This window comes from Talpa europaea, assembly GCF_964194135.1.
Source record: "Talpa europaea genome assembly, chromosome: 11".
Lineage (NCBI taxonomy): Eukaryota > Metazoa > Chordata > Mammalia > Eulipotyphla > Talpidae > Talpa > Talpa europaea.
The window spans coordinates 7,140,922-7,283,496 of NC_140078.1; the positions used below are offsets into that span (position 1 = coordinate 7,140,922).

The 142,575-nt window shown below is 48.9% G+C and overlaps 5 protein-coding genes across 5 annotated transcripts; 1 reads left to right on the forward strand and 4 right to left on the reverse strand.

Moving 5' to 3' along the window:
- Nucleotides 1-4,128: 4,128 nt before the first annotated feature.
- Nucleotides 4,129-9,096, reverse strand: SNAI1 (snail family transcriptional repressor 1; the record flags this gene model as incomplete). The annotated part of the gene is made up of 3 exons (XM_084247310.1): nt 4,129-4,313; nt 7,846-8,373; nt 9,015-9,096. The coding sequence occupies 3 exons, from the start codon at nt 9,094-9,096 to the stop codon at nt 4,129-4,131; spliced, it is 795 nt and encodes a 264-aa protein (XP_084103436.1).
- A 15,549-nt stretch (nt 9,097-24,645) lies between these two features.
- Nucleotides 24,646-37,181, reverse strand: RNF114 (ring finger protein 114; the record flags this gene model as incomplete). Its single annotated transcript, XM_084247133.1, has 6 exons — nt 24,646-24,711; nt 25,260-25,367; nt 30,714-30,828; nt 31,087-31,193; nt 33,051-33,201; nt 37,042-37,181. 6 exons carry the CDS (start codon nt 37,179-37,181, stop codon nt 24,646-24,648), a joined length of 687 nt encoding a protein of 228 aa, XP_084103259.1.
- Nucleotides 37,182-53,482: 16,301 nt separating this feature from the next.
- SPATA2 (spermatogenesis associated 2) lies at nt 53,483-56,342 on the forward strand (the record flags this gene model as incomplete). The annotated part of the gene is made up of 2 exons (XM_084248036.1): nt 53,483-53,920; nt 55,113-56,342. The coding sequence occupies exons 1-2, from the start codon at nt 53,585-53,587 to the stop codon at nt 56,340-56,342; spliced, it is 1,566 nt and encodes a 521-aa protein (XP_084104162.1). The 5' UTR covers nt 53,483-53,584.
- Nucleotides 56,343-61,637: 5,295 nt separating this feature from the next.
- On the reverse strand, nt 61,638-62,213 carry LOC311179397 (interferon lambda-1-like; the record flags this gene model as incomplete). The annotated part of the gene is made up of 1 exon (XM_084246609.1): nt 61,638-62,213. The coding sequence occupies one exon, from the start codon at nt 62,211-62,213 to the stop codon at nt 61,638-61,640; it is 576 nt and encodes a 191-aa protein (XP_084102735.1).
- An 8,526-nt stretch (nt 62,214-70,739) lies between these two features.
- On the reverse strand, nt 70,740-105,640 carry SLC9A8 (solute carrier family 9 member A8). Its single transcript, XM_084246797.1, has 13 exons — nt 105,582-105,640; nt 100,315-100,398; nt 97,532-97,633; nt 96,377-96,411; nt 94,956-95,099; nt 89,905-90,043; nt 88,437-88,542; nt 82,293-82,409; nt 80,106-80,188; nt 77,540-77,651; nt 74,631-74,851; nt 71,828-71,974; nt 70,740-70,929 (listed from the first exon to the last, which is right to left on the reverse strand). The coding sequence occupies exons 1-13, from the start codon at nt 105,630-105,632 to the stop codon at nt 70,822-70,824; spliced, it is 1,449 nt and encodes a 482-aa protein (XP_084102923.1). The 5' UTR covers nt 105,633-105,640; the 3' UTR covers nt 70,740-70,821.
- Nucleotides 105,641-142,575: the final 36,935 nt, after the last annotated feature.

Here is a 142,575-nt window from a genome sequence, read left to right on the forward strand (position 1 = left end):
GCTCTTCCCTACAGGGGAAAGCCAACCAGTAAATGTGGGAGGGCAGCAGGAGCTCAAAAATTGCCATTTGGCGGCCACCATCATAATCATTCATTTGGGCCAAAGTCACCAGTGAAGGCTGGAACTCGTGGGTGGAAGTTTGAGGATTAACGGGATATTCACACGGTCTGGGAATGTCTCCCCACAAGATACGGATTAAGCACAAAGGGGGAAAAGGGGATCTGCATCCAGGAGAGACCAGGCAGCTCCTGCCTGACCAATTGGCCAAGATCACAGTGGTGGGAACAGACCATCTCGTGTACCCCAGGCCCCGCAGCCCCACTTCCGTGGTCCTGCCAAAAGCGCACGGTCCCAGTTTAATCAGGAAGAAACATCAGGAAAGTCCTAAATGGGGGACATGCTACAAAATAGCTGGATGTTCTTTTCAAAAATATCTAGTTACCAAGATTTTAAAAAAAGAGCTGTCCCCCAATACGACACGATTACTTGTGTGGGACAAGTTGGTGCCGTGGTGGTCCTGGCGGTCCTGGCGCTGGGCCCACCCCCAGGAGGACTCTGGGACTGCTGGAGGAACTTGAGCAGGACTGCATTCCACACACATTGCACCGAGGCTAACTTGCCTGATTCTGATGTCAGCCCTTGATTTTAAGTTCTCGTCCTTAAGAAACACATGCTTAACTATTGAGCAGTAAAGGGACATCAAGTTTGCAACCTGTTCTCAAATGACTGGAAAAAAAATACTATGTGGGGGGGGTCTAATGGTGGCGCAAGGGGTTAAGTCTTAGCACGACGAAGCTATCACCTGCCACTGCAGCACAAGTTCGACCCCCGGCCTGGAAGCTACTACCCACATGGCACAGCAGACCTCTCCTGTCTCACCCACTGCTCCCCTCAGCAGTGGATTTCAGTACATCTGCCTGTTCTGCTCCCCTCTCTGTCTCTGGTGAGTCCTCTCATGCCCCCTTCCCGCCCCCACACCTCTGGCCTACACCCCAGTTCTTGTATGCATAAATAAATAAATCTTTAAAAAATACTCTGTGGGTCTGTGGATGTGTGGACGCAGAGCAGGAGAAGACGCAATCAGGATAAGATGCTAACATTTGGAAGAATCTGGAAGGATTCCAGTTTACTGTACTTTCCTGTCAGGTTGATGTTATTTCAAAATTAAAAACAATTTTTTTTAAAGCTAAAAAACTGCCTGCTCCTCCCCACCTGTCTCCATCATCCTGTTCCTCCCCCTCCAACCCAGAAGAGCTTTTGTTTACTGTGAGTCCTCCCAGAGTTCTGCACGCAAACACAAACAAGCACGAATGATGTGCTCATCCCCACCTCTCTTCTCCCCACAAAAGGCAGCGAGTTCTGCGTGTTATTTTTTCTCTTAGCAACGCGACTGAGTGGGGCTGTTCCACAACAGGCATCCTATCCGAGGGGAGGAAGGTTCTAGTTCTTTTTCCAGCAGCATGGCCTCCCATCCCCCACCAGGCCCACCATCCCCTTTTAATGACCCCAAATTACTCTCACCTGCACTGGGGTGTGCCTGGCTCCTCAATCCTTTGCTAATCTCCATTCCCAAGGTCACCGCCACCTCTGGACTGGACTCAAATCCCCACTCCTCACTCTCCACCTCACCACCAGCTCTGCAGGGTCTGGGCCTGCCAGCTCATCCCACCCTGCCCACCCTCAGCCCCTCAGCCCTCTGGGCTTTCTCAGTTCCGGACAAGCTCATTTTGGCCTCAAAGCTTTTGTGTGCTTGCTGCTCCCTCCAAGACTAGATCCTTCTTCTCCATGTTTCAGCTGGGAGGTCCAGTCTCCCCAGGCCCTTCCGCTCTATCTGGGCCTTATGCAGGGATCCCCACCCCGTGACTCGCTAGCACTGGTGTTCTTTAGTTGCATCACCGCAGGAAAGTGGTTTGCTTATTTAATCACTTGTTTTCCCTCTCTCCCCCCACCAGAACTGAAGTTCTCAAAGAGCCCAAACTGTATCCCACAGCTCGCAGCTGTCACCCCAGGTCCTAGATATGGATTCTGCACACAAGGTGCTCGCCAAACTGACGGCATGAGCACCCCCTTTCAGGCACTAGTCATCCCACTTTGTAGAGACAGCAAATGGGGGATAAAGGGGGGATTCTTGCTCCTGTTACCGTGAGAGACACCTGACTCCAGGCTGATGGGAGCAGAAGGCCCATGGCCTATGGCCAAGATCCTTTCCCACCAGGAATGTGTGAAGTCACTGTCACTTATTCGTTTGCAGTCAGTGCCAGCACCTACCGTGGGGTGGATGTAAATGACAGCCCAGGGACTTGATCCACAGTAGGACTTCAGCAAGTTGGTGCCCAACCCCCACCCCCACAACTCCCTAACTTCCCTTCAGGGAGGCCAGCTACAATTTGGCGATTGTTAGAGAACTTTTTTTTTTCTTTGGGAGGAAAGCTGCAAGTCATTAAGGGCTGCTCCCGGCCTGCGGGTCACCATTTCCTGTTTAGAAGAAAGAATCATCTCTCCTTTGGAACATGAGGCTCCCCCACCCCCGGCCTGACTCCGGGGCTCTGAGCTCTGGAGCCTGTGCCTGCTCAGCTCAGCAGGAAACTGGCACCTCAGCACCTTTTGTGCTCAAAAAAGGCCACTCATTTTCTCGCAGCCCCAGGAGGGCCCCCGAGGTGAGGTCACCGGGACGGGCGGCCAGTGGAGTGGATTATCCCAGCCCAGGACGCAAGCTGACCGTCTTCCCGTCCTGTCCTGGAGCAGGAAGCTGAATGACCCCTACCCTTTGGCCTGGCTTCTCACCCTCCTGGCTCCAGCCAGTCAATTTCCTTGCATCAAAGGCCATTTGGTACCCAGCAGCCAGACAGAGGTGTGGGTCCGACAGGGAGGCTGGAGCGGGGCCCAGAGCCTTGGAAACAGGAAGGACATCCTCTGTCCTTCTTGCTCGCTGCATTCCACCGCCTCATGGGGAGAAGCAGCCAGTCCCCTCCCGGAAAGACCTGCAGAGCTGGGGCACAGGCATGCAGCCTGTCTAGATAAGACCCAGGAAGCCAGCTCTGTACCCCCTGGGCCCGGTCAGCTTCAACACGCAGCATGAGAATGAAAGAGCCGCCACGCAGAGGGCTCCAGGGGCTCCACGGGCCTGCCCCCCACCCTCGGCCAGCCCCGCCCACCTCCCAGTCAGAAACCCCATCTGCAAAGCAAGGTCCCTCCAGCGACCACGTGGTGTTTAAGAGGACAAGGTTTAAAGCAGGTCAGGAATCCCTGCCTCTCCTCCCTTCCTGAAGGCGCTTCCAAACTCCTCTCTAGAGCCAAACGAAGGTTTTTATATATAAATTAACCACTTTATTGAATATCAATAAACTGTACAATATAACTATACAAAAGGTTTCCGTAGTACAAAATGATGCTTGCAATATAAATACCAGTGTACCTTTAAAAATGTAAACATCTTCCCAGGCCCACCTGTCGGGGCCCCAAAAATAGTTCTGGGCGACACATCGGTCTGGCCAAAGCGCCCCACTCGGGCCCCTGACAAGTGACAGCAATTACTCACAGTCCCCTCTGAGAGGCTGTTAAATTGCCCGTGAAACAGGTGCCACCAAGACAAACAGGAGGCTGAAATAGCCGGGCCAGGGCATCCTGGGGTCTAGACAGGTCCTGTGTCAGCGCCCGCCCCCGCTGGCACCTGGGGGTGGATTATTGCATAGTTAGTCACACCTCCTGGCGGGGTGGCCTGAGGGTTCCTGGGTTGGGGGGAGTGGGGTCCCCTGAGTGGGGTGGGAGCCCCCTAGTCTGTCAGCTTTTGTCCTGTAGCCGAAAGCAGCTATATCCAAACAGCTCTGGATACACAAACCCCAACTCAAGAATGTTCCGGAGCAGTGGGTGCCAGGAGGGGTCTCTGCAGCAAGGCACCCTGCCATCAGCCGTCCACTGAAAGGCCTCCTTTCTCAGCCCTCTGAGGCACCCCGAGCAGAGAGAAGGACCTGGAAAATGGTCCTCAGAGTCCTGTGGGGGTCAACACAGCCAGAAGCAGGAGCTCAGAAGGGAATTCTATGGCCATGAGAAGGATGCGGGGTCCTTCCTTCTGGAGAGGGGGGAGACCGCTGGTGAGGGTTCTGTCGAGGCGGAAGGAGCCTCAAGGGGTCAGCGGGGCCCCCCAGAGCAGCCTGACTCCTGGTGTTTGTGGAGCAGGGACATGCGGGAGAAGGTCCGGGAGCACGTCTGGCACTGGTACTTCTTGACGTCCGAGTGGGTCTGCAGGTGCGCCCGCAGGTTGGAGCGGTCGGCGAAGGCGCGGCTGCAGTGGGAGCAGGAGAAGGGCTTCTCACCTGCGGGGAGGCAAGAGGAGTGAGGCTGCACCAGCTGTCCGGGGAACGGGTTGAAATCCAGCCTCCCCTCCTCCGTCAGAGCCCAGCCCCCCCCCCCAGCCCTGAGCGAGAGCCCCGGCCAGTCTAAACACACGGATCCAACACAACACACAGACCCGGTGTGGAGGCCTGGACCTGACCGGGAGTTCTGCTGCCCTTCACCCTGCGACCTTGGGCGAGCCTGCCTTGCTCTGAGCCTCCATCCGCTCTCTGTGAAATGGGGCCGCTCTCCGCCCGCTCACAGGGGCTGGCAGTGGAGAGCAGGGAGAAGGAAGGAGTCGCCCGCTCCAGGGCAGCCCAGGGTTCAACGACCAGCATCGACGACCACGGCAGAGACGCAGACGCTGGACTGTGCCAGGGACACAGCAGCTCTCCCTTATCCCCCCTCCGCCCTGCGTCCTCAGCTTGAGAGGACGAAGCCGAGGCCCAGAGAAGCTAAGCAGCGCATGCAGCGTCACCCAGCAGGAACCAGAGTCCTTGACTTTAACGGCTACCACGACTGGCCCTCTGGTGGGGGGAAGGAGCGATCTGGTGGGTGTTCCTCATTCCCACTCCTGGATTTACTTGGTCTGGGGCCAAAGCTTAAGTAAGAGTCCGCCTTGCAAGCTCCCCGCCCCTCCCCCCGCAGCCAGGCCCATCTCCGGGCAGCCTCCCATCACACACTGCTGCTCATACCCAGGGGAACTCCAAGTCTTGTCTATCCCTCAACTGCCTGAGTCCCACGAGAGGGGGTCTCCAGGGTCCATTCCAAGCCTCCGGGCCAGGGCCCCCAAGAAGATACAGAAACCTGTTATCTTGTGGCATGTTTCACCCCCCCACCCCCGCCCCTCCTGCCAGGCACCAGCTGTGCTGCACATCAGGCTGGGGACACAAGTGCTCAATAAGTGTTTGCAGAATGAATAAGTCTGCTGCTTTTGTTAAAGGCCTCAAGTGCCTGACCCCTTAATCACCACAGACAACCCTGTTCATTTTTCCTAATTCCTGCCCCAACTAAGAGGATGTAGTTCATCTCCCAAAAGCATTGACAAGGTTGTTTTGTTTCCCCCACACCCCAGGTGGGCAGAGGAGGCAGCACTTCCTAAATAAAGTCAAATATTGACTCACCAAAATACTTCTTAAGCTCGTGCTACATGCCAGGCACTGTTCTATAACATCCTGTGCCCCCAAATACAATTCTAACCACCCACTCCCAGCCTGACCTGCCCCGAAGCCAGAGCCCACGCGTAAAGCCCAGTGCTGGCACTCAAGCAGCCGGGGAAGGAGTGAATTCCATTGGTCCTCCGGGTGTCCAGGGACCATCTCTCCATGGCCTCAGTCTTCTAGGGCAGAGACAGAGGAAACAGGCCAGACCTCTGAGGGGGACAGAGCCAGAAGCCTGGGGGAGGATGCCTGAGCAATGTGCTCCTTGGTCATTAGGAGCGCCCTCTGCCTACAGTCCCGAGGGTTTGATGATTGCATTCTACAAGGTCCAAGTGAAGTTCTACTCCCTGGTGAACTAAAGGCTTCCAGTCCAGGGACCGAAAAGGGGAGGAAGCCCCGGATTCTCCCGGGCCCTGAACGCCACCACCTTCTCCCTCCTGGGCCTAGGTGATAGGCCTGGGGCAGGCCTTAGGCGCTGTGACTTGGGAAAAGAACGTTCTTTTCCAAGCCTTGGTTTCCTCATCTGTGAGATGGGGGTTGTGAGGCACCTCCCTCCTAGGCTGCTGGTGGATTTGCCGGTTATCACAGGTGAGGGCAGCTCTGCGGGCCCTACATCCCACACGTAGAGGTTACTTTTATGTTACGTGTGATTTTATGTACACCAGAACAAAGGGGTACTAGGGCTGAGGTGTGACAGGGTGCAGGTCTGTGCACACAACCCAGGGACAGACCTCTATCCCTCACAGATCTCCTGCCCAGACGTCTTCATGGTGCTCCTGGCGAGTGTGAAATCGGCACCAGGCCGGCGGGGACAAAGGCCGCCAAGGGGGGCACTGTACATGCGATATCCCCCGGATTAAAGGGGCCTGACACGAAGCGGGCCAGCAGCTGCGGCCTGGAACAGGTGCTGGGCACCACTGCCCCATGCACCTGCTCCACCCCCCGCCCCCAGGGCCCACCATTAAGGCACACAATGGGAGTCGAGGAGGTCAGGTCGGCAATGGTGCATTTCAACAGGCTTTTTGTGTCTGAGCCGTGCCTTTACATTTATGCCTTTACATTAAAATGTCCCGATTGGAGGGGAGAAGCTGGGGGGGAAGCCCAGGGGTGGGGGTACCCAGGGCTTCGACTCCCCACAAATAGGGCCCTCATCAGCTGGGCAGGCACCCAGGACAGAGGCCGGGCAGTTGGGTCTTTTCCTTTAAAACCAGGGCTATTTGTGCACAGAGTGAAAGAAGCAGGCACGGGTCCCCAAGTTTGGGAGGACTTCATAGGAATAACAGTGACACCAAGAACATCGGCAAAATGTCGGGCCCCACCAGGCCCAGGAAGTGCCAGAACTGAGACGCCAACTGCCAGCCTGACCCCTAAGCCGACTGTCATGACCTTTGAACCTCCTCCCTCAACAGTCAGTGGCTCTCCAAAGAGCAGGCCACCAAGATCCAGTTCTAAAAAGGTGAGCGGCTACCTTTCCCCCCCTTCCAGAAAGCTGAAGGATGGGAGAGGCTCCGTCTCACAGCTTTCTACAAGTCCAGGGTTGCTGAAACACCAAGGGAAGACGGTTTTCTGCCAGCACCTGCGCAATAGGATTGAGTTGTCTACTCCCCAGTGGGGGCGGGGAGCGCAGACCCGAAAGCCGTCAGGAGAATAGATTATGACAAAGCAGATTAAAGAACCACTAATCTTGATGACCACCTTATATAATGCTATCACAACCCACCCTAAATAATTATGCTAGCATGCTTCTGAGGCCCAGAGAGGTTGAGTCAGTTGTCTCAAGTCCCACAGCATTGGAAGCAGAACACGGGTGCTCTCTGTATGTACCTTAACTTGCCCGGAAACCCCACAAAGTGTTCTTATGATCCTTTTACAGAAGAGGAAACTGAGGCTCAGAGAGGTGAAACAGGGGCCTTAGGTTAGAGGGAGAGACCTTCAAGCCGGATTCAGAGCCAGGTGGGGGGTCTGACAACATCCTGTCTGGCTGGGGTTGGGGGTGGGGATAGGTGGGTTGAGGGAGGCCCCAAGAGCAGGGCGGGCCCTTTCACACCTGGCCCCAACAGCAAGGTGTTAGCTGCACCTTTCCCATACCCAACTCCCATCCATTTGGCTGAGAAACCAAAACTGCAAAGGAACTTGTAAGGTTACCGACTTCGCCCATCTGCTTAGCCACGAATGAACGAATGTTCCTACCAAACATTTCCGAGAGCAAGGCCCCTGAACTCTCCAGCTGGAAGGCAGGAGACTCGGGGCCTCAGTTTCCACAGGCTGAAAACAACTGCAAGTGCAGTCTGTCCAAAAAATAGCCGGCAGAGAAGGCGGTGGGCCCGAAGAGCAGAGGCCGCGGGGCACTCACCTGTGTGGGTCCGGACGTGGCCCTGCAGCAGCCAGGGCCTGGAGAAGGCCTTCCCGCAGGTATCGCAGACACAGGGCAGCGTGTGGCTGCGGATGTGCATCTTCAGGGCGCCCAGGCTGATATATTCCTTGTTGCAGTATTTGCAATTGAAGGCCTTTCGAGACTGGGGGTCCTTGACCACAGACAGCCCGGCCAGCTGCTTGGGCAACTGGCCCAAGCCGGGGAAGGCAGGAAAACCCTCCGCCTCCAGGGAGGAGGCTGAGGTGGAAGAGAAGGACGAAGGAGTTGGTGAGGGCGGGCTGGGGGGCTGCGAGCCTTTCCCGCTGTCTTCATCTGACAGGGAGGTCAGCTCCACAGCTTTGGGGATCTCCTGGGGCAGAAGGGAGGCCCAGCCAATGGGCTGGGCTTGGGGTGCCAGGAGAGAGTCCCAGATGAGCGTGGGCAGTGAGGCGGTGGGGTTGAGGACCTCAGGAGGAGGGATGGCTGCCAGCAGGTGGGCCTGGTCATAGGGCTGCTGGAAGGTAAACTCTGGGGGGAGACAGAAAAGGGTTAGGGAGGGTCAGACATTAGATTGTTGAGTCAGTCAACAAACTTAGGAAAACCCACTAGATGAGCACAAGACCCGTGATGGGCCTTTGACAGGATCCCGCCCTGGCAGCGCCTCATCCTCACCTGGATCACCTGGCTCGCCCACCCAACACGTCCAGACTTTACGGGGATCCCCCACTCCCCAGTCCCAGCCCAATAAAGCCATGCCCAGGCCTCCCTCCTCCTGAGTCCCCGCCCCGGCCCAGCCAGAGGCCAGGCCCCCAGCCCCTAATCCCCCCAGCTCACCCGGCACCACCCCTGCCAATCCCCCTCCTCACACACCTCTGCTCCCAGCCCCTCCCCCAAACCCTCTGGACTCCGGACTCTCCCGGCCTCCGCGGCGTCTGGGGCACAAGCCTCCCAGCGCCTCCACACTCGGGGTCCCTGCCTCTGGGGGCCCGGAGGTCCGCCCAGCCCCAGCCCCCGCCCTCGGGGGCCCCTCCTCGGCGCCCTGATGCACCTGCCCCCGGGCGCGTCCCCTCAGCGCCCCCCCCCCCCGCCGAGCCCTTCACCCCGACTTTGTCCCCGAGCCCCCCGCTCCCGGGAGCCCCTCGCGCAGCCCCGGCCCGCCCGGCCCGCACCTGGCGAGGCGTCGTGCAGCTCGCTGTAGTTGGGCCGCCGGCGGGAGCAGGCGGGCTTCCTGACGAGGAAGGAGCGCGGCATGGTGCCGGGGCAGCGGGCCGGGCGCGGGGCAGCGGGGCCGCGCGCGAGGCGTCCAGGTCGGCTCTGAGGGGAGCGGCGCCGCCGGCTCCTTAAGTACGCCGGCCACGGGAAAGGGCGGGGCCTGGCCGGCCACGCCCCTTTCCGGCCCCGGGCCAATCGGAGCGCGCCCCCGCGGGCGGCCACGCCCCAAGCAGGTGCGCAGGGGGCCGGCCCGGCTCTGCCGCGTGGCGCCGCGGCCGGGCGTGGGCTGCTCCGAGGCCGCCGCGCCGACCGCCGGGGGCGCGCTGCGGGGGGCGGGGCGCCCGGGGCTGCGAGGCGGGGCCCCCCTGGCGACCCCAAGCACCCCTCTGCGCCGCGCGGCGCGGCGGCCGCCTCTGGCGCCCCCTGGCGCTGAGCCCGCCGGGCCGGGCACCTGACGCGCGAAACCGCCTCCGCCCGGGGCGCGGCCCCCGCCCCCCGGGCCCGCGACGGGGCGGACGGGGGACCCGATGCGTGTCGGGGGCGCGCGGGGAAACGCACAGCCCCGTGGGGCTGCTGCGGCGTGGGGCGCCGCCGCCCCTCTGCGCACGTGCCGCCCCGTCGGGCGAGGCGCGCGAGTCCCCGCTGGCTGCCAAGTGTGCCCCGAGCGCCCGCGCGCGCAGCCCCCGGCCCCGGCCCCGAGACGCGCCCCGGGCTAAGCTCGAGGGGTCCCGGCCCAAGGGGGACGCTCCCGCGGGGGAGCCGGACGGTCGCCACGCAAAGGGAAGTGCGCTTCTCTGGGGAAAGACCCCTGGGCGCGGTGCCAGGAAGAAGTGGGTCACCTGACAGGGGGTCAGGGGCGACTTCCCGGAGGAAGTGAAGAAACACCGAAGGGAAAGCCCGAGGTAAGAATCGGTGACTAGTTCAGAGCCCGAGAGGCACCTCCGGGCGTGGGGGCGGGGTGGGCAGGCCGGGAGGGGTCAGGTCGCTGGGCCTCCCGGGCCTGGAAGAGTTTGGACTTTGCCCCAAGGACACTGGGGAGCCTAAGAAGGATTTTCAGCCGAGGAGGGGCCTGTTTAGACTTTGGCGAGAAAGAGCACTCTGGGCAGGTGAAGAGGCAGGACAGCGCGGGGCTCCCTGGGGTACCCTCACCTGCCTGTGGGCTCTCAATACTGTTCTAAGGGGCTGAACTCGGGGCTCCACAGAGGCCACTGATTCATTGTGGGGTGAGCCCAGGGGAAGGACAGCTTCCTCATCCCGGACTCACCTGGGCAACTAGGGCTGGAGTGGGGGTAGAGGCACAGAAATAAATGCACAGGTCCCACCCAACTTGGTAACCATCAGAGAATCAAGGACTATGAAAACCTGTAAATCCCTCCGTTCACCACCTAGAATGAGCAGGGACAAGTGTCTGTTTGGATCCCAAGATATTGGGGATAACAGCTGTGAACAAAACCATCCACCTTAGTCTCTTTTGGTTGGTGAGTAGAAGGTAAAGGGGGGGGGGGTAGAGAGAATACACAGTCATTATGAAGAATACACCCCTCTCCTAAGTCTTTATTTCTAATCATGATTGTCCACAGGGCAGCCGGAGGGAGGGTTGTCCCTTTGCTCCCATTTTTCTGGGAATCAAAGCCCAAGTCCTCCCCACAGTGCTCAGCCCTGCGGATCTGACCCCTGCCACCTTGCACTGAGCTATTCTTGCCCCTCCTGCTCCTTTCTGTCCCTCTGTTGTAGAGCAACCTCAGGACATCACTTCCCCCTAACACCTCCAACATCCCAGCCCTTTCCTACCACATGACCTTCGCACCTGCTGTTCATCTGCTCCCACCCCCATCCCTCTCCCCCAGATCTTCACCTGGCTGGCTCCTTTGTTTCAGCTTTAACCTCACCAACTGCTCAGTCTCATTAGTAATGATAGAAATGCAAATTAAAACCACAGTGAGATACTACTTCACACCCATCAGAGGGACAGAAAGTAGAAATTTGGTCAATATCGAGTGCTGATGAGGATGTGAGGCTAGCAGGACTTCTGTCCCACGATGGCAGGAGTGTCAACAGACACAGCCCTGTTGGAAAAGTTAGGCATCAGCGAGTGGCAGGTGACTCTCCCCACTCCCAGCAATTCTGCTCTCAAACCAGCTGCAACCTGGGGGTTCTCAGAGGTGGCAGCAGATTAGATTCCCTAGGGAACACCCAAGTCCGGCCCCGGCCCCACCCCTACAGACGTCCTGATTGAATTAGTCTGGGTGGGGAGTCGGGTATTAGCATTTTAAAGATTTCCCCAGGGGGTGATTCTAACCAGCAGCAAAAGTTGGGAACTGTAGCCTAGCCCTAAACCTAGGGAGAAACAAGAGAATATTCTTTTGCACCCTTGTTCCTAACAACAAAACAGAACCAAGCAGAACAAAGACTAAAAAAATTGGAAGCAACCCAGATGTTTAGTAACAATAGAATGGATTAATACACGGTGGCATAATCCCATAATGGAAAACACTACAGCTATAAAAATGAATCCAGCCCCACGCAGAAACAGGGATGAAACTCAAAAACATAATGTTGAACAAAAGCCTCAAGCTCACAGACAATGCGTGGAAGGTTCAAAAGCAGACAAATAAAATCCTGTGTTGCTTAGGGTTGTGTTTGGAAGTGGTAAACTATAAAGAAAAACAAGAAATTGTTTAATACGAATTTCTGGAGAGTGGTTGCTGAGGCGCGAGGGGCTTGTAGAATTCTTGGGAACCTGTTTCCTAAGGGCGGAGAGAGCTTTTTATTAGTCTGCAGAGTGTATGGAGAGAAGTCAGACTTGGCATGAAGGATCTATTTAACACAAAACAGTTGGAGTCACCTCAAGGGCGCCTTCCCTGATCACGCCAGCTACACTCTAATCCCATTACTCTCCTTGGGTTCAAAGCACTTAGGTGTGAGTCAGTCAAGAACCTGGTGACTGATTCTCAGGTCACCCTGTGTGATTTCCGGGCCCTCTGAGCCTCAGTTTCCCCCGCTGTAAACGGGGAGGGCCTGGGTCCTATCTCGTGGAGATGCAGGGATGGGTCAGAAGCTCAGAGGCTGCTAATGCCTGAAGCAGCACTCCAGGAGCCTGGCTGGCACCTGCTCCCTGGAGGAAGAGAGTCCACCGCAGGGGAGGGCACCCAGACCTGGGCTGTCCCATTCTTATTGCCCCCGCGGTCTCCTCTCCATCCCGGAGGTGCAGCTTCCGGTCACCCCGCACGCTTTTGATGCCGCGGTGTCCTGTCTTCTCGGAAACAGGCGTTTCTGCACGACCGCAGCGGGCAGGGCCGGACCCACCCGGCCTCCCCGCCCAGCGCCTCAGGGCGCAGTCGTCTGGCGCCCTCTGCTGGCCGAGGCGCTCCCTGCGCCTCCTTGAGTGGAGGTGGGAGCTGCTGCCACCGCCTTGGAAAGCAGGTGGGGGTTACCCGTGGGGCCCGGAAAGGGCTCTGGGAGGAAGCCTGCACTTCCCACAGATGCCCATCCCCTACTAAAAGTAAAAGTAAAACCAATAGGGCCTCCCTGGTGGCGCAAGGGTTAAGACACAACCTACGAAGCTATCCACAGCCACTGCAGCAATAGTTCGATCCCCGGCCAGGGAGCTACCCACATGGCGCAGCAGACCTCTCCTGTCTCCCCGCTGCTCCCCTCAGCAGTGTATTTCAGTCAGTCTGCCTGTTCTGTTCCCCACTCTGTCTCTAGTGAACCCTCTAACCTCCCACACACCTCTGGCCTGTTCCCCAGTTCTTGTATGTGTGGAACCAAGCATAAGTATTCTTAGCCATTGCTTTGTGTAACTGCCATTTTGCTGGGAGAAGACTGCATTCCAGAGACAGTTTGGACCCTCACTCCACCCTTACTCTCCGGTCACCAATGAGGGCAAACTTGCTGTCATTGGAGCTGCAGGTTGGAGCTGCATCTTGGCCTGGCCAGTCAGCTTAGAATGATAGCCGGGCCAAGTTGGAGAAGGCATCCTTGTAGCCAATGAATAACTGCCAGCACAATTTAACCTCATTAAAAGACCCCTGCTTCCTTTGTTCGGGGTTCTCGGGATCTGCCACTGCGTTGGTAGGTGCCGTGAACCCGGACTCGAGTCTGAAATAAACTCCCTTTTGTGTTTGCATCAGCTGTCTTTGGGTTCTTGGAGGCTATGCTCGCCGAGTCTGCTGACCTTGGGCACAACAGTATGCACAAATAAATCTTAAAAAAATAAATAAAAGTAAAACCAATAAACAAAAAGTGTGATCTGCAACCAACCAACTCATAAAGAGAATCTCCCTCCACCCCAAATTCCCATTGCTCTCTTCAAAGACACTTGAACCGCACTTGAACCGACAGCTGTCGTGTGTGAGCGTCCAGATGCTCTTCTAGACAAGGAGATATGTGTCCGCTTATATTAATATGCGGGCCCTTCTTTATGGAGCACAAATGGGCGCCTACACACTACCTTCACCTTGCTTTTCTCCCCAACAACATTCTTTGTCCTGACAATTGTTGCCTATCTCTGCACGCACCTCCCTTTAGTCTTTTGTGAGGCTGCAGCCTTTTTCATTGCATGAATTGTGCCAGCATCACTATTCTAACGAGGGACTTAAAAAAGGAGATTTATTTTTATTTTTTATGCGTACAAGAACTGGGGTGTAGGCCAGAAGTGTGGGGGAGAGGATCCACCAGAGAGTGTGGGGGGGCAGTACAGGCGGATTTACTGAAATACACTGCTGAGGGGAGCAGTGGGCAAGTGGGGAGAGGTCTGCTGCACCATGTGGGTCAGCTCCCTGGCTGGGGATGGAACTCAGGCCACAGTGGGTGGTGCTAGCTTGTTAGCGTTGAGACTTTAACCCCTGTACCACCAGGGAGGCCCACAGGGGGACTTTTGATGGACATTCAGGTTAGATTACAACCTTTTGCTGCCACAATAAGGGGGCCGTTTCAATGAATGTCTTGTACACACATCTTTGCCCAAATGTCCTCCAAAAAGGTTAAACGAAAGGTACTTCCACCAGCAGGGAGCCCAGGGTCCCCTGTCCTCCGCAGGGTTATTGTCTAACTTTTTTATCTTTGCCCATCTGATAAGTTACAATTTGTACTTTGCATGAGGGGTGGAGAGTTTTCCCATTCCCCAAAGCCATTTCTGTTTCTTTGTGTTCTGAACCATTCCTTCAGGTCCTGCGGTCACCCAGTGCATGAACTTCTTAATTGCTAAGGGCTTTTTGTATATTAGGCTAACTGGCCCCAGGTGATTAGATCATTTATCAGTCAGTGAATCTCAGAGAGTTAATCTTGACCCCAAAAAGACATTGTCTATGGCACATTCAGCACCTGAGTCAAGGCTCTATCAACCTTCACCCTTCTCCTTGATTTAAAAAACGTAACTGGGGCCTCCCCGGTGGTGCAGCGGTTGAGCGCTGGGTTGTGAAGCTGCCCGCGGCCTCTGCGGCGCCGGTTCGATCCCCGGCTGCTCCCCGGCCACCGGAGGAGGGTCCCACATGGCGCGCAGACCTCTCCTGCCGCCCGCTGCTCCCCTCAGCAGTGTACTTCGGTCCTTCTGCCTGCTCTGCTCCCCGCTCTGGCTCTGGTGAATTCTCTCACCCTCCCGCGCTTCTGACTGTACCCAGTGCTTGTATAAACAAAACAAACAAACCAGCAAACAAATAAATAAAGCATGCCTCTATAAAAAAAAATAAATTAAAAAAAAATAAAATAAAAAACATAACTGAGGGCCTCCCCGGTGGCGCAGCGGTTGAGCGCTGGTTTGTGAAGCTGCCCACAGCCTCTGCAGCGCCGGTTCGATCCCCAGCTGCTCCCCGGCCACCGGAGGAGGGTCCCACATGGCCGCAGACCTCTCCTGCGCCCGCTGCTCCCCTCAGCAGTGTACTTTGTCAGTCTGCCTGCTCTGCTCCCCGCTCTGGCTCTGGTGAATACTCTCACCCTCCCGTGCTTCTGACTGTACCCAGTGCATGTATAAATAAATAAATAAATAAAAATAAATAAATAAATAATAAAAAAAAACCCTAATGGCCACCAGGTCCTGTGGGACCCAGGTCCACGTGGGCCCTTGCAGTGCACCCCACTTAGGAGGGGCAGCCCCCACTGGCCACACCAGGCGAGTCCCAGCCTCGGGGAATCCAAGTCTTCAGGGCGGCTCTTCCAGAGATGGCACAGGGCAACCCCCACTCCACCCTTCCCCACCTTGATTTTCTCCTCCATTCTCACCATGATCAGATCTAGTGATGCTTTACTGAATTTGCTTATTTTTTTAACTTATTATTTATTTTATATATTACTTACTTTGCCCGTTAGACCAGAGGTTGGCAAACAATAGCCTGAAAGCTCGAACTGACCAAGGGTTTGTTTGGGATGGCCCTTGAACTAAGAATGGCTTTTACAAACAGACACTTGCAATCAGTTGGAGGATAGGGAACCCTAACTTGGAAAACCAATTAAACAGAAATGTTGGGCCTCCCCTGGTGGCACAGTGGTTGAGCGCTGGGCTGCGAAGCTGCCCACAGCTTCTGCAGCGCTGGTTCAATCCCCGGCCACCGGAGGAGGGTCCCACATGGCGCGCAGACCCCTCCTGCCGCCCGCTGCTCCCCTCAGCAGTGTCCTTCGGTCCTTCTGCCTGCTCTGCTCCCCGCTCTGGCTCTGGTGAATTCTCTCACCCTCCCGCGCTTCTGACTGTATCCACTGCTTGTATGAATAAATAAATAAATCTTAAAAAAAAAAAACAAATGTTAAATTGCAAAAGAGAATTCCATTCTTCTCATCCGTAGACCTGAATGACAAAAAAAAAAGTATTTAAATATTATATTATTATGAGTCTCATCCAAAACTTGTGGAAATTTACTTTCTCTTGTTAATGCGTATCCACATAATATCCCAGATATTGAATATAGGCTCGCAAAACAGAAAATATGAGCTGCCTGCTGTGGACACCTCCCTGGAGCAGAACCCTGTTCACAGCCGTGACCTAAGCACCCAGAGCAGGTCTGGTATCCAGCTGGTGCTCAATAAATGCTGACTGAATGAATGGGCGAGCTGGTACCTTTTCAAGTGAAAAAGCTGAAGTGAACAGCATTATCAATAGGCTGCCTTCTGTACAGAAGTAAACAAACGAGGTAACATCCCCAGGACAGGCCCAGACTGTCTCCACTCTGTGGACAGAAACCCAAGCTTCTGGAGGGGTGTAGGGAAAAGGGCTGTCACTCCCCGAGAGGAGCACAGCTGCATGCCTGCGCTCTCACCTTGCAGTTGGGGCTCTTTCCTGGTTTCAAGGACTAGATAAAACCTGGTGGTCCTGAGATCTGGGAAGAGTCTTAACTAGTTTACACACACACACTCACTCACTCACACACTTGCAGAGATCTAGCCTTGGAAGCCTCGCCCCATGGGATTGGACTGATAGAGCCTGTTATCTCCTCCTTCCTAGCAGAAGGCAGAACCTTCTCCTGGAAAAGCCCCAGGGGTCTCCTCGCCCCTTTGACAAGGAGGGGAAGTGAGGGAGAGAACTGTTTGCTTAGGTCAAATTTGCCCTTCCTTTTGGATTCAAGATGCTATGCAGGGGCCCTCCCCGGGTGCTGTCAAGCTATGGGCAGCCACTGCAGCAGGTGTTCCATCCCCAGCCAGGGAGCTACCCAGGGGCGCAGCAGACCTCTCCTGACTCGCCCCCTGCTCCCCTCAGCAGTGTATTTCAGTGGATCCACCTGTTCTGTTCCCCACTCTGTCTCTGGGGAATCCTCTCACCCCCGCACCTCTGGCCTGTACCCCAGTTCTTGTATGCACAAATAAATAAATCTTTAAAAAAAGTTTAAATAAGCTTCAAAAATTGTGGTTTCTTAATACTTTTATTTAATACATGGATGCTTCTAAGACATATACACAAAGACTGCAGAGCACAAAGCTTGGGGTGAGCCCAACCCCACCACTGGTGAGGGGTTGGGGGGAGCCTGGCTAAGTCCCTTCCCCTTAACTACAAACACCACCTAGGCCAGGAGCTAGAATCTCCCCACCGGCTCAGAATCCCTCCTTACACATGTGTGTGCACACACACACACAACCATCCTGACTTCCCCTTGCTGTCCTCACTGGTCCTGGCGTTAGCATTGCCAGATAAAACGCAGATCTCCCAGCTCAAACTGAATTTCAGATAAACAACAAACAAACTTCGAGTTTAAGTCTGCAAGGGACAGACTAATTCTCCCCCTAAAATTGGAATTTAGCAGGCCTCCTTCGTGTTTATGGCTCCCTCTGACCGTCCTGCCTGGAGACTGGCTCCTGTCTGCTCGTGCAGCACCATCTAGAACCAGTCCCCAGCCGATGGGCAATCCAGTTGCTTCTCATCTTTCGCTTTCCAGGAACAATAGTCGCACAAAATCCTCGCACAAAGGGCTCTGATCTCATCGCTATTGTGTCTGGAGGGTGTGATCCTCACAGGCACTTAGTCACTTCTCTGTCTGGATTCCTGAGGCCAGGCTGCTGGGAACTGTCTGGAACAGGCCTGCAGTCTCCCCGCAGCCACCCCTTCCTTCTCCAGTCCCTCCATCTTGCTCTCGTCCTGCTTGGGTGGGACTCTTGGTCTCCCCAGACTCTGCCTGGCTCTCTCCCTATTTTTGCCTCTCTCTACCTCCCCGCCTTTGACTACGGAGCTCTGCACGGAAAATACTCAGACTAGTGGGCAAAGGGGGATTTGTAAGGTGCTCGCTCCAGCTCGGTCCCTAACCGAGCAAACAGCGTTAACATCCATTGACAAGACGGGGCATCCTCAGGCGAAGCATTACACAGCCATTAAAAAAGCACCACATGGGCCTCTGTAAGGGCAGGATGACGCAGGGCAGGTTTTCTATGATCCGAGCAGACAGGGTAAGGAGAACAGAGTCCTGGAGCCCTCGGTGGCTTTTGCAGGCTTTTATTGGGATTTACCAGGTACACGGCAGGCAGGGGTGTGGGGGGGTGGGCGGGAGGCTGGCAGACCTCCCAGCCTCCAGCAAGTCTTCACTCTATCTGGGCTCTCCAGCATTCTCTGGGGGTCTCTGCTCTCTGCTCTACTGGTGTACCCCTGACGCCGCCCTTATAAAAAAAAAAAACAGTCTCTCAGCACAGGTGTATCCACTTCCGCATGCCCACACCCCACTCCAGGGGCCGCCATCAGGCATGCATTCAGGACCACAGGGTTCCATCATCAATCCTAATGGCATGAGGGAGGAGGGGGGGCGGGGGTCGGAAGGCAGAAAAGCCTGATACTTTTTCACTTACTCTGCAGCCTCTCTGGTGGCCTAGAGGTTGAGTCTCAGTGCTATCACCCCTGCAGCCTGAGTTCGATCCCCAGCCAGGGAGCTGACCCACATGGCGCAGCAGACCTCTCCTGTCTCGCCTCAGAAGTGTGTTTCAGTGGATCTGCCTGATCCGCTCCCTACTCTGAATCTGGTGAATCCTCTCTCCGCCCCTTCCTCCCCACACCTCTGGCCTACACCCCAGTTCTTCTACACAAAATTAAAATAAATACCATGCTGCCGTGGAAAGGAGCCCCATATATCACGGAGTGAAAAGTGCAGGTATGGACAGGGTGAAGCATCTGCCTATTTGAATTTTCAACAAATCTTGGTGGCCCAAGGACATGGCAGGAATGATGGAGGGGTGCAATGAGGAGAGCCTTCCGCTTCCTTCTTCATATTTTTCTTTTTTTTTTTTTTATAGAGGCATGTTTTATTTATTTATTTGTTTGTTTGTTTGTTTTGTTTATACATGCACTGGGTACAGTCAGAAGCGCGGGAGGGTGAGGAGAATTCACCAGAGCCAGAGCGGGGAGCAGAGCAGGCAGAAGGACCCAAGTACACTGCTGAGGGGAGCAGCGGGCGGCAGGAGAGGTCTGCGCGCCATGTGGGACCCTCCTCTGGTGGCCGGGGAGCAGCCGGGGATCGAACCGGCGCCGCAGAGGCCACAGGCAGATTTGCAACCCAGCACTCAACTGCTGCGCCACCAGGGAGGCCCTTCTTCATATTTTTCTGCCCTACCTGTCTTCTGTTTTTAAAAGTAAGTGTCAGGGCCTCCCCGGTCGCGCAGTGGTTGAGCACTGGGTTGCGAGGATGCCCGCAGCCTCTGCAGTGCCCGTTCGATCCCCAGCCGCCGGGCGAGGGTCCCACATGGCGCGCAGACCTCTCCTGCCGCCCGCTGCTCCCCTCAGCAGTGTACTTCGCTCCTTCTGCCTGCTCTGCTCCCCGCTCTGGCTCTGGTGAATCCTCTCACCCTCCCGTGCTTCCGACTGTACCCAGTGCTTGTATAAATAAATAAATCTTTTAAAATAAATAAATAAAAGTTATAATTTGTAAGATTGTACATATTTGCTTTCTCATCTCCTAGCCATATTTATATATTTATACACCAGCATATACTGTTTTTTCCTGAACCACTGGATGGTAAATTGAAGACCCCAAGACTTGGAATCTTCAATTTTGGTAGCCAGCAGCGGCAGGAAACGGCCTCGTGGCCTCAGCTTTTGTTGTTGCTGCTGTTTTAAAGCCCAAAGTAAAGGGGTCCATGTGGAACCCAGGCCTAGATCTAGGGTGCCTCAGTGAGCTCAGGAAGCAGAGTCCTAAGCCCCTTCCTCCCAAGTCTCTTAAGTGAGAGCCCTTTAACATACAGAGTAGGGCACCCACTTCTCCTTACTTGGGGATCTAAACAGGGCACTGGGGGAAGGGCAGGGCAGGGAGAAGACAGCCTTCAGCTCAGCTCTCCCCCTCTCCCCCTCCTGCTCCCACGTGAAGATGAAGCCTCAGACCAGACACTTGTCCGGCAGCGAGGGCTTGCTCTGGGGGCAGCCTTCTTCAGCTGTCTGGTGGCACCTTGGAAACTGTTTATTCACCAGACACCCTGGACTCCAGAAGGCATCACTTTGGTCACCTAGAACATAGAACAGTCCCTGCGGAGGGGATATAGGCTGCCTAGATGATTTTATCATCAGAATAGGTGTCACTGCTTTAAAGTCTTGCAACCTGCAAGGACTGAGCTTCTCCAACTGATCCAACTAACCATCAATCTAGCTGCCCCACCCCCAGCTACAGTAAATTGGTCCACCTCTCCCTTATAAAGGGTTTCCTAAACTAGTTAAAGATGCACTTTATCTGAGGCTCTTTCTAAAATCCCCAAGCCCACCCATATCTACCAGTCTGAATCTCCAAGGCAGGGGCCCGAAGCTATTTTGTTGGGAAACCCATCACTTAATAACACAGTGTTTAGTCTTCAAACATGGACAGCTAGCCTGCTTGGGCGAGGCAGGGCGCCGGAGGTCTCAGGAGTGGATGAGAAAAGAGTAGTGCCAGTGGCCGCTCACACTGACTAAGCACCTACTTTGTGCCACATCCTGATGCTTTAAGCGGATTGTTTCACTAGGTCCCAGAAATTCTACAAGGACATTTACTAAGCCCAGTTTACAGATGAGGACACCAAGGCACAAAGATGTAAGAGTAACTCAAAGGAGGCGGCAGCCAGGGGAGGACACTAGGTGCGGTGAAGGGTAGATTCGGACTTTGAGCCGTGACCTTAATGCCCTCTCTACACAAGCCGGGTTTCCACGACGGACGCATGCAACATGTATTACAGTGCAACGTGACTTCAAAAAGCAAAAAAATAACTTGTCCTGGACCCCTAAGTTGATGGTGTCCAGCTTGGGCAAATCCCACCCTCTCCTCCACTCTCATCTGAGTGCTGGGGCTGCCACCAGCGCCTTCTGCAGGGCTGGTTGAGAGAACTCACGAGAATGACTTTCCCAGAGGAACCCGTCAGAAACCATGATAGAAACTGTCGCTGTGGTTATTCCAGCACTCATAGCCCAGGCGAGCCCCAGAGGGACTTTCGGTGCCAGTGGGGAGGCCCTCAGGGGTAGGCAGTGCAGGGGCAGAACCCCCAGGCCTGGAGGGCCATGGTGAGGTGCTGGGACTTTTCTGAGTCACTGGAGCTGAAGGGTTTGAAAGGATCCTTCTGGCTGCTTGGTGGAGGATGGATTCGAAATGGCTAGAGAGCACCAGGGAGAGGCCAGATGGAAAGTTCTAACAGTTCAGGTGAGATCATGGTGGTTTTGAGATGCGGGTGGCAGTGGGATGGCGAGAAAGCACAAATGTGTCTGAGGGTGCTAAATCCACGATTTGGTAATAGCGGGTAAGGCGTTAAAGGTGATGCTGAGATGAACTCCTGAGCAACTGGAAGGACAGTGGTACCACCCATGGGGAAAGAACCTTGTACCAGGTGTGGGTGGCAGGAGCCAGGATGAACTTCGGGTGCCTGTAAGTCACGTGGGCGTGCCGGTCTTTCAGGAAGCAGGTTCCATGGCCTGGAGCTCCGGAGAGCCCTGTGCTCGGGAACCGTGGGCCTTGACCCACAGCACATGGCTAGTAATGAAAGCCAAGGACGGTGGTGAGTGACGAGACTAGGCCAGAGCCTGAGGAACTGCCACAGCTTAAGGGAAGGGGACCAGGAGAGGAGGCTGCAGCCAAGGAAGCAGAGGGGGAATGTGGTGACCAAGTAGGAAGACACCAGGACGGCGTGGCTGGACAAGCCAGCAGCAGCAGCTGTTTCAGGGCAGGAGCAAGGGCGCGGAATGGGCTGACGATGGAGCTCCACCCTGGGGGCTCTGAGCTGGGTCCCCTGTGGGAAACGCTCCTCCGCACACGGTCAATGGGTTTGTCCCAGTTTCAGGGCTCAGCTCAAACGTCATTCTCACAACCCGTTTGGGTTGACGAGATTTCAAAACAGCCCTGTGTGTGGAAGGAAACAGGCACGAATTGTGTCTTCCTGCCAAGTAACTGGAGTCCAGGACTTAACTGCCGTGAGCAGAGGTGGCCTGTATGGATGTGGGTGTGAGAGGTCCTGGGCCTCTGGCTGGGGTAGTTACTGGCACAGCCAGGTGAGAGGGAATGAAACATCAGGGAGATGACGGGCTCTGCTGGGGCCTTATCAAACTTAGGGTTCCTGTGGGATTGGGGTGGAGTTCCTATGAGGAGCCGGGGAGACCAGCTGGGTAGCTGAAGGCAGTACCCACAAGGCAGCAGGCACTGTGCCAGGGCTTTGTGTAGTTGTTCCTTGAATCCCAGCATCCTTAAGATGGGGCTGCTCCTTGAGATGCAGGAGAGGAGAGCAACTGTTATTACATTTGTTTCAAATTATATGTAATTAAACAGAAGTAGATATTTGAGTATTTCATCTGCAAAGGTAAAAGCTCACCATCTATTTGGCAAAAAAAAAAAAAAAACTTAAAATTTCCTTATTGGAAAACAATTTATTATATTCCAGCAAGTACAGCATCGACTAAGCACCTACTGTGTGTCAGCACAGTGCCAGGCACTGGGCATTCACACATTACTTGGATATAATTACAAACTGATAAAGGATTAAGAAAGAATAAATACCTCCTGCTTCATAAACTAGAAGCCAGAAAATTACTCTTGCGTTATTGTACAGAATCAGGTTCAGAAAGGGAAAATACTTGCCAGACATCTCATGGCGGTGGCAGAGGGCAGAACTTAGCCAAGCTCGTGACCTTAGATCTCAATGTCTGGGGGCTGCCCACAGCCGTCTGGACAGAGCCGAAGCAGTCTGTGGAGGACGGTCCCTTCTCACCCAAGCTCCCAACGGTGAGAAGCGGGGGTGCTGTTCATTTTCCAAGAGGGCAGGCCCAGCGAGGCCCAGCCGGGGAAATGCCAGAGCTGAGATCAGAGACAGATGGGGCTCACACATGACAGATGAGAACTTCCCCTTGGAAAGACCCTTCTGGAGGTGCCGGGGTCCATACCACGGCCAATGGTGAGTAATGAAAACAAGCACTGCAGCTTACCGGTTGGATAAATTATGAAATTTATTTATATTTCACCTTTAAAAGCCAGAACATAACAAATTTCACTTTCTGGAAAGTCATCTTATTAGAAATACATGAAGTGCACTTAATACAAGGAAATCAGTTCTTGGTACCACCCATGAGCCTGGCATGTTCTCATCAGTTCCCTCCAATGCAGGTTTTGTCAAATTTCCCTCTCAACTTGGACTGAGATGAGGGAGGTCTGAGTGAACTTTTTCTAGAAGTTACAGTGAAGAAGCTGACCTTAACCTTTTGGGCCCTCCCAAGCAAAAGCACATTAGAAAAAATTACATTGCCCCCGAAGGGCCTCAACTTTGCTGGTCACCAGGCCTCTGCAGCTCTCACTGGCAGGTGTGAAGAGGCCCCAGCAGCAGCGCACAGGCCCAAAATCCTCTGTCACTTCCAACATCAGTCACTGACCAGCTGCTCAATTTCCATATTCAGACTAGATACCTGACACGAACAAACCGAAACCCAGATGCCTTCCAGCTGCTCAGATGTTCTGCTTCCACAGATAGTCTGGTAGCGCCCAGCAATGCATTCATTAATATTTGTGAAGAAACAGTGAACATCAAGCTTTTTGAGCTGATACCAAAATAAGTTTCTAAGAGACAGTTTCCATTAACAACGGCCACCAGGGCCACGCTGGGCCTTTTGAACAGCGTGTCCTGTCAGAGAAAGCAGGCTGCGGCGCCGGGCTTCCCACAGCCTCTCGGCTTTGGAAGGCTGGTTCTCACATACCTATTCTGCAGAAGCCAGTTTCATAAGGAAACCATTTGTGATAGAAAAGCAATGCTCAGTTTAAGCTAAGTCACCAAGTAAAAGACAAAAGAACTAGTATCCACTGGAGCCCCAGGTCTCCCTTCTCACTCCTCTGAGGGCTCCTTTCCGTGCTTCAAGGGCAAGAACGTAAGCAGGCTCTCACACAGAGAAGGAAACGTGACTTTATGAATTTGAGAGCCAAAACCAAAAGGCTATGCCCCCCCATCCCCTTAGCTGACTCTCCTCCCCACTGACGGATAAATGGAATTTCACTTTCCTAACCTAGAAAACATTATTTTTTACTAAAAATATATGGTTACACCTTATCCTAAAAAGGCACCATGCAGGCATTAAGACTGAACCAGTTAACTCTAAGGGTGAGCAGGAGTAGTAGCAAAATACCAACTAAAACTTTCAGCCTTCGACCTTGTTAAACCCAGGACACTCACCCACGAGGACTTGAAATGTGTCAGGATGGCAACTCCAGCTTCTGGCAGCTGCTGTCAGGGCTCCCTAACAGGAACTTTCACTTAATCACTGAGCAGATGCGCTATCACTGGATCTCTACAACTCAGGGACAGAAGAGACGCTTGTCTCATTTGTGCTATTCATGACCCAGAAAAGGTCCTGGCTGGCTCAGAGGACCTGAGAGATGAACACTGGATGGGAGGAACAAGTCTGAAACAAGGACAAGTGGGGAAGCTGGCATCTCTTCCAGAAGAGGTGGCAGAAGCTTCTGGAAGTAGCTGAGGAGCAATGATAAGACTAGACCAGGAGGCAGACAAGATTAACGGTAGGGGAAAGAGCCCAAAGGAAGGGAGGGCTCTGACCTAGAATCTGTTTCCCTGTGGGAAGTGGCCTTGTCCCAATAACCACGGCTCACTTCCAGGTCTGGTGTACATTGAAGGTGTGGGAGTCACAGGTTTCACGCTTAACAAGTAATGGAAGCTCTGGAGCACGGGACGGACAGCAGACTCTGCTCACTGGTCGATGATGGAGCGCTGCAATACCTGGTTCATCATGTCCTCCTCATCGACGTCGTAATCCTAACAGCAAAACACAGACACTCAGCCCCAGCAGTGGTGCAGCTGCAAAGCCTCACTTACAGAGGGCAAACAGGGTAGTTGGGCTCTGGGGGGCTGCTGAGGAGCAGTCCAGCGCCCTGGTTTGCGATGCTAGTCACGTAACTTTGGGTGTATTGCTCAATCTTTCCATGTGTCTGCTGACACGTCCTTGCGATAAAAATAACAATGGCTCTTAGTCAGGGACTGTGAGGACCAGGCAACACACAAATGGAGCTTGACACAAACTCAGAGTGACCACAGTGGAACAAGTGAGGCAGTGACTGACAGGAACCACATTCATCTTTATGGCCTAACTATAACGTGTGAGAAACAAGCCTAGAAGGCTGGCCGGTTCTGTAGTCCCCCACAAAGAAGGCTCTGGCGCTCACCTGGCACACATACACAGGCCCCAGAGAGCCTATCGCAGCAGTAACAGGGCTCAGCAACAGGGCCCACCGCTCTCCAGTGAGACGGGAAGGAGCTGTGCTGTCCTCCCAGGGGAGCAATGAGACCCCGGGTCCCAAACTCACCACAAAAGTGTCGTAAGAAAACTGGTGCCGGCGCTGGATGTGCTCTAGGAAGTTGGCGCTGCGGTAGTTGGGGTCTCCCCAGGGCATTGAGGCACAGATCGGACAAACCTTTAAACACAGAAGCAAGGTCTTAGGTACCAGAAGTCTGAGCTGATTGGGCCTCTGGCCTACATCTCACCTGGTCATTCCACGCTGGGAAGAGAAACACTGACCACCTTCCCCATGAGTCAGAGGAGACGTGGGGGTGGGGAAAGGCTCAAGTCACCATACTAACTTTTTCTATCCTTCCCTGTCGTCAAAACAGTGTCAGTCCAGTGGGGCCTACACCATAATTCTGACCCACCACATAAGATGATCAAGTCAACAACAGCCAGATAAGCAACGTCCCAAGGAAGTAAAACACGGGCTTATGTGCTATGTTTACAGAGTAAATGCTTCGAGGAGAACGTCTGGGTTGAAAAGGCCTCCTGCGAGAAGTTGGTTTGGGCTTTGAAGACTGAGAGGTATACAAAACATGAAGGGTGCCCCAGAACTAAGGCAGCTGTCCAGAGACAAGGCCAGGAGGCAGTGCTCCAGGAAGGCAGTTGGTCTGGCTAGTATGGAAAAGTCAGGAGGAGCAGAGAGGAGCTGAGGAAATGGGAGGAAGGGGCACAAATGGTCCAGCTTGGGAATGGGACTAAGGAGAAGACATGGTGATAGATAAAGGGGGTTGCAAGAGACGAATCTGAGGCAATGGAGGATTCCCTGAGCGGAAAACTAGGCAGGCAGCTGGAGCTGCGGGGTTCGTGTGGGAAGTGGAGTTCGGGTCAGGACTAGAGACTGAGAAGGAGGCAACTTCCAAAAGGGCGGGCTAGAATATTCAGAATTCAGGACTTCTGAGAAGAAGAGGAGTGAGAATAGAGGGTCAGGGGCCGAAAAGAAAAGGCTTTGCTGCAGAACAAATAATCAGAAGGATTTCAGGAAGCTGAAGGGGATGGGGAGCAGTGGGAGAGGAAATTAGGTCATAGAACCAGAAGCCACAGGTGCTTTCGTGGGCTCTAGCACCACGATGAGTGCACCTGACATTTCCTCCAATCAATTCACCTCTAAGGCTTTATTTGATAGACATACACAAAGATGTTAACATGTACGGCAGTCTTTTAAAGTTTATTATGAGAAACTTCAAAACTACAGAAAAGCAGGTAAACCATCCCTTATCCCCAAAACCTAGACTTAGGATCAACATATTTATTTTACCAAAAATAAAGCACTTTAAAATAAGACACAACTTACTGTTATAATCCTAAAAACGGATTATTTCTCATTACAAATGCAGTCTCATTATCAATCAACAATGATTTTTTAAAAGCATGGAACATCCAGTCCTTAAATTTCTTGACACTGGCTGGGACTAGCCTTGATGTCTACCATTAAGGAACCAGTTAAATCATGGTCCAGACAGGTAATGGTAAACTGGCGTCTTTCATTTAGAAACAGTAGCAGATCAACACATACTGATATGGAATGTGCCCAAAACACTGATTACAGTGCACAGAATATGGTGTCATTGCGTAAAAAAGGGGACATACAGGAACCTCAGAAGGACAATTCGACCACACGATTTTGTGTCTCTCCGCACATGCAGCCCAGATGCCAACGAGCATGAACCAAGGCATGGCTGGTGTTGTGGAGAGACAGTTGGCTCAGGAGGCAGGACACCCACATTCCAGTCCTGGTGCTGCCACTAAGCGAAGGTTCACTTAAATTGACGGCGCTCTGGCCTCTTACCTTATTTACTTCTAAAAACAAGTGCAGAGGAGATGGTGGTAGGAAATGAACTACAGTAGCTATCATTTTACTGACTACCCAACTACAATTTTCCTAAGTGCCGAAAGAGTGCTTATTCGGCTAACTTTAAAATGGAACAGTGGGGAGTGGGGGCTGGCGGGTGGTGTCTGTGTCTACTTCTTTTTCATTTACACGAAAGAGTAAGTTACTAAGAGCCATAAAACATCTTGGAGGATCTGAAAACTTGGCTTTGGGTCTTTTTCATAGGACACCTCTCTTATCTTGCATAAATGCGTACTGTGCAGCTATTTTGGAATCACAGAAAAAGCAAAATGCAATCCCTGTTCCAGATTGCATCTGCAATGGAAATTTCAACAGTCACCAAGGTGACAGACACAGGGTCTGGGTCAGGCGTGCAATGGATAATCATCGTGCATATGACTATGGATCAGGAGACAGAGCTAATAGAAAGATAAAGCCAATTTTTGAGTGAAAATAATCAGTTATTTGTGAATGTTCAAAAAAGGCTTGGAGGCCGCCATAGTGTAGTGTTTTGTTTTGTTTCAGCAAAAGAAAAAAAAATTACTCTAACCAACAGGGTAGAGGCGAAGGTCCAGTTACCAAATGATGGTGCGAAATGGAGTTGCAGCTCTAGGGGCCCCCTGCCCTGTGTGTGTGGGGGGCAGGGAGGTGAGGAGGGAGGGCTCCAAGGCCAGCCTGCCACATGGCTGTGGGGCAGCTGCATGACAGAGCAGTTCTGACAGGAAAGAGTGTAGTGTGTTATTTTATATTGGGGTTATTTCTATTATACTAAAGTAGCAAGTGGTAACTGCATTTATCATATTTGAACACAGTATCATTGCAAGAATTATCACAAAATACTGGGAACAGGTGGTATAGAAGGGAACCAGGGGATGGGGCAGAAGAGACACTTTTTACCATCCACTTTTTACACAACTGTTTCATGCCACATACAAAGAAATAAATTTTAAAAATTGAAGATGAAAGAAAACAAGAATCCCAAGAAGACCCGTCAGGAAGCAGAGGGACTGTGATGTCAGAGGAGTGCAAAACCAGACTCTGGATGGGAACAAGGAGAAGGTAGAGAAAAGACAGCAGAGCTGAACAAGCACAAGCTTGAGGGAAAAGAGCAGCTGAATGCTATCTACAAAAAGTAATGGATCAAATATTCCTCCCAATTAAGACAGGGAAGACCTGGGCAAGCCTGAGGAAAACGAAGGTAAGGAGCAGAGAAAGAAAATTTGAAGGAAGAGAAGACACACAATGGGCAAAGTCTCAGGAGCAGGGAGGTGGTCTGAGTGTCAGCCGAGCTGTGGTCTTGGACCTCTGCCTAGATCTGAGAACGTAGGTAATTAAAGCGTTAGCCTGGGAATGGAGATCCGGGGAGAGTCTACCTCAGCACAAGGGGGGAAAAGGAAAAAGGGCTGCACATTCAAGTGTTCACGGCAACCAGGCTGGCAAAGCAAACAAGTGAAGCAGGATGGGTGTAAGCTCACCCCATCGAGAAAGGACAGTGACTCCGCAAAGCCAGCAGACTTGCCAAAAATTCCAATTTCTCAAATGTAGGTTATAGATTGAGAAATCTGACTTTTAAAGGGTAGGAAATGAACACGTGGGGGTCAGACCATATCCCATAGGTTGCGAGTCTGTGATCTCAGAGGTAGATCAGAGAACTCCTCACACAGATAGGAGAGAGAAGAAAGGACACATACCTGACACTTTGAACTTAGCTTTTAAGGCAAAGGTTCAGTATTATCTGTGTTCAGTATTACCTACGTTCTCAGATTTAGGCAGAGGTTCAAGACCATAGCCTGGCTGACACTCAAACCAGGAGTTTAGTAGAGAGCCCAGAACAGCACTAGAGGGGCTTACTGAGTATCAAGAGGGTCTGGCTGAAAATGAGGTACACAATGAACCACCTCAGTTCCCTAGTTTGGAGAGTTGAGAAAAGCAACCAGAGAGGGAATCCATCGGTGGAATATGTCACAGCACAACATTCAGAGCCCAGGGAGTCCAGTGTAAAAATTGGCTGTCCTAACCAGAACTTGTACTTGGCAAATCAAGAGAAGACACGGTAGGTATTCTTGAATTGATCAGCTGTATCTTAAAATTTGGGGCAGAGAGAGAAAGAATGCCACTAGGCCCCATAATACCATTAGCAATGACACTGGTGTTACACTTCTGAAAACCTGTGCAAATCCTAAAGCCTGTTCACCTTTTAAAGCAATGAAGCTGAAGACCACCCATAAAACCAGGCACAGAGTTCAAGAGAAGTTGTCGGAGACAAATGGGAAGACAGAAACAATGCTACAGAGAAAGTTGTATTAAGCCCTAGTCTGTTGGGCCTCCCTGGTGGCGCAGGCGGTTGAACACCGCACTGTGAAGCTTCCGCAGCCTCTGCAGCGCGGGCTCGATTTGGCGAGAATCCCACATGGTGCAGCGGACCTCTCCTGTCTCGCCCTCTGCTCCCCTCAGAGGTGTGTTTCGTCAGTCTGCCTGTTCTGTTCCCTGCTCTGTCTCTGGTGAGTCCTCTTACCCTCCCATGCATCTGTACCCCAGTTCTTGTATAAAATAATCTTTTTTTTAAAGATTTATTTATTTATTTATTTATACAAGCACTGGGTACAGTCAGAAGCGCGGGAGGGTGAGAGAATTCGCCAGAGCGGGGAACAGAATAGGCAGAAGAACCTAAGTACACTGCTGAGGGGAGCAGCGGGCGGCAGGAGAGGTCTGCGCGCCATGCGGGAACCTCCTCCAATGGCTGGGGAGCAGCCGGAGATTGAACAGGTGCTGCAGAGGCTGTGGGCAGCTTCGCAACCCAGCGCTCAACCGCTGCACCACCGGGAAGGCCCAAAATAAATAAATCTTAAAAAAAAAAAAGACCTAGTTTGTCAATAACCGAAAAGGGTAGCACTGCTGAGACAGACCAAATCCACACTTAAAAGTTTGTAGGTGAATGATACTTAAATATTAAAGGACTGACAGCACTTCCTAAAAATTTCATCTAAACTCTCTTTCCCCACAGGTATCAAGCAGCCACTCCCAAAAAGAAAACAGCAGGTTGATGGAGAACAAACCTGGTGGGCACCCAGGGACCCCAGTCAATGTTACCAACAATAGGGACCACAGACATCAAACAACGCCTCCTATGGCAGAGAGAGGACATGTATGTGGCTTAGAGTATCTGGGATCTAGTCATGTGTAACAGACAAATGCAACTGAGGACAATCTACGAAACTGGCCTGTCCGCTTTAAAAACGTCAAAGTCATGAAAGACAAAGAAAGGCTAAGAGCAAAAGAGACATGACAACTAAACGTGACACACAGATGCAGGATGGGGCTCTGGGGGAAGAGAGCCAGGAAGGACATCACAACTGTTAAAATTTAAACTTGGATTTCACATTAGATATTAGGTTGTATCCATGTTACATTTCCCCAGTGTGATAAGTGCTGAAGTATTTAGGGACAGTGGGCCATGGTATCTGTAACTTATTTTCAAATAGCTCAGCAAAAAATACGTATCATAGAGTAGGGTAAAGTATTGTAAAATGTTAATTTGTCAATCCGGGTAAAAGGTACACAGGAATTCACTGTACTAATGATGTAATTTTTCTGTATGTTTGACTCTTTCCCATAATGAAAAGTAAAAAAAAAAGGCATCCTTACCACAGACTTGGTATCTGCACTGTGAGACAACTTGCAGTGCTCCACAAGTCCTTCTTGATCAAAGTTCTTCTCAGGACAGTATGGACAAGGAAAGGTGTAACGGTTTGGGACATTTCTGGAAGATGAAAGGTAGGCGGAAAACCTGTGACTGGGGTTCTGATATCTTCAGAACCAGGTCATGCATTTTGAAAACAACAACACAATTAATATCTGAAGCAAACATCAGAAAATTGTTCTCCATATACCTCACCCCAGGCCTGCCCCAAGCAAAAACAATCAGCTTCAGCCAACATTTTACACCTTCACTTTCCAAAATCATGCAACTAAGACCCTGTAAGCAACAGCTGACCCCCCACCTAAGGGAGTCATTTACCTTGGCTGAAGGGATGCATCTTTGGTGGTGGCCTTCACACCCTCCATGATGTAATTCTGATATTTGGAACAGGCAGCCACATGGGCCCGAATCTTGGAGAGGAAGAACTTGGAGAAGAAGAATCAGAGCCCACAAGTTAGTAAGGATCTTGGGCCAGATCCAACCTAGTCCAAAGCCAGGGCTAGGTGAACACTGCACCCGCACGGCCCTAGCAACCAATCGCACCAGAGTCCTGGCTGTGCCGATGGGGTTCAAACCCTGACTACTTATTGCAGGGTTTCTGTTAATAACCAACACTGATGTTGTTTAGTCAGGACATCTGCTTCTACTCCTTAGTAATTCCCCTAGAAGTTTGCTTTATTCATGATATGCTCTCTGCTCATGGACACTCCAAATCCAAGGAAGCTTAAAAGTTTCCCACACTAGCATTTAAACTAATTTCTTTACTGCCAGTCAGCTCATTCTGTGCAGCAAAGGGCTCACTCACATAAAATGGGTAAAGACTAGTAACCCTAGTTAAATAGTAACCCCCAGGTTATGATAAATGATCTTTTGAAAAAACCCAAAACCTGAATTCTATTTCACTTATAGGATCTAGTCTTTGCAAGATGTAAAGAAACAAGAGAACCCAGAGGAGAGTGCTTCACCGCGGGTATTCTAAAAAGAAAGTATAAAGAATGAAGAAGGCAAGTACGGGGAAGAAACACATATCTGGAGGTATAATACACCTGGAAGTATAACACAAAAATCATTACTCTTAAAAATGGAGAAAATCAAAAGAATACAGGGAAAAAAAAAAGACCACATTGCGCATGCTTGAAGAAAGATGTAAGAGGAAATTTTACTTCAATATCACCAGTTTCTAAGTCAAAGGAAACTGCAAGGAAAAAAAAAAAATCCCGTATTTGAGCTCCAGCTTACCATGGTGCTTCTGTCTGTCTTACTTCCAGTTAAAGAACATGTTGACTTTCAGCTGCCAACTGAAGTGCTCCCATTGAAAAGGAAGGGAAATTAGGACTTGGCGCCACAGCGTGCCCTGGTGCTAACTAATCCTGAAGGAGATGTCAGAGGACGTGTCCTCCTCCGGCTACCCCAACCACCATGTTCAAACCCTAGCGTTGACATGCAAGGCTGTCCAGAGCCATTAAGGGAAAAAAAGGTGTAGAAACAATATCATGTTATAATCTTAGATCTTACTGTGTAGAAGTCCTACATCTAGTTTGTCAAAGGGTGCAAAATATCTTGCAGCCTTCTAAATTAAGCCAATCTCTGAAGTGAGGGTTAGGGAAGAAGCCTGGAATTAACAAAACATGAGTTTAAAACCAGTAAGGCTGGATATATGTCTTAGAAAATACAACAACAGCACTTCTCTTTTGCAGCAGCAATTATAAGAGATGTTAAATATACCTTACGCTGATAGGATTATATGAAAAAAAAATAAGGATGCACTTCAAATATTAGCTCTTACTCTTGAAATCAAAAGATTTCACACTGACCTTTATATATCTCTCATGAATCCTCTTGTCAAACACTAAAATGTAGATAAATTTTATATCTGTAATGATATACACTATAAAATTTCCCTTCAAGCTCACTGGAGCAGGTAACTGAGTCACTGACTTCATTTTATGTTTAAAAAAATTAGGAAATACCATTTTGTCATTATGTTCTAATTAAAATTGTGCATGATGTTTTGGAAAAATGGGTCTTTTATAGGAAAAAAACTGGGATAACCGATCTCTATGGCTTTCAAAGCTAAAATGCATAATCTCTTAAAAAAAAAAAAAAAAAAGCCACAGCAGTGAGATCACCAGGATGAAACAGCCCGGCCACACCATAGATGTGCATGCACGCGTGCCGCCAGCCACCAGTCATGCTCTAGTTTCAGAAACATGGCAGCATCTCTAGGTCCAGCCCCACCGTATCACAGAAAGACATGGACTCTTCCATTTTACTTCACATACATTTTTACGGCAGCCATGGCAAGAAGTCTCTGTGCTCTCAATCTGCCGCTCGAGCTCCACAGCTCGGACGCCAGGTGCCAGAGCGCTGCGACACACCCCACAGACAGGCTTCTTCGGCTTCAGACATTCCTGCAGGCATGCAGAGCAAAAGCTAGAACAAGACATACAGAGAACCTGCGTCATGCATTGTGGAGACAAGACAACAAAAATGAGTAAACTTTAAAAGGATATCAATGTATAATGAATTAAAAATAACTTATTCTCTACTTCAAATGCTGGGTCCTCCTAAGCCAGAGAAATGGGATCAGGCAGGGAGGCGGCTGCAGAGAACACACAGGCAACAGAAACAAAGGCAAACCACCACGATATACGGTGAACAGCGTTAGAATGCACTAAGGGGTCTTGGTGGGGTTTCCTGAATCTCAGTTTCTCCTCCTGAAGTGGAGAGAGCAGCACCTACATCTCCAGAATTGACGGCAGGATGGCATGTCTAACCTTAGTACAGTGTCTAGAAGGCATGAAATGCACCACAAATGGGAGCTGCGATCATGTGAGATGTATGCAAAGTACTATGGGAAGGCAAAACAGCAACAATTGACCGTGCCTGGGAAGGACAGGGTGGTAACACTTCAGAGGCAGCGCCTTAAAAAGAGTTTAGTTGGCAGAGGGAAGAAAGAATATTCCAGGCCTTTAGACTTAAAAATTCATGCTGCATCTGAGGAAATAAAAGTCTAAGACTTATCCTTATAAGCAGCAGGGAGCCAGATCGAAGTCCAAGTTTTAGAAAAACAACTCTGGGACTGTCATGGACAACAGGGTTATTGGCTTAAAAAATTTTTTTTAGGGGAGGAAAGAGGAGAAGAGACTGAAGTAGAAACAAAACAGATGAATAAAGGCAAGGAACCGTGAGGGCCTAAGGCTACAGAGAATTAATTCAGGAAATGATTCAGAGGCAGATCAACAGGACTTAGTAACTCACTGAAATAGAAAAGAAGCAAAGTCAAAGACCCAAGTTTCTACCTTGAAGCCTAGGCAGGCTGCCGTGCTGAGATAAGGCACACTGGAAAAAATGGATAGATAATAAGGCAAGAAAATACCCAATCTGACAGACTGAAGACAGGATAACACCTACCAGGAAGAGCTCAGGATGTATAATCAAAGATAATCTGTGCACTTGAGAATTTTTTACTGTCTCTAAGAATTTTCTTCCTCTTTGTCATTAAGCTAGATGTTAATGCTGCTACGTAATTCTAGACCAGGCTGGGAGAAGATAAGGGGGCCTACTGATTCACCACTGAGGGCACAGTGGTGAGCTACACAAAGTCCTTGTCCTCATGATGCTTATATTTCACATGGAGAACAACACAGATGTTAATTTCAGATCGTGATTAAATGAAGAAATAAATGATCTCAGGCAGAGACCAGCTGGGGTGAATTACAGAAAACTTCTTTAAGGAGATAACATTTGAGTTAAGACCTAAAATTACGAAGACAGTTCCACACAGAGACAATACCAAATACAAGGGGTGTCAGAGAGGCAGAAAGGAAGGACTCTGGGCTATGATGTATTAGACCTCAGAAGGGTAAGTGATAAGGTCGGAGAGGCTTGTGGCCATCACTCCTGGTACCTCCTCTCAAAGACAGACTGCAAGAGTAACTGGAGAGCAAAATGAAACCGAAACCAGCCGGCAGATAAAGCAGCTCAACACCTGCCTTCTAGCACACACAGAGAGTTTACAGCTCACATTCAAAAGTTCACCAGTCACCTCATGCCAGTGTCACACCCAATGAAAGTCATTTCTAAACTGTCCCTACATCTTGGGCTGATTTTCAGATTCGATTTCCTACTTAACAGATTTTTTCCGAGTTCTGCCTTTCAGAGCTCCACCCTTTCTGTCAGAGCACTGTGAGGAAAGTCCCTCCTTGAGCACCCCACCATCTGCTTTTCTCTGGCTATATTTCACTGGACTAGGGAAGGATGTAGTCATTCAGGGTTTGAAATAAAATCTTATAAAAATCCAATGCCCCAGCCAGAAAGCAGTGATGCTCAAGTGTCCAAGCACACAAGTTTGCAAATTTCAACTGGCCAGAGTGAAAAAGCATTTGGCTGGAGCAATGGGAGATTTGTTTGCAGCCCTCAGAGAAGGGCATCCACCTGTCTTCTCTCAGTGTTGAACTGATGAACATGAAGAACGGATGTGGTAAGTATAGAAAAGAGACAACATTTGAATCCCAGTAATGCCCCTTGACCTCTGACCTAAGAAAGGTTCCTACGGCTCAAGGAAACCTCAAAACTGTGCTGGGTGAAGTCACTTTATAAATGTTAACTGTAAGTAAAATCCACTGACTTAATCCAAAATTAGGTTAACGAAATGAGGCTGATCCAAGAAGAGGACTGAGAGAGCTACCCAGACTTCAACTCTCACAGTCTGCTTGCACCACTAATTTCTTAGTTCATTCATCCATTACCTGATCACTTCCCCACTAACACACACCAGGTTTGATACTTGTAATACACTCCCACTACACAATGAATTTCTGTGGTCACTGGAACATTTGTTAGTACTTATTCATCATCAATTTACTGGACTGTGAACTCCAAAGGCAGAATCCTCTTATTTCCTTCCATGCCACATGAGTATGGCATAGTGGACATACTAATACTTTAGTCAGTTAACTGTAAGACTGGAAATTAGATGCTCACACTGAGCTGGCCACTGCGGATACAGAGAGCAGCAAAACAGATAAGGTCACTGCCCTTAATGCCCCTAAATTTGCTCTGAGCAAGAAAGGAAAGGGAAGCCCCAGGAGAGAAGTGGAGGTGTGATGGGAATGGTGACCAGAAAGGTAAATCAAACTGGGAGTTCAAGGATGAAAAGGATTTGGGATAGTGGGTGAAGGGCAGGAAGAGCTCCAGGCTAACTGAACTTGCCAGCAGGAAGAGCCAGAAGCTAGGAAGATCTCAGAACTCAAGGTAAAAAGCAGTCCCTGCCGCTGGGGAGCCCTGGCCAGGTGCCAACTGTTCCTTGGGCTGGCAAATGGACACCTGAAGTTCATCTGGGAAGAGGTGGCCCACGGTGAGCCTTCCCTAACTAAGCTCAGTCCTCATCACCTGTCCCTCCCCAGGTCTGTCAACCCTCTGGCCCTGCAGAAAAAAGAATGCCTGGGCGGCCCAGCAAGTGCCTAGGGTGCCTACGGATCAGTACAGAGGTCCTAAGACTAATGCCAAGGTGGTGCCTACATTAAGCACTGAGGAAGAAGGCCATGGAAGAAATACCAGCTCCCGGGGCAAGAAGCAGGTGACCACCTTTTCTACAATTCCTCGACTTAGGGGGTGCGGGTCTCCTGGCACAAAGCTTAGGTTCAAGTCCAGCCAACCTCAAGGCACCTACCACAGCCCAGAACCTGTCCGGGGGCACATATTTCCTTGGGTCGTCACAGCCAGTCTATTAGCAACAGGGGGGCTTATTTTTAAAGAGAATGAGACAAACTGCGCGTACAAGCGGGGATGCTAACAATCTCTGCCTTTCCTGCCCCCTTTCACCGCGAAGGGCCGACTGGCCAGATCTCTATCTCGACATGGACTTCCCTTTTGTTCTGTCAGCCTAGCTCAGCTTCCTCCAACTTTAGTGCATATCAGAATGTTGGGAGCGGGGCCGGGCACACGACGCCCCAATTCGACATACTCGGGAGATGAAGCCCAGCCCACTCAGGGAAACCGCGGCTCTTCAAGGGCGGACTTCGGAGCCTACCTGGCTGCCAGCGGGATGCGACACCACCACCGCGACTGAGGAGCCTACGAACCGCCGGATACAGTCGGCGCTCCAGAGAAGAGCGTCCGGGCAGCCTCCACGGGCCTCCCGGGGTCCCCAAGGGCCTCACGGAGAGGCCCTCGGCCCCCCCGCGAAACCCCCCTCAGCCGGGCCTCGCTCCCGGGCTTCCCCGCCCGCCCAGTCAGGCGCCCCCGGCCAGGCCCCGGCGCGTCGCTTACACGTGTCCGCAGGGCACCTGCACCGGCTTCTCATACACCTCTAAGCACACGGGGCAAGTGAAGCGGCCCAGCGGGTCGGCCTCCGCCGCGGGCCCCGCCGGCTGCACAGCGCTCTCGCGGTCCTGCTGTTGCGCCGCCATCTTGCTGCCGCGGACGCAGCGCAACGGCGGCCGAGAAGGAGGAGCCCTTGGGGGCGGGGCCGAGGAGGCGAACGACGCGCGCGAGGGGCGGGGCTTACTCCAGGCGCCCCGGGGAGGGGCGGGGCTTGCTTCGGGAGCCCCCTGGGAGGGGCGGGGCTAGCGAGCGGGCCACGCCCCCTTGCCTTTCCAACGGGAGGGAGAGAGGAAGAGGCCGAGGAAATCTGGAAAATGCGGAAACCAGATTCAGGGACTGACAGAATGGAGCCGGGCTTTGTGCTTAGGCCTCTGTTTCCTAACCTAAAACCGTTTATTACTTAATATTTGTTTATGCATTATTGGTTACTATTTCTCTTCAAATCGAGTTGCCTTTTCTTTAAACTTAAGCAAACAAATTTTATTATATTTTTTAAAGATTTATTTTATTTATTTATGCATACAAGAACTGGGGTGTAGGCCAGAGGTGCGGAGGGTGAGAGGATTCAGCAGAGACAGAGTGGGGAGCAGAACAGGCAGAGCTACCAAAATCCACTGCTGTGGGGGGCAGCGGGCGAGACAGGAGAGGTCTGCTGTGCCTTGTGGGTCAGCTCCTGGCTGGGGATGGAACTCATGCCTCAGTGGCTGGAGATAGCTTCATAGTGCTGGGACTTTAACCCCTGAGTCACCAGGAAAGCCCAGCAAACAAATTTTGAAGAGAATCTGAGCTGTAAATAAAGATCCCGTCATTTCTACCAGGGCACTGTAAAACATGTGGAGAGAAAATAATATTATTCATTCATTCTGGCTAATGTCTATGCTGGAAAGGAAGATTCACTGTTACTAGAGATGTCAGAGGCGGGCTATCTGCCCACGGAGACTGTCCAGGGAAAGCAGAAGTAGGGTGACACTGTCTCCCTCAGTGAGTCAACATTCTTTAAATTGTGTCCACATGACTTTGGGCGGTGGGCTCCAGCCTTGGCTTGGTAGAGAGAGACTCAATGCAAGGCAGGGACTAGATGTTCAGAACCCCAATTTTCTTCCTTTCTACTGCACCAACTGGGCTCTTGCATACAGCTCACTTAACAAAGGATACTCTTTGTAAAAGATATATTCTACTGGGCCTCCCGGGTGGCGCAGCGGTTGAGCCCTGGGTTGCGAAGCTGCCTGCAGCCTCTGCAGTGCCGGTTCGATCCCCGGCTGCTCCCCGGCCACTGGAGGAGGGTCCCACATGGCGCGCAGACCTCTCCTTCTGCCCGCTGCTCCCCTCAGCAGTGTACTTCGGTCCTTCTGCCTGTTCTGCTCCCCGCTCTGGCTCTGGTGAATTCTCTCACCCTCCCATGCTTCTGACTGTACCCAGTGCTTGTATAAATAAATAAAAAATATTTTAAAAAAAAGATATATTCTACTGAAGTTCTTGGGTTTTTTTTTAACGAGGAAAGTCAATGATTAATTAAACCTCACCCTTTATGAGGTCATAAAGGCCCCAGAGTAAGGAGTCTAGGGGAGATAAAGTGTGTTTGTTAAGTCGGGTTAATTGATGCAAATTTACTCCTCCCTGGTGCCATTTCCCAGGCTAGGTTGATTTTGCTGGTGGCAGAAGGATTATTGTTAGCCATTGATGTGGGCATCTTTCTGCCAACAAGTGACTGGGCTTGTGAGTAGCAGCCCAAGAGGGCAGATGCTTACACTTCATGGTTACTTTTCCCTGTTCCTACCCAGGCACCTGTGCCTTCCTTTGGGGATCTGGAAATTAACTTTCCACAAAGTTAATATGCTTAGTCACAGAAAGCAGAAGAGAGGGTTGAAATCATATTAATAGTGAGCTTGTTGTCCTTCTTAGTCTAAGCACTTTACATGAATAAATCCTCACCGGAACATGTGACTTAGGTTCTATTATTATTCCCACATGACAGCTCTGTAAATTGAAGCACAGAGGGATTAAATTCCCTTTAAACAAAGACGGAAAATGAGAGTCAGGATTCGAACACATGGAGTGAGGCTTTGGCCCCTGTGCACTTTAAGAGCTTCAGTCATTTGTAAAGTCTACCATGTATTAGCTTCACCTGGCGGCAGTGGGACTTACAGGCTTGTGATTGCTGCCCTACCTCCATTTCTGATTTAGGAGGTCAGTAGTAGGTATGGGGTGTGGTTGGAGAGTTTACACTTGGACTAGTTTTCCAGGTGATGTTGATACTGCTGGATGGGGACCTTACTTGGAGAACCACCAGTCTTTACTCTGCCCCTCTTTCCTCTTCCCATTCAATGCTGAGACTAGATTGAGTGTGTTCCATCATTTTCTCTAGGCATTCTCAATGAAAATGCCCCCTTCTCAGTTTGCAAATATATTACTAGCTCTCCCATACTCATACTTTTGTTTTTCAACAACAGTCAACCTAATACAGTGTGTCAGATTGTGAAACTTTTCCTTCCCATTTCCCCTTAATGTCCTTGAGGAAACTATTTCCCACATAGTCGCTTCCTTTCCTTTAGATGGCCTACATCATCCAAAATGTTCTTGTAGTGGGCAGGGGAGGATTCTGATGTGACCCTGGAGTGGGGACTGTCCTGTGCAAAGCCTTCGATAACTTGATTTTTACTAACAAGTGAGACTCCCCATTCAGGTAACAGAGTCCCTGTGGGATCACTGTGTGCCAAGCAGGGGGCCAGGGATACCCTTTGAGGAAGAGAGACTAGTTCCCAGCCAAGGAAATCACTGCCATGATTACGCTACATAACACAAGCTCCCCTCTTGCTCGTCACTCTCTGGATTTTCTCTTCCTCCATGGCATCGAAGAAGTTAGCCACATTGGAGGCTCATGCAGTAAAGAGCTGAGGGTGACCAACAGCCAGCAAGAAGCCAGGGTCCTCAGTTCTACAACTATAAGGAAACAAATTCTGCCATTGACTTCAGTGAGCTTGGAAGTAGGTTCTTCCCCAGTTGAGCCTCCTGATGAGGCTGTAGCCCAGCATGTAGTCAGCATGTTTACTGCAACCTGGTAAGAACCTGAGAAAAGGAGCCAGACATGCCATGACCTCTCTCCCCAGCCACAGACATCCTGAGATAACCAATCTGTGTTAATTTGTTACACAGCCACAGACACTAATACAGCCTTGTTAGTGAGCAATTTATCAAAGTTGTAAGCGCATATACCCTTTGATTTACCTTGTCTACTTATAAATCTTTTTCTTATAGACCTGTGCCATTCAGTACTGTGGCTATTTAAACTTTAAAGAATTAAGAAACAAAATTAAAAATTCAATTTCTCAGTCTCACCAGCCATATTTCTAGTCTTAATAGCTACATGTAATTGGAGTTTATGTATTAGACACAGCAGATAATGAACATTTCCATCAATGTGAAAAGTTCTATGGGCAGTGCTGCTATAGACCTACTCATACATGTGGGAAATGTGGAACATATACTTCATATACTTACAATTATAACAAATTAATTCAATAAATATAATTACAGGCAGGTGAACTCAATGAGGACAGGAATTTTTATCCATTTTATTTATTTCTGTATCTTTAGTTTCTAACTGCACCTAGTGCTTGGTAGAGAACTTCACAAATATTTGTTAAATGAATATACAGTCGTTAGAGAATGATCTTCAAGATATATTTTTAATTAAAATAACACCAATAGAGCCCCCCTGGTGGTGCAAGTAGTTAAATCTCAGCGCTATCAAGCTATCAGCAACCACTGCAATGCAAGTTCGATCCCCAGCCAGGGAACTGACCCACATGGTGCAGCAGACCTCTCCTGTCTTGCCTGCTGCTCCCCTCAGCAGTGTATTTCAGTAGATCTGCCTGTTCTGCTCCCCACTCTGTCTCTGGTGAATCTTCATACAGACACACACACACACACACACACACTCACACACACCCTGCACCTCTGGCTTACCCCCCCCCCCGCAGCTCTTGTATGCATAAATAAATGAAATAAATCTTAAAAAAAAAAACCACCAACATGCTGAGTAGTACAACTAATGTGAGTGCTTGTGTGTGATGAATAGATGTTTCTGGAAGGTAGAGTGATGAGCCATCCTGCCTTGTCTGGGGCTGAGGGTTTCCCAGGATGTTAGTGTGAAAGCTGGGGAAGTCCTGGGAAAACCAGGATGAGTTAATCTTTACCTTACCAGTAGGAGTCTGAAGAATCCAGTAATAGTGGCTTTTTTTTTTTTTTTTTTTTTTTAACATTTTATTTTTTTATTTTTATAGAGGCATGCTTTATTTATTTGTTTGCTGGTTTGTTTGTTTGTTTTGTTTATACATGCACTGGGTACAGTCAGAAGCGCGGGAGGGTGAGAGAATTCACCAGAGCCAGAGCGGGGAGCAGAGCAGCCAGAAGGACCGAAGCACACTGCTGAGGGGAGCAGAGGGCGGCAGGAGAGGCCTGCGCGCCATGTGGGACCCTCCTCCGGTGGCCGGGGAGCAGCCGGGGATCGAACCGGCGCCGCAGAGGCCGCGGGCAGCTTCGCAAACCAGCGCTCAACCGCTGTGCCACCGGGGAGGCCCCAGTAATAGTGGCTTTTATCAGGAAGGGAAACTGGGACCCATGATGGGGGGGGGGAGCCTCATTTTGGCACCATTTTACATCCTGACCAGTAATAAACAAGGTTTCCAATTCACCAGATCTTATTTTCCTATACTTGTTTTCCTTTTTAAGAACACATTTAAGTATGAAGTTGCACCTCACTGCACTTTTGATTCACATCTCTTTAATGGCTAATGATGCTATGTTGTGTGGTCATTGGTATATCTTTTTTTTTAAAAAAGATTTATTAATTTATTTATATAAGCACTGGGTACAGTCAGAAGCGCGGGAGGGTGAGAAAAATTCACCAGAGCCAGAGCGGAGAACAGAACAGGCAGACTGACGAAATTCACTGCTGAGGGGAGAAGCAGGTGTGGCAAGAAAGGTCTGCGTGCCTTGTGGGACCCTCGTGGCGGTCGGGGATCAAACCGCTGCTGCAGAGGCTGCGGGCAGCCTCGCAGCTCAGTGCTCAACCGCTGCACCACCACGGGAGGACCTCATTGGTATATCTTTTTTGGAGCAATTTCTGCTTAAATCCTGTGCCCATTTTACATTGGGTTTGTCTTTTTGTTGTTGAGTTGTTGTAGGAGCTCTAGAAAATTCTTTATTTTGAGCAGCATAAATGCAAGGTGCCCACAATGACTACAATGACATCGAGTAATCATGTCCCCATTTATCTGAGGCTGAAGGTACACCCCAGCCCTGGCAAGCGGTGTGACTCTGAGTCAAGTGTCAGCACGACGAGCTTGATTGAGTGCTTTCTCTGTACTGGCGGCGCCATGCAGTAGCTCATTTAGTCTTTCATTCATCCTATTAATTCTATTTGACTGGTAAGGAAACCCAGGCCAGAGAGGTTAGAAACCTTGTCCAAAATCACACAGCTGGAAAGTGGCAGAGTTGAGATCTGAATTCAGTCTTTTTGGCTCCAGAGTCTATTTTGCTTTCCTGCCTTGGGATGAACATTGCTATGTAACAACCTGTTTGTGCTTTCAGTAAACAGTCCTTAGAAACCTAATACTTTAAGAGACCAGTCCTGGACCTGGAACTGGTAAACTCTGGGTTACTCTTTTCAGGAGCAATTTAGAATCATGTGCATGTGGTGCTGAATCAGACATATCCAACCCCATGAACTGTTGTCTTCTGAAGCTGGGTGGGGCTGGGTGGATCCTGTTATAAACAGCCCCCAGCTAGTTGGGTTACAGTTGGACTTATGGTGGCTCCCACTGCAGACATGAGGACATTGCAGTCTTTGGCATTTGAGTTTATATTTAGGGAACGAGGAGGAAGAAAGTCTTTTTTCCTGATTGTGAAGAAGGCAGGTTTTGGTTTAAGATGTTCCTTCTTCGGGCTTACAAACCTTCCCCTGCCCTGCCTCCACCCGTGGGAGTTCAGAATGAATTCTGAGCTTTGAGAACCAGAGAGATTCCTCAGCCCTCAACAAATCTAAGTTGCACAACAAAACTTTTAATCATGGGTAACACTTACTGTGGGTGCTTTATTCCACTTATGGAGAAAACATTGACACTAGCTAATGCTCCATGGGTGCTTATGCCAGGTACTCACATGGATTATCTCATTTCACCTCTATGGAAGTAGGTAGTATTATCTTTTCTGTCTCACAGATGAAGAAACGGAGGTACTCAGAGTTTAGATCATTTTGCCCAAGGTCTTATGTAATAAGCATCCAAGTGGAATGTAGGCATGCCGGTGCCAGAGCGTAACAAAGGTTGGGGCTACCCTGGGGGCTACGAGGGATCTGTAAGTAAGACCCTGCAGGTCTGTTCCACTGTACCACATATTCCCTAGGGACTTTTTTTTTTAAGATTTATTTTATTTATTTATGTATACAAGGGCTGGGGTATAGGCCAGAGGTGCAGAGAGGAGGAGGTAAGAGGATTCACCCGAGACAGAGTAGGGGGCAGAACAGGCGGATCCACTGAAATACACTGCTGAGGGGAGCAGCAGGGGAGACAGGAGAGGTCTGCTGTGCCCTGGGATTGTACTTGTGCTGCAGTGGCTGCCGATAGCTTGATAGTGCTGAGACTTAACTCCTTGCACCATCTGGGAGGCCTCATCCCATGACTTTAATGATGATTTCTTGTCCATCACCCTCTCTGTTGAGTCCACACCCCAACAGATGGTCTGGAGACCAATGGATGGTCTATCTTTCCTGTTTACAGACCTTCGGTGGCTCCCACATGCCCACAGGGTCAAATCCGGACTCTAGGTCTAAAATTCGAGGTACTCAGAGGCTGGTTGATCTCCCATCACCCCAATACCCAGCTCCCCGTGTGCACTCAGCCCCTAGTTCCTCATTCATCATTAGTGCAGGAGGCATCATTAGTACAGTGGCCCTAGCACCAGGGCCATACACGGCCCTAGATGTGTTCTTCTGGCCACATGAGGTTATTTTACGTCTTCATGTTTAGTATCAATATTGGATCATAGATTCTCCACCGCCTCCATTAAACTAGTACTAGAACTTGGTACTATCGTTATTTATTTATTTTGATGCTTAAATAGTCCCAATTAGGAACTCCTCTCAGCTGGCTTTTGGGTCCTTTTGACTGGTCCCATTATTCTTCGCCACTTCCTTACTTAATAAGATATTTAGGCTCACGTTGCAATTTCCCTTCCCCAGCCCGGAGAAGCAGTCCTTTCTCTAAGAAGCTTTGGTTTCTTTTAGTGAAGAATGGTATTTATAAAGCAAGATCTGGCTGCTAGGTGCTTGTTGCTACAGGGATGTCATTACTTGCAGGCTCTCATACCAGCTAGGAGGAAGTACAGTTATTATAATTGAGAAATGTCATGCAAAAATCTCAATTTCCAGCTTTGAACTACAGACACCTGAAGATCTGGTCACCATCAGCTGGGAACTTGACAATCAGTTGGAGCAAGGTGTGTTCAACAATATGTGTTTTCTCACTAAAATATTTCAGTGCTTACTATGAATTAGTTATTGAGCGCTCACTATGAGCCAGGTACTATGTTAGCTACATTACTACTGATGCCAGTACAATCTAGAAGGTGGAGAAGGTGGCTATGGAAATGAAGTACCTGCTCAGCCCCCTTCTATTCATGTAGGCAGTCGAGTTTCAATTTCTAGTTCTTGCTTTTGATTGCTTTCTTTCCTCCAGCTGGAAGGAAAGCTGGGCATCTCATATGTTTAACTCACAGCCCAGATCAAATGCTACTTCCTCCCTGAGGTCATCATAAGTTTGCCCTGTCAAAAGTCACTTCTTCATTCTCTGAGCTCTAAATCCCTCTCACAACATTTACCATGTTCTATCCTGAATTATATATTTTTAAAAGATTTATTTATTTATGCATACAAGAACTGGGTTATAGGCCAGAGACGCGGGTGGTGAGAGGATTCACCAGAGACAGAGTGGGGAACAGAACAGGCAGACTGATTGAAATCCACTGCTGAGGGGAGCAGCGGGCGAGACAGGCGAGATCTGCTGTGCCACATGGGTTTCTCCCTGGCAGGCCTGGGATGGAACTCATGCTTCAGAGGCTTTGGATAGCTTCAGAGTGCTGTGTTTAACCCCTTGTGCCACCAGAGAGGCCCTTACAGTCTTTTAGTACAGCCTACTCCTATTTTATTAATATTCTCTTTCTGTTAAAGAAACCATACCTTCCTTGATGGCAGGGACTGTGTCTGTCTTGCTCACAGTCATGCCCCTTAAATCTAAAATCAAGCCTGCCACATTGCATGCATTCAATGAAAATTCCCATCAGAAATACTGTTGAACCCCCTATTGTATATTGGGTAGTATGTATATGTGGCAGGTGGTAGTGATGTAATTGTGTGCAGATATAGCCCTGCCGTCATGGAGTGTACTGACTTGTGGGGGAGAAAGATATTAATAAATATCACATAACATGCATTTGTAAACTGTTATGTAGATCTATATTATTGTTCCCAGTGACATGTGTGTGCATGTTATACATTTTGTTTTTCATTTCAAGGTATGTCTTTCTTTTTTTACTCTGTAGTTATGTCTTGCAGAGTTGCATAGGTTTATATCATCCTTTTAAAGTGATACACGGTAGCTATTGTTGTGGAGATACCATTTCCCTGTTGATGGACAGTTAGAATGTTGCTGGGTTTTCTTTTTCAGTACCATGATGCTCTCATGTGTTCAACTCACAGCCCACTCATGGTTTTTTCCCTTGTAGATTCCAATACATCAAATTGCTAGGTCACAGTGTAGTTTTGTTCTATATACCTCCATATGTACCTTTGGAATTCATGTGTTACTTTATGATTAAAAAAAAACCTAAAAAATAGAAAGAAGTGGGTAGGTTGTTCACATTGTTGGTTCTGAGGAAGTAGAGGTGCTTGATCATTGTCACATGAGCATTCATTATATAATCTGGGAATCATTATGTAATAAAATTTGAAAGGGCTGCTCCACGGCTCTCTTGGGAGACTTTGGGTCTTTTTTGACATGAGATGTCACCAAGTGTCAGTGATCAGGGTTTCCTACTGGTAAAGTTCTTTTTTTTTTTTTTAATTTTTTTTCTATTTATTTATTTATTTATTTATGCATACAAGAGCTGGGGTACAGGCCAGAGATGCAGGGGGTAGGGGGTGTGAGAGGATTCACCAGAGACAGAGTGGGGAACAGAACAGGCAGATTGACCTGCTGAGGGGAGCAGCGGGTGAGACAGAAGAGGTCTGCTGCTCCATGTGGGTTTCTCCCTGGCCAGCCAGGGATAGGAGATCGAACTTGTGCTCCAGAGGCTGCGGATTGCTTCATAGTGTGGTGCTTAACCCTTTGTGTAACCAGGGAGGCCTGGTAAAGTTCTTTTTAAAGGTCTGTTTCCTGTTTGATTGTCAAAGACTACAGAGCTGGAAGGGACTTATTAGCAGCTTCATGTGAAAATGTAGTCTTGTAACAGTTTCCAAAGGAGAATTTAGAGTTGTTGCAAAAGCAGATGGGCAGCCCACCCCCCTTACCCTCCCTGGATTTCCTGTATACCTCATTACCTTGCAAATGATTAAGAGAGGAGCTTAAAGATGAGCTTATAAAGGTTGAAGTACACAAAGACCTTGAGAGGTGCCCAGACAGTACAGATTATACATAGTAATTGCTGCTATTCAAATAGCAGGTTGCTGCTTCTCCATATATTATGTCATTGACTCCGGAGACAAGATCCACCAGCTTTAGGGGATGCCAAGGTTGAGAGAGAGAATCCAGCAATCAAGGAACATGTGTTGGACACCTCTTGGCCAGACATGTGCAGAACTCAGGGACAAATAAGAGAGCGTGGGGGTGTCAGGCTTAAAATATATCTATAATTCACCGTTATAAGAGTGCTGATACGATTATGAAAGACAGCACTGTGGGGACCCAGAGGAAGGAAGGCCTGTGCCTGGAGAAATCAGAGGAAGTTTCAGAAAGGCTGTAAGGACCAAGCTGGAGCTGGAAGCCAAGAAAGCAAGGAAGGAAAGATGACATGTGAAGAACATTTACTCTGAGGGAACAGCCTTACAGAGGCATGGAATACAGATTGGTAGAAGAGTGTGGTAAGTGGTAGGAAGAGAACTTGGCATGGAGTGGGCTTTGAGTCTTCTGTAAATGTCTGGGCTGAGTTATAGAGATAGAATGAAAGGTTTGAGTGCAAATATGTTTAACAGTCTTGTGCTATGTGCTAGGCACTTTGCCAGCACCAGGGCTTCAGTGAGTGGTGAACCACAAGAGTCTAGTCCTCAGGGAACTCATGTTGAATGTGGTGGGTGGGAGTACAGACAAATCCACCAACTGATATGCTAAGCCACCAAGGCTGATGCCAGGTAAACTATGCAGGTATTGTAGTTGCCTGGTGAAAAGCTGCAGAGCAAGGAAGCAAGATTTTGGCTTAGTTTCCCCCAACTCTGGCTTCCGCTTAGGGAAGTTGAGGGCCAAGAGAGGTCATTTCCTTTGACTTAACCAGATTTTAAAAAGAAGATGCATTTAGACTTTTATTACATGCCAACTAGTGTCATAAGCGGTCTCCACAGATTGACTCAATTTCCACATGAATCCCAGGAAGTGGAACTATGATTATTCCATTTTCAGGCGGGAAAGGTGAGGCTCAGAGAGTTAGTTGGCTCGTCCCAGGTCACACAGCTACGAAGCAGCAAGTGCAACGCTGGGAAAGCCCCGCTCTGAAGCTCAGCCTCAGCATCCACCAGACTCTCAAGGCTTCTTTCGGCGTCGCGTGACCCCGAGCATCTCATTTGCTGTCTCGAAGCCTCGATATTTCCGTCTGTAAAATGGGGGTGAGCGGCCCAACTGTCGTCTCCCGCTCGGGCGGTCGCGAGCGCAGCCCAACATTCGTCTCCGCGAGGGGCTGGCCGGGCAGCGGCGTCTGGGGTCGCAGGGTCGGAAGGCGCCGCGCCCCGCCTCCACCGGTTGCCATGACAACCCAGCCAGCTGCCAGCGCGGGGCCGACGGCGTGCGTCACTTCCGTGCCCTTTATTTCCGGGTCCCGGTGTCGGCCGCTGTGCCGGTCCTCCGGGCCCAGGGAGGGATGTCCGGGGCAGTCGGCTCGCCTTTCTGCCTCCGGTTTCTTGCCCCGTCGCCCGCAGGCCTCGGCCCCTCTCCGGCCCAGCACGCAGCCGCGGCCCGACCTCCCCGTGGACCCGCCCCCGAGCGACGTCACTTCCTAGCCGAGTGTTTCCGGGTCGCCACTGGCCCCCGGTACTGGTCTCGGTCCCCTGCAGCCGGCCGGAGCGAGGAGAGCCGGGCCGGGCTCCGGCGGCGGCCGCGGCGCCTCCCTGCCTGCCTCGGCCGGGGCGTGGGCGGCGGTGCCGGGGTGAGTGCGGGCGGCCGGGGCGGAAACGGCCCGCGGGACTTCCCCGCGCGGAGGGGGCGCCCGCCTCGGCTGGGCTCGGCGGGACCGGGAGCGGCCGGCGGGCGGACCCGCCTTTTCGGCGTCGGGGGCCCGGGTTGTCCCCAGGACCCCGACTTCTCCGGGACCCCCGGAGCCGGCCCCGGGGACCGGCCCGCGCTGGCCCGGGGCGGCTCGGCTCTCGCGGCCGGCGGGCGGGGGGCTCCCGCGGCTCGGCCGAGAGGCGGTGGCCGCGCGGACCCCGCAGCCCGGACGCCGCGGCGGCCCCGGCTCTGGTCTCGCCGCGTGACCTTGGCCGAGTCCCCGTCGCCGGAGCCGCCGCTGCTGCTTCGCTGACCGGGAGCGAGCCCGCCTCCGAGGCCCGCGGCGGGCACGGCGTGAGAGGGTGTGTGCGGGGCCCCGGCGGGCGGCGGCTGCCGCTGGCTCACTCGCAGCCCGGGGAGCGCCCGCGCCCCGGCGGGGGTGTCCTCACAGGCGGTGTGGCCCTCGCGGCGGCAGGAATTACGAAACTGGGAGGTGCAGCCTCCAGCCTCTGTCCTCGCAGGGAGGGGAAACCGCTTCCTTCAGAGCCCCCCCAGACAGACGGCTGCTCCGGGGGAGACGGGCTTTCGGCGCCGCCGAGGGGGTTTTCAGAGGTTTGGATCGGACTTTCTGAATTTCTCTGGAGTCTGGTTGGGGTGCAGGGATTCTCTGGTCTTTCACGGCCCTTGGAAGGTGCCTGGGATGTGTCTCAGGAGCCTCCAACTTGGACGGAGTGCGAAGGAACGGGGCGCGGAGGTGGAGGGGGTTGACATGCGCTCCTCTTACTGTTTTTGGAGGCTCAGGCGACGCTGAGAGGCTGAAGGTAGAGCCGAGAGCTTTAAACCTACGGACGAGGGCCCGGCGCGGACCAAAATAGCATTTGCCTGTGCACAGTGGGAGCGCCTTCAAATGCTGCTTGGGGAGCATTTCTGCTTGAATGGGCCAGCTGAGGGAAAGCCAGGTGAATGCTTTACTGCCCGGACTCATTTCGATTTTAAACAGATGCAGCTTTCCTTTGAGATGTTTAAGAAATTGTAGTTAAAGTCACTGCCTCCTTGACTGCCATGTGTTAGGCTCTTCATTGATTGTGGGCAGAGGAGGAGCTGACCAGGACTGTTGGCTCTGGGCACTCGCCTGGCTCTGTGAGGGATGTTCACTGTGCCTTTTTTTTTTTTTTTTTTTCCTGCCAGACTGGCACATCTTGGCGTTCCAGTCCTTGGGTTGCTTGGAGAAATTAATGGCTTCTGTCACTGTGCTGTCTTGATCTCCTGTAACCACGCTGTTTTTGCAGAGAGTGTGTTTTTTTGTTGTTCTTGCAGAGTGCTGGGAATAAATTGCTGGCTCTGTGCTCAGCAGAAACACCGGCTCTGACCAGCCACAATGCAGCCTGTATTCTCAGAAAATGTATTCAGCAGGGATGATGTCAGCTGCTTCCCCACTGGCCACTGTCAGGCCAGCCTCTTCCCTTGGCCCTTGAGTTTACATCATAAAGAGATTTGTGGTTCTTCCAGCCTCATTCTGTGCGGGAAGATGGGACTTTCGCTCCGACAGGAATTTTTGGAACTCAACGCTGCCTTCCTTGCCACAGGGCCTTCTTAGTTGAGTGCTTTCAAGTAGAGCTGTCCAGATGCGGCCGGACAGCTTTGCTTCGGAGTGGTGTGGCTCAGAGCTGGAGTCAGGGTTTGGCATTAGGCCTGAGTTCTGATATCGGGTCCACGTTCTCCTAGCCTTGTGATGCAGTGCAAGCTCCTGCGCCTTTCTGAGCCTCAGTTTTCCTTCTTTAACCTTGGGGCTGTTGTGTGCATTTCGCTGATTTTCATCCAGCACTTAGCAGAGGGTCCTCAGGGACTACTCCCTTGGTGAACGGCACCCATTGGAACAGTAAGTGGGTGAGCTGAGTGGCAAGAAGCACAGGTCTCAGGGTCTGTCAACCTGGGTTCAAATTCCAGCTCTGCCCCCTTCAGTTCTGTCGGCAGGCTGTGACTGAACCGTGGTTTCCTCGCAGTGGTGTTGTGAAGATGAAACAGGATGATGCAGTTCAGGTGGAAAGTCCAGGGCTTTGCACACGGCAGAACCTCAGTGTTTGTTTCCTTCTCACTTACGTTCCTTAATTATCTTTTAGCATTCATTTCTTTCACCCGCCTAGGTTAGCTCAAGATTCTTCTCAGATGGGTTTCCCACCTTGACTTCAGGATTTTGAACACCCGCTGGCTGCTTAGATCCCTTTTCCTTGTTTGTGTTTGCCAGCAACAATCAAGGGTGCGGACTGTGGCGTGATTACAGAGCAGCAGATGCTGAGCTTGAGGGTGGCTGTCTTTGGGGGGGAAAAATCAGCCCCTATGGCTCTCGGATAACTTCTTTGGAGAAAAATCGCAGCAGTTTAGAAGGCTTGATATTCCTCTGTTTAAATGGGTCTCAGATGTGCCAAAAAACATTCCCTGGGGCCAGCGGCAGGATGGAAGCTTCTCTTTGATTAATAAAACAGTAAATGCATGTGGGCTTTTATTAGTAAGGACAGCAAGGCGTGTCTTCCAGGTTGCAACACTTTTTTATATTTAAAGGGAACACATGTGGGTACTTTGATGCTAAACAGTAAGCACGTCCCACTAGAATTGAGGGCCGGACGGGCCGTGTCTCCGCTACTGCTGCCCCCTGCTCATCCCACATCCCCCTGCTGTACCCAGTCAGGCCTGCGCAGGTCAGTGCTGCAGAAGTGTGTGTTGAACAGAGGAGACACGGGGTGGTGGGAGGAACACAGGGTCAAGTCAGAGGCCACCTTCCACTGACCCTGAGCTGCTCACAGCACGATGTGTCCTGGCGCCGGCGCCTCCTCTCCACCTGATCCCCCAGTGTTCTTGGGATTGCTGAGAAGCTAGCGGCTGGCAGCGTGAGTGCTTGCGTCCTTTGCACCCTTCGTCTCGTGTGTTTTTATCAAACGCCTGTGTTAAGCATCCTGGTGAACAAAACAGAACAAAAAAGTGCTTTTGTGGCGCTTGGGGTAATGGGGAAGACAGGAAGCAAGTAAATAAGTGAAGCTGATAATTTCAGATGTGATTATAGGATATGCCTTAGTGAGGGATGGGAAGATGAGAGTCACTGCGGGGGACTGTGGGAGGCCCTCTGGGGATGACTTTGGCCCTGAGGCTCAACAATAAGATGAGTCAGCTGTGGGAAGAGTTGGAGGAAGAACAAGGAGCAGCTTAGTGCAAAGGTCCTGAGATCGATGTGAGCGTGATGTGTTGGAGGAATCGAAAGACATGCCCGTGTGCATGGAAGCGAGAGGGAACGGGGTGAGCAGGGATCTGACCACGGCAAGCCTTTGACCTTGGTCACATGTTGTCTTTTATCCTCAATGGATCTGGCCTTGTGGGCGCCTCAGACTATTTGTTCCGAGGCATTCGGCTTTCTGGGCAGGGCAGTGGGAGAAGGTGGCTTTGCTCTGTCCCTAGTTCTCTGGCACATCTTACCCCACAGTGAAGATCCCCAGCATCTCCTGTGAGACCAGACAATAACTTGTTGGGGTGCCGATGACTTTGACTCATGCCAAACTGGCAGGCCCTTAGGACGAACTCCGTGCTTCTGGGGCCAGGAAAGGCAGCCGGGCGAGGGCGAGAGCGCATGTCCACCACCCACCCGGAGTGGTTGGCTCCCCTCTCACCGTACCTTCTTGCGAATGCTTGGCATCTTGGGGGGTGCCAGACACTCGGAATAGCTTCGGTGTATTGAGGTTTGGCTTTGGGCCAGCACTCTGCCAAGAACTTTAGCTACAGTTTGCATAAAATCCACCATCTCTACTCTGGCCTCCAGGTACTGCTAATATTCCCCCAGCCGCCTTTTTCAGAAGCAAAAACTGAGGCTTGGAGAAGTGGAAAAGTTTGCCTGGCGGCTTGACTTTGGAGTCTGCCATTGCAGCCCTGGTGCTGTTTTGCCTCCCCTAGGCCTGGCAGCCTCCTGCAATGAGTCCAGATTGGTTCCCGCATTGTGGCTCCAAGAACACTGCTGGAGCTGTGCGTGCTCCACTACACGTGGCCAAGCAGACAGCATGAGTGGATAAGTCCTGTGTGTCCCTGCCAGTATGGGGCTATGAAGTGTGTGTAAGGACGGGGTTGCAGGCCACCAGAGGTGGATTAAAGCCCTCTGTTGGGGTTCAGCAGCCAACTTTAAAATTGCAGATACGATCATGTCACTCTCCTCCTTGTTTTCTGCTCTCAGTAGCTTCTCATGGCTCTTTGAATAAAATGCAAAATCCTTGGGAATTGGGGTCCTGCTTTTGTCTGCAGATTGGTCTCCTGCTCTGCTCTCTTCTCACCACTTCAGCCCTATCAGCTTTCTTTCTGTTCACATGCCAACCTCCTTCTTGCCCCAGGAAAGCAGGGTGTGGTGGTTAGGGGCATGGACTTTGGAGCCAAACTCCCTGGGCTCTGATCTCAGCCCTGCCTCTTAATAGTTCAGTAACTTTGGGCAAGTTTCTTAAAGCCTCCATGCCTCAGTTTTTATATCTGGAGGATGGGCATGCCAGTACAGAGATGCAGTAGCCTGTAGAAAGTGCTGATATTATTAGCGCAGGGCCTTCCTCCTGCTACATCTTGCCATCTCTGCCTGTGTCTTTGTCTGGCAAACTCCTCATTCTCTAACCTTCCCTGCCCATGGGGGGCTTTTATAAAACTGTCATCCCACAGGAGATTAGCTGCCCCTAATCATATTTTTCATCAGTGAGCTCAACAAAGTCAAGGATCTCCTCTGTCTTGTCCACCGCAACCTTGCACGTAGTACGTGCTCAGTAACTATTGAACAAAGAGTAGAAAGGGACCCGGTGTGCCCAGTGTGGCTCAGACAAGTGGTGGTTTTTGTGTTGCCTCAGCAGCCCGGCTGGTGTGTGGAGCGGTTTGAGGAATGACGTCCTTGTTCTTCTCCTTCCAGAGCACTCCGCTGGTCCAGGAGGGCCACAGGTCAGGGCTTGCAGCCATGTCCCTGCCTCTGACCCAGAAGCTATGGAGGAGATAAGGTAGCCCCCTTCCTGGCTCGGATGGGGAAGCCCAGTTCAATGGATACAAAATACAAGGATGACTTATTTCGGAAGTACGTGCAGTTTCATGAGGGCAAAGTGGACGCCACCCCCAGCACGCAGCGCCCTGGCAGTGATGAGCACCTGCGGGCAGCCGCCTCGACCCTGCTCAGCCTGCACAATGTGGATCCCTTTTATCGATTCCGGCTGATCCAGTTCTACGAAGTGGTGGAGAGCTCCCTGCGCTCGCTGCGCTCCTCCAGCCTGCAAGCTCTGCACGGCGCCTTCAGCGTGCTGGAAACAGTGGGCATCAATCTCTTCCTCTACCCGTGGAAGAAGGAATTCAGAAGCATCAAGGTAAGGCGTAGGGAAGGGCCCTCCGCACTGACCTCCCTTCTCCCGTCCTACCCCTCCGGTCCGTTCTGAGATTGTACCAGTTTGCCCCTGGACAACCCTGGGTTCCCCGCTTTGAGATAACCACCAGATTTTCCTCCAGGCTCCCCACCTTCCTTGTCTGTCTAGTGATGTCTCTTAACTGGGTCTCTGCCCCGGTAGCTCACACCTCAAGTGGGGAGGTCGGAGAGGTAGGCGGCATCCTGGTTATGCAGGGCCTTGACAGCCAGGGCCCGTGGCTCGCATTTATTCTGCGCGGGCTGCAAAGCTCACCAGGACCAGGGTCAGGTTTACACTTGCAAGAGTGGGGCAGGAGAGCGGCTAGGAGGCTGCCACAGATGTCTGCACTCGCCGAGACAGTTTGGACGAAGTGGTAACAGAGGAGGAAGGAGGCTGTTGAGAGAGAATGGAGAACTGGTATGGTGGCAGTCACGGCTGGGAGTTTCCATCAGGCCAGGCTCTTAAATCGAGCCTGTTCTTCAGACCTTGGCAGAAGTGTCAGAAAGGAAGACAGGCCCGCCTCACCTCACAGCTGCCGATGGGTTTGGTTCTAGACTTCCGCAGTGAGGAAAGCCAACACACGGTAAAGCCAGTCGTAGACTTTTTTGGTTGCCACTGCCTGTCACGGTTACGTTCCCGCTGCAGCGCAGTCTGTTGAGTACGGACAGCAGTGTGTCTGGAAGACTGTGCAGAATTGAAAAACTTGATTGCTAAAAATAATGCTATCATCTGCGCCTTCAGCAAGTTGTAATTTTTCGGGGGGTGTAAAAATCCCAGTATCTGGAGGTGCAGTAAAACTGGTGGCTGTGTTCACGTTGCTCACTGGGGTTCCGCTCTGCTCCCCTCCCTTCACCTGTGCTCGCCCCCTCCCTCCTCCCTGCCGCAGAGCCGCTGCATCCAGGCGGCAGTGGCTTGGTTTCCTCCCCTTAAGAAAGCAGCGATGTGGAGCCCTCCGCACCCCAGCTGCTGAGCGGTGGGCGCTGGAGCCTTGGCCGCCTCCATGAGGGGCGGTTGTGGTCGTGCCCTCCCGCCCCTCTCCCTGCACGCTGGCTTCAGACTTGAGTGTCTTTGCTTTGACACCTCCCGCCGCGCATGTCTGAGAGAAACCCCACCTCTCTCTCTCTCTCTCTCTCTCTGCCCCGCTTGCTTCTTCTAGACCTACACAGGCCCCTTCGTTTATTACGTCAAGTCCACGTTGCTGGAAGAGGACATCCGAGCCATCCTGAATTACATGGGCTATGTGCCCGAGTTGGGGACCGTGTACAAGCTCAAAGAGCTCGTGGAGACCCTCCAGGTCAAGATGGTCTCCTTTGAACTCTTTCTGGCCAAGGTGGAGTGCGAGCAGATGCTGGAAATCCACTCACAAGTCAAGGACAAGGGCTACTCCGAGCTGGACGTGGTGAGCGAGCGCAAGAGCAGCGCCGAGGACGTGCGTGGCTGCTCGGACGCCCTGCGGCGGCGGGCTGAGGGCCGGGAACACCTCACGGCCTCCATGGCGCGGGTGGCGCTCCAGAAGTCGGCCAGCGAGCGGGCGGCCAAGGACTACTACAAGCCCCGCGTGACCAAACCTTCCAGGTCGGTGGACGCCTATGACAGCTACTGGGAGAGCCGGAAGCCGCCCCTGAAGGCCTCCCTGAGCTTGCGGAAGGAGCCGGTGGTGGCGGACCTGGGGGACGACCTCAAGGACGAGATCATCCGCCCATCCCCCTCACTGCTGGCCATGTCCAGCTCCCCGCATGGCAGCCACGATGACCTTCCCTCCCCATCCCCCAGCAACGGCCAGGGCCTGCTGCGCAGCACGTACTTCTCGGCTCAGGATGACGTGGATCTGTACACAGACTCGGAACCCAGGGCCACATACCGAAGGCAAGATGCCCTGCGGCCGGACGTGTGGCTGGTCAGAAACGACGCCCACCCCCTGTACCACAAGCGCTCGCCCCCCGCCAAAGAGTCGGCCCTGTGCAAGTGCCAAAACTGCGGCCTGCCCAGCAGCTCCTCACTCTGCCAGCGCTGCGAGAGCCTGATCACCTGTCCCCCGGCCTCCAAGCCGGGCGCCTTCCCAGGCAAGGCCTCCTCCCACGACAACCTGGCCCAGGGCTCATCTCTGCGGGACAAGTATGTGGGCCAGACTCCGGGCCTCGACCGGCTGCCGCACCTCCACTCAAAATCCAGACCCTCCTCCACCACAGCCACCTCCCGCTGTGGCTTCTGTAACCGCCCGGGCGCCACCAACACCTGCACGCAGTGCTCTAAAGTTTCCTGCGACGCCTGCCTCGGCGCCTACCATTTCGACCCCTGCTGCAAAAAGAGTGAGCTGCACAAGTTCATACCCAACCACCAGCTGAACTACAAGTCCACCCAGTTCTCCCATCTCGTGTACAGATAGACTTGACCATGCGCCTCCCTGCTACAAGGGCTACACCACTGACCTTTCCAGTGTCATGGGGAAGAAGTGTGATGCATTGATCTCAGAAGCAGAGACCTGCCCCTGACCCTGTGGTACGGGGTGAGGGGTGGGGATTGGGGCTGGCTGTACCTTGTAGGAGTTCACTTAGCAATTCAGAGCTTTTAACGGGTGACTCGTCGCCTGACAAGGGAGAGCGTGGCACTTCAGTTCAGATTCATTTTTGCTAATCACTCCACTCCCCGTTCTGGATTTCTCTTGTTCTGTTTTGTTTTGTTTTTTAAGAGCATTTCTATCTCTGCGACTTGCCACGTCTACCCCCACTCCTACCCCCAAGCCAACTTGGACTGGGAAGGGCTTTCCAGGTCACCTCCAAACACCCACCTGGAGCGGCGAGCTAGAGGCCTGTTGGCTTGTGAAATGAGCCCTCCTGCCATACCCGGCCTCTTCCAGGGGCTCAGCCCTTCATTGCTGCCCCCTTCCCAGATACCAGTGTCCCCCACTTGGATGTCCTGCGCCCTGACTTCCCCTCCCCTCTGGGTTCCAGAGGTGAACCGAGACAAGTGTTAGCTGAGTGTCGTCCTGCGGCACCACAGCTCAGTTTAGCCCATGGGGTTGTGACCTTGGCTTCGGCTCAGTAAAGGGTGGACCTTCCACGGCAGGCCCGACTTCCCCCAGTCTGTTTGCACACGCCCCTTTTACTGTACTGTAAATAGATATTTTTGAGATTTATTTTTAAATAAATATCCAACTTGCCATGTGTTTCAGAGTGGTTAAGAGGTTAATTATGTAGCTATTTATAAAAATGTCCTGGTTCATTAGTCTTCCAAAGGGGAGGGAGTCCATGCCCTTCCACCTGGTAGCCTTGCTCACCACAGTTCCAGGCTGGAACAGAGTATGGGGGCGGAGGAGGCACAGAGCCGATGGCGCCGGGTTGGTGGAGAGCCACCGTCTCCCCTCCAGGAAACCTCTACACACCTACCTCCAGTGTGCACTTTGGGGGTCGGTGCGGGCCCTGCGCCTGGGCCCCTGTGGACGGTGAGAGCCTAGTGCTGGCGATTCGGGAACCTCACCCCTCGGAGCTGCAGCCGGTGTTTGCCACTTGCCGGATCGGGGCCTGGCGCTCCGAACTTCCTGAGTCTTGTTTCCGAAAGCACCGTTTGGGATTCCCCCCGCCCAGCCTCCATCTCAGTCCTCTTCTCGTCACCTGCTTCCAGGACTCCTTGCAACTTCTGCAATCTTTTTGCACTAAAAGTGGGCTGGAGTCGGCGTGCACCCACCCGGCAGACCTCTCCTGAGATCCTCGCTGAGCCTCGGCGCTTCCAAACCAGCTCACCCCTCCACTCTTCATGTGAATGACTGACCCTGGATTTTCCTTTTGGGGTGCAGAGCAGGAGTGGGGCAAGAGTTTGAAAATAAAACCGCTTTCTTGTGAATTAATATATTTTAGCCATAGGTGTTTGTGATGTCCAGAGTGTTGAAGGGATTTCCGTGCAGTGGGTTTCTGGAGGTATTCAGCTCTTGAGCAGATTTAAACCTGGCTGAATCCTGAGGCCACTGTGAATTTGCTGATGTTCTTCCAACTCAGTTGAGTGATTTTAAGGTTTTCCAGATCTTCTACTGCTCTTTTTTATATATCTAGTAGATCACGTGTAGATACTCACTGTGTAAATGAAACTGAATTTCACCCAACTTTACTACTAAGACCAGCTCATTCTGGGGCATTCATCTTTGATGTTCTTCCTTTTCACGTTTCAGAAGTGTCGATGCCTGTCCCACTCCTGAGAGCTCTAGTTTTCTAGTTTTCCATTTCTAGATCGCTCTAGCACTACAGTAACAAATCTTTTAACTAACCGTGATGCCACGTAACTTAACTTATACAGCGAACAAAAGCAGGACCGACTCGGTCACCTGGGGGAGCGCGTGCACTGCGTGTCCGTGTCGTCACAGAACACCGCGCCCGCGGACTGGAGTAGGAAATGCTATGGCCGTGCTCGTCTTGGTGTGTATCTTACTGTATGAGGTTGCTGTGATTGAGATAGTTCAATATATGCTAATTTAAAAATGCAAATGTTTTGCATTTGATTTATACCAAGCGTTGAAATGTTGAGAGATGATTTAAAAATAATAAAGTGTCTTCCATTGTTAAATGAAATGTTTGGGGTTTTATGTCCATTCTCCCCACTGCTTTGAATTTTGGGTTGCCTGGATGGCGGTGGGGGGAGGCCGGGGGGTGGGGAGAGGGTATTTGCTTGGGCCGTATCTTAGTTCTTTAGTGACAGAACTCACATTTTCTCTTCTGAGGGGCTGACAAAAATAGCATTTGAGCGCCTCTGGGGGCCAGGCGCTCTCGGCACCCAGATGTTACGCGTGTGCTCCTACGTGACACCCTCTTGTTAGAGGGACAGTTACGACCTCCCCCCGACAGCTGGGGAGACGAGGTGTGTAGAGATCAGCCAGGTTTCCCAAGAGAGACTGCGTGCTGCAGGGAGATGATGGGGGCAGCTGGCAGGTGGTCAGGGGCATTGCAGGCCTTCTTGGCGCTCTCGCTGGTGGTCTCGTCGCTGACACGTCCTCACTGTCCCAGGGACATGTCAAGACCGGGGCGGTGGGGTTTCATCAAGTGACACCAGAAGACAAAATCAGAATACTGGGTACTTACATGCCTAAAAGTTTGCTTTCGGTGAGATGTTCCTTGTCATGAATTGAGTTCTGTTTTTTTTTTTTTTTTTAAGATTTATTTATTTATTTATGCAAGCACTGGGTACAGTCAGAAGCGTGGGAGGGTGAGAGGATTCACCAGAGCCAGAACGGGGAGCAGAGCAGGCAGAAGGACCAAAGTACACTGCTGAGGGGAGCAGCGGGCGGCAGGAGAGGTCCGCGCGCCATGTGGGACCCTCCTCCGGTGGCCGGGGAGCAGCCGGGGATCGAACCGGCGCTGCAGAGGCTGTGGGCAGCTTCGCAACCCAGCGTTCAACCGCTGTGCCACCGGGGAGGCCCTTGAGTTCTCTTTTTAAGAGACCTTCCCACACAGAATGTTGCCACAGCAGGAGTCTGACCACCGTGAGGAAGGACTCCCCTCCTTTAGTCGCAGCGGGCCTGCCGGCTGCAGCCCATTCATGGTCACTTTCGGTGGTTTGGTTTGCATGTGTGTGTTTTATATTTCTTAAGTATATAGTGAGTAAACATTTTTGTTAGAATAAGTAGAGTTTCTACTTTTGTTGGAGTTTATCATAGTGGAAAAATTCTAAATACATTTAGGGCTTTGGTTATACATTATTTATATTTGACTTTTAAACATAACACTGGGAAAAACAAATTGCATTTAGTGTTTTAAATTATAATTGGCATTTGTAATTTTACCTAATAAAGTATTTGTGATCTAGTCAAAAAAAAAAATACACATTGAAGAGCATCATGAAAAAAATTAACTCCACTCTGAATTTTTTTCAATCCCTGTAATGCCTCAAGGAGGAAGTCAGCTCAGTGCCAGCTTGTCTCAGCAGAGAAAGTAGGCGTCAGGCTCAGAGGCTTCAGCAGAATCTTTGCTGAGTTTCCAGTTACTTCTATTTAAGGCAGGCCATACCTCTTTTCCATTTACAGCAATTGTAAGAATCACTTTAAAAATCAGTTTGAGGTGTTTTCTAAAATGAAAGCTGACTTAAAAGCAAAATATGGCCACCTCTTAAGGGTGGAGAGCAGCTGTGGGCCCTGCTTTTAGGCCTTTGTGCCTGTGATGTTGACCACCGCTGGAATTATCCCTGCGAGGTGGTCCAGCTGTCCAGGAAGAGACCCTACAGGTTTCTGCATTGCAAGCACTGGCTGGCCAAATGACCAGGCCTCGGGCCAGACCAGGGCCCAGGTGCTGAGCTTTGCTGTCAGTGCCGGCACAGGAAATGGCACTGCCTTCCTGGGGGCCTGGAGCAGCGGCTTCCTAGAGAGGAACACGCAGCCTGGGAGAGCCGGGGAAGCCAGAGGCTCACTCCGCATCTGAGGTGGAGCGGAGCTGAGACCTCAGAGCAGGTTGCTTGATTTGTATATGTAAATGACAAGCATATTTAAACCGCGGCAGGCCCACCAGCTGCACGTTAGCTCTGCTGCCAATCTGTGGTATCTTGCACACCTGATCACCATTCTCAGTGGGACGAGAGCGGTAGCAGACACTGCCGGTCGTACCCCAATCTCCATTTATCCCTTCCTCCCTAATTAATAGAAGCCCTGATTTTCAGACCATTTTCCAGGCCATCCAGAAAAAATGCCTTTCCCAGCCTCCCATGCAGCCAGCACTGTTGCATGACTGACTGCTCCCTGGGATGGGAAAGTGCTCTGTGGGGCTTCGGAGACACGTCCTTCAAGGGAAGGAGTTTGTCCTTCGTCCACCCTCCATCTCCTTCCCGGCTGTGATGGCTGGAATGGGCGGCCGGATGAATGCAGAGGTGGTGGCAGGAAGGGGCTGGGTCCCTGATGCTTAGGAGGCTGCCATCACTTCCAGGCTGCCTTCCTCTCTGGCTCCAGAGAGAAATGAGGAACTTGCTTAAGCTATACCTCTTCTATTTGCTTATTTAAAAAACCTTCCACTGGCAAAGAAGTGAGTATGATGAGCCCCACGCGTGCCGCGCCCAGCTTCAGCAGTCCACGTGCCCAGCTTGTGGCCACTTGATTTCCTCGCTGCCCGTCCATCCCCTTCCCCACGCCTCAATTCCTCGGAAGCACATTCCAAGCATCAATTTCATTTCCGGCTATTTCACTATATACATTTCAAGACAAGGACTTTGAAAATAGGATTAACACCATTTTTATTACAATTTTTATTACATTTTTATTACATTTCCTTAATGGCAGATATTTCCGTGCTCCTCATGTCCAGTTGCTTTAGAAACCCGTATTTTGAGAAGTTTGTATCAGGGCCTAAATCAAGTCTCTAAAGATCTTTAACTCACTTTTACTCTACTGGCCCGCCTTACACACTCTTTTCTTCCTTGACATGTGTCTATCGAAGACTCGGCCACATTGTCCTTCAGAATCTGCCCGCCTGAAATGGCTGATCAGGGTCCCTGCTGTTGTTGCGCATGTTGTTCTCTCATCTGAAGATTGGAGGTCGTCTCCCCCCCCCCAATTCCTTATTGCTTATTTGTCCATATTGTAAACAGGTAGAAAAATAAACATTTCGTATAGATACAATAAATAAGAGGTGAGAAGAAATAACTTAAAGCAGACATGGGGCTTGGCGCATAAATAGAGTCTAGGGCCCAGGTGGGCTGGGCTGGGCCGGTTTTCTCATGTTCGCTGGTGTCCACTGGTAACACATTTCAGGTCCTGTGTGAGGAGGCGGAAGAGGTTGAACGTGACAGAGGCTTCCAGGCAGCTCTGGGACTCCTCCTTCGAGGCCTTCTGGAGCCGGTGCAGCCAGTGCTGGAGGCGGCCCCGGGGCCTGGGGCCTGCTGTGGGTGGAGCCGGGACACAGGCCTGGAGCTCCGAGTGGATGTGCCGCAAGGTGCGAAGGGGCTGGTCCAGGACAGCCCCCAGGGACGAGTTGGTCAGGCCCCCCAGGACCTTCAGCGTCAGGTCTAGCTCAGCCTCCAAGGCGACAGGGCGCTCCCACACCTGCAGGTGCTTCAGGTCCCTGGTCCTGGGGAAGGGGCGAGTGGTGCAGCTCCAGTTCTTCATGGAGAGCGATTCTTCCAGGGCACCCTTGGCCTTCCTGAAGGCGTCCAGCTCCCTCGGCGACAGAGATCGGAACCTGCCTATGTGGCAGTTCCTCCTGTTTGTGATGGGCTTGGAAGTGGGGACAGGGCCTGCGCTGGCCAGAGCCACCACCACCACCACGGTCAGCCAGATGCACGTCATGGCCATGGTTGGAGCTCAGCTGCTTCCCCAGCTGCATGGCTCTTTTTAGCCAGGCACCCTGGGCAGCCCCACTGATGTTCGTAAACAGAAAAGGCAATTGGGAATGTCCACTTTGAGAAGGCATGAGTGGGTGGGGCCAGTCAGAGCCAGGTGAGTAGACAGGTGTGGGCGGGACCAGGTGAACCTGGATCTTCACAGAGAAGGGAACTGAAATTCAACTGCAGGAGAGAGCCTTGTATCTGAGAAGTCCCGCGGCCTGAAGAACCTCCAGTGATGACTCCCTGGGAAAACCTGCCACTAGCTGACTTTGGGGAGCCGGTGACTGAGGCTGAGGCAGTGGAGGGATAGGAAACCAGCTTGAGGACTCTCCCTGGTGGGGCAGGGACTTTCGTGGGAGAAGTAGGTGGGAAACTTCCCCATGGTGGTGGGATGTGAGTCTGCACATGTGATAGAATTGTTACAGAAGCATATGCACGTGTGAACACACACACACACACACACACGAATCTGGGCAGGGTTGTTGGATGGTACCGACGGCAGTTTCCTGGTTGTGGCAGCGCTCTCTAGTGGCGCCAGATGTCACACTGGGGAAACTGGGTGCAGTGCTACATGGGGGCCTGACTGGATTTTTTTTTCCACTTCCCATACATCTATGATTCTATTTTGAAAAAGTCAAAGCAAACGCCTATCTACTATTCGGCTGCCAGTGGTATGGTTTGAGGAGGGCAAGCGCTCAATTCTCTCCTTTTATTTTTACTGAATATAATGAATCAATGCCTTAGAATCTGCCAACAGTGACTATTTTTTTGTTTGGAAGTGTCACAAACTCATTGATTTCAGCATATTTTAAGTATTCCTGCCCATTGCATTATTGTTGTTATTGATGCTCAAATTCCTGTCTGTGGCTTCCTCAAGGCTTCAAGGACGCAAATCTCCTGAGTCCTGCTGACATGGCCTTGGAACCTTCGATTGCTTCTTCCTTCTCCGCCATGACGAGGGGCTCCAGGCTCATCTTGTGTGTTTCCTGCCCAGATCCTGGAGCCAAGTGTTTCCCCAGAGTCCTGGGTCCTTTACTGCAAAGTTACGTATTTGGGAGCAAGGGATGATCCCTGTCTCGGGTTGCTCACTGTTTCTAGGTCTTGTCAAAGGGTAGAGCCAGGAATAGATTTACATTAAAAAAATAATAATCACAAGTTCACACACTTTAAAATTCAGGACCATAGCCTCATTTCTGCCCTCCCCCACCCGTGCTAAGAATTTTGGTTCTCAAGGCCTGCGGGGATGCCATTACCAATTTTGATCTTACCACTCAGCACTAAAACTTACCTGATGGGTAGGTTGGGGTCAGGGTCGGGGGCAGCTGGCTTAGTCACTCCGCCCCCTCCACCAGAGTCAGGGAGGACAGAGGTGCATTTGCAAATTGGCACAAATGATGAACTGGTTCCCTGCTGCCATGTTAGGAAAAGCAGCTTCAAGATACAGGGGAAGCCAGGGTGTGGGTAGCACAGTTTAAGTGCAAACCCTCCCTTGTCTCCCCTCCCCAGGGGGGCCCTTGGTGTCTATCCTCCAGCCTTGCTTCACGCTTGTCCACATCCTAAGAACCATTGTTTACACGGCTTTATGGGTACCTCTTCCACTGCCTTCTGCCAGCTTGCTTCCCGGCTCCCTCACATTGTAGATTTACCCACATTGATGCCTGCGCTTTGGTGTCATCACTGGGGAGTCGTGTCCCCAGGTTCCTGTGCCGTGGCTTATGCGTTCTCCCAGCGAGGAACATTCAGGTGGTTTCTCATGATTTGCTTTTACGAACATCCTCATAGGTGTCTGCTGTGCATGAGTAAGGGCAGGGGTGGGCAAATGGGCTTTATGTGTCAATTTTTGGCTTTATGTCCCAAGGGACCAGAAAAAAAATTATATAGGTACTTATAATGAGGGAAAATAAATTTCCATAATTTTGTTATGAAAAAATTTCAAAACTTTATGGACGTTGGAATTTGAATTTCACGTCATGAAACACTGTTCTTTTGATTTTTTTTCCCCCAACCATTTGAAACCCTTTAAAAACCTCAGCACTCTCGTAGTACAAAAATAAGAGGCAGTTGGGTCTCTCTGGTGGTGCAAGGGGTTAAGTCTCAGCACTATGAAGCTACCTGCAGCCACTGTGGCATTAGTTCGATCCCCGGCCAGGGAGCTACCCACATGGCGCAGCAGACCTCTCCTGTCTCTCCACTGCTCCCCTCAGCAGTGTATTTCAGTCAGTCTGTCTGTTCTGCTCCCCACTCTGTCTCTGGTGGATTCTCTCATCCCCCGCATCTCTGGCCTGCACCCCAGCTCTTATATGCATATATAAATAAAATAAATCTTAAAAAAAAATAGGAGGCAGACTGGACTGGGCCCAAGGCGGTCTTTGCCCATCCCTGCTGACTAGGGCTTAAGCCCTGGAGGGGCTGCTGGGGTGAAGGGTCATGGGTGTCTCTGACTTCAACAGGCATTGCTAGAAGCTCTGCAAAGTGGCTTTTCTATTTGGATTTTCATCAGAGCTCTTGAGACTCCTTCTCTGGTGCTCTTTATACCAAAGTTGAAACGTGGCATATCCAAAATTTTTCCTATATATATATATATATATACACACACACACACACACACACACCATAATTTAAATTTTAGAGGCTATTGCTGTATATGTTGTTTTGAAATATGCTTTTCTTACCTCATGAAGTTGTGTCGGTATTATTTTTGTTTTGCCTGACATAAAATCTAAGCAGAAGCGGCACAGTTAGAACATGCATTGTCTCCCGTGGTAGCGGGAGGGAGGACAGTTCCAGGGCCGCTAACCCCTTGGTCCGGCAGTGTCACTACGAACTCTCAGGCCTCCTGTCTCTGCTCGGCCCTCCTTGGCATGTGGTGGATAACTTCCCTGGCTGCAGCAGGTCCAGGCTCACATCCTCACTCTCCCTGACAGTCTCCTTGACGCTGAGGAAACAGCTCTAGAAACTCCCCAAGATGTTGCTTCATCCTCCTGTCAGAATTACATCATAGGCCCGTTCCACAGTCAGCCTCGGGCAGGAGAGTGGAATGACCAGATGTGGCGTGGACTGGGGACGGGCCCCGCTTCTCCTTGAAGTGCATGGCCACCCATTACATAAAAATGGCGTCTCCTGGCAAAGATGGCAGGGCATGGGTAGAAGGAAATGGTGGTTAGGTGGCAACCTGACCTGCTGTTTGGGGTTAATATGTATTTGAACAAGGGTTTGTGTGTTTTAAAAAGCATGTGCAGTGAGTCCTCACTTAGCATTGTCTGCGGGTTCTTAGAAACAGCAACTTGCAGTGACACAACCGATAGCAAAGGTCCTGAGATAACGTGGCTTTGGCTAGGATTGTTTTTTCCCAACATTATGACGTAATGTTGAACAAAACAATGTTATCTGAGGACGTGCTGTGCTAAAACCTCTATTCCTTGCATTTTACTTGTCTTGAAATCTCAGCATTTAAGAAGAGGGTGAAATTTTTCTCTCTAAAGGTGGCAAGATGCTGGCCTAGTAAGCTGTGAGCACTTCCGTGTCCTTAGGTCTTGAATTGCTGATTAATATTCTCTCATCTCACCAATCCCCATATCCATGGACAGAGATTGTTTTCAATTTTTCCTCCTTACAGGTATCACAAAGATGATTTATTTTTGGAGCTAAATGTTTGTGCACATTCCTTTTGTCCTTGGAGGGGACCTGCTGGGTCAAAGTATAGGACACTTTAGCTTTTGCTAGATGTCCCCATGTTGGCCTCCAAAAAGTTGGAACCATCTGGCCCTCTTGCCAGCAGGTAGGAGCGCACAGATCAACTCTGCCGGCAGGTTAACCAACTACACTTTTGTGGTCTTTTTTTGGTGAGCAAAGACCTGTTTTCTTCCCCATTTGCATCAGGGTATTACCAGAGGTGCCTGTGAGGCCAGGCTGAGGCGAAGGTCCCCAGGTGTCCCCCAGCTGGGTAGGGGCCTGGCTGATGCCTGCCTGCTCTCCTGCAGGCCCACAAGTATTCATGAAGAGAACTCCCATATATGGGGCCCTGTCTGCAGGACCCCAAGTTCACTGCCCTGAGACTCCCACTGCCCTTTGTGTTTCCTCCCTGGATCCTGAACAAATGTCTTTTCCAGGGGAAGGCAGAGAGCCATGTTATTTCTTGGGGTGGGGGATGCTCCACCAGGCCTGCAGGCCAACTGGGGCCAGTGACCTGGTGTGAGCCCTCCTGTCCAGGCAGCTTTCTGACTTCCTTTTTTTTTTAAAGATTTTTTTATTTATTCATACAAGAACTGGGGTACAGGTCAGAGGCACCGGAGGGTGAGAGAATTCACCAGAGACAGAGTGGGGAGCAGAACAGGCCGACGAACTGCAGACACTGCTGAGAGGAACAGCAGGCGAGACAGGAGAGGTCTGCCTCGCCATGTGGGATTCTCTCTGGCCAGCCGGGATCGAACCCGCACCGCAGAGGCTGTGGACAGCTTCACAATGTGGCGCTCAACCTGCTGCGCCACCAGGGAGGCCCCAGCTTTCTGACTTCTAAGGAAAAGACTTCTTCCCTTGCTTGCTCCACCACCTTGAGCATTATCTAGGGGTTAGAAACATTTTCTAGGAGTGAGAAGGTTGAAATGTGGATGACAAGCCCCAGTTCGCTCAGTGACAAGTGCCACTGGGTGCTCACTGGGAAGCCATCCTCCCGTTACCACCACCAGGACTCGGCTTCGCTCAGCGCAACTCCATGGCCAGCACCCTCTGCAGAAAGCCTTGGGCCTCTGCTTTCTATTTGCCAGAGTTCCCATCACCCAGTGCCATCACCCCTGCAGCTTCTTATGGTAGAGAAGTCTTCCCTCTGAGCCCAGGTCGCCATCAAAGGTGGCAAAGGGGAGTCGATGAGGGCCATGTGGGCCTCACGTCCAGCCCTTAGCTCCACTCTTGGCTCGGCAGCCCTGATACAGGTAGAGTCTGGGTGTTATTCCCACCGGCCCCTTACTTCTTTGGCTGAGGGGGAGGGGCCGGGGATGAAATTCGGGGTTGGAAGGACTAAGGTGTGGTTCTTGCCTCTGGGCCAGAAGGTTCATGCCTGGTGTCAGGTGGATCCTGCCTGGTTTTGATTTACCGCACATTTGTTTGCACCTGGTACCTCGAGCAGCTCTAGAGGTCTCTGGAAGTGGAAGCGGGTAGACCCGCTTAAGACTTCCACAGGTGACCAGGGGCTGTGGAGGAGCCCCCAGCGCAGGTGGCTGTGCCTGGGAAGATCAGTGGGTTCCTGGTTCCACACACAGGCAAAGGCCCAGCAGGGGCGAATCTGCACCCCAGGAGAGCCCTGGGGAAGTGGGTCCCTAGCACCTGCGAGGAAAAGCAGGCTGGAGGCTGGGTCTGGTCTGAGCCAGCCTCTCAGCCTCACCTACTCCTCACTGAGGGGCACAGGCGGGAGTCAACCCTGGCTCCTACCCACTGGGCAATGCTTCGCTGGCAAGATGGCTGCCGCTGGCCTGGAGGGGCAGGGTCTAGGGCTGTGGCCACACGTTCACAAAGTTCCTGAACACAAACGAGGCCTGATCGAAGTCAGGAGCATTCACTTTTATTTCTAGAGCAGTTTCCACCCTCCCCTGAATTCTGTAGAGTCCAGCGAGGTGAAGCAGGGCCCAGGCTCAGCAGCTCCCCCTCCCAGTGCTGCCCCCTGGCCCTCCCCACTGAAGCCCCATCAAGAGAGCAGCTAATCATTTCTCAGGAGTCGGCACCTGACAAGCCCCCCACCACTCACTTGGGGAGGGCAAAGGATGTGCCTGGTCTTCCCACAGGCCCTTAAAGCAAATAAAAAAGCAGTACTGAAAAAAAAATCCTTCAGTAAGTCTGCAACCCAAAGTCATCTGGTTTGTAAGGAGCCATCACGGCCGGTCGGTTTGGCGCAGGAGAGTGAGCACCAGGAAGGCGGCTCTTCCACGTGACTGACAGGTTCTGGGCCCACGTCCCACGGGCTGGCCACCCATCCACACGTCCCCGTGCAACCTCAGAGGCCCAGGGGCCGCAGCAGCATCCAAGCACCTCACTCACCCTGTGGTCAGGGCAGCTGTGCAGAGCAGCAGAGACCAACTCACAGGTAAGGAAGGCTTTTTCCCTTCTGGGTTCTGTCAGCGGGGTGGGGAAGGGGAAGGGTGGGGTGCACCAGCAGAAACAAGAAAGCCTGCCTCCTTCTGTCACATGCCCAGTGATGATGAAATTCCCTGGACTTGTAACTCCATTTGTGTGAGAAACGGCAGAAGCCTAAATGGAAGGGAGTCTGGCTACTCACTCTCTTTCAGCCTTGACTCTGACAGTGGTGTTTTCACTAAAACACACTGCCTGGGGCTTCGGAGACTGGGTTCCTGCTGCAGCAACTTCTTGTGCTTCTGGCTGTTGTATCAGGAACATTCGGGTTTGATTTCCTACCCACCAGGCAGCAGGAGAAACATGTCTCTCCTGCATCCTGGAGGGATGGGAGAAGGACCAGGGAGGCTTGTTCCTTTTGTGCACTTAAGATTCTCACAAGATAAGTCATGCCTGCATCTCTGATGGCCGTGATTTGGCTGAGGAGAAGCTGCCCATCACCCTACCCCCCTTCCCGCTTCCCACCGAAGCAGAGTGGGAACCTGGCTCTGGCCAGCCCGCTGGGGACACGGCCAAGCGTGCAGGGGGCCTCAGACCCCGCCCCCGCGCCCAGGTGTTGACAAAGCCTCCCTTTTCCACTAAAAGGAAGGAGAGGACAGGGGCCAGAATCACCCATTGCATTCCTCCTCCGTGTGGAGTAAAATGACCCTGTTTGGCTCCCATGATGGGGTTAAGAGGGGGCTTACAAAGAGAACAATGGCCATATTGTAGCTGTACCAATTTCAAATTTACTTTTCATGCATAAAAAGGAATCTGCATGCTTCCTGCCTGCCTGGCCTCACGGTGACACTCCCGGGCAGAGGGGAAGTGTGCGGGCAGGGGCCTGGCCCGTGGGCTGGCACATGGTCCAGGAGGGTCCACAGCCACACTGCCTGAGGCAGACAGGATGGAACCTACTTGCTACCAGCCTGGGCGCCATGCTGCCCACATGGGCCCACTGTGTCCCCATGGAGAACCAAGGACATGCACATGATGAATCAAACCATCTGGAGGCTGCTGAACCCCAAGGCTCCCGCTGGGACCTGAGCCGCGTTACGAGAACTGCCAGCGGCTGTAGGTGAGCAAAGGTAAGCAGGTAGGAGGCTTGTTAAGGGGCAGGAAGGAGCAAAAATCGGTAATTCCATTTCATCTGGACATGATTGGCAGCTCCTCACCTTGCGATGGCCTCGTGATGGGGATTTTAGGATGGAGTGGGGGGAGGGAGAGAGAGAGACAGACACACAGAGAGACTCTGTGTGTGTGTGTGTGTGTGTGTGTGTGAGAAATAGAGAGAGAGAGAGAGAGAGAGAGAAAGAGCACGAGCCAGTGAGCCGGCAGTCAGCTCAGGGCAAGCAGGCAGGCAGGTTCCTGATGCACCAGGTGCAGGTCGCTGCAGTCCCCAGTAGAGTGGGAAGGGAGGAGCAGCGGGCACTGTTGCTCTGGCCCCAGCCAGGACCCTGGCATGGGGGACAAATGGCACTCGGGACAGTAAAGAACTGGGAGAGGGAAAGGAAATGCTGATGAGCAGTGAAGGGGCAGCAGGTAAGTAGAGGGCAGACACCTTGGGGCTCAGGAAAAGGGGCCTCTAGACAAACCAGAGCCTAGGAGGCTGGCCAGGCCAGGCTCTCCAGTGTGAAAGTGCTTGAACTGCAGGCCCCGGAAAGCCCTGTACCTCTAGCTTTTCCCTCTAGAGGGCGCTCTGACCCCACAGAATGGGCTCAACCACCTTAAAGAAACCTAGGGGTGCAGCTTCCAAGGGGCTCTAGAGCCAGCCTGCGCCCGCCCGCCAGGCACCCGTGTAAACATTCATAGCCCTGCCGGGAGGCTGGACTGTAGTGCGGCCACAGCCAGCGAGGTACCTGTGAGAGTAACCACAAAAAAGCTGCCTCCATTTTTCTTTCCCGAGGGAGTTCAGGCGCCATCACAAAGGGGAGTGAGGTTTTCAAGATTTCTGGGCCTGCCACTTAGGCCGGGATTGTTGCCGCTGTGGCTAGAGGCACCTGGAGGTAGGCCCCTCGGGACGGGCACCCGCAGCTGGTGCTCTGGCACAGGCACCCACTTGGGCAGCCCCAGCGGCTCCTGGGCAGGTGGGGAAGGCAGTGGCTGGGAATGGCGGGAATGGCAAGCCAGGGATCCCTCGCGCACCCCAGCCATGGCGGCTCCACGCAGAGCTGCTCCTCTCAGGCATCTTGGCTGGAGGGCCGCTCAGTCTGGTGGCAGAAGCTGAAGGAAATGTTTACCTGGACAGGTGGCCTCCATCTAAAGGCTGAGAAGCACATGGAGAGCAGAGGACTGGCTCAGGGTGGAGTGGGAAGATGACAAGTTTCAGAAGCCAGCTGGCTCCCAAGGCCTGGAAAGTTCTGGGTGAAAGTTCTCGGCCTCTACTTCACTCCGCCTCCTCCCCCTTGCAGAGGCTGCCAGATGTCCATCCTCGCTGTCCATCCTGGGCGCCGTGGAGGCTGCGGCACCTGGTGCTGTCACAGCAGCTCCTGCTCGTCGTCCTCAGAGCCAGAGGGGCCCTGGCGCACCTCCTCGTACCACTTGTTGGTGAGGGTTTTCATTTGGATGCGCCCGTGGTGGAGGTCCTGGGCAGGAGATACAAGCGAGCCTTGTCAGGACAGGGTCAGGGCGAGGAAGGAGAGAGCTGTTCTGTACCTTGCGGGGGGGACAGCAGGCAGGCCGGCCGGCCACTGGGAACCTCAGTGTTAACTGACTAACTTGAGCCAGCCCTGGGCTTTGTGGGGGTACAGAGACAGGCTGTCACTCGGAAACAGGAGCAGGAGGCAGGATGGGGTGATTAAAAATGTGGCCTCTGGAATCAGACACTCAAGTTCTGCTCATAGTTTTGCCACATGTTGGCTGCGTGACCCGGGGTGGGGGCACCTCATTTCCCCGGGCCTCAGTCTCCCCTGCTGTCACGTGAAGTAACGGCTGCATCTCCTGCCCTGGGGTGTGGGAAAATGAAAGGAAGTAATCATGAAACGCGCCTGGCACAGCGCCTGCTCTTAGCTGCGGTGCTGACGGCAGTCGTGACGGCCGAGGGAGAAAAGGGACTCGGAAACAGAGGGGGCAGCACCCTGAAGGCCTGGGTGGGCATGAGCATGACTTCAGCAAAGTCCACCCAAGTTGTCCCTTTGACAACTGTGCCTGGAGGGAGGAAGGGGTGTCCCAGCCTCGGGCCAGGGCCTGAGGGCCTAGGGGGTCTGAAGTTCCTCAGCTCAGATTCGGGAGCTGATCCCTGTCCTGTGAGTCTACGAGGCAGGAAGACCAAACCATGCTAACAAGTCTATTAGTAAAGCAGCACTAGATCTGGCATCCCAGGAGGAACGGCAGACGCCGAGTTCCGCCGGCACACGAGTCTGAGGAGGAGAAGAGCCCGGCAGGAGGCAGCGGCCTGGCCTAAGGCACCCCGTGAGCCCCCTGCCCACCGACTGGGGGCCTCTGCAGGATCTGAGCAGGGAAGGCAAAGGATCTCCGACCCACCTCTTGGGTCAACCGCCGTGTGAAGAAGGGGTTCAGGTACTTGGCATCCAGCCACACAAAACCTTTGAGGTCCTGCCGCCTGATGTAGTGTGCTTCGTACTCCTCCTCGGTGAGCTCTGACAGGTGCTCCGACTCAATGGTGTTGCCCTGTGGGGTAGCAGAGGCCATCAGGGGGTGCCTTCTTGGAGCCCCCACACTGCACGGCCTCCACCCCGGATCACCAGGGCCCCCAACCTGTATTTTCCCATCAATGCAGGGGCCTGTGGTCAGCAAGCAGCCCCCTGAATGCCCACAGGAGGTCGGTCAGTGAAAACACAATGGAGACCCCGGACCCCACCCAGTGTAAAGAAAGGTGAAGGTCTGGGCAGGGCCAGAACTGCGAACTCTGCAGGTGACTCTAGTGTGTAGGCAGGAGCAGGAACTGACACGCTCGGCTCGCATTACCAGGGCGCTGAACAGGGAGGCGCCTTTTGTTGCTTTTTCCCTGTGGCTGCAATAGCTCCAGTCCCATCTGCAGGTCGTGTCCACACAGCGGGGAGAGCGCAATCTCCAGGGAAAGGGAGCGGGGATGAGAGGGACCACATGAGGCAGGGCAGGCCTGGGGAGGAAGGAGGCCTCAGGTGCGCCAGGCTCCAGGCCCAGAACAACCCCACCCTCTGTCGGGACCAGGATTTGAAGGTAGCAAGTTGATGGCTCTGAAACCATGGTCACCAGGCCTTTACCTGGGGATCAGGTGGGGCAGGTGAGGAGGTGGCAGAGGGAGGCGGAGAGGCATGTTGATATGGACAGGGGTTCTCAAACTCTGGCCTGTGTCAGAATCACCTGGTGAAGCCATGAAATGCTGGCCTCTAGGCCTAGCAGCAGAGTTCTCACTCAGGTCTGGGGCGGGGCCCCAGAATTTGCATTTGATTTTGTGGGTGTGGGGACCCCACCTTGATGGAGAATGGCAGTGAAGCGTGAAGGGCTGTGGAGTCTGCGGCTTAGCTGTGGTTTTGGCCTCTCCTGCCTCAATGCCCCCATCTGCAAAATGGGGATCAGGAGAGCTTCTGTCACAGCAGCCCCCAGCTGAGAGCATCAGCCTGGGCAACACCACAGCAGCCGGGTTTGATGGCCAAGGCTGGTGCAGCCATGTTTGGGTTTTGGAGAGAAAGAGAAAAGCCGTGGCAGTTTGGAGACATGCAGGTCAGGTATGAACCTGGCCGGTGCCAGTCAAGATACAGCAGAGCTCACCTGCCAGCTCCTGCATGAGGCGGTGCAGGGAGGACTGGACACACTACTGGGGTTTTGGTTTTGAACCCCGAGCTGGTTTTGAAAATGGCATCAAACAGGTTCAGCCTCCCACTGATACCAATAAGTTCAAGCAGCAAGAGCACCAATTTAGTCTTGGAAACAGCTGGTTTGGAAAATGGACCAATCAGGCTAGAAGGGAGGGTACCCCTGAAGGGAGATATCAGCAGAGGTCTAGGGAAGACTTCAGGTTACTGGGAAGAAGCTCCCTGGGAAGCCGGAGAGCCAACTCAAGGTGGCGCCTGCTCAAGAGGAGAGGCTTGGCTCGGCTTGGGAAGGCTTCAGTGGGCTTGAGAGAGGCCGCCTGGGAAGGCTTGAGTCAGCTGAGAAGGGTTGACTTGGCTTGGAAGAAGCTTCACGAGAAGTCTGGACTTTGGCTTCAGGAGGGATGCTGCTGCAGTGCGGCCTCAGCAACACCCAGGACCACCCCCAGCTGCCACAGGGGAGCTGGATCCCGGTCCACCACTTACCTAGTTCCAGGCGCCCTTCTTGCAGCTTTTGGCTTGGACTATTGGACACTGCAGACCGATCTGCGGTAGAACACCTGCCACTGGTGGCCTGGAAACTCTTATCCCAATTTCCTCTTTGTAAATAAACCCTGTTTTGTTTTTTTTTTTTCACACCCTGAGATTAAGCCGTGTCTTGCAATTATGAGTGCACGGATGAGGCGCCCACAACTGTGAAATCCCCCCGAGTGTTGCTCACTTTCACTTCCTGAGGTTCATCAAGGCACCTTAGGTCACCTTAGGACAGCTAAACAGCGCCTGTGCCTCAGAAAACATTCCCTCAGTAGCAGCTGTTCTTCCTGAGCGCAAACATCCGGGTTCTGCTACAGCCAGGCTTTGCCAATGTGGCCTGGGGATGCGGATACAGCAGCACCTGGCGACTTGTTAGAAACGCAAATTCACCCTGGAGCCCTCAGCAGCTGAGCCTTCCGTGATGGCCTCGAATAAGGGAACAAAAAAAATGTATCTCCGGATATGGATGGGAGGAGGGGCACGAAGGTGGGATGACAGGCCAGCGTGGCCTGTGCTCCCGTCAGACAGCCTGGCTCAGCCATGCCTGGGGTGGCCCGGGCAAGGAAGTGGCCGCACAGCTTGCCCGGGAGAGGCGGCTGCAGGCAGAGGTGGTGGGGTCTGGGTCTTAGCCTCCCTGCAGCCCTAGCCCAGGAGCCTCTAGTCCCAAGTGGGCTGTTGTCTGTCCTGGGTGGAGGCCCCTCTCTCGTGGGCCTCAAAGCCACTACAAACTCCATCCCCAGCCCCTAACAAGGGGCTTTCAGTAAAGGTTGGAGAATGATGTGATCTTGGAACCTTCCAGTCCTGGTCCTGATGGGGCGGTGTGGGAGGCAGGGGAGGAGAACTGCTTCCCCAGGCCATGACCCAGACACCACGCCCCAAATGAGCCATGCTCTGAACCTGGGCTCCACTTCCTCAGGTGGGGTGACCTGGGCATCCTCACAGCGCGCCTCAGCCTCACGTCCCGCCTGACCGCCGTGGCTGCCCCGGTCCCCACTCACCATCTTCTCCGTCTTGCTGAGGTTCACGTCCTTCTTGTTCCGGCGGCGGGCCTTGGCGTCCTCGATGTCCACGAGGCGGATGAGGGGCATGGTGCTGCCGCCCAGCAGCAGGATGGTGAAGAGGACGATGATGATGGTGGTGGTGCCGACCAGCTGTCGCTTCTCCATGGGCTCCAGGTCCAGGTGCAGGCTCAGGGCATAGGGGATGGCCCCCCGCAGGCCTGGGGGCAGTGAAGGACGTGAGGGGGGAGGGTGGGGAGAGGCCCCCCACCAACCCCCTGGATAGCTGGGACTCATTCTCTGAGGGAGAAGCTGCCGGAGAGAAGTGGGGCTGTGGTCGCGACCCCACCATTCCCGTCACACAGCAGCGGCCAGTGAGGCAGCCTGTCCAGGCCACGAAGCTCCAGGTGCCGCACATGAGGCTTTACGGGGCCAGAGGCTCAGGTGTCAGAAAGCTCGAGGGAACAGACAGCCCCCCCCACCCCCCACCCCCGTGCTCCAGGCGGCTGTGAACGCTCTCGGGACAGAAACCCCTCTACAATGTCCAAGTGAGGAAGCCAGACTGCAAGTGGGTGTCCCCCCAGCAAAGGACAGAAGGCGGCTGGCCCTGCCCCTCTCCTACCTGAAGATGCTGCCCAGCACAGGCCCCGCAGCACTGACCTCTGGTGGTGGCTGGAGGCGGCCGCGGACAGTGTCGCCTCTTGCTCACTCCCCTTTTTGTCCCCTTCCCAAGCTGAACCCAGGGCCCTGAACTGAGCTGGGAAACTCCCTGGCTTGCCGGCTGCCACTAGAAGGGAGATGGGGGTCCTGCCCCTGGGGAGCTCCCGGAGCTGCGGCGAAGGAGATACCAAACGGCCTTGTGAGACGGTGAGTGTCAGCAGGGAGGTGGGTCAAGCACTCAGTGACAGGCCCTGCCCCAGACATGGGCGCCGAGGCCTGACAGCATGATGGGGCCGGACGCCGCAGTTGTCCAGACCGAGCTGAGGACACGTGCGGGAGGGAAGCGGGGATGAGGTCTGGGGTGGGCAGGGCATCCCAGGAGGCTTTGCTGAGCAATGGTCTGAGCATGGAGACTGGTGCCCGGATTACCTTTGCCCCCGCCTTCTCTTTGGGGCCTCCCAGGCTGGGGTGGGTGACTCAACTCAGCCTGTCCCAGGGGCCTGCGGGTGAATGACCGGCGCGGCGCAGCACACGCACGTGGCGAGCACCGAGCGAGTCGGCGGCCCCTCGGTTACAACACCCACTGCTGTGTTCTGTGGGAGAAGGGTGCCGGCAAAGAAGCCTCGTGGCAGGAGGGTACCAAGTTCAGTCAAGACAATGAGATTAAAGTGTCTGCACGGCATCCAAGGAGGATTCAGGAACAGGAGTGTGGCTCTGAGGAAGGGCCCGGCCGGGAGTGTGGGGACCAGAGGGGAGTGGAGGCCGAGGGACAGATGGTTCGTGAGAACCCCAGACCCGAGGGAGGTCTGGGACTGACTCCTGAGGAAGCCAGTGTTTGAGGGGTCAGGAGAAGAGGAGGAGAAGCTGGGGGGAGCCTCAGGAGCCCTCAGGGGAAAGGCCTGGGGCAAAGGACACGGGGAAGAGGGCCTCGGCTAGAAGGCACGAGGGCAGGGGAGGAAGGAGCCCAAAGCCAAGGAGGTGGGCGGGACGGGGCTGCCAGGGGCCCGGCGGGTCTGGCTGCAGGAGGCTGCTGCTGACCTCGATCGGGTCAAGTCCTGCCCAGGAGCCAGGCGGCGAGGAAGTGGAGAATGTGGGTGAGGTCAGCCCAAAGAAGTCGGACTGTGACGGGAGGGCGTGGGGAGCGGCTGGAGGGGCTGTGGGGCAGGATTTGGTTGAGGCGGTTGTTTTTTGGCTGGAAGGAGAATCTTCACCTGTTTAAATGATAATGGGAGGAGCCAGCAGGGGTGGGGGATCCAGGAAAGAGCTGGACACCAGGGGAGGGAGGCTCAGGAGGGCCTGGGAGCGGATACTCGGCCAAGAGCCCTCACTGTGTAAAATGCTCCCCCTTCCCCATGGAGGGGACTGGACTTTGAGATTTTCAAGACCTTGGATCTTAAGCACTTTACAATTTTTTTTTAGCAATGTTGTTTTTCTCATGGGTAAAAAAGATTGAGAACGAAAGGTTTCCCTTACAACACACACTCGTGTATCCCACTGACATATGTATGTATTTTGAACAGATATTTTTGAAAATGAATTCTGAGAGATTTACAGATATGATGTTAGGTAGGAAATAGCTTCTAAAACATATTGCTATACCCCAACCCACATGGGAATATTTTAATTATACTATTTAAGAAAGCACAAAGAACTGTATGTATTGCTCAAAAATAAATGTAAAGATGCCTAAGGAAAAAAAAATAAAGATGCCTAAGGATCTAATGTGTTTGGAGCCAAAGATTTAGGAAATCACTGGCAGCCTTTAAAAAAGTAGAGGAATACATTGAAGAGGAACTGAAATGTTCAAGCAGCCTAGAGGAGACACATCCAGCCTGGCCTGGAGACAGATAAGTTTAAACGCTGAGCCTTTATCTGCAGCCTAGAAAGCTTGCAGGCGAGGGAGCGCTTGGCCGGGCTGCCCTGTCGTCAAGGAGGGTGGACGGAAGGAGGGCAATTCCTGGCTCTGCAACACACAAGCCCTTTGCCCTGGAACCTCAGCTTCCTCCCCTGCAGCGCAGATGCCACCCCCTTGTGGCAGCACTGTGGGGAGCGAGCCCGAGCTACTACTGTTAAGGGCCTCACCCAGGGCCTGGTCACCGTCCTTGCCTGGTAAGTGGGGCTGGTGGCGTGCGTGGGTCACGAGGAACACGTGCTTTCAAAGGCTGAGCGAAGGGCCTCGCTCTCCCGCACAGGCGCTGGTGCCTTTGTGGGGGTGCTTTCCCTCCACGGTCCCCTCCGACGGGACTTACCGCTAAACCACATGATGAACATCATCTTGGGTGTAATTTTATGATCGCGGAAGAAATTCAGGAGGTAGGAGAGAGGGAAGATGTTCACCGCTCTGCCAAACAGCACAAGCACCTGTTAGAAGCAACAAACAAAGTCTTAGACGGAAACCCGGCTCTTGGTGTGGAAGCCCGCGGAAGCTCAGGCAACACCCATGGGCAGCACTCCCCTGGGCACAAGGCTTCAGAGCCCGCTGGGGGCACTTCTGTGTCTGGGAAAGGATGGAGCTCTGTGGCTCAGTAGTCAGAGGGAGGATGAGCAAAGCGGTGACAGTGCACAGAAGCCAGAGCAGAGGGGCAGGACTACCCAGACCTCTGGGAAGGGTAACCTCACACCTCCCGGGGTGTGGCCAGCCTGGGGCAGGCTTGTGCTAACCAGTCCCCCAGCTGGCTGGCCTGCTCTGGTGGAGAGTCAGGTGTTCTGCCTCTTCTGGGGGTGGGGGAGGGCACTGCCCAGGGAAGGAGAGAGGCTGAGAGGGGCCTACCTGCTATGAACATGAATGTAAATGCTGCTCCTGGAGCAAGAACGCTGGGCAGGTTCTAAAGAGCCCCCGCCCACACTCACGCCAGCTGCTGAGCCGGGCTTTCGGCCTAGCCCTCTCCAGGGCATGATCTGGAGCATCACGTGAAGTTTTATTATCTAAGTGGATTCTTAGAACTACTTATTAATTTGCTCTCACTTTCTTCATGCTGGCTCTCACCATAACTAAGTAGAGAAAAGGAGCGGGCGTGAGGCTCTCGGCTTATTTGAACAAGCACACTGAGCTGAGTGCGCTTTGCACCGCGAGCCTGGGAGTCTTGCAGTGCTTGCTCATACTCAGGCAACAGTTCCGTCCTGGGCGGCATGCTCAGGGTCTGCACACACTGCCTTGTCAGGTTTTGGTCCTTGCAAGGGTCTTATGAAGTAGGTGTCACTGTCTCCATTTTAGAGGCGAGGAAACTGAGACAGAGAAAGGTTTAGTGGTCCACGCTGACCAAGGCAGGAAGCAGCGGAGCCAGGCCTCAAACCCACTTCAATCCCTCAAGCCCATGGCCTTGACCACCAGGCCAAGTCTGAAGGGCGGGATGCATAATCTGCCTGAGAGCTCCTCGAGCGGGCAGAGCCCGCCCGACCGTGTGCTCAGGGCAACTGAGTAACCGTCCTAGGACAGACACACATTCTCCCAGCCCACAGCTGAGCCAGTCACTGCTCCACCCACTGAAATGGAATCTTCCATGCCTACACTTGTGTTTCAGGTTTGACCAAATGTGGCCCCATTTACCTGGTGCCACACTAAAAACTAGTATATTTTCCACAAAAGACTTCTGCTGCTGTTCTCTCGTCCTCTCTTGGAGGACAGTAACAGTGACAAAGCAACGTGCTCTTGCTGATTAAGAGGTGGAAGTGCTCAGATTACCAGGAGAAGCATCTTCTCTGTCTCAGTTTCCCCATATACCTAAGAGGTAGGTAGGCCTTGCTGCTTTACACATCATAGGTGACAGTGCTAAAAAAAAGCTTGCCTCTCAATGGCTGGGTTTTACAGTTGGTAGTGAAAGTTACCAACTGAAGATGGGTTATGGTGATTCAACAAGATGCACTTCTTAAGTGCCTTAAATTAAGAGGATCTAAAAAGACAAGAAAGAGGTCAAATTAGGGACCAGAGTATGAATCAGCAACAGAGCCAAAAGGGGATAAGCTCACACAGTGGGGACAGAGACCCAAGGAAGACAAGGGAGCTGGGGACACCAGGTTGAATGCCCGGGTGCTTGAAGTGTTTGAGTTACTTTGATCAGCTGCCTGAGGGAGCTGGACCTTCCTTTAGATGCTAAATAATTTCCTCCATGCCATTCCCAAAAAGGATTTGATTCTACTGCAAATGATCAAGCTACCTTTTCCTTTTTAAAGTTTATTTTTAATTAGTCTCCTACTGCTACCCCCCAAGTTTATATAACACTGTTTCCCAAACCTTCTTTATGGGAAGAATCATCTGGGATGATTCCTCTGGATGAATCTCCAGGGGAGGAAGAGACTGGTAATCTTTAAACAAGTGTTCAAGGTCATGTTTATAGATGGAAACATTTGAAGGAAACCACAGTAAGAAGCATATGCATTATGCATTATCCAGAAAAAAAGAAGAAATCATCCTCAGTTCTACAAGCACTGAGAACACTTGGCTGTATTTTCTTTACATACTTCTTTTTTCTATGCGTAATGTTTTTACATGGCTATGATCAATTACATATGTAATCCTGCAATCTGCTTTTATCACCTAACATAGAAACACCAAGTTGTACTCTTAAAGATGATCATAACATTTAAAGTCACTTATAGTGAGAAAACCAAGAATATCTTTTCCAGAGATATTCACTTAATTCCATCCCTTTTCATTTTATTGTATGTTTGTGATTTTTTTAAAAAGAAATTATAAAACGGAAGAGTGTCTATGTAGCTGTTGACATTGAATCGTTAACAGTTACATATATGGATCCAGAACACATGGTTATTGAGCTACAGATAAGTAAGTAAATAAAAATCAAGGAAAATACTTACTATGCACCAGATGACAAAGGAAATTTCAAACTTGTGAGGGAAACTAAAAATGGACAGGCCAAGAAATGCAAAGACACATGTTTCTGAAACAAACCAAAGAATGGATTATTCAGCCCCAACTATTTTTTTTCCAATAAAGCTCTAAATTGTTAGCAAGCAAACATTCAGAAGTAAGCCAGAATTTGATACTGCACGTTGCTTATTTTCTGGAAGATTCTACAGCCAACACCTTGGTCAAACTTGGATTCCCTCATTCTTTTTTATCATACAAGCAACATGTGCTTGCTATGCAGAATCTCCTAAATTAATGAGTCAACTGTCAAATACTCTTGCAAATAAATACTCTCCCATCTGGAGATGATGATAAATATATGAATCTGTCCATTTGCTGAACACTGTGATTAGCGAGGATCCCGACTGTGGCAAAGTGGCAAAAATTCAGAGCAAATCACTGCAGGCGCCTCATGGCTAGTGTGAAAGGGCCTTTGTTAAGAGTCCTGCCAGAGTGGACAAAGCCGAAATGCCACTGCCAGGTTCGGAAGACGCTCACTCCCAGCAGGACTGGCAGGAAGAGACACGTTCCCACTCTTGGCTCCATGCCACGGTCCAAACAGGCTGGCATTTACTCTCACTGGACAAGCAGTCGCTTGTGCAGCCTAAGAAGAGGCACCTTCTGCATTCCCAGCACCGGGCCTCTGCTTAACCTGTGGTGTCCTCCCAGGACAGCCCAAGACCCAGGGAGACAAAGACTGTCTTTTAAAATAGGCGAAGATCATGAATCGGTGAGGCGATGTTTTTGCTTCAAACATGTCCTTTCAGATCAAGGCTGCAGTCTGCACGGTATACTCACCCTCCTTGCCCTTGAACTTTTTCTCATCTAATAATACTTCTGTGATCTGAGTCAGCTCATGGAGAGCACACTCAGATCTGCATTACGCTTTCCCAGGCCAGCATCGATTCTATTCCATGGATATGTCATGGTTAACTAACGAGTCCCGTCGATGCACATTTAGACTGTTCCACCTCTGGTCACAGGCTAAGTTCCTGGTGGTAGAACTGCTGGGTCGGAGAACCTGTGCCTGTTAAATGCAGAGCGATTCTGCAAGGACTCCAAAAGATGGCGTTGGTACCCGCCGTCCACAGGGCCTGCCTTGCACACGCCCTTGCCAGAGCGGGGTTACCAGACCTAAAATCTGCCAGTCTATGGGCACCACATAGAATTTGATGGTGTCTGGCGTCACATTCCTTCCATTGTGAGGGTCGGGGGAGAGTGTTCAGCCACAGTTTTCTGAGAGCAGTGCCATGGGAAAAACACACACGGGCCCAGAAAGAGGCAAGCCCTGGCTACAGACTCACTTGGTAGCTGTGAGCCTGTGGGCACCTGCCTCTTGAAGTCTCTGCACAGCCTGCCCTACTTGCTAGGGCACGGCAGTGTGTAACTAGGGCTTTAAAATGAGATAAGCCCCACAGAAATGCCAGGGCTAACAGGCGACAGTAAGGGCACAGGCACTTGGGGTCCAGTGAGAGAGTGGGTCCTTCGCTCCTGGGTATAAATGAGGGAGGAGTATGCAGGGTCACTGGAGTGGGGGGAGCAGGACCGCACCCTGAAACTGCTTACAGGAAATGGTCGTCATGGCAGACCATGGCCCACCAACCAGCCTCATAAAAAATCTCCGCAAGTGCTGCCCTTCAAAGGTGCGATTGTGAAAGGTCCTGTGGACCAGTTGGGGAAACGCTGCCACTACATCCTTCTCTCAGAAACTTACAATGCATGTTAGCTGACAAGAACTTGTTAAATATTATTACCCCCAGTATTCACCACCTACTTTGATTACGGAGTCTACTTTCACCTAACCATCAATATGTCTTCCAGAGAATATCTTTTTGGAAAGATTCAGTTAATACATTGAAAATGCATACATCTCAGATGTTCATAATTAGTCCTCACTGTCTTCGGTCTTAAAACTGTAGGTGTCAAAAGTCCTATTTATTAGGTATTCCGTTTCCTCCATGGAATCAGAACACCAGAGTGATAAATGCAAGAGAAATGAGTGCAGTATCTGGCTCTGAGGAATTCGGCTTCCTGTCTGCCGGGGAGAATCCCAACTGACTCCTCAAACAGGGCAAGAAACAGCGATTCATGCTGGGGAGGTCGGGGTAGGGGAGCCACACAGAGGCAGAACTCACCGCACAAGAAGGCCACGGTCCGCAGGGTCTGCTGCATGAGGATCTGGGTGACCGGGGACAGGTTATGGTGCGTGTAGTGAGACATCACGATGCCCGAGAACAGGATGGCCATGATACCTAGAGAGGGCGCAAAGCACATGGGCATGAACGGGGCTGAGGAGCACTGCCGTGTGGTGCCCAAGAACCTCTCGCCACAGGCCCTGGAGCCCACAGTGCTGGCATTCTGAGGACAAGGAGGAGGCACTCTGCTCTCCCAGTCTGATGACAGCTGCCCTCAGACACCATGGTGGAGGTGGGTGGGCACGGATTTGGCCAGGCTGGGCACCTGGTCACCAGGGCTGCTTTTGACACTGGCAAAGTGGATATTGTTGCATTGGTGACCCCTTTGAGGACCTCTGCTACCCAGTGTGCACATTTCATATGACTCCACCCATGGCAAGTTCATTGAGCAGAGGAAGCTTGTCACCAAGGGAATGCCCACCTCCACCTTCCAAGAGTGAGAGCCCACTGGCATCAAACAGGGTGATGTGGTTTCTGGGTTCTTCACTACCTTGGAGAAGGCTGGGGCTCACTTGAAGGGTGGGACCACAAGGGCCATTTCTGCCCCTTCTGCTGATGCCCCCACGTTTGTGATGAGCATAAACAACTCCCTCAAGATTGTTAGCAACACCTGTACCACCAACCACTTGGCCCCTCTCTGAGGTTACTAACCCACGATGACTGGCATTGTGGAGGGCTCCTGACCACAGTCCGTGTTGTCACTGCCACCCGGAGGACTGTGGATGCCCCTCTGGGAAGCTGTGTGGTGATGGCCCTGTGACAAAAGGGAAGAGACCAGGACCTGGGCCTGGAGCTCATCTCGGGGTCCAAACCGCAGGAAGGCTGGGATGGCACTGATCTTAAGGTGCTCCCTTCCTTACTTGCACTTCAATGCTGGAAGTTTCTGGCTCCTGAGCTTCCAAGGGCTTAGTTTCACCGGGCTGCTTTGAGAGGGGTTATTGATTTGCTGGCCAAGCTGAGACTTTGTAGTTCTTCCTTTGAAGTAAAAGTCAACCCCGGAGGAGCTGGGGCCACATTTAAGTTGTGACGTGAGCGGCCTCCCATCCATGTGGCTGTTCTGCCACAGAGAGGTCGTTCCACAGCCCACGGGCGTCCCGGCATGAGGCAACCACTCCAGAGAGCCAAAGACGCAGGCAGTCGTGTCTGACAGTGGAACGTGGACATTCCCTTGGGACCGAACGTCCTGAGAGCCCCTGCTAGAGCCCCAGGGAGCTGCCTGCCAGCGCCCAGGCCTGTCCTCCTGAGCATTCTGCAGGAGGCAGGTGGAGTGCGGAAGAGGTTTGGCTGGCCAGTTTCACTAGAACAGGGGTGCGAATCTCAGACTCCTTAGGGGCCAGACAGTAAATATCAAAGTAATAAGTGGGTGAGCAGCACATGGTGGAAAAGGCACAAGCTTCCCCCACCTCGCCCCCACCAAAGTGCTGGCAGCAGCCCCGTGAGATGGGACCAGGTGCTGAAAAGTCTTCCTTCTGATCGTTTGAGAGATGCCAGAAATCTGTTTTTTATGGGAAATCACCCAATTTGTAATGATGGCAACAAATTCAAATGCTGGAAAATTTCCTGTATGGATAAACAAACCCCCGCTGGGGGCTGAGTTCGGCAGCATGAAGATGACGGTCTGCCTAACGCAGGTGCACTGCCAGCCACTACCTACCACCTCCCCGGGCTGGTCTGGGTGGGCATCCCAGAGTTTTGGGGGCCGAGGGAAAGAGGGGAAGGAGTGGGGGCAAAAGCTTTAGCACCTCCCGAAGCAAAGGTGACTTCTCTGCCACCCAGAGAACCCTCCTCCGCTGCAGCTGCCACCGGCACTGGCTGTAAAAACACCACCCGTAAGTGGCGCCATCAGGCCTCCTGCCGGAGATAAAAGGCATGGGTATTTTTGAAAGGGCCCGTGAGGAAGAATGCCTGAGACATTTACTGCTTTTAGAAGGCAACATCACGTAAGGAAGCAGATTGCAGTCCAGCAAAACGTTTGGTCAGCCGTTGGGAAGGAAGGAAGAAAAGCAGCAAGGGAGGGAGGGGGAAGGAAATCTATTCCTATTGTAGTTGCTGTTAAAGCCATTGTGTTAAATGTAATAAAGGGGCCCACAGGATGGTTTCCGCTACGCTGTACCGGGCTGTGGGCAAAGGCTGAGTCAACTCTTAGTGAGTTTTCTTGTAAATTACTCAATTACAAACATATTTTGTTATAAATCACCCAGACTCAGAGGTTTAGAGTAAAACAAGGAATCTCCTTTGATACCAGGTGCCCAGACGTTAACTATTACTAACACTTTGATATGCAGATACTAATTCTTTCACCACGCTGTTATGAAGTCTATGTTTAAAAAGTTAATAAACAGGATCTGTTGCATCCTTGCTCTGGATTAGCAGCAGTATGGTTTTTGAAAGGCTTCCAACACTTCCCTGTGCACTTACCTGAACCCATCTCACCTAGGCCTATGGGGCCTGGGCCCCTGTGCATCTGCATCTGCAGTTTTCCCTACCAGGCACCCCTCCCCCCCCCCGCCTCTCCATGGCCGGGCCTGCATGCCACACAGGTCTCAGAGGACACCTTTCTGACCCTTATCTCATGCTGCTCCGGAGTTACTTTCTTCACATCATTTTTCCCGCCCTGAAATGATCCTAAGGGCTTCTTCACCTGCTTACTGTCTCCCCTCTGCAGGCGCAAACCTGACTTCTCTTGTTTGCTACCTGACCCTGATTGCAGGGATAGTTCTCAGCACGGGGTAGGCAATTGATAAAATATTTACAGCTTTCCCCCACTATCTGAAAGTAGAATGCTATTTGGTATTACTTGGTAGGTTACTTTTGGGTCTGGGAAAGCTATTACCATTAATTTATATAGAATTTCCTGAGCATTCCCAAACCCCCATACAGGGAAAACCTGTATTTATTGAATGAATGAATGAATGAATGAATGGCTTTCCAACTTTCTTAACGGGACAAAAGGGGAAAACAGGACAAAGCAGGATGTATGGTCACCCCTAGCGACACACTGACACAACCTTTCCTCCTTACCACAGCTCAGAGTGGCTCTTAGGTCTGTTTCATAAAGGAAGTAGAGGCTCAGAGCTATTGAGTGCTGCCTGAAGTCATACACGAATGAGAAGGGGGCTGAGGGCTCACACCGGGTCTGTCTGGTGTCTAACCGCAATGTTCAGAAGAAGGGGGCGCAGTAAATGATTTGTGGGGTGCATGTCCAGCTCACTGGCATTTGTAACCACTCACTCTGTCCTTGGTGAGAATGAAAAGAGGAGGTGGTGAGGCAGCAGCGCTCCTATCCACATTCCTACTGGGGCTGGAGGGCCTCACCAGGCCTGTACATGCTGCTCTGGACACACGCATGACAAAAATCCCAGCAGCAAAGTGTGGCCCAGCTGCACCCATCACCCAGAGGCCATGTGCATTGCCCTACCTCCCCTCCCCACCAGCTCTTGCTCTTTCCACCCCGTTAGCATGCGTAGCCGGACCCCCTCCAGAAATGAAACCCCTACAGCCCCAAACATGGCCTCTCTGAAAGAAAAATGAGAAGAACAATTGCTTGTTTTAGTCACAAATTCCAAAAGGATACATGAAATATCTCTCTGCCACCAGGTACTATTTGTTCCTTTCAAAGGAGTAGGGAACAATTTAGAAAAACAGGTAAATGGAGCCAAGTGACTCCAGGTAATGTTCATGTCCGTGCCAAAATTCATGCATGATAAGAGAGGGGACTTGATGGCAGATACAGGGATGAGATTATCCAAGAGAACTGGCTTGGGATGAAAAAAAAAGTAACCCTGAGGTTTACAAAGGGTTCTCTCATGAAAATGGCCAGAAGCCTCTGTGCTTCCTCCTTGGCAAGATACGCTCCAGGGAACCCTGTGCTGCTCCAGATAGCGCTTGTGGGAAGGAGAATTCCATTCAACAGAGTCATTAAAAACCACCGGGACTTCCACTTTGCCCATAAAGACATAAGTGCTACGCAAACTGCTGTCCAGTCATAAATAACTAGAAAGCCTGATAGAAGGGGGAGGGCTGTGATTTCTGACCGAAGGGAAACAAACAGGGTGGCCGTTCCTCCCACCAGCCCCCGCCCAGTGCACTGCCTAGATGGAGTTTCCAGACTGAGGCTTAGGGAAGCAAAACCCAAACTGAACCTTGCAGTCCCAGTGTCAAGGAGATCAGCAAGTTGGGGGAGGAGGCCAAAGCAGTTGGAATACCAGTGAGGCGGCGTGGCACAGGAGAGCTACAGAGAGTGGCAGAAGGGGCCTCTTGAACCTTTGATACTGATCTGGTACACAGGTCAGGTGACAGCCCAATGGGCTGGGGAGAGAACCACTAAAAGGGAACAGGTAGAACAACGCCCAAAGCAGATACAGGACTGGGAACAGTTTATGTTCTCACCAGCCCAAGTGGACTGACCTTATAATACATGATAGCCACGAGGCAGAGTTCTCAGAGGCCACTGCCTTGGTTTCCTGGGCTACTTTGGACTTGCCCTTTGCACAACGTTTAAAAGTAAACCTCAGGGGCCTCCCTGGTGGTGCAAGGGGTTAAGTCTCAGTACTATCAAGCTATTGGGAGCGTGAGTTTGATTCCCAATTCCTGGCCAGGGAGCTGACCCACATGGCGCAGCAGACATCTCCTGACTCGCCCACTGCTCCCCTTAGCAGTGTATTTTGGCAGATCTGCTCCCCACTGTCTCTGATGAATCCTCTCACCCCTTGCGCATCTGGCCTACACCCCAGCTCTTATATGCATAAAATTAAAAAAATCTTAAAAAAAAAGTAAACCTCAAAAGAATTAAACAAATTTGAAGCAAATTAGATACATGGCAGAAAAAGCCCAGAATTCTATGAAGGAATACCATAAAATCTAGTTTGAACAACACAAAAAAGTTCACAATGACTGGCATTCCATTGTAAATTAACAGACAAACAAAGTGCAGGCAAAGATGACTTATAAACAGACCTAGAATTGACAGAGATGATGGAATTAGCAAATAAGGACATTTAAACAGCTATTGGAAATATGATTAGGAATGTAGAGACAACATGAAGAAAGAAAATGGAAGATATAAAAATGACCCAAAGGGAACTTGTGTAGATGACTAACACAATATCTGAAATGAAAAATGCACTTGCTGAGAGTAGCAGGACTGAGCAGGGCCAAAGAAAATATTAGTGAACTTGAAGACACAGCAACAGAAGGTAGTCAAAATAAGCACAGAGAAAAATGTCTTAAAATTAAGGCAAAGTGTATTGTGAGGTGATGACATGTTATTCTGAAAGGAGAGGGAAAACAGAAAAACTGCTTAAAGCTATGGGTACAAATTGACCAAATTCAACAAAAAGCTATAATCTCACATTAAATAAATGACCCAAGGAGCTCAACAAGCTCCAAGAAAACCACATCAAGGCACATCAAAATCAAATTGCCACACAGCTATCAGCAGGACTGAACTTTTAAAATTGAAAGTAAAAGTTGAAGGGAGTTTTGGGAAGGAAGTCTAGAGACTTTGAAGTCACTTGGTGGTTTCTAATAAAGTAAAATATATATTAACCATTTGACTCAGCAATCACACTCCTAGGTATTTTATCCAAGATAAACCAAAAGATTTGCACAAATATTTGTAGCTAAAATCTGGAAAACCTCAAAATATTCTTCAAATGATCAACAGCTAAAATATAGACTATGTGCAAAAACATGTCTCTCAAGAACACTATAACTCAGAGAGAGGACTACATATTACATGATTTCTTTTTTATGACAGTCTGGAAAAGGCAAAACTATGGTGACAGAATGCAGATGAATGGGCGCTAGGGCTCAGGGATTGACTGCCCTTGGCCCCGACCTTTGAGTGAAGGTCCTTCAGAGGCCTTGTTCTGGAGAGAGGCAGCATGGATGTGGTGTTTTGATCTCTGCTGCAGGGTGGTTGGTAAAGAGGAAATCACACTGAGCTCCTGGATCCAAGCAGGTCTACCCCCAGGTGTATCCTGGGGCACAAGGGAGTCCCCTTTACTGCCTAAGCTCTTGAGTCATAACTTACTTTTGGGACTGGGCCCGTGCCCTCACATCTCCGTGTGCTCTGACACTCACCTGAGAGGGAGATTCCTTCCGCGAGCCCATAGGGAAGATAAGCGAAAATGATCATCATGCCAAACTCCAAGGAAGGTGTTTTCCTTAGGTCAATATGCTTTAGCACATAGAAGACAATTGTCAAGGCAAAAGAACCCCAAGACAGTGGACGGGCAGCTTGGAGAAGTCACAAGCCTGCGGCCTCCCAGCACAGAGATTCTGGGGCATCCCAGGGAACAACTGAACATTTATCAGAATTTAGGAAATTTTTCTTGGTTGGGAGACTGTTGTTATGAACAAGGGAACCTGACAAAGTATTAAGCTTAAAACATAAATTCCCGACACGAGTGGGAGGGGAGGAACGAGAATCAGCCCGCCTCAGTTCACTTTAACACGCTGACTTGCTGGGCTGGGGACACGCAGGGGCTGCAAGGGCAGAGCTGGGCCCGACCAATCTTTTACCTCTTCCGAAGACGTGGGGTGAGATCACTAATGGGGTTTCCACGGAAGGACCTTTCTTCCTGTCCTGGAAATTTCTAAACTCACATTCCTGTGAAGAGAGCCTTCTGCATGTTCAAACACGGTTCACATGCCTAAGTGTACACCTGTCTACTCAGCTACGTCCCAATGCTGCTCCTCTTTTTTACTAAAAATAGAAATATGGAGGAAAATGCTGAATTGGAAGAAAGTCGACTCCTTTCTGTTTATTGGTACAACATGAGAAGCTGTCAGCCAACTCAAGTGAGCCTTTAGACTTCTGGACAAAGGAGCTGAAGGAAAATTCAACAGGATGGCAGACAGACATGCCTCTCGTAGGCAAAGAGGCTTTTCCGGCCATCTGTGAAGCAACCCGTGTGGAGGGGGGCCGGTGGCCATCTCTGTGTGATGCAGTCTGAGGCTGGCATAGTGTCTGTTTCTCTGTTAGTCATGAAGACTCTCCCACAGCAATAAATGTGTCACTGGCTCATCAACAGGCCACCTTCCTTCTCTGACTGGAAAATCTTATGGGCTGTCAGGCAACAAAATCAGTACCAAGAGCTTAGATGGCACTCGCCTTGAAAGTCTCTTTTCCAGGCCTCCCAGATGAACACTTTCAGTGGGGTAAAGATTTTCTCATCCTGACATTTTCAACGGAAATTAAATCTCAATTTCCTGAGTGTGAAAAATGAAGCAGCATGAAAATGAAAATCATCTGACTGTAGTTAGAGTCTGAGAACTGAGGAGCCCCCACCACAAACGGATCTGATTTCCAGCAGCACTCAAGCTTTTTGGGCTTTGAAAAATGACATCTTAAATTTTATATGCTAAATAAAAAATATCTTTGAGTTTAAAGTGTTGCTCAAACCAAAATTAAACATGAAAATCCCTTCTTCAAACAAGCCACAGATGAAAATTGGCCCCCTTAAAGAAGAAGAGAAAATGGCTAGAGATGGAATGTAATTAAGAATCGGCTTCTCAGCCATGTGTGTTCATCATATTAAAAGGATATTAATGCAGAGATTAAGCCGGTGAGGGTGCCGAGCGCCGCTGAGCCAAAGAACATTTTGAGGAAGTAGCCAAGGGCTTGTAAAAATGTTTGCCACCCACTGACATCTGACATATTTTTTCTTGTTAAACCTTCAGCTGTGCTAGGAAATAAGAAAAAAAAAAACAAAACAGAAAGAAGTTAAAATGTTATAGACAGTTATTCAAAATTAACTTAGAACTTGAAAATTATTATTTGCTTATTCTTTCATTCATTCATTCCATCATTTAGTTGGTTAGGGATAACATCTGCTTGTTTACTTACTTTGTTCCAGGCACTGTGTTAGCTTCTGGGGGGTTAGATATGAGAGTAGAGTCCCTGCCTGCGAGGAGCATCCACAGTCTAACAAGGGAGAAAACCAAGTTGGGAACTAACTACCATCAGTGGTCAGGGTGGAGACCAGTAGGAGCACAGGGCTGGCAGCTAACTCGGACTGGTGTGGGTCAAGGAAGGTTCTGGGTGACATATGGGCTGGGTTTAGATTTAGGCTAAAGTGTCAATCAAGTGATGAAATGAGGGAATGCATCTTCCCCGAGGGAACAGCATGCACAGAGGCAGGGAGCCCAAGAACATGCAGCACATTCTGGAGGCATTCACATACATAGGTGAGCATGGATAAAATACAGAACAGGTGTGGGTGGGGGGGCCTGAGATGCGGGTGGGGAGGACAGTGGCAAGAGATCAGGCAGAGAGCATCAGGTGGCAGTGGGATCTGTGGGAGACTTGCGATGAACCATGCTAAGGAGTTGGGGCTGCACCCTGGAGGCCCTGGGGAGCTATGGGAAGTGTGTGTTGGGAAGGGGTATGGTCCTGTGATAAAATAGGAAATTGAGGTCATGGCATGAAGTCAGATTAGAATGGGGCCCCCTAAAGAAGTGCTATCGGGTACCAAATGGGAGGGTGGATTTAAGGCATCACAGAGGAAGAATTAAAGAACTTTCCTTTCATAGTAACAGGGCAAAGTAAAACATCAGGAGGCATTAAATTTAATTGTTGGTTTTATCCCCAAAGGGAAAGTCATTGTGCCATTAACATGCAGTTACTCTCGCTAAATATCTTCCTCCTGCTGATGCTACCTTCAGACTATCTCTCAAATCCATCCATGTCTGTTCCTCCCCCTCCCCCACCCTCCCCTCATGGCAGGGCTAATGCTCTGCTCCCCCCTCTCTCAGCATCCTTGTCTTCCTACTGACCAACCCATCCTCCACTCTGTGCTTTGAATGACCCCTTTAAGATACATTTGATCAGGTTAAAAACCCATCAACAGCTCCCTGCTGCAGTTTAGGAAGAAGCCCAGGCTTCAAAGCAGGACCTGGCTCCCCTCCACACCATATCTCGCTCCCTCATTCAGGGTGGGGCCCCACTGTCACGGACACCTCCTTGTAGCTCATCTTCCCAGACCCTAGCTAGCTGCCTGGTTTGTCCCTGAGAACCCAGGGTCCATGTCGCTACCTCTGGAACCCCCACCCTGACCCCGTCAGCTCAATGACAGGCTCTCCTGGTGCCTGACTTCTCCACAGTGCGTGAAAACTAATGAACCGCTCCAGGAGGACCAAGCCTTTTCTCCCTTGTCCACTGCCACATGTCCAAGGCCAAGGGCAGAGCTGGCACACAAAAGACACCCAATGGATTCTGCAGAATCAGTAAATGATACAAAGACTGGTCAGCAGTAAGAGTGAGCGTCATTGGCCTTTCGTGACCTGGTGTGATTTTTTAGTAGGATAATCTCTGATAAAAGGGTGTCTCTGTCTTTCATGGAGTCATAGCACAGTGTGATATAATAAAGGTTCTGAGAAGTCTTGCCAAAAGTTAATCTGTTTTTACACAAGAATTTTCCAAACTCAACTGAATGCATGATCTTCCATGCCCTCTCTCTCTCAGCAGATTAGAGTCACATCCCACCTTCAGGGACGCTAGGCGCCAGCAAAGGCTCTTACTGGGAAAGTGCTTTTGAAGGCTAAGGTCACCTTGGATCTGGACACATGCCAGATGTCCACCTCCCCCCCATGCCTCTACCATCCCTGCACTCAGGCTGGCATCACTGCTTCCTTTCCATGCAGAGGAGGCTGAGGCCCAAAGGTGGGAGGGGGGCAGGGGTGGGGGGAGAGGTCCCACCAAGGTGAACAGCAGAGGCCAATGAATTCTGAGCTGAAGATAAAAGAAAATAGAATCTGAACTCTTTCTGGCCTGGTAATTTTCTACATTTTATTTTTCTAGGTCACGTTTTTTACATCTTAAAGAATAAAGACAATGCGGCTCCAGGATCCATTTCATGAGCATAAGCTATAACTGGAGGGAACAAAAGGTTTCCGCCACAGCAATTATTTTAAGAATAAATTGTCATAGTAACAAATCAATGCTAAAAATAATTTAATTAAAGTTAATAAAAAAACAGAAGATACTTAGCTTTCTGGCACTTAAGAAAGTAAAAACATTAAAAGGGGGTAATTCATTCACATATTTAGCTGCAAAGATAAATGTGTCAGATCACTTTGAAAACCATCATCTACAAAGAACACTCCTTAGAAACAAGATGAGACTCTGCCTTACAACTAAGGAAAGCTGACCACAGGCCCCTCTGTACTGCAGAAGAAGGCAAGGTTACCAGGCCCCCTTCTCTCTCTTCTATCTGAAAATGCTGATCAGCTCACAGGACAACCGTCTGGGAAATCTGCAAGGTGGCTGTTTCCCCCTAGTACCCAAGGCACTGTGTTTGCTTTTCTAGAAGCATATTTCTTGCATTTTGGCCCAAGTTTGTTGAATTCAATTGGTCTCCAGGCAGTGTCTGGCATAGAGGGCCCTCACCAAATGCTGCTAGTGGAAGGTGGGGGCGGGGTGGGGGGTGCTTTTGGAAACTACATGCACCTGGTCCAGAGACCCATTTTCTGGAGATGTCACAGATTATTTGGCCTTCAAAAGTACTTTTCCAAGGAAGAATCTTGGGCTACTTATACTGGCTCCATCATTTCTCATTTAAAAAAGATTATATCTCCTAATCTTTGGCTTTTTTTATGACAAAGAGACCTGGAAAAGCTCAGAAAAAGTCCTATTTCTGACATTAGAAAGGAAAAAAAAAACAAAGACAAAGCAGTCACGTTTAGCTCCTAATATAAAAATAACCCATGATGTCACTTCCAATTTGGGCAAGATTCTTTCACAAATGTTCAATATGGGCAGCCAGGACGTAAGATAAAAGTGAAAACCAGAACATTAAGAAGCTTTCAGAGTAGATTTTAAGTAAGATTTTTTTTTTTTAAGTTCTAATATCATGGGGCCTCCCCTGGTGGCACAGCGGTTGGGCACTGGGCTGCGAAGCTGCCCGCAGTCTCTGCAGCGCTGGTTGGATCCCCGGCCATCGGGCAAGGGTCCCACATAGTGCGCAGACCTCTCCTGCTGCCTGCTGCCCGCTGCTCCCCTCAGCAGTGTATTTCGTCAGTCTGCCTGTTCTGTTCCCCGCTCTGGTTCTGGTGAATTCTCTCACCCTCCCATGCTTCTGACTGTACCCAGTGCTTGTATAAATAAATAAATAAATCTTAAAAAAAAAGTTCTAATATCATGATATATAATTTACTAATAAAGCTGCAGGAATTTTTGCCATGAAAAAGCCCATAATGGAGATTTAGCTAAACAGATCACATTGAATCCATAGGCAGGAATAATCTGTAACCAGTAAAATGATGCTATAGAAAATGATTTACCAACTCTGTTCAATGGAAAAGTTACAAGAGTCTATGGAACAGAAGTCCTCAAATAAAATACTGTATACATCTATCAAACTGACATCTGTAATTATCTCTGGGTAGTAACAATACATGTAATTTTAATTTATTTTTTGTTTACATGTTTTCTAAATTTTATGGAAGAATATATATTACTTTTAGAATACAGAAAATTTTAAATTTTGTTTAAGGTCTGCTGAGTACTCCTTGAAATTAAGCAACCAGTTCTTCCTGTAAAAGGACAAAAACAGGGCACACAGTGAAACAGGAACTGGGGACCAGAGTGAATAGGAAGGGAACTCACATTAAGTGAGGCCAGATGTTTTTCACAGAGAGTCATATTTAAATATTTAACCCTCAAATCCAATCCTAAACTGAGTCACTAACGTCCTCACTTTATTCTTTAGAAACTTGCAGTTCAGAGAGGTAAAGGCACTGAGGTAAAGGTCACACAGCAATGAGTCATATCACATGAACTTGCACCGAATTCAGCCTGGCTCTCAAACTTGGGTTTTTCACACTATACAACATTGTTGTATTTCAATATAAGAATTCTGAATGTTAGAGGCTATACTAAAGCTTTAGGAAAATGCTAACCACCAAAGAGTTGTTATGCTTGGCAAAGAATCCATAACAAACAAAACAAGACAGAGTTCACATAATGGAAACTGTATCCTCACACGGCTCAGCCCTACAATTCTCTCAGCTCATCTCTGGAGCACTGTCCAGGGCTCTTTCCTCCAATCTCTCTGTGAGTGCCTTTTCTATGTTTTAGCAAAATTGTTTGGGTTTCCAGCTCATGCCTGCTAATGAACCCCACAACTCAAGGAAACAGCTGTGCATCCCATCAATGCATTTCTATTCTCTTAAACTTACTTCCTTTTCCCACTGACATATTGACAATATATGATTCATCTTTAATCTCTGAGATCCTGTCAACAAGGACAGTGAAACCAGTGGAACTGGGAAAGATTTGCAGCTTCTGAAGTTACTTACATGCAACAGTATCCCAAGACGGGCACCTATTAGTGTCACTTTAATAAGCACCCCCGGTGTTGCTGATGAGAAGCTGAGCCCAAAACCACAGCTAAAAAGTAAGTCATGAAAGGCAGATTCTCCTCTCCTTGTCACCCTGAACCCTAACAGTACTCCTGAGCACATCGAGAATTGTCAGGACAGATGGCAGAGAACCAGGCAAGACTCACAGGACCAGCCGCTTCACATGCAACTGCCTGGACACATCGGTCCCTTTGTCACAAAGACCTCAGTTCTGTCACTTGAGGAAAACACACTTACTTGGTCAGGACAATGGAGACTGCGTCGTTGAGAATACTCTCTCCAAAAACCAGCATGTTGAGCACAGGGTCCACATGAAGGGCATTAAAAATGGCAATAGTAGCCACCGGATCAACAGCAGAAATGAGGGAGCCAAATGCAAAGCTGTTACAAAAAGAAAAAGGAGGGGGAAGTTCTGTGATGATTATCTCTGGGTCCCCCTACTAAAACACCAACGTCAAAGGCTGTGTTTGACATAAAAGCACACATGGCAGCTGAGGGAGAGAAGGGAGATGGGGTTTTTCTCCCTCTTCCCCAGCTGTGTGGTGGGCGGGGCAGTGACAGGCCTACTCTAAAAGGAGCTCTCACCCCTTAAGTCCAGAGGCTTTATTTTGACCAGTGTTGGAAGATTTTGACTTAAATATGTTACAGACTTCCTGGCTTGCTTGGTCAGAGTGGCTGGAATTGTGATGGCTTGGGGGTCTCCCCGCAAAGGCGCATGAGCTCCTGCACCAGACTTCTGCTCTGCCTCGTGCCACCACCTGCAATGGACCCCCGCCCCACTCACATTGACCACATCTAACTACCAAAGGCTGGCAGTGACTCCAGTGCACTTTGGGGGCCAGGCCAGCAGCTCTTGCCTATAGCACCCACAAAGGTCAGATTATTAACTGCCTAATATATGTTTCAGGCACTAAGGCTAATAATCCCGCAGCATTTACATGGCACTTACCACGCCCCAGGAGCTGTCCTCAGTACAGGACACAGACTAACACAACAACCCACATCGCAACCGTCTGAGAGGGCACTATTGTCCCAGTTACACAGGAAATCGAGGGGCGAAGAGCTTAAGTGACTTGTCCAAGGTTGGACAGCTAGGAAGTGGCCGAGCCAAAACTCACTCAAGGGTCATGTGGCTCAGGGACAGCATCTGACCATGGCACTGGACAGAGCAACATCCAGAGATGAAGACCAATGTGGAAAACAGCAAGGGTTGCACAGGACATCAGGGTGCCGAGAGAAAGAGTGCCCTGCAGGGGTGGCGGTGCCACTTAGACTGAGGGACCAGGAAAGGCCTCTCTGGAGATATGACACTTACTGGAGCTATATGACAAGAAGCAGGATACCAAGACGTGGGGGAGCATGTGTATGTGTTGGGGAAGGGGCTGTCAGATAATGGGCCACAGTTATTTCCTCCAAAGTTTAAATTAAATCAATCCTTTCAGCCAGTAATGTTTTGACTGGAGAGCTTTGAAATTCCTTAATATAATTTTGATTCATTTCACAGACACAAATTAATTCAGAATAGATTCTACAGCAGAAATCATTAGCAAAATAAAAAGAGAGACAGAACAGAGGTACCACACCCAGGAATCAATGTGGAGAAAGTTCTCCCCAGGCTGAAAAGAGTCCCATGGCTGTTAACAAAGCGAAAGATTTACCTGTCTGTCATGTTGAGTTTAGAGATTACATCAGCCTGTAAAATAAAACACACAAACACACAGACACAAAAACAATCCCTGGAGAACAGCCAAGAAGATTAAAATGCCCATTAGTGCATCATTATAAACTAATAGGGACATTAATCTTCAGTCCCCAAACCATTTGAAAAGTAAAGAACATCCCCAAGTTTTAGTGGAAGCATGCATTCCATCACCAAACACAGAAGTATGGAAGAGAAGGCTGGGTTTTCCAGACCAAATGAACTACAGTTTTCTTCTTTATGTTCATTGCCGTTTAACACTAGGAGCAAAGCAATGAAGAGGGCTGCCTGACAGACAGATTTATTGTGGTGCCATCGCTGCCACAGACGGAATGGGCTTTAGCCTACAGCTAGGAGAAGCAAATGCATCTGACACATATAAGAGAAATCTGCTGTTCACTGAGATGCCTGAACCTCAAATTTAGTTTCCAGAACTGGGGCAGGCAAGCTTCCGGCAACTGACAATGAAGGAAAAGGGCTGTGGCGTGCACAAACACACAGAATGCAAAAACTACGTTGTTATTGCCTTCCTATGGAGGTTTGGTTAAAATGAATTCAAATCAATTTGAACCCAAAGTACAGATCACCCAGGTGATGACACCAGGAGGTGGTTTAGCAATGGCAGAAAATGCAGAGAATATCTCTAATTCCACAGGGTCTAGGTAAGAATTGAGTGAACACATTCAGGATCATCTTGGATTTTTTAAAAAATGCAAATGTTTATTAAAAAAAAAAAAAGCCTAACAGCGTTTATCCCTGATCCAGTCTCTTCAACAACACTATGTACACTTGTTTGTAATTTGAAGATCTTCATGGCATCTAGTTTGCTTTACTTTTAGGAATTCCGACAAGACAATGTTGGTTTGCAAGTGAGATCAAATACTGTGGAGGGTTATGGGAAAAGTTCACTCAATTCCAGATCCAAACCTCTTCGAGGACACTTAGGAACAATTCTGGCATGCCTTTACTATGCTTCGTATGAAACTGAATTTCCTTCAAGGATGACATTACCTTGAACATGAAATCCAGGTCCCATGTGGAGTCCCTACCCGCCTGCCTGCACTCACTCTAAGAATGTAAGATGTGCCAAGTCTTTCAAAGATGTTTTTCTTACCTGACCCAGAAAATAAATTCCTCCACCTACAACAAAAGCGGAAATTGCTGTACCAAAAACAGCAAACAGGGTGATGGAACCAATGTTCTGAAAGAAGTTACCCTGTTTGAAAGAAGGAAATGATTAGATAAGTTGGTCCAGTTGGTGAAGGCAGGGACCCCTGGCCTAGGCCTAATCTCACCCTTGGTGCTCTGTAAAGGGCATCCTCACTTACCCTCTTTGGTAAGCTGGAAACCAGGAAGTCTTCCCTCACCCCCACATCTAATGCAGAGCCAAATCCTGTGGCTCTTACCTTCCTTATATCACTCACATCTTCCTGCTTCTCTCCACTGTCATCTCCACCACCCTGGCCCAAGCTGCCATCACCTGTCCCTGGACCACTGCAACAGCTAAAAGTTGAGACTAATAAGTCTAATAACAACTCTAATAAGACTAATTAGTCTCAACCATTCTTGGCCTCTTGCTCTCCATTCTCCAAGGACTTCCAGAAAAATCTTTGCTAAAGACAAATCTGATTGTGCTGGCTTCACTATGACCCCCACTTCTACCTGAAATGTAGCTAAAAGCCAGCCAAAGTCTCGAAGGTTTGACCCCGTGAAGAACTCTCACTCACCGGGCACTATGCTCCTCCTTGTCCTCTGGGTTTCAACTGGTAATAATCTTACTAATCTTTTTATTCTCAGTCCAAATTTACATTAGCAAACACAGCGATATTAAAATATCAAAGTTGACTTCCTATCTTGTTTGGGGAAGGACGAGGAGTGGACAGACGTCTCTGAACTGGCATTTTCAACTCACATTAAACACTTTCACATAAATTGTTACATTCTTTGCTGAAAAGCCATGTGCCAAGAAATGTTTTCCTAAGGAAATATTATTTCCCCCAGATTTTGAACAAGTACATTTATTTTCCCTCCTCCAAAATGTTAGAAGATACTTTGCGTGCCCTGATATAATTGAAATGTCATGTTTTTAAGTCAAATCAAATCAGCTCCCTCTGTACTATTTTGAGATATTTTTATAATCAGCTTATAGTTCTTTTAACGTGTTTACAAAATGAAAAAAGACACGGAGACCCTTAAATTCTTCTTGCTTGTTTCCTTTTTAACAAATACCTGGTGTTAGTTATGGTTTATTAGATGTGGAAGTTGTGTTTTTATTTTTTATTGGACTTATTTTTCAATTTTTCTGTGGATAGATGCATAATAAAACAAGGAAATCTGCATAAAACATCTTAGAATATATTTGCTTTAGTACTCAGGGGAAAATTAAAGATTTAATTTGTATGTTTTTAACAAAACTCTCTTGACAAATTTAACTCTCAAGTTTAATAAGCTATTACCAGTAGTACTAGCAATATTAATAATAGATAATAATAGATAACATTGATAACAACAAGAAGGATTAGTATTTATTTAACGTGGTAGGTGGTAATTTACATACATTCTTTCATTTAGCATAAATTTCAAAACAACCTGGGAGGTAGAGTTTTGGAGGTTTTTGGTTTTTTTGTTTTGTTTTGTTTTGATTTTTAATTTCTACTCTACCCAAGAGGAACCTGTAGGGGGCAGCGCATGATCAGATCTAGGTTTCTTGCTCCCAAGTCCCGGCTCTTTCCATTCTCCTAAGATGGGCCAAAGCTTAGTCCTTCTAACCTTTATGCTTTTTTAACCACATTCACAAAACAACGTGTATTACTAATATTTTAGTTTACGTTGAATCATTTTTTCATTTTAAAACTGAAATTCATTTATATTCAAAGAAAACTCATAGACGGGGGAAAAAAAAACCAAGTGTATACACAAACTGGCTTAAAGTGAGATGCTCCTGCCCAGGCATATATCAATGAGGCTGCCCAGGGCCTCCCCTGGTGGTGCAGGTGGTTGAGCACCGTGCTGTGAAACTGTCTGCAGCCTCTGCAGCGCTGGTTTGATCCCAGCCGGCCGACGAGAATCCCACATGGTGCAGCAGATCTTTCCTGACTCGCCTGCTGCTCCCCTCAGCAGCGTATTTCATCAGTCTACCTGTTCTCTTCCCCACTCTGTCTCTGGTGAATCCTCTCACCCTCCTGTGCATCTGGCCTGTACCCCAGTTCTTGTATAAATACATAAATAAATCTTAAAGAATAAAAAAAAAAAAATGAGGCTGCCCAGGCAGGAATCAATAAGGCTGCTTTCTAGGATTGAGGAACCATGGGTGGAGCACCCATAGAACTGGATGAATGGGCCAGAAGGTGCTAGAAAAACTAGGAGGAAAATGGGGCTCTAACCTATTAAGGAGCTAGGCCAGGGAGAGGGTGTGGAGAAAGGAGACTGGGGGTAAAGGGACTGTTGGCTGGGAGCTGAGGCCCAGGGCAGAACAGAGAGAGAGACAGTGAGGATGGGTGGGTTTAAAAGGAAGGCAAGGTCCCACCGGGCAAGCTGAGAGACTCAAAAGGCCTGGAACACACCTTCCTCTCCTTCCAGGACAGCCTGTCCTCTTAACACGTGTCAGTCTGTGTCCAACAAGAGGAATCAATGTATTGTCACTTTGGCAATCTTCCCCGGGCAAGGCACTCTATGAAAAATACCAGTTTAATAAGCCACACTGCTGGCCCATAAAAGCAGCCCAGTGGCCATGCTTGTTCCTCTCCACCAGCAAGGCTGGGCAGTCCAGCTGCCACTAAGCACCCCAGGGTTTCACATGGAGACGCTGCTAAATTAATACCCAAGCTGCCAGGGAACTGGCCTTACCAACCTGGGGAGCCATGCGGCCCCAAAGCACAACCTGTGCCTGAGTCTTACCTTGTGTAACGAGTATCCTGACTCAAATATAATAGGTGGAAGCAACAGGAGGAAAAACATATTTGGACGAAACATTTCCTCTTCCTGAAAACATAAAAAGGGTATTTTCAGAGGCATGAAATTTGTATAATTAAGAAATCAATCCATCAATGAAGAGCCAGAGTCACTCTTCGCTTAGAGCCTGGCCTGGTAGAAATATATGATGCTTAAATGACTGTCTGATAGTAAAACTGAAAGGAGGGAAAAAACTAAACAAAAACAAAACAATATCAAAAACAAAAACAAAAGCTGCATTTAAAATGTGGGACAGGGCCTCCCTGGTGGTGCAAGGGGTTAAGCACCACACTGTGAAGCAATCTGCAGCCTCTGCAGCATGAGTTCGATCCCTGGCTGGCCAGGGAGAAACCTACATGACGAGGCAGACCTCTCCTGTCTCGCCTGCTCCCCTCAGCAGGGTATTTCAGTTAATCTGCCTGTTCTGTTCCCCACTCTGTCTCTGGTGGATCCTCTCATGCCCCGCATCTCTGGCCTGTGCCCCAGCTCTTGTATGCACAAATAAATAAATCTTTAAAAAAAAATAAAATGTAGGACAAATATTTCAAAAGGTGATTGGCAGAAGACAGAACAGAACAAATTGCTTCCAGACAGCAGGATGCTTTTGTTCTTTACTGAGGATAAGAAACCTGATTCAGGGTCTCCCGGTGGCGCAGCGGGTTGAGCGCCACGCTGTGAAGCTGTCCGCAGCCTCCTCAGTGCCGGTTCGATTCCCCGCCGGCCAGGGAGAATCCCCCATGGCGAGACAGACCTCTCCTGTCCCGCCCGCTGCTCCCCTCAGCAGTGCCTTCAGTCCGTCTGCCTGTTCTGCTCCCTGCTCTGTCTCTGGTGAATCTTCTCACCCTCCCGCGCCTCTGGCCTGTACCCCAGCTCTTGTATAAATAAAAATAAATCTTAAAAAGAAAAAAAAGAAAACTGATTCAATACAGAAATAATTCAGAACACTTTCCAAAACAAGTCGACAAATTGGAATCCTCCAGGAAAAAGATAAAGTGAAGCCCTAAAACAATCTACTTTGAGAAAAGCAAACCCTACGCAGGTTTGCGACAACTGTCCCTTCCTCTGGCCTCTTTGCTAACTCACCCGAGGGCCTTGTGACAGGGGACATGGCTGTAAAGTGAGCCCTCTGCCACGCTTTCAGATCCAAATACTAAGTATCATTATGAAAGATAGTTCTAGAATATGTCCGTTGTTGGGGAAATGAAATAATTTCATTTTCTATCGCTACATCTCTCTTTGTTGGTGGATTTGGGAAAAATAAATATTTGTCCTGAAGCCCAAAAGACAAGATGTAAGATACAGTCTATCTAATATCACATGAGCAGGCCCCCTTTTCTGATGAAAATTTCCATGCCACAATCTTGGCAGACTGGTTTTTTGTCAAAATTCCTATTTCAAAGAGTGACTAAATGTAGTCTTACAAATGTACAGCTGTTACCATAAAGACTAAAACAGTGCTCCAAAAGGCTCAAAATAGGAGCGAATGACGGCTTCTGAAAATGCCTTATTAAGCCTTAAAATAACTGCCTGTGCAACAAGCTCATGACTCAGTCTGGGACCAGGTGAAGAGAAATGGGCCGATTTCTGAGCTTTGTAGAACTTACTCTCAGGACCTGGGCAGTAGATAGTTCCTCTTGGAATCTCAGAAATGAAGCCCTTCCCTGGGAGGAGGAGGACACACCTGCCGGGGATCATGGAGAGTTCCAGACCTGAGTTGTGTTCACCTAGACTCTCCAAAAATGACCTTATTTGGAAATAGGGTCTCTACATAGGTCATTAAGGAAGAATGTAGGTGAGATAGTACTGGATAGGGCAGGCCCTAACCCTGACGAGAGTGTCCTTTTAAGAGACAGAAAAGGACACTGAGACACAAAAGGCCATGTGAAGACAGGCAGACAGGAGCTACTCTGCCTCAGGCCAGGGAACACCCGGGCACACAGAAGCAGGGCAGCCACGTGGGACTCTCCCTGGAACCCTGCCAACACCTTGCTTTCAGATTTCTGGCCTCCAGAATGAGAGAACAGCCTGGAGCTTTCATCACCCAGCATGTGGTGATGTGTGACAAAGCCACAGGGGACTCTGTTACCCCTCACAGGGGTACAGTGTTAGAAAGAGATCCAGGTTCCTTTTGACAACATTCAGGTACCCCCTAAAGTCACCAAAGACCATTTCAGGGGTACCTGAACAGTGCGTGTCAAATACCATGGGCCCCACAGACTGAGAGTCCCCCCCCCCCTTTGACGCTTTTCAATCCTAATTAAGTCAGACACCTCTGCTGGTGCTGCCTAAGGAGCGCCTCTCTCCAATGTGCTCTTCTCCCTTTTTGAGAGAACAGGCTTGGCCTCAGAGGCTACCACAGATATCTGTACTACACTTTGATTTTATCAAACTTATGAAATCAGTTTTCTACCTGGCACGATATTAAGAAGTTTCCTTTAACATAGATGTATCCAGTATGCCAATGTTCATAGTAACATTATACACCATAGCCAAGAGGGGGAGACAGCTCCCTTCACAGGCGATGAATGGACAAACCAAGTGTGGTCTATTCCAACAATGAGTAGATTATTCAGCCTCAAAGGCAGGGAAGTTCTGACACTTGCCGTAATGAACCTTGAAAACACCAACCAAAGTACAATAAGCCAGACACAAAAGGGCGAATACGCCATGGTTCCACTCATATGAGGGACTCAGACTGGGCAAACTCATAGATAGAAAGTAGAACAGGAACTACCAAAAAAGGAAAAAGAAAAAAATATAGATACAAAAAAGGAGACTAGAAAGTGGGGCCCAAGGGAATAGGGAGTTGTTATTTAATGGGATAGAGTTTCTGTCTGTGCCGATGAAAAAGTTCTAGAAAGAAATAGTGGCGATGACTACACAAAACTGGGAATGTAGTGAATACTATTTGATTGTACACTTAGAAGGGACTAAAATTTTAAATTTTATGTTATCTGTATTTTGCCACCAGAGCTTTTCCTAAAAAAAAAAAAAAAAGGCTATAAAAATGCACATACCTAAAAAAGCAAGCTGCTTTGAAGACATATATTAAACATGACCATACCAGCCAAATGCAGGCCCAGCACAACTGTTTGGACACAGAACTTCATGGAAAGAAAACAAGCTCCTTCACTGTTTCTCTTAACTCCCACTGCTCCCTGAAGCAGCCAGTTTCCAAACAGGTGTCCTGTTTCCCACTCTGGCTTTCCAGAACACTTGTTCCTCCGGGAAGCCTGTCCTCATCATCCCAGCCCGGAAGCCCCATCCTGCTCTGAGGCCATGCTCTGGCTGCAGGGATGGTGTTTCAGGCACTTAATTACATTCATTTCCCAGTTCAGTTGTCTGCACTATTAAACATATTACTATTATTTTAATTTAAAAAGTAACATCTGTTGAAAAATAAATTCACTGAGGCATATAAAACTAAAAGTGAAGGACAACCTCCTCACCACCTACCGACTCACAGGCTTCCCAGGCCCACCCAACATCACCTTGGGAGTGGCCACAGCCCAGTGTCTCGGGCCCCTGCTGGGAGAATGTGGGCCTGGTATTAAGAGCTTCTGCTTCTTTAAGAGAAGCTAGAAGTTCAGAATTTTATGAGAATTTCCCAGAATTTTATATAGATAAATAACATTTTTAAATCAAACTAACAATTTTAATTGCTTTAAAACCAATTTCCATTTGATCTGTTGATTTTTAAACCAAACCAAATCAAATGTGTTGGTGGGCAGTATCTACACATCAGACTACATCCAGCCTAGGAGCAGAGAGAAGGTTCCAGCCTGAGCCACTATGAGGAGGCTAAGTTGGCCTGCTGCAGGGAGGCAGAGCTGTCACCCATAGTGTGCTCCAGTGGGTCTCCCCAAGTCCCTCCAACCCTCCACAGCTGAGGGGCTCTGGAAGTAACTAGAGTTCAATATACATTTGAGGATTCATTTAATATATACAAGTTTCCTGAATAATATTTACAACAGTTTCAAATATTCTTTTAGGTCAGACTATGAGGCTTGCTCTGCGATTGTACACTCTCTGGTTTCACAGGTAAGTGGGTCCCAGCATGGAGGCGCCCCTTCCCAGTAGGAGGTGCTCAGCTGTGACACATTTCAACCCTATTATTCTTTCATTTTTTGAAATGGATCTTTCTTCCCTTCACAAAATCCATTCTGTAACACACTTGTTAATCCCTCTCTTCCAGAATGCATGTTCAAGTTTAAGTTCAAATTTGAGTTCCAGGGGCCTCCCTGGTGGGGCAAGGGGTTAAGTCTCAGCACTGTGAAGATATCAGCAGTCACTGCAACATGAGTTCCATCCCCAGCCAGCACATGGTGCAGCAGACCTCTCCTGTCTCCCTGGCTGCTCCCCTCAGCAGTGTGTTTCAGTAGATCCACCTGTTCTGCTCCCCATTCTGTCCGGGTGAATCCTCTCACCCCCTGCATCTCTGGCCTATACCCCACCTCTTATATGCATAAATAAATAAAATAAATCTTTTAAAAAAAAAAGAAAGAAATTTGAGTTCCAGTTAGTCCTTGGACCAAAGATGATGCTCCTGCCCTCATCACCACTGTGTAGACATGGGGCAGAAGCACCCCCACACCAAGGTAGGCAGGATGAGGTGGAGAAAATACAGAGCATGTGGGACCAGCGGGTTGGAGTGAGATGCAGCTCAGCCGCTTTCTAGCTCCGTTAGGTTGCCCTGGGCCTAGCTTCTCTGAGCGTCACCTTGCTCATCGGTAAACACCAGGGGGATGATGACACCTGGTGGAGCTAGAGCATGTGGTTGTCATGGGGACAAAAGGAGTTACAGCATCCTGTAAGTGCTACAGTGCTGGACAAATGTTTTATTATCCTCACGTCAGATGTCAGAATGAAATTGGGAGCAATAAACATTGCTTGATGTTTAATGCTAATTACAACCTCCCCCTATATAGCAAGTTAGTCTAGGATTATAAAAACACAAATTAAAAAAACTATGCCATTGAGTATTTCCATGTTCACTTGAAACTGGAATTTATACTTTTTTAAGAAAAGATAAATAACCTCAGATGTAAAGATAGCAACTCTAACAGAATGTTAAAAAATTAACAGGACAATATAAGCAACTTCACTGATGTGAAGTAATAGAAGAAAGTCAGCATAACCATCAGTGTTGCTAAAATTAAGAATAACCAATAAAAGCTGCATTTAAGATAACAAGAACATTTAGGCAAACCTACCTTCCAATTTGCCAGTTTTTTAAACTCAATAAATTTTATAACTGCTCCCATGAGAATACCTAGAAGAGAAAATGTGAAGTTTAACATAAATACAAGGTATGAGGAAAAATTACTCAGATTTATTATTTAGAGAAATGGTATTAGTAGGTCTCTAAATGGTTTTTATGGACTTCTGCAAGTTTTATGTCTAAAAGAAAGAAGAGTGGACATTAGTGTGAAGTTTTGTGAGTCACATGAGCTTCTCACATCTCAGGCAAACACATCAACAAGGGGTGGCAGGGAGAAAAAGCTTCACAAAATGAGTCCCATGGGTAGCCCTCCTGGTACGTGGACTCACCACCTGGCATTTTTGCTGTCGCCACCCATCTCCAGGGTGAAATGGCAAAAGGCTTACAAGCTAAGTTTGCCTCAAGCAGCTCAGTCCTACTATTTTCAATCAAGAATCCCAGGTCCCCTTTTCGGGATTGGAAGGCTGCACTATGTAGACTACATAGAGATACACCCAAAGGCAGCGAATCATCTCAAGTGCAAAATCTGAGAAATTCCTGGAGCAAAACAGACCATCGAAGTTCAGGCATGTTTCCATAAAGCTGACAGGTTCATTATTCTCTCATAAAGGACCTACCAAAAATAATTCCCCAGGAAGCACCTTGGAGACAATTGCTTTACTCACTAGATAAATGATTCTTAACCCTGCTGGCTCATCAGAATCACCATAGAGGCTTTTGGGGAAGACACCAGAGCAGAGCCCTCCTAAATCACAGTCTCTGGTGAGGGCTGATCTGGGACAAAGACCACTGTGGACGCTTGGCGGGGAAGTCTTTCCCTGTTCCCTTCCGAGGAAGGAGCTTTTCTCCACCAACAGCAGAAAGCGGAAGAAACCCCCCTAATTAGGCTTTTGAGGAATTTTTATACACATTTTTACCAAGCAAAAAGTTCACAAGTACTTTGTAAAATGTCATAAGCAAAACCAAAATTCCCTTGCCTCTTTAATCAAAAAAGCATTGCATTATAGCATCATATTCGTTTCAAGAGCTCATCATCAAGAACCAACATGTGTATATATTACAGGTTAAGGTCACCACTATGAGTCCAAATCTCTCCTTCCCTATATCATTGTCTCCCTTTCCCTGACTTACCCACTCTCCTTCTCTCTCCCCCTCCCCTTCTGGTAGCCACTAGCTGGTCTTACAGCCTAAAAGTTTATTTTTGTTTTATTTAGTTCATCTGTTTTCTCTCTATACCACACAAGTGAAATCATATGGTAAGATCTCACACCCATTTCTTTCTTAGTTCTCTCTTCCTGTCCCAAGGTAACCAAGCATCTTACCAGACCATTCTCTATCCTCTTATATATTTATATTTAACCACACAGTACTGGGGTGGGTGTGTGTGTGTTTGTACATATGGCATGCCCATGTGTATTCTTATAAAACTGACAGTACTGTATCATTGTACTACTTGCTATTTTGCTCAGTATTGTCTTTGAGATCTAATCAGCGATGATTACATATACATCTGCCTTATCCCTTTTATCAGTCCTACAGCACAGCATGAAAATGCCATAAATTGAACAATTATTTCTGCAAGACACAATGGCCAACACGCTTATGAAAAGACACTCACATCATTATTCATTAGGGAAACACAAATCAAAATCATGGTAAAATACCACTTGATCCCCACAAGGATGTATAGAATTCTAAAAAAATAGGAAGACAGCAAGTGCTGGCAAAGATATAGAGAAATTGGAGCCTTTACACACTGCCGGCAAGGTTGTAAGATGGTATAATCGCTGTAGGAAAGTTTGGTTAATTCCTCAAAAAGTGAAACAAAAGTTACTATCTGACCTAGCAAATACCCAAGAGAAGTGAAAAAATATGGTCATACAGAAACGTGTACATGGATGTTCATAGCAGTATTAGTCATAACATGTCAAAGGGAAAAACCCAAATGTTCATTAACGATAAATGGGCAAGCTAAATGTGGTTTACCTAGATACATAATTTAATTTTATTCAGCAACAAAAAGGAATGAAGCACTAACATGCCACAACATGGATGACTTGTGAAAACATGCTAAGTGAAAGACTCCAAACACAAAAAGACAGGTATTTTATGATCCAATTATATGAAACATCGACAATAGGCAAAGCAATAGAGATAGAAATTACTTTAGGACTGGGAAGGGTTTTGTGACAGCAGCTAAAAGGTATAGAGTTTCTTTTGGGGGTGATAAATATGTTCTAAAATCAATTATGATGGTTGCAGTACCCTGTGAATGTACTAAAAAGCACTTAATTGCACGCTTCAAGATTGTGAAGTTTATGACATGTGAATTATATATATATTTTTTTAATCACAGTTTTTTTAACCACTCCCCTAATAACAGCTTTAGCTATCTGCTGTTAACAGCGGCACTGCAATGAGCAGGCTGTACATGCCCTGTAAGAGTGCTTCCCGAAGGCAGATCCAGAGCCAATGAATGGCAGGAGCCTTTTTTATTTCCAAAAGTGTTGCCAAATTGTCCTTCAAAATGCTGTGCTGATTTGCAGCATTACAGGAGAGCGATGCCACATCCCACCAATGCTGGGCAATCATCAGACTGACATTTCTGCTGAAAGGACGGGCAAGGAGTTTTACTTTAAGGTTTCAATTTGCATCTGCAGGCAGTCTGCAATCAGTAATCATTCCTGATTACTAGGGAAGTTGAACATCTTTTCGTTGTTTCAGATTTCATGTTTAAAGCTAGTTTTTTTTTTCTCCACTCAACCCAAAACTCAACTTTCTTTTCTCTTGTAAATGTACACCAAGTTTACTGCCACGATGAACACTTCTGTGCTCAGGAAACAGTTATATTTGAAAATCCTCAATAACGGTATTGCCTAACTTTGCTTTGATACCATTATTTATGATGCATTAGGAAATTGGTAAAATATATGTGATATTATTACTACTTACTACTACTACCAATACTTGAATAATCCTTTCTGAGATGTCCCAGGTCTAAACTATGGTACATTAAGCTGGTGAACTACTCCTTTATCTTCTGTATTTGAGGTTGAAAGTCAGGTCAACAGAAGAAAGTAATTTATACCAGGCAGCCGACTGCCAGATGGAAGTAGTACTGTAACTATAATTTTGAACATTCCTATCAATAAAGAGGGTTGGAGCATGCACCCTCATGCTACATTATTTTTACCATTATACAAAATGCTGCTGTGTATTCATGAAAAAGAGAGATTGTGAAAGAGAATAAAAACAAATAGGAACGCAAGTTTTATTTATTTTTTTTTGCCCCCAATGGACCTTTGTGTATATGGATAATACTGGATTAATTCAAAATCTCAGGAGCAATTAATAATTATTTGCTGCATCCCTCCTCCCAGGATTTGTCACTCAAGAGGAGGCTGCAGGTAGGAGAGTTCAGATTTTAAGTTGCTTATCTGATGGTTCAGGGTCCAGCAAAGGACACTGGACTGCTGGCTCCTGGTGCATTTGGCTGTCTTGTGATACTAACGACACAGGGAGGGGGGCATCCCTGGTGGCACAGGGGTTAAAGTCTCAGCACTATTAAGCTATTGCCAGCCACTGAAGCAGGAGTTAATCCCTGGCCAAGGAGTTGGCCCACATGTGTCACATTAGACCTCTCCTGTCTCGCCTACTGCTCCCCTCAGCAGTGTATTTCAGCTGATCCGCTTGTTCTGCTCCCCAGTCTCTCTCATGAATTTGCTCCACCCCACTTCACCCCTGTGCCTCTGGCCTACACCCCAGTTCTTGTATGCATAAATAAATAGATATTAAAATAAAAAATAAAGACATAGGGAGGGTCCACGCTGAGTCCCACCACCTAAGCCAGGAACTGCCAAAGCACATCGCTCCCAGAGTGCAATGCTGGTGTATCACATTTCTCTGCACTGTTAAAAAACACACACAGTGCCTGGCACTGTGCTAGTATATACAATATGCATTATTTTAGCTCATCCTCACAATTACCATACAAGGCAATAAACAATGATAATATAGACGACCATATTAATTGCAGTAGCCAACAGCCATTGATTACCTAGCAGACAGGTAATTGGATTATGCTAAGTGATGTGCATGCAATATCTTGTTTAATATCTTCAATCCTATGACCTGAAGGCATTGCTGCCTACATTTTACAGATAAGGAAACAGGCTACGGTCCAGCATCGCTTAGTTAGTAAGCAGCTGTAGGGTAAAGAAAATATCAGGCTTTTCTGCCCTTCCGCCATCAGGATAGATGATGGATCCTTGTCCTGAATGCATGCCTGATGGCGGGCACCTGGAATAGGGTGTGGGCATAGGTAGATGGGATTCAGCTGAGTTAAGACTGTGCTTTTAAGGGCGGCATCACGGGGATGCCAGCAGCAGCAGCAGAAGCCGAAGCAGCAGCAGCAGAAGCCGAAGCAGCAGCAGCAGAAGCCGAAGCAGCAGCAGTAGAAGCCGAAGCAGAAGCCGAAAGAAAAGCCGAGAAGCAGCAGAACGAACGCTAGAGAGCCCAGATAGAGTGAAGACTTGCTGGGGGCTGGGAGGCTGGCAGGCCTCCCAGCCCCCCAGCCAGCACCCCTGCCTGCCATATGCCTGGTGAACTCCAATAAAAGACCTGCAAAACCACTGAGGACTCTGACTCCTCCTTTACCCGGTCTGCATGGGATCAGAAAACCTGCACTGTGTCCTGTCCTCCCCCTACAGCAACAGACCCAGAAATGTTTTAAGTGAATTATTATAATTTCATTTGATGATGTAAGAGATGCTGTAGGGTAAGGAAAAATGTCAGGCTTTTCTGCCCTCCTGCCATCAGGATAGATGATGGATCCTTGCGGTCCTGAATGCATGCCTGATGGCGGGCACCTGGAGTAGGGTGTGGGCATAGGTAGATGGGATTCACCTGGGCTGAGACTGTGCTTTTAAGGGGGTGTCACAGGGATGCCAGCAGAAGCCGAGAGAGAAGTAGAGAGAAGGCCAGAGAGCCCAGACAGAGTGAAGACCTGCTGGGGGCTGGGAGGCCTGCCAGCCTCCTGGCTCCCGGGCCCCCCTGCCTGCCGTGTACCGGGTAAACCCCAATAAAAACCTGCAAAAGCCACGGACGGCTCCAGGACTCCTCCTTTACCTGGTCTGCTGGATCAGAAAACCTGCACTGTGGTCCTTCCTGACCTTACAGATGCATATGGAACAAAATTAAAAGGGTACAAGAGGTTAAGTGTCCCTCTCACCCCTGTTTCCTTTTCTCCTTCCCGGAAGCCATCAGTGTTGCCAGGTTCTTGGTTACACTGTGCATTTTTTCTGTAATTATCTATACATTTAAAGTCACAGGGATATAAGCATGTACTGAAGAATAATTCATTTTTAATTTTATTTTTTAATATTTATATTTCTTTTTAAGACAAATGGTAGCACAATATTCATAGTCTTTTGATTTTAACTTCCCACTACATCACTGTAAGGGCAGGAATAGACATGGTGCAGGTTTTCTGATCCCATGCAGACCGGGTAAAGGAGGAGTCAGAGTCCTCAGTGGTTTTTTGCAGGTCTTTTATTGGGGTTCACCAGGCATATGGCAGGCAGGGGTGCTGGGAGGCTGGCAGTCCTCCCAGCCCCCAGCAAATCCTCACTCTATCTGGGCTCTCTGGCGTTCTCTGCTTCCGCTTCTTTGCTTCTCTTCGGCTTCTTTCTCAGCTTCTGCTGGCGTCCCCGTGACGCCACCCTTAAAAGCACAGTCTTAGCTCAGCTGAATCCCATCTACCTATGCCCACACCCTATTCCAGGTGCCCGCCAGCAGGCATGCATTCAGGACAAGGATCCATCATTTATCCTGATGGTGGGAGGGCAGAAAAGCCTGACATTTTCTTTACCCTACAATCACGGAAACCATTCCCCATCAATACACAAAGGGCTCCCCGATTTTTGTGCCGGCAGTGTATTCGGATGCAGTAACATGCCCCGGGGAACGCGTCCCCAGTAATGGGCCCTCCTGCGTTCTCCAGGCTTTGCTGCCACTGCCACTCCCAAATGCGTGAACCTGTTCACATGTGTGAGGGCGCCACAGGAAAAACTGCTGAAAGAGGGGTATAGGCATTTCTAATTGCTTACCACTTGTTTCTGTGGTAGGTGATGAGAGGCCTCTGGCTCCTTGCACTAGGCCCATCTGTGTGAATTGCTGTGAGTATTGACTGCTAAGGGCTCACGGCTGTCCCCGCCCCAGAAATGGCTAATGATGGGGTAGGGTGGGGGTTACAGGAGTCCAGCCCACTTGCTTTGAGGGACAACTCTGATTATGTTCTTGCCCCAGAGCCCTTCTGAGGTTCAGGCAGACTTAGCCTGAGATCACCTCCAAATGTTTGACTTTCTCCTGCCCTAGTCTGCTTTACGTCCTTCCTTACAGGTTATTCCTCAAGAGGACGCTCAATTGCTCAACCCTAAGCCCCTGTGTCAACCGCTCATGGAGAGGGGTGGTCACAGGAAGCCAACACCAAGGGTGGGGTTCTGCTGTTGGACCACTCAGCAGTTGGACAGTAACGAGGGAAAGTATTGACAGCCTCTTGCCTGGGGCAGCAGGGGCAGCAGCGCCACCACTGAGACTGTCCCCCGGGTGGACTGGGTCGGGATGCTGGTGGCAGACGCAGGGCTTAACCAACATCTCTGATGTTGGAGCTTGTAGGGTAAGTGAACTGGTCAGGTTTCTACGCCTCTAGCTTCTGTGGCTATCACCTGTGGCCCTGAATGCGGGAAGCGCTGGGGAGCATGGGCGCAGGGCACCCGTGCCTGAGGGTGGACACCTGGAGTACGGCATGGGCATGCGCGAGTGGGCACACCTGAGCCTGGAGGCTGAGGCTATAAAGGCGGCTTCACTCAGGGGATGGATGCAGTGGAGGCAGCTATTAGAGGTCAAGCCACGGCTGCGCGAAGGAGAAGATGCCAGAGAATGCCCAAAGGGAAAGAGTAAAGATGCGCTGCGGGCTTGCCAGCCTGCGGACCTGCTCCACAACAACTGTCATTGAAAGAGCATTAAAGGGGCCTCCCCGGTGGCGCAGCGGTTGAGCGCTGGGTTGCGAAACTGCGCGCGGCCTCTGCGGCGCCGGTTCGATCCCCGGCTGCTCCCCGGCCGCTCCCCGGCCACCAGAGGAGGGTCCCACATGGCGCGCAGACCTCTCCTGCCGCCCGCTGCTCCCCTCAGCAGTGTACTTCGGTCCTTCTGCCTGCTCTGCTCCCCGCTCTGGCTCTGGTGAATTCTCTCACCCTCCCGCGCTTCTGACTGTACCCAGTGCATGTATAAACAAAACAAACAAACAAACAAACCAGCAAACAAATAAATAAAGCATGCCTCTATAAAAAAAAAAAAATTAAAAAAAAAAAAAAAGAGAGAGCATTAAAGCCTGGATTTTTCAAGATCACATAGAAAGCCAAAATCAGGCTAGTGCCTTATAGGAGCTCCTGCCTTCTGGTATAACATCGTGCCAAAGAACCCAGACCACACAGGCACTCCAAGGGACCCCACGCTGCTGACCTCGTGCTAGATTGGTGACAGGCAAGAAGTGGCCAGTAGATGACTTGGTAAGTAAGACACATGCTTTGCGGGACAGGAAGTCTCGGGGTCCTGCCCATCAGTGATGCTGGTAAGGATCAAGTAGCCTGGAACATGCCCGGACATTCCCTCCAAGTAAAGGGCAAGACCTGCACCTTCCACCTCCTCCTTAGGATGGAGGATGGGGCTGGGTCGACCTCCTCCAGGTTTTGGAGGCAGCGGATTTCACCCCAGGGCAACTTCAACTGTGTACAGGGTTGGTGGGAGGCTGGTCGTGGGTAGGTCCAGCTGCAAGCAGCTGGCTGCCTGCTCCACGTGATCTGGCCGACTCGATGGCACTGGGAGGGCTGAAGGGAGAGCAGTAGGCAGCTGACGTTGCCGCCAAGCCCCACAGGAGGGTGGTTCAGCTTAGATCTCTAGGGTTCTAGAGCAAGGTCATGCCATCTGCAGGAAAGCACTATACACCATCCATAAAACTCTAATGGAAAAAAACCGAAATTGTTCCCAGAATGTTACTGGGCCCTAGTAGAGACCACATCTAAGCTGAGACTGCAAGTGCCCAGCAGCCAGGTTCATAGTTGGTACACTATGCCAAGTGTGTGATCCTCATAAGGTGGAAGTGCTATGTTAGTGATTAGGCTTGTGCAGGTCTAGAGACCACAGGTACCCTGTGAACAGGTGGCCAGACACACACCCCCCACCCCTTCTCTTGGGGGTTAGCACTGGGGAAGGGGACAATTATGGTTGGATGAAGACCTGGCCTGAGTCAGTTCAGCCTGGCCCTGAGGCCTGTGCCTAGGTGCTTCTAACTCTAGTTAGAGACAGCAGGCATGCATGGAGTGGAGGTTGCCTCTGTTTTGGCGCCAGGCAACGGTAAGTGGAAAGGCAGGTGTTTTGCATAAAGCAGTGGTCAGCTGAGCAGAGGAGCCTCTTTGTGCAGAGACACAAGTTTCCCTCTCACTCAGAAGTTCCTCTCATCTAGTCTTCCCCACTAGCTCCAGTTTCTTCTATAATAAAAAGCAAAGCATCTAAGATTCAGGGAGAGTTGTCCACAGGGCATTTTAAGCAGTGTCAGCACTGGTCAGGGTCTGTTAGTCTAAAAGGCACTGAGAGCTGTTCAGTTACAATTAGGATTCTCCCTTGGTAAGTTTTAAACATTCAAAAAAAAAAAAAAAGAACTTCAAGTAATAATGTTCTAATTATACTTACCTGTTTTTTCCCAGAATTACCTTCAGTCAGTAACTTTGTTTTTGCGGGTTTTTTGGCGTAGAAGAACTGGGGTTTAGGCCAGAGGTGCAGGTGGTGAGAGGATTCATCAGACAGAGTGGGGTGCAGAACAGGCAGATTTACTGACATACACTGCTAAGGGGAGCAGTGGGTGAGACAGGAGAGATCTGTACCACATGTGGGCTAGCTCCCTGGCCAGCAATGGAACTTGGGGGATCAAACTTGGGCCAATAGTGGTGACAGCATTGAGACTCCCCTAGGCTACTAGGGAGGCCCTAGTCAGTAACTCTAGAACTATTTTTTTTTTTTCTCATCTTCCACTCAAAACCACCATTGACAAAAACAACACTGTTCTTTAAAAAAAAACAAAACAAAACAAAACACAAACATAGTTTCAGCTTTGGTAGGGGAGCATTTTTGTATAATTTACTCAATGATCAAGCAAATCTAGTTGACAAGGTAACACATCAGCAGGTTTTCTAATGATCAGCAGATTCAGGATAGACCTTGACATTTCAAAGTCAAACTTCCAGCCCTTTACTTAACATTGTTCTGGCCTTTCCTCACTCAGATCCTGGGGCCAAATACACTGCTCCTGTCCTTGGTATATACAACAGAGGAGAGTGGGCACTGTAATTATTTCATTTTTGTTCCTTATAAATTTCAATCCAAAATACATACACAGTGAATCAGCACTAGATGGCCAGTAAAAATAAATATGTGAACTTAGGGGCCTCCCTGCTGGTGCACGGGGTTAAGCACAGCACTATGAAGCAATACGCAGTCTCTGCAGCATGAGTTTGATCCCCGGCCCGCCAGGGAGCAACCCACATGGCAAAGCAGACCTTTCCTGTTGCGCCCGCTGCTCCCCTCAGCACTGTGTTTCGGTCAGTCTGCCTGTTCTGTTCCCCACTCTGTATCTGGTGAATCCTCTCACCCCCCACACCTCTGGCCTGTTCCCCAGCTGTTGTATGCATAAATAAATAAAATATTTTTAAAATATGTGAACTTAACTAATACATGAAAAGAACAATAAAAACACAAAAAATAATATAAACTCAAAGCAAGTCATGTGATCCTTATGTAAATGTCTACACATGGTTTGGAAAAGAATGAAGCGTGATAAAAATAGTTGAAGTTGTCTGTGAAGATGATTTTTTTTTTCTGTGTAACTGTTATGAAAAAGTTTTGTTTCCCCAAAAGGCTCAAACTACAGAAATACATAAAGTACAGCAAGTATCTCAAAGCTTTGAATAAAAGCCAAGGAAACATCTTTAGAACTTCATGTTAATATTATGTTTTTATAAAGAATAAACAAAGTCTTGTAATTTGAAAATACAATAAAAGAGAAGGGAAGGGGGAATGCTCTTTTAGAGCACAGATAATCTTTTTTTCCATACCAAGAGTTCTTAAGAGCTCTATCTGCTTAAGCTCTATCTGCTTTGTAACACAAAAGGCCGATAATATCTCTAAGTGACTGCAGACTATAAAGTAACTTTTGGTTAGAAGAGGTAGGCTAGGAATTTATCCCAGAACGGATGAAAACCCCATTTTCTCTGGCACCTTCATCTAGATTCTTTTTTTTGGCACAAAAGTTAGAAATTCTTGAATGGTGGCTCTCTCAATATTTTGTTATACTTTGCTCCAGTAGGAGAAAAAAAGCTTTCTTGAAATTTCCATGCAATACAGAATTATTTTGATAGCTTTGTCAGCATTTCTAAATTCTAACCAAATGTCCTAATAAAATAAAAAATACCTCTGGATCCCCAGCACTCTTGCCCTGGAAGAGCTCTTAGCTTTGCAGTCACCAGAGTTAGCAGGTATGTTTCGAAAGCAAGACTTACCTTCTCATCACCCCTCCCAAGACCTGACTAGACTAGCTACACATCAGTATTTTTGCGGCATCAGTCAAGAAGTGAATCCTGTGGACAGAAAGCCTTGGCTAAGCCCTCACCATTCCACCCCATGCTCAGTTCTGGGGTGGCCATCTGGTCAGAGTTCATCCTACGACTTCTGGTGCAACCAAGGAGAAAAGGAGGTCACCTTTCCCACTGGGATTGTTATTGTAAGAACAGTAAGCCTGAAGCTATAACAACTTCCCACATGGAGAGAGCCTGCCTGAGAGTGCAGCCAAAACAAAGGAAAACAGTGTTGAGAAACAGAAAAACCGAGTCTGGGAGACTGACCAGCTAAGTCTTGAAGCTGGCGCCCCTAGTAGTTTTGGGGTTCCATTTGCCAATGAATATGCAACCCCACTCCAACAGTTTGTTTTCTTTGAATCAATTTGAATTGGTTTTGTCCCATGAATGGAAAAAGTCCTAGATCAGTTTTTGAGCTACAAGTGAAAGAACACCTGACTAAAAAATGGCTTAAGCAAAAGATGTTTATTTTCTCATGTAACAGGCAGCTCCAGGACAGGGAGCTCCAGAACTATCAATTCCACACTACAGCACAGTCAAGCCACCGGGCTGTCTTCACCCTGGCAATCCTCAGATTTCTACTGGCTTCTGTGTCGGAGTCACAGTGATTGCAAGATGGCTACCTGTGCTCCAAGCTTCACATCCTAATACGCGGGAAATTTCTTTTTATCAGAGAGGAAAAAAATGTTCAAATCCCACCACTTGTCCTTGCTCTCACTCTGACTCACTGCCTCTGTTCTTCTCAACTACTCACCATCAAAGGAGAGTGGAGTCATGAGGTTGAAGGCCAAGTGACTTGGAGGGGCCCATCTTCCCTGAGTCTCTAGCAAGACACCTGACCAAAATTAGGGGTCTACTGAAGGGGGAGGTGGCTCTTGGATAGGCAACTAACACTGTCTACTGTAAGTTCCAATACAAGCACTGGTATTCACTAAGCTATCCATACCCAAACATTCACGCAAATAGCCAAGAACTTGACATTCTAGACCAAATGATACGAACCATTTTAATTTCCATTTGTGTTAAGTGCACAATAATTTTAGTTCTTATTTTTAAGGAATTATGGAAACTGACCACAAGCCTTTAAATTCCTTGGAGTATTCCTTATAGGTCTTTAAGAAATGCCCCAGAATAATGAGTATTAGTTATGCAGCTTATTTTCAATGAGCCTAACGGCAAGAAAGAGATGTTAATGAACTATCCTCCCATTTCTAGAGCTCTCAGACTATCTCCTTGGCTAAGTTTGTTACACTCACGAAGATGTGCAGCTGAAGGGTCTGCTAAATACAGAGCAAGGACTCTTTGAGCAAAACTGTCTTCTCTTTACTGAAAGTCAATATTATCTGGTTGAGTCTCTTCCTTAAAATGTAACATTACCTAGGGATTATGAGGTTTAAATGAGATGGCAATATGAAAACAGGCCAGGATCTGGCACGCCTTAGTATCATGAAGTCCAGACCAATTCGAGGTGCTGAGCCAGGGTAGTAGGAGCACAGCTGGTAATGGGGGAAGGTGAACGGGGAGAGTCTGAATGTTCGGCTTCAAAGCTAATCTAAAGCATCACTATATTGTGAAAGAATCATGAAATATACTAAACAAGATCGACAAGGAAAAGAGCCTTGTAAAGCTTCAGCAGCGATAAGGAAAAATTAAACGTTGTTAGTGGGCAAGTGGAAACTAGCAAACACAACTACAATATAAAAAATGAAGGTAAGCTTAGCTGACATTACTAAAACCTTATTTACTATGCCTGAAGCATTCCCACCCACATTTTAATCTTGATTTTAATATTGAAAATGTGGTAAGGTCCCTGCTTCTTCACAAACCACTTCAATGAACCAGTGTGTGAGCTCACACCTGTTATTACACTCATCCATCCCCTCTAAATAGAGGCTAATTACCTTAATAGTTAATTGCCACAGGAAACAAAAGAGAAATGTAGAGGCCTCCCCGGTGGCGCAGCGGTTGAGCGCTGGGTTGCGAACCTGCCCGCGGCCTCTGCGGCGCCAGTTCGATCCCCAGCTGCTCCCCGGCCACCAGAGGAGGGTCCCACATGGCGCGCAGACCTCTCCTGCCGCCCGCTGCTCCCCTCAGCAGTGTACTTCGGTCCTTCTGCCTGCTCTGCTCCCCGCTCTGGCTCTGGTGAATTCTCTCACCCTCCTGTGCTTCTGGCTGTACCCAGTGCATGTGTAAACAAAACAAACAAACAAATAAACATGCCTCTATAAAATAATTAAAAAAAAAAAAAGAGAAATGTAACTGGGGTAGAATGAAATGCTCTCAGAGACTTTAACTCTGACTGACATAAAAGCGAGCCATTTCTCAACTATTATGTGAGAGACACTTCTGCCTGCAAAATCATCAATTCTATGAACTGTTAATTACTTGCCTTAGTTGAGCTGGGTATCAGCACTTCCTAGAAGCCCATTCCCACCCAGAGGTCAGTGTACCCCAAGGGTAGCTCTAGGAGAACTGAGCCATGAGGTGTGACGTTTAGGAGGTCACTGCCTGTGTCCTCATCTGTAGAACAGGATCATAACACCCTTGTCCAGACTGCAGTAAGCATTAAATGAGATCAGGTATGTACTTAATTTCTTGTGGTTCCTGGGGCATTAAGGAGGCACTCAAAAAATGGTAGTTAGTGTTACTACTTTTATTATAGAATTACCAATAAGCACTTACCTAAAGAAACAACAGCCACACTCTCTGGTAAGAAATGTAATCTGTATCGGATCAGTAAATGCACTAATATGATGCAGATAGCTGTAGGGAAAAATGAGACATTGTTATCACAGTCTGATTTTTTGAATGATAAACATCAAGTTCAATGTTACTACTGGGAGGCCCCCAGGGAAATGGAAACTGGCAATGACATAGAAAACTTCAGTTGTATTCTCAGTCTTTTATTTCTAAACCTGGACATAGACTCAGAACACATTACATTTTCTCCCTTTTTTTTTTTAAGATTTATGCATACAAGAACTGGTCTGTAAGCCAGAGGTGTTGGAGGGGGGTGGGTGGTGGTGAGAGGATTCACCATAGAGAGTAGGGAGCAGAACAGGAGGATCTACTGAAATACACTGCTGAGGGAATAGTGGGCGAGGCAGGAGAGGTCTGCTGCACCATGTGGGTAGTTCTCTGACCAGCTGGAGATTGAACTCGTGCTACAGTGGCTAGAGATAGCTTGACAGTGCTGTCTTTAACTGCTGCGCCACCAGGGAGGCCCTCCATTCTTATTTTTTTTCATGTCTGAACTAGTTTATTTTCCAGTGATTCTAGAAAGGGCAACAGACATCTAATTTTTTCCCTAAGTGGTTAAACCTTCTATCACCATTTAAAATTATTCAAATGTGGGCCTCCCCGGTGGCGCAGCGGTTGAGCGCTGGGTTGCGAAGCTGCCCGCAGCCTCTGCAGTGCTGGTTTGATTCCCAGCTGCTCCCAGCCACCGGAGGAGGGTCCCACATGGCACGCAGACCTCTCCTGCCGCCCGCTGCTCCCCTCAGCAGTGTACTTGGGTCCTTCTGCCTGCTCTGCTCCCCGCTCTGGCTCTGGTGAATTCTCTCACCCTCCCGCGCTTCTGACTGTACCCAGTGCTTGTATAAATAAATAAATAAATCTTTTTTTTTTTTTAAGATTTTATTTATTTATTTATACAAGCACTGGGTATAGTCAGAAGCGCGGGAGGGTGAGAGAATTCACCAGAGCCAGAGCGGGGAGCAGAGCAGGCAGAAGGACCGAAGTACACTGCTGAGGGGAGCAGCGGGCGGCAGGAGAGGTCTGCGCGCCATGTGGGACCCTCGCCCAGCAGCCGGGGATCGAACTGGTGCTGCAGAGGCTGCGGGCAGCTTCCCAACCCAGCGCTCAACCGCTGCGCCACCGGGGAGGCCCAATAAATAAATAAATCTTAAAAATAAATAAAAAATAAACTAACTCCTCAAAAAAGGAGTTTAAAAATAAATAAATAAAATTATTCAAATGTCCCTGATTCTGAGAAATGTTCCTCAACTTTTTAGAAGTAATCAACTAGAAAACTCTAAATGGTGAGGAGAAAGTCAAGGAAGTCACTGGCTTTCATGTAAATGTAACTCCAACAGAATATGTTAACACAAAGTCTTTTGCCACCATAGAAGGAAATGAGGATGTTTTAACCACAGAACACCCCTGGTTTGATGATAACATCAGAGACCTACAGATGGGGTTCCTGCTCCCCAGATAGGTATTGGGGCTCCCACTAGTTGAGAGATCCCTGTGAACCAGGCGCTGCACCAAGCACTTCCCAAATAATGGCTCCGTGGACCCCTGGCACCTCTCTGCACTAGCTATTATCACCACTGTGTCCATTGATTAGAGGTGAGAAGGCTGAGGCTTAAGTCACATCACTGGTGGGTACGGCAGTGTGAAGGCCCATTCCCATGCAGGGCCGGAAGCATGGGCACCCACTGCTTACCGCCCAGCTGCCTTCCCTCCTCAGTCACCAAAATAAGCACAGTGGGCCTCCCTGGTGACACAGGGGTTAAAGTCTCAACACTATCAAGCTATCGCCAGCCACTGCGGGCATGAGTTTGATCCCTGGCCAGGGAGCTGACCTGCATGGCACAGCAGAGCTCTCCTGTCTCCCTGCTGCTCCCCTCAGCAGTGTATTTCAGGAGATTCACCTGTTCTGCTCCCCACTCTGCCTCTGGTGAATGCTCTCAACCCCCCAACAGCTCTGGCTTATACCCCAGTTCTTGTACACATAAATAAATACATCTTGAAAAATTAAAACTAAGCACAATATCTGACTTTCTGCTCATGGGTACTGTCATGAAAGAAAGGAAACAAACGGATGTAAAACTATTGAAAGGAATAAGTATTTTTGGACCAAAAATAAAAATGTGTATGTTCACATAAATAATTCCTAAATGTATGTTAGTGCGCATGCCTCTCTCTCACTAGGCACCTGCTAAACCTTTGCATCAATCACAGTATTATTTTAACAGTACTAAAAATAATTTTGCTTTTTTTTTTTTTGGAAAAGGAAATGTTTCAACAATCTCTGAGCTGTTAACTGGCTACCCTCAGAGCCAGCACTGACAAGTTGGGTATCTTTATTCCCACCAAAAAGCACCAGGTGGCAAAGAAAGGAAACAGTTATAAATATAGAAATTTTGTCCTCCTTTCATTCTGTGCTTTAAACTATCAATCTGTAGTGTTATTTTATTATAAATATTTAACCCAGTTAGAAAAATTCTACATTATATTCTAAGAGCAAGAAAAAAGTTCCAATGTATAAGCACAACACAGGGCCGGCCAGCAGGCCTACGGTCTAGGGGGCAGAAAAAGGGAAGAGAAATAAAAAGGTCTAGGAAGCTGAATCAGTGTCTTCTCTTTCTATGCATCAAGCTGGAAGAAAAAATTAACTTAAAAAATTTACTCACATACAGCAAACAACTATTTGCTCCTAAGTGAAAAAACAAAGGGGAAAACTGTCCACAGACCGTTAAACACAGGGTTGTCAGAGTCAGGGAATTGTCGTCAGCCAATGAGGTCCGAAAAAACCACCCACAGGTGGGAGAACATATTTGTAAATAACATTGTGTAAGGGTCTAGCTTCTAGAATATCTACTCGTATAATTCAACAACAAAAATGCAACTTTAAAGAGGCAAAGGAGCGGAACAGATATCTCTCCAAAGACATACAAATGGCCAATAAGCGCATGCAAATATGCCCGTTATTATTCATTAGAAAAATGCAAGTCAAAATCAAAAAGAGACACAACTTCATACTCATAGGATGACTATAACCAAAAAGCAAAACAAAATTGGGAAAAAGACAAGTGTTGGCAAGCATGTGGAAAGATTAGAATCCAAACACATTGATGGTACAAATGTGAAATGGTGCAGCTTCTGTAAAAAGTCTGGCAGTTCCTGAGAAAGATACACACAGAGTTACTGTTCAACCCAGCAATTCCACTCTAGGTATATATCTGGGAGAAATAAAAACAGGTCCACACACTACACTAATAGTTCACAGCAGCATTACTCACAATAGCCAAAAAGAGGAAACAACTCAATGTCCATCAACTAATGAATGGCCAGATGATGTGGAAGAGCCATACAATGGAATACTATTTGGCCATAAAATGGAACGCCATTCTGACACAGGCCACAGCTTGCATGGGCCTGGAAAACATGATGCTAAGTGAAAGAAGCCAGATATGAAGGCCACAGATTGTATGATTCCATTTGTATAAAATATTTTGAATAAGCAAATTCCTAGAGGTAGACAGAAAACAGTATTTACCAGAGACTGGGGAGGGATAAGGGAGGAAGCAGAGTGACTACTTTTAATAACACTAGGTTTCCTTCTTGGAGGGATGAAAATGTTCTGGTGATGTCAATAACCAGACAGTGGTGATGGTTATACAACATTGTGAATATACTAAATGATGCTGAATTGTACGCTTCCAAATGGTCCATGGTTCTAATGTTATATTTATTTTACCACATGCACATCTTTAAAAAAAAACATTAGATACAGGAAACGCTAACATGGAAAGACGTCAAAGACATTGTGTGAGGTGAAAAAGCAAGGTATAGGGCTCCATACATATTAAAACAAATGCCCATGCTTACAAATATGATTGTCAATACATCTTTTTTCAAATACACTTGGAAAAAGAGAGCAAGAAGGGAAAAAAAACCCTCTTGTAAGGTATAGCGCAAATTAATATGCTTCTAATTTTTCATGTTTGAGGTAATAATTATGGAAACTATATTAAAACAGACACATCAATTTTAATAACTTAAATTTAATAGCCCATTGCCAAAATGTTTGTGTCAAATGATACTAATTGTTAACTCTAGTGTAAGTCAATAACTGTGACTCACCATTCCTTCTATGGAGTCAAAGATCGCAAGGGTTAAAAGTCAGAAGATTTCAAGCTTCTAAAAGTCAAAGTGACTGACCTTTGGAATCCTTCTCGACAAAGGGGAATACCTCCCTAGTGGCCCAAGGGTTAAGTCAGCGCTATCACCTCTATGGCCTGAGTTCAATCCCAGGCCAGGGAGCTAACCCACATGGCACAGTAGACCTTTCCTGTCTCTCCCACTGCTCCCCTCAGGAGTGTACTTCAGTCAATCTGCCCATTCTGCTCCCCACTCTGTCTCTGGTGAATCCTCTCACCCCCTGCACCTCTGACCTACACCCCAGTTCTTCTACACAAAAATAAAATAAAGGGACACACATTGTAATCCTCTGACATGCTTATAGGACATGAAAGTTACAATTTCATTTCACTTAACTGAAATAGTAAATAAAAGTGGCAGTGACTGTGTTACAGGCCAGGAGCTCCTAAAATCTGCAATGAACCGTGGACTGATTTCCTCAATTCACCAAAGTTATCTATTAACAATAATTTTTTTTACTTTATCAAATTTACATTTTTTGACATCTAATCGGGAACAAAAATACAAGATACATGTATCTTGTTGATAATATATAAGATCAGAGGAAAAAATGCCTTCAAATTCATTCCATTCTGTTATGCATGTTGACCCACACATTAAACTTGAGATACCAACTCAAACTGTCCAGAATCTGATTAGGTGAAAAGGAAACCAACTTAATGTGATTGTACAGTATAGGTTTATGATCTCTTTGAAGAAAAGACAATCCAGGAGAAAAAATACAGGTCAGCCCTTTCTGGCCACAAACATGTATTAACACTAGGCAGGATTTTGCCTAGATTAAAAAGCATGTTATAAAAACCTGTTTTGTAGTCTCTGGCACAAGCTAATCTTAAATACTCCACACCCTGAAAACTGCTTTGAAAAGTCTTACTCTTTTTATCCTCCCGTTAAAAAAAGTGATTACAAAATAAAAGATTTTTTCCAGAGCTGCTTTTTATATTCTCTAAAATATCAAGTTAACAACAATGTAAACAGACTAATCATACTCCTTTTGGATTAAGGACTCAGGTGTAAATATTTCTTGATCAAGAAAAGAACTGCATTTCTTCTTTGTGTTTAACTACCATGACAAAAAGGAAAACACAATGTTCTTGATTGTTCAAATAATCCCTTAGAAATAGAATTCAACTACATTTTCGACAAAACAATGGCCTGGGCACCATAAATCTGGGTGGGACACTACACTTGAGCACGGCGACGTGTGCACTGAGTACCTTTTCTGGGAGACCCAACCCAGCTAAGTCTGAAGATGACGCCATTGGTAGTTTTGGGGTTCCATTTGCCAATGGGTATGCAACTCCACCCCTACAGTTTGTTTTCTTTGAATCAATTTGAATTGGTTTTGTCCCATGAATGGAAAGAATCCTAGATCAGTCTTTTAGCTACTAGTAAAAAAAGAGTTGACTAGAAACTTGTACATCTTGAGTACTTATCAATAATCAATGTAAAAGATTTAAAAAGCCTATGAGAGTTAAGTCCTAGGATTTTAAATAAAATTATATTTTAAAATAATTATATTATTAAAATTATTTGACCATTAATAGTCTAAATATAAATGTGAAAGAGGTTACACTTTTCCTCAAAAACAAACAAACCAAAAAAAAAAAAAAAACCCCCAAAAAAACCAGAAACCAAAACCGGTCCTCATAGTCATCAGAGAATTTCCTGCACCTTGTAATCCAATTGTACCTTTCACTCTTCTGAAAAGATCTGATCTAATTAGAAATATGACTCAGTATCATTAAAGAATAGGAAATGTCAACATGCCGACTTCACTATGTCTATGTGAGCTTGGACTTGGGTCAACTTCTAAGCTATTTCTTCCTCAGTCAGCTAATCCAAAGTGGTTATGCAGTTTCAACTGGATTTTTTTGGTGTAGAACTTTATTTACTTTCCAGTGTCTGGGAAACATTTCAGTTATTGCCTTTTATCTAAGCTTCTGATATTGGGCAACCTGGATCAATGTCTAGACTCCCAAAAAGAAGGCATGCCAATCACATAACCTCTCTGGGCCTAAATCTCCTTCCTTGCTAAAGGAGGTGCCTCGATAAAATGAGATTTTGAAAGAAAAGCACAGGTGGTACATAGATTTGGCAAGTCATGACAATGGCTAATGGGAATGGCAGAGGTTAAAGGCGACTGTGTCACGGAAAAGGTGATCTTTTGATCGGCAGCAAAACCCTTCATTAAAACTTTATATGGAAGCCAAGTAACAGCTACAATAGACATAACTCAGCTCTGGTCAGAAAGTTGTGTGCCCTTTCATTTGACTCCCCTCCACCTCTTGCAACCACTAGCAGCTCTCACTCTCTCTTATGAGCAGAGTTTGAAATCCACTAAACTACCAGATGTTCAAGGTTCTTTTGAAGTCAAAAATTCTTTCATTCTTGCTTTCAAAGTATATCTAAGTTATTACATAAAGGTCACGTCAGAACTGCTAAAGAGTAACTCTATTATGGTATGAAATGATTATTGTCCCTTAGTGTTTGAAATGAAAACCAAATGGAAGATTTGGCAAGGTAAATAGAGGTTTAAACGACAGGATTAACCATACAGACAGCCCACACAGACACTTAAGATGGCAGATGATGGTGTCTCTGCAATCACCTAGGACGAGGAGGCTGAAGAAAATGGTCATGCCGCTTGACTGCTCCTCCTGCTGAGCCTGCTCCCCCGTCTGCACTGGGAGAATGGGCTTGGCAGGGGTGGGGAGCACCAGTTTCGTAGTGACAAGGAGGGTGGTGTGGAGGGTGACATTGAAAGCTTCATGAGTTGTATTGGGGAACCTGTTGGAGGACATAAAAAGCAGTGGAATTAGAGAAAGGAAAAAAGGGCCCTGGGTATCAGTGCAACACACACACACACACACACTATACAACCCTCAGGAGAACCTGGCATAGAGCTTTAGGGGAATCAGAAATCTTGCAATGAATAGGCATGCATAGGAAAGAAATTGATTTAAGAAAAGTTCTGTTTGCCATCACAGGAGGATACAAGAGGCCTCAGTGCTTCAAAACACAACCACTTAGAAGACAAGAACAAGAGGAAATCCAGGCTGGGCCATAAACAAAATGCCGCCTGCTCTTTGGCATTTAATGTGGCTTTAAACAGAGGCAAAGGGGTGTCCTGTCACATTCCAAGGTCCAACATTATTTTTTTGATGCCTTTATTTCTCCAATTTACATTCTTTTCCTTGGATTACTTCCACATGGTGAAGAAGTCACCTGCATTTGCCCAACTGTTGATCTGGGCAAATAGTCTCAGATTTCTCAAGGCTCAAATGCAACTTCTTTTGCAATACCCCACTCTATCCTTCGCTTCCATTCTCCCCTCACACTGTGTTGGGAATATTTTAGTACAATATTGACATGATAATCATCACAATTGTCATTACAACAGCTCTTGCTTATTGAGTACTGTTTCATTTCAGGGACTAGGTAACATACACTCTATCATTTAATGTATATAACACGACTGAGGTGAGTATTATCATGGTCTCAGCAAGGTTGCATAACTTGTCAATATCTCAGTTAGCCAGCAGTAGAATCAAGCTTTGTGACAAACCTGAAATCGCTAGATTATACAACCTCTTTTGCTTTGTGCTGTTGTGTTGTTGAGGCCCTGATTCAGTGTCTGGCACAAAGTAGGAACTCAATAAGTAAGGTGATTACATGAAATGACCACCAGACCAAGAGACCCATTTGAAAAGTCCGCAAGGGAGTCAAATTTCAAGCAAGGGTTCCTTGGTAATTCTTACATAGATTGGGCATCTGTGACAAGCAAGGCTATGGCCCACAGGTATGGAGACGGTCCCCACCCAGAAGTACCTGCAAGATACAGACCCCATCTCTCTAGCTCATCTTGCACAACCAGTCCCCTGGTATATTCCAGTGCTTCTGCCTTTGTTTCTGTCCCTTTCTCACTTCAGACCTTTTGCATTTGCTGTTCCCTCTCCTATCCCTTCTGGTCGCTAAAGTTTGAGCTGTCATGTCACTTCTTCCTGAGCAGCCTCTCCCTCTTTCCCACTAGTGCATTTCCTTCAGAGTACTGAAATCGTCTTGTCTATTTATGCTCTGTCCACTAGGATGCAAGCTCCCTGAGGGCAGCTCCTGCTTAGCCTGCTTCACGACCATGTACCAAGGGCACGGCCAGCAGGGAGTGAATGAATGAAACTGTGGAGACAGAAGCGAAAACTGATGGTTTCAGCAGAGGAAGTCAGCTGGTAAAATGCGGGGTGCGGGACTTCCTGGATGATAGAATGACCGAAAACTGGGAAAGCGAAATTTAGGCTGCGGTTTCGCGAGACGGCTTCTGAAGCCAGCGCTGGGCGGGAGCCCCAGCCCGAGCTTCTGCTCTCCAGGGGGCTCGAGGCCCGCTGCGGCCCAGGCCCTCCCGTCCCGCCCTCCTGGCAGGGGCCAGGACTCCAGTCCAGGCCAAAAGGCACAGGGAGCTCCGCCTTCCGGGGCCGGAGGGCGGCCTGTGGCGCTCGCTGTCACCCGCCGAAGCCCAGCCCTGCCGCCTCCGCCGCCCTGGAAAAGCCCACTCACTCCTCTTCCGCCATGTTCTCCCCCATCCTGCGGAGCCTCCAGGACCACCGAGTTCGGAGCCGCGGGGCTAGGAGGGCCCGTGTTTGCTTCCGGCTTCCGCTGGAGATGCGGGCTGACCGGCGAGCGGGGGGCGGGGCCTCGGCTGCGGAGAGCGACCCTTCTGTCCTTTCGTCTCTATGGCCCGAGGGAGGGGGGATGCTCCCGGGGCGCTTTCACCGCGGGTGGGTGCCCGGGGCCTCGTGACCGTCTGGCCCCCCGAGATATGCTGGCTTTTCCACCACAAGGCGGGGACGTTTGGGGGGAAACTCCTGTGAGGTAACTGTGACTCACGTGAAGGTAATTCTTTCCACCAGTGTCCAGGACTTCTCAAAAGTTGGCAAAGAAGCTTCTGGCCTAGGCCATGCTGAGGGTCCCCAGGGGACACTTTCCCAGCAGAGCCGCAGGTCCCTCAGCTGTAAAGAGGGCTGACCACCAACATTTATTGAATTTTGTCATTAAAATGCGCTGCGATGATCTAACAGTGGATCATCCTTTCGTCTATTCATTCAGTCAGCAGGTATCTGTTAGAGGCAGTGGTCTGTGCTGCTGGGGAGACAGTGAGGAGCCAGGTGACACTGGAGGGATAGGAGGGACCCCAACAGGAGGGCTGGCACCCTACGGTAAGACCCCCCTCTGCTGCTCCCTCCCCTTCCTGGTCCAAGCCCTCCTAGTTCCTCTGCATGGCTGTCACTGCAGCTCCAGTGGTCTCTCCCCTCTGCCATTGTTCCTCATGGTTTTCTACACAGTGGCTGTAGTGATCCTTTAAAAGTCCTGTCACTCCACTCACAACCTCCACTGGCTTTCAAATACAGAGAAAAATATCTGAGAGCACCTACAGACTCAACGGGCCTCTTCCCAGCAGAGACTGATCACTCTCCCTCCTCTTACACACTTTGCACTGTGTACACAGTGGCTTCATCAGTGCGCTAGGAGCACACCAGGAACATCTCTGCACTCATGAGCCTTTATCTAGAATGCTTTACTCCTAGTAGGTACTGGGCTACCACTTTTCCCACTTCTCAGACCTTTGTTTAACCCTTTCCTCATCCCTTAGCCTTCTCTGACCAGCCCATTTATAATCCAAGCTCTTCCCCCTCCCTGAGTTCTTTTTCTCCTTAACATCCAACATATGATTATATGTTTTGTTGTTTTATTGCGAAAGCCTAGAACAAGAACACATGGAGTCGGAACTCAATAGTACATGATCATAAAATGAAGAAGTTGGTTAATTCTAAATGTATTAGGAAACAGAAGATTTTTGAAGAGTTGGACAGCCCAACTTTTGTCAGGGCTTGCTTGCTTGTGGAGAGTTGATTGGAGGTGATGGGGGAAGGGAAAGTCCCCAGATGGGCTGGGAAACCTTTGCAAAAATCTAGATGAGAGCAGATGACAGTTTGGGTTAAGGTGATAGATACCACGGAGGTGGCAGGAATGTTTGGGCTCTGTGCATATTTCAAAGATCAGGTTTCCTGCTAGACTGTGGCATGTAGAAGAAAGAGAAAAATCAAGCTTGTCAAGATTTTGGCCCTGAGGAAGTGGGTGGAGATCCACTGGCTTAAACCCAGAGCCCTCTGCCACTCCAGTATCTCTTAAGGCCGTTGTCAAAACTAACGGGAGAGAAAGTATTTAGGATTACTCAGTGTTTATTGAGCCCTTCCTGGGGTGTGGTGCTGGCTATTGTTTTCTTAATTCCTAACATTTCTTTGAGGTAGATACTATCATGAGTCCTGAACTGAAGCATCAAGAAGTCAAGCCACCTTCCTGATGTCACACAACTGGCAAGTGGAGCCTGCGATTCAGGTGCAGAATCTGTCTCTTTGGTCCCCCCTATTTCTCGTGATGCCCGTAATTTTTCTGACTCTAAATTGGGGCTCATAGCTTACTTTGTGCTTGTAACGCAGAGCCTGTCAGGAATGAACTGGCCCAGAGAGGATGGAGAGCTGGGTTCTCTCAGAGAGAGACATTGACTGAGAACTTGAGGCTGTTATTCATCTTCCAGCCCAGACAGCCCCACCTAGCTGGGGTCAGACCCCTATGGGCTGGGGGTGAGCCTCTTCACTTCAGGGTGCAGGCTGTGGGCCAGGCAGGAGAAAAGCTGGACCCTGCGTTCATTCTCCAAGAGCTGCCTGGTTCTGCCTGCCATCATAGCTCCTGCTATGCCCTTGTCATAGCTCCTGTTGTCAGGGTCAGGTCCAGCCTTTGTGGCTGTCATGGTTCTGCTGCCAATCAAGGAGTTGCAGAGCACCTGCTCTCAAGCCTATGGGCAAGGTCAGGTCCTTCCCACCTATTCCCGGGAAGGAATCTATTGCAAAATCCCCAGTCATTGCCCTGAGGCAGGCAAATAAAACCACTTAACATGCAGTTCCTGGGCTCCTGGGAAGTGCTAGGCTGATTTGGGTCTGGCACAGATTACTGCATGCTCTGGTGCCAGGCAGCCCTGTGCTGCCCTAACTTAGGACCTTAGGCTCTGTAACCTTAGACACCCAACCCAGCACCCTTAGAGTCTCAGTGCCCCAAAGTTTTCTACAGAGCCCCTCTTTCAAAGGCTGTTAAAGGGGTAGAGAAAGCTCTTACTTAGTTCTTGTCCTATTCTCCTAGATCCAAGCTTCCTTTTTATTCAGCTCTCAGCTTAAAAGCCACCTCTTCAGGGAAGCTCTCCTTGAACACTCAGTCTAAAGCAAGGTAACAGACTTTTGTAAAGATCCAGGAAGTATTTTAGGCCTTGTGCTCTCTGTTGAAACAACTCAGCTCCTAGGCTATAGTGGCAAAGCTGCCACAGATGATTTAAATAGGCCTGGCTGCATTCCAATAAAATTCTATGGAGATTGGGCCTCACTGGGGACTCAAGGGTTAGGAAGCAACCTATGAAGCAATCCACAGCCACTGCAGCACAAGTTCAATTCCCAGCCAGCCAGGGAGCAACCCACATGGCGCAGCAGACCTCTCCTGACTCGCCCGCTACTCCCCTCAGCAATGTACTTCTGTCAGTCTGCCTGTTCTGTTCCCCACTCTGTCTCTGGTGAACCCTCTCACCCCCCACATCTCTGACCTGTACCCCAGCTCTTGTATGCATAAATAGATAAATCTTTAAAAAAAAAAAAAAAAGGAAAAGAAAAGAAAATGGTAAAAAAAAAAATCTATGGAGATTGAAATTTGAAATTCACGTCATTTTTCCCATCTCATGATATATTCTTTTGATTTTATTTTCAGCCTTTTAAAAATGTGGAAACCATTCTTAGCTCATGAGTCACGTGAAAGCAGATGGCAGGCTGAATTTGGTCAGTGGGCTGGTAACCACTGCCTGTCTAAAGTTGTAAACCAGCAGCGGCAGCCCTCCTGCTCGCCTGTGCCTGTGCAGGCATTCCTCTTCGCCAGCCTTCTCCCTTCGCAAAGCAGCAGAGGCAGCTCTTCTCTCAAGCCTGCCTACTTGTGACTATGCAGGCCTCTCTTTTAACAAACCTGTCCCTTGCGGGGCAGCTTTCTGCCCGTTTGTGTCTCAGCAAGTGTCCCTTACTCTTCTCTCCCTTTTTATAATAAATCTGCCCTTTTGGATATTAAAAGAAATCTTTAAACAAGCATTGGAGGCATTTATCACCGTCATGTAAGTCAGTCTCTCTTCCTCTTCCCTTCCATTCTGACTTTATCATCCCTTCCCTCCTCCAGTCCAAAAGCTCCTTGTTGGCAGGGAGCTTTCTCTCTTGCCTTTCAGCAGTCCTTCATTTCTGCTACTGTTCCTGGGACATTTAATGTGTACCAGACATCATTGCAAGTGCATTATATTCAGGAATTTATTTAACACTTAAAATGACCCTACAAGGTGTACTCCGATAAGCCCAGTTTTCACAAATGTGGAAAGGTGAAGTCTTTTTCACCACTCTTTTCCCAGAGCTTAGAAAATGCCAAAGCTATCCACAAAACCAGAGCACCAAGAAAACTTTTAAAGAATTTGACATTTCTTTCTTTCTTTCTTTTTCTTTTTTTTTTTTTTTAAAGGAATCCACATGGTATATCAGTCAGGGTTCAATCAGAGAAGCAGAACCAGTAGGAGGTGTGTATTAAGAAATTTATTACCAGCCTCCCTGGTGGCGCAAGCGTCAGCACTATGAAGCGATCCACAGCTGCTGTAGCACAGGTTCGATCCCTGGCCAGGGAGGTGACCCATATGGCCTAGCAGACCTCTCCTCTGCTCCCCACTCTGTCTCTGGTGAATCCTCTCACCCCTCGCATCTCTGGCCTACACCCTGGCTCTTGTATGCATAAATAAATAAATCGTTTTTAAAAAGTTATTGCAAGGAGTTGACCTAAAACTACACAACTCTATTATCTTATAGCTAGGTAAGTTAGACGTATCATGGGAGTAAAATGAAGGTGTTGGCATACTTGTGTTCATTTTGGAGGCTCTACAGAAGAAGCAGTCTTCTTGCTTTTTCTAGCTTCTAGAAGCTGCCACCGCCCATATTTGTGGCCCCATCCTTTCTCTTCAGAGTCAGCAAGGGTATGACTCCAACCTCCACTCTGCTATCAGACGTGACTCACTGGAGTCTCGTGATTACGTTGAACGCCCCTGGTTGTAGTCACTGGTCTCCTATCTCAAGGTCAGTTCACTAGTAATCTTAATTTTCCCCTGTTGTGCAATAAAACATTCTCTCAGGTTCCAGGGATTAGCTGGTGAATATCTTGGGAGGGAACATTATTCTAACCACCACACCATGGGGAAAAATAAGATCATTGTTGGCCTCCTTCCTCTTTAAAAAACACCACTTAGTATTGTTTCATATTGATTTACTCCCAATGGGGTAGCATTGGGAATGAGCCTTTAATGTCTGTGGACTTTATCTGGCCCTGGCCACTTAGTGGACAAGAGGAACCAGAATTACCAGGTGGAATGTAAAAGTTGGGCTAGTAGAATTCAGTTGAGTCAGGTGTGATAGCTGTATCAGAGTTTGTTAAGAGATACAGATTCCATATTACTCAGCAATCAAAAAAGTAAACTCATGCAATTTGCAGCAACATGGATGGAGCTGGAAGGCATCATGCTCAGCGAAATAAGTCAGAAAGAAAAGGAAAAATACCAGATGGTCTCACTCATAGCAGGAAGTTAGAAAACCTTAATAAGGGACCAGGAAAAAGACTAATTGCAATAAAGTAAAAATCAAAATCAACAAGCAACTATAGACCAGAGACACACTACAGTGGGGGTCGGGGGGAGGAGAAGAGGAATTAGGGTCAGAATAAGGGGGGGGTGGGAATTGTATGGGGAATATAACCAAAATGCAAATGCATACATTATGCAAAAATGAAAAATGATGTAAGAATTATATAAAATAAAATAATTTATATTAAAAAATAGAAATATAGATTCCAGTCCTATCACAGATCTGCTGGATTATGAATGGGGCCTGGGAATCTAAATTTGTCATTGACGCGCCTCCTTTATAGCCAACTCTGCTGTATCTGTATTTTACCTCTTGGAGGTCCTACTGCTGCTGCCCCAGGGCTGCTTCTCAGCACAGAGCAAGCCAGTTGTACTGGGGGTGCTCCCAGAACAGCCCTCAACCAATGGCAGGAGTCGGGATAAATGTCCCCCTTCCCCCTCCCCTCTGCAGGGTAAGTCTGAGGTGCATGACCTAAACAGTTCCCCAGAATTCTTAAGCAGGGGGGACTCTGAAGCTGACTCATTTGACAACACACCTAAGCATATTTTTTCTTTCTTGGATGATATAAACAGGTGGGCGTATGACTTTGTTTTGAAAATCTGCTTTGAGGGTCATGGGTTTTGAAGCATGAAGCTCTCTTTATACTTTCTCCTTTGAAACAGCATTTATTCAGGGAGTATTTTAGAATTTCCTACCTATTGAAAATCCTGTGAAAATTGTGATATATATATTTATATATATAAACCCTCAAGGACTAGAGAACTTTTTGGAGAACAATAGTAAGAACATTTTGGAGAACATAAAATGGATTAATTGGTAAATGACTCAACAGATCTAAGAAACCAAATCCTCAAGCAGCCTTAGGAAAAGCCAATATCACCCTGATTTACCCCCAGAAATTCCTCCCAAGGCTCAGAAATTTTAACTCTGAAAGTAAAATTGAAATGAGATGGTGAGAGGAGGGTATAAGATAAAGAAAATGGGCTGAAAGTCTGTTTGAGAAGCAGATTTCCAGATCTTCCCAGCCACCACTTGGCTTAAGTGACTGTGTACTTACCTGGAGACAGTAAAATAGGGTGTGCCTAGAGTTGGGGGTCCCAGCATATTTGGGAGAATCCATTCCTTGTCTCTTCTAGCTTCTGGTGGCTGTTGGCATTCCTTGGCTTGTGGCTGTTTCTCTTCCTTTACCATGTTCATATTGTCATTTCCTCTGTGTTTATGATTTCCCTCTACCTCTCTTAAGGACTAAGCACTTAGCTTATTAGTACCATCTGGATTTTAATAACCCAGAATTATTTCCTAATTGCATGATCTTTACCTTAGTCACAGCAACAAAGTGCTTTTTCCAAATGAGGCAACATTCACACATTTTAAGGACTTTACATGGATAATTTTTGGGGTGGTTTATTAGCCTCATGCTGAGATCTCCCTTTCCAGTCCTTTCCCACATCTGTGGGCCCTATTGCGGGCCCTATTGCTCACATGCAGAGGGGCCAGGCAAATTGTTTGTAGTGACTCTCCTCACATTACTTCAGAACCAGGTCTGCTAGGCAGGAAACTGCAAGAGTCTTCCTGGAAAACCTGACTAGACTGAAAGGAATAACATAAGGATGCTTTAACGTCAGGAGGTCCTGTGCTCAAAGTCAACAGCCTTCTTTCCAACACATGCAATGGTCAGCTTCTTGGTTCTCTATTTATTATTTATTTCAAGATTTATTTTATTTATTTTTGCATACAGGAGCTGGGGTGTATAGGCCAGAAGTGTGTGGGGGTGGAGGTGGAGGTGAGTGGATTCACCAGAGGCAGCGGGGAGCAGAACAGACTGATTGACTGAAATACACTGCTGAGGGGAGCAGTGGGCAAGACAGGAGAGGTCTGCTGAGCCGTGTGGGTTAGCTCCTTGGTGGGAAATCGAACTTGTGCTACAGTGGCTGCCAATAGCTTCATGGTGCTGAGACTTAACCCCTTTACCACTAGGGAGGCCTGGTTCTCTATGTTTAAATATGACCAGAATACCAAGAAATCGTAGACAGCTGATGATACCCTTTTACATAAAAAATGAGACCAAAACAAATAGAGAAAAGTAAGAGAGAGAAACAGAAATAATACCAAGGAAAAAACTAAAAAACAACTTTTCATAGAGTTACCATGAATCAAGAATAAGATGCTATAAAAAAAGGAATATTTTAAAAACAGGGGCTCTTGAAAATTAAGAACATGACAGTATAAATTTTAAAAATTTAAGGGCTGCAAGATAATTTGAGGGTTTGTCTCAGACTGTAAGACAAAAAAATGAAGATGGAAAATAGGAAAAACAAGATACTTATGGAAAACTTTCTTAAAAATTCCACATCTGAATAATGGGCATTTTATTAAGAAAGGGCATTTTATTAAGAAACTGAGAGGGAGGAATCATTGATAAAATCATTCACAAAAATTCCCCACAAGAGGACATGTGTTTCCACATTGAAAGCATTTACTGAGTGCCCAGCACATTGAATAAAAATAGACTGACAGTGAGAACATCATAACATTTCAGAATACCAAGAATAAGCCTCTAGAAGTGGGGGGAATTAGATCACATTTAAAGCTTCAAGAGGAGAATAACTTTGGACTTATTAGCAAAGACTTGGAACCAAAAAGATAATGGAGTCATGCATTCAAAATTCTGAAGGATAATGATTTCCAACTTAAATTCTATACCTAGCTGAACATCATCAAAGAAGCCAATAGAATAAAATCTCAAATCTCTTCCCACACACCCTTTCTGCAAGGGCTACTGATGACTGAGGAATTCCAAAAGTGTTTGGAGCAGGGATGGGTCTGGCAAGGGAGAAAGAAAAGATATATGACCTGAGAAACAAAAACCAGCACAAGAGAGAAGTAAATGGAATTCCCAGAGGATGCTGAAGGGAGATCCATGATGGCCAGAAGGAGTAACCAGTCCAAATGCCAACTGGTTTGAGGGCTCTGGGGAGATTTCTTCAAGAAGGTAAACAGGTAGACTTTCTGATGTGTTAGAAGCTGTTGAGAGGGCACTGGGACCACCAAAATAGACTTTGGAGTTGAACTGAAAACAAACGCCAAGAAAAACATGATGGCTTGTGGTAGGGGTAGGAAATAAGACAATTATTAACTCAAGGAAAAATGAAAAGCTATGCAGGGAAGCAAAGGACTTTGTATTGTCATTTACCGTGGAACTTAGCTGTGAGTGGCATTTACATAGGCACACCTAAGTAAATAGTAAATATTGATCTTACCAATATAATCACATAACTATTCTTGAGAGAATGGGGAGATGGGAAGAGTGTGCACATGTGCTGGTAGAAGTGAGGGGAAGGAATGAGCAGGATCCTCATGCTGTAGTAGGAAAGCAGATTATATGGAAAACTGAAAATTTTGGCAGTGGCAATTGAAACTTGTTATCTAAAAACATGGAATTAAGTAACCCCCCACCTCCCATCAGGTTGTCTTTGGGGAGGGGAAAATGGAAGGTGCGAGGAGGGTAGGGAGGTGTGATTTTAGAAACTGACTCTTCAATTTATGTGCATGCATAACCTGAATATAGTTGAAGTTTAAAACCAAATGAAAAAAGACAAGAATAACATAGTAAAATGCTGTTGTGATCACATTTGCCTCTGAAGTGTGCATCATGGGCATTGTTTTTCCTTTTGACTTATTTCTGATTTTTAATTTTTTTTTCCTGCAAATGATGTGTGGTGTCAAATGTGGGAGGAAAATTTATTTTTTCAAAAGAGAAAGAAAAAGGTAAGGGCAGGAGCCTCTTGGAAACCAGTGCTTCCATCTGTCATAGATCTTGATGTGGGGACAATGGGAAAGGACAGAGACGTCATGGCGGGTAGGGCTGGGGAGTCAGGATTGACAGGGCTTGGTGACTCAGAAAAGGGAGGTGAAGTCGTGTCAAAGACAAAAATATCAAATCGCCATGGCCTTGACTTCCTGTGTTTAAATAAATATGACGAGCTGGCATGTTTCTAGTCTATGAAAGATGACTGGCAGCCACGGAAGGTTTCCAGTGACAGGCACAGTGTCAAAGGGCTTCAGTAACATTTTCTGCTTCTATTCTTGCTTACCTGCTACTTTGCAGTAGTGCAAGTGGTCTTTTTTTTTTTTTTAATGTTTCTTTGCATTTATCTTATGCTGAATGTATTTCCAGGTCATAGGCTTTTGTTCCTTCAGTTTCTTCTGGGATGTCTTTTTCTTCTGTGCCACCTCCTCTTCTGGCTTAGGGAGCAGTTGCTCTTCTTCAGTCTGGTTCCTTGCAGTGTGGTTGGGAGAGCTCATGTAGGGGTTCATCTGACCATGAACTTCTTCTTTTTTTTTTTTAATTTTATTTATTTATTTTTTATAGAGGCATGTTTTATTTATTTATTTGTTTGTTTCTTTGTTTATACATGCACTGGGTACAGTCAGAAGCGCGGGAGGGTGAGAGAATTCACCAGAGCCAGAGCAGGGAGCAGAGCAGGCAGAAGGACCGAAGGACACTGCTGAGGGGAGCAGCGGGCGGCAGGAGAGGTCTGCGCGCCATGTGGAACCCTCCTCTGGTGGCCGGGGAGCAGCTGGGGATCGAACCGGCGCCGCAGAGGTCGCCGGCAGCTTCGCAACCCAGCACTCAACCGCTGCGCCACCGGGGAGGCCCCTGACCATGAACTTCTTTATGGCTCTTAAAGACCAAAAGGGATTTTTTTTTTTCCTAACAGAGGGAAATTAGAAAAATCCCAATTATCCACTAGTACAAGAGTAAATAGATTCTGAAATGATGACTCTTATCTGTGGATGCTGACTCTGGAAAGGCCCCTGGGTCGGGCTTTGGCAGTGGTGTAGTGGTTGAGGTCATGAGCCCTAAAGCCAGATGACCTGCGTCTGCATCCCAACTTGGCCACCAACAGCTATGACCTTGGCCAAGTCAGTTAACCTCTCTATATCTCAGGTAACCCTATCAGTAAAAAGGGGTTAATAATAGTGCTTATCATGTATAGCTATTAGGATAAAATGAATTAATACACAGAAAGCAACTTGCATATGCATTGTAAGTACCAGTAAACCTTATCTTTTACCACTGAATAAGAAATAGCACAAATTCGGGCCTCCCCAGTGGCGCAGCGGTTGAGCGCTGGATTGCAAAGCTGCCCCCAGCCTCTGCAGCGCCGGTTCAATCCCCAGCTGCTCCCTGGCCACCTGAGGAGGGTCCCACGTGGTGCGCAGACCTCTCCTGCCACCCGCTGCTCCCCTCAGCAGTGTACTTCCGTCTTTCTGCCTGCTCTGCTCCCCGCTCTGGCTCTGTGAATTCTCTCACCCTCCCACGCTTCTGACTGTACCCAGTACTTGTATAAATAAATAAAAAAAAATTAAAAAAAAAAAAGAAATAGCACAAATTCACTTTAGCATTTAAAAGTATGTCTATGCGGGCCTCCCCAGTGGTGCAGTGGTTGAGCGCTGGGTTGCGAAGCTGCCTGAGGCCTCTGCGGCGCCGGTTCAATCCCCGGCTGCTCCCCGGCCACCGGAGGAGGGTCCCACATGGCGCACAGACCTCTCCTGCCGCCCGCTGCTCCCCTCAGCAGTGTACTTCGGTCCTTCTGCCTGTTCTGCTCCCTGCTCTGGCTCTGGTGAATTCTCTCACCCTCCCGCGCTTCTGACTGTACCCAGTGCATGTATAAACAAATAAACAAAAAACAAATAAATAAATAAAACATGCCTCTATAAAAGAAAATTTAAAAAAAAATAAAAGTATGTCTATGCATTAAAAAAAATGAGATAATTTCTAAAATGCCTTAAAACGATGACTGTTTTTCAGTGTCTTTCTCATGCTTTTCTTGTATAATCAGAAAACAAATTTTAAGTTGAGGATGGGACCTTAATAGACATGTGGAGGCAGTGTTGAAACAGTCATGCATTATTTGCCTGGCTACAACTGTGTATGTTGGAGGACTTTTTTTTTTAAGATTTATTTTATTTACTTATGCATATAAGAGCTGGGGTGTAGGCCAGAGGTGTGGGAGTGAGAGGATTCACCAGAGACAGAGTGGGGAGCGAAACAGGTGCATCTGCTGAAATACTGCTGAAGGGAGCAGCGGGTGAGACAGGAGCAGTCTGCTGTGCCATGTGGGTTAGCTCCCTGGCGGGGGATCAAAGATCAAACTCATGCCACAGTGGCTGGCATAGATGATAGTGCTGAAATTTTAACCCTTGGGGTGGCATAAGGGTTAAGTCTCAGCACTGTCATGCTATCACTGATGTGGCATATGATGCAGCAGACCTCTCCTATCTCACCCGCTGTTCTCCTCAGAAGTGTATTTCAGTAGATCCATCTGTTCTGCTCCCCACTCTGTCTCTGATGAATCCTCTTACCCCCTGCACCTCGGGCCTATACCCCAATTCTTCTATGCATAAATGAATAAATAAATCTTAAAAAAAGAAAAGCTGAGGGCAACTATATAATACCTTTAAAAAAAAAAAAGAAATTCTTGCTAGAAGACAAAATCACCCATGTTTGCTCAAGTCCTCTCCCTGTGAATCAGGATGAGCCTGTTAAAGGCTAGATGGGTTCACCTTCCCTTTGCCTTACTCTGTGTTGCAGAGAAGGCAGTGTTGACTCACTATCTCCTGGATCATTTGACATTTATTTCATCCAGGGCCATTCAACAGGGTTGAGAAACAGACACAGCCCTTTCAGTCAACAGAATTCGTGCATTCGCCTCTAAGATCAAGGCAGCCTCACATCTATTGCCTTAGAAAGATATTTTATAAAGTCAGACAGCTAAGAAATGGAGGAATTGGTGTTTCACTGAAGTCTGTCTGCTGCTAAAGCACCCAACTGATGGTGATGATGATAGCAATAAGAACTAATATTTTTTGAGCCCCTACTGCATGCTAAGCTCTGCCAGCATGATCTCACTTCATCCCCCCTGCAACAGGAGTTTTCTGATGCAAAAATTATTGGGTCCTTTTAGAGTAAGAGACTCATGTCTTAGTCTGGCTATTGTGTGCAAGCCTGTGAGGCAGGGGTGTGGACAGAGTAGGTGATTGCTGGATATCCAAGCCAGGGGACCCAATTTGTTTAAGTCAATGGTGAAATTGCATTCCTTTCTAGAGATTGGTTCAGGAATGCACATATGACCCACATCTGGCCAAGGAGAAGTGAGGAGACACTTGCCGGTGATTTCTGGGAAAGTCCTTTCTCATTCTTCCAGTGGAGGGTCTGGAAGAGGAGGAGGCCTGTAGCCATAAGAGCCCTTGGCAGTCAGCCCGGGATCACGAGGACAGCAGTGTAAGTATGAAACCAGTACTGTGGACAGCAGAGCAGGGAGATAACAAGAAACCAGAGACTTTTCTGATTTGTTTTACATGTTTTCATACTTTCCTAAATCTGACTAGTGTTCTTTAAGGGACAGACGTATGGTTAAATAGGTTACAGTGATGGAATGTATTTTTAGGAGTTAAGAAGTCACTAAGATACTTCCAGGTATTAGCTTCAATGATGCTCCTTATCTCTATTCTGGGACTCCAGACAATATTCAGCTCCCACAGCTCCCACAAATGCAGTAAATCCCTATTTGACTCCTTTTAATGAGGCACCAACAAAAGAGATGTGGTTTGTAATGTCATGCTTCACTGTAGCCAGTGGATCCTCTAATCCTTGCCTAGCCAGTTTCTCCTGACAATTTCTTTTTTCTCTTCAAGATTTATTTTATTTATGCATCCTAGAACTGTGGTATAGGCCAGAGGTGTGGGATAGGAGGGTAAGAGGATTCACCAGAGACAGAGTGGGGAGCAGAACAGGCAGATTGACTGAAATACACTGCCGAGGGGAGCAGTGGGCAAGATAGGAGAGGTCTGCTGCCTCATGTGGCTTTATTCCCTGGCCAGGATCGAACTAGTAGTGCTACAGTGGCTTTGGATAGCTTCATTGTGCTGAGACTTAGCCCCTTGCACCACCAGGGAGGCCCCCTCTCCTGGACAATTTCTAAAGGTGTCTCTTTTATCTTGCATTGTTTATAATCTGGAAGGTCCATTTCACTATGAACATGTTCACAGGTCATGTTTGAGGGCAATCTGACCTCTCAGGACACTCAGAAACAGGATTCTAGATCTGCCACTAACCAGCCTAAACAAATCAGGTGCCCAGGCTTGGGACTGGAATGGATATCAAGTCACCAACTCCTCTGTCCTGACCTGAACATCCTGTGAGGGGAACTGGGAGAGCCTGTTCTGATTAGCGAGTTTTCTTCTTTCTAGCAAAAGACATTTTATTCTAATGGATTAAAAAAGGATTTAAAATGGGGAAAGTGAGGCTTAGAGACATCAACTGGGTTGCCTAAGGTCACACAGTGAGTTAGGTGTTTGTTTTTTTTGTTTTGTTTTGTTTTTTAAAGATTTATTTATGCATACAAGAGTTGGGGTATAGGCCAGAGATGTGGGGGGTGAGAGGATTCACCAGAGACAGAGCAGGGAACAGAACAGGCAGACTGACTGAAATACACTGCTGAGGGGAGCAGTGGGCAAGACAGGAGAGGTCTGCTTTGCCATGTGGGTTGCACCCTGGCAGGCCAGGGATCGAATTCGTGCTGCAGAGGCTGCGGATTGCTTCATAGTGTGGTACTTAGCCCCTTGTGCCACCAGGGAGGCCCTGAGTTAGGTTTTGATCCAAAGTTTGTCTCTTTCCAAACTCATCACATGTTATGGGCCTCAACAGTAGTAGCCTTCCCTCTGCTGGGTGCTTTTAAACAGTACGATGCTGAGTCCTGGTAACAACCCTGCCCCATAAAAGTTTTGTTTTTTTTTTTTTTAAAGATTTATTTATTTTTATACAAGAGCTGGGGCTGGGATACAGGCCAGAGGTGTGGGGGGTGAGAGGATTCACCAGAGACAGAGTGGGGAACAGAACAGGCAGATCTACTGAAATACACTGCGGAGGGGAGCAGGCAAGACAGGAAAGGTCTGCCGTGCCATGTGGGGATCACCCTGGCCGGCCGGGAATCGAACCTGCACTGCAGAGTCTGCGGAAAGCTTCACAGCGCTGCACTCAACCCACCAGGGAGGCCCAAGAGTTTTTAATATCCATTTGTAAATCAGAAACATCTATTGGGGAGGTGAGGCTATTTAGCAGAGGTGCTTATGGATCTGAGGCTTTGCGTGCAAGTTTATGATTCAAAGTCAAGTGCAGACAAGGGTCAAAAGGGAGTGGGGTGGGAATAGGAACAAGGAAATCCTGAAGTTGCAAATGTTTGGATCTTGTTTCAACCCTGCGGAAGTGTTGAGCCAGGAGGTTTGGGAAAGTGAGCCCCTGAAGCTTGTTCTCTCTTTGAATCGGCTCTTCATTAAGCTTCAATTTAATTTTAAACAGTGAGCAGTAAAAATGAGAAAAACTAGATGTGAATAGTTTATAATGTTGAGTGAAAAACTTTCAGAAGTAGACTCTTAGTCTGATACCCTTTATGTAAATATTGAAGCCACAAAACAATGTTATATACACAGCAGGGGCTATAGTGACATATTTAATAACTGGCATGATCCAGGCACCAGCCAGTCAGCACAGAGGCTGGTCACATGCGTCCCAGCTGGTGAGGCACATTACTCCTAAGATACA

What these genes read in the sequence shown, in the direction of transcription:
- SLC9A8 (XM_084246797.1), bottom strand. Translation starts at nt 105,632, where the DNA reads ATGGGAGCAGTTATAAAATTTATTGAGTTTAAAAAACTGGCAAATTGG. An exon ending in AAAAACTGGCAAATTGGAAG is followed by an intron (nt 100,399 to 105,581) that starts GTAGGTTTGCCT and finishes TTATGTTTTCAG; the next exon opens with GAAGAGGAAATGTTTCGTCC. An exon ending in AAACTCAACATGACAGACAG is followed by an intron (nt 95,100 to 96,376) that starts GTAAATCTTTCG and finishes TTTTTGTAACAG; the next exon opens with CTTTGCATTTGGCTCCCTCA.